A 127,643-nucleotide genomic window follows, 5' to 3' on the forward strand; every position below is an offset into this window, starting at 1 on the left:
GTTTGAAGTTGGTGAGGGAGATAAAAGTCTCCAACTTCAGCGATTTTTGCAATTCGTTCCAGTCACAGGCAGCAGAGTACTGGAACGAAAGGCGGCCAAATGAGGTGTTGGCTTTAGGGATGATCAGTGAGATACACCTGCTGGAGCGCGTGCTACGGATGGGTGTTGCCATCGTGACCAGTGAACTGAGATAAGGCGGAGCTTTACCTAGCATGGACTTGTAGATGACCTGGAGCCAGTGGGTCTGGCGACGAATATGTAGCGAGGGCCAGCCGACTAGAGCATACAAGTCGCAGTGGTGGGTGGTATAAGGTGCTTTAGTGACAAAACGGATGGCACTGTGATATACTGCATCCAGTTTGCTGAGTAGAGTGTTGGAAGCCATTTTGTAGATGACATCGCCGAAGTCGAGGATTGGTAGGATAGTCAGTTTTACTAGGGTAAGCTTGGCGGCGTGAGTGAAGGAGGCTTTGTTGCGGAATAGAAAGCCGACTCTTGATTTGATTTTTGATTGGAGATGTTTGATATGAGTCTGGAAGGAGAGTTTGCAGTCTAGCCAGACACCTAGGTACTTATAGATGTCCACATATTCAAGGTCGGAACCATCCAGGGTGGTGATGCTAGTCGGGCATGCGGGTGCAGGCAGCGATCGGTTGAAAAGCATGCATTTGGTTTTACTAGCGTTTAAGAGCAGTTGGAGGCCACGGAAGGAGTGTTGTATGGCATTGAAGCTTGTTTGGAGGTTAGATAGCACAGTGTCCAATGACGGGCCGAAAGTATATAGAATGGTGTCGTCTGCGTAGAGGTGGATCAGGGAATCACCCGCAGCAAGAGCAACATCATTGATATACACAGAGAAAAGAGTCGGCCCGAGAATTGAACCCTGTGGTACCCCCATAGAGACTGCCAGAGGACCGGACAGCATGCCCTCCGATTTGACACACTGAACTCTGTCTGCAAAGTAATTGGTGAACCAGGCAAGGCAGTCATCCGAAAAACCGAGGCTACTGAGTCTGCCGATGAGAATATGGTGATTGACAGAGTCGAAAGCCTTGGCAAGGTCGATGAAGACGGCTGCACAGTACTGTCTTCTTTATCGATGGCGGTTATGATATCGTTTAGTACCTTGAGTGTGGCTGAGGTGCACCCGTGACCGGCTCGGAAGCCAGATTGCACAGCGGAGAAGGTACGGTGGGATTCGAGATGGTCAGTGACCTGTTTGTTGACTTGGCTTTCGAAGACCTTAGATAGGCAGGGCAGGATGGATATAGGTCTGTAACAGTTTGGGTCCAGGGTGTCTCCCCCTTTGAAGAGGGGGATGACTGCGGCAGCTTTCAATCCTTGGGGATCTCAGACTATATGAAAGAGAGGTTGAACAGGCTGGTAATAGGGGTTGCGACAATGGCGGCGGATAGTTTCAGAAATAGGGGGTCCAGATTGTCAAGCCCAGCTGATTTGTACGGGTCCAGGTTTTGCAGCTCTTTCAGAACATCTGCTATCTGGATTTGGGTAAAGGAGAACTTGGAGAGGCTTGGGCGAGGAGCTGCCGGGGGAGGAGCTGTTGGCCGAGGTTGGAGTAGCCAGGCGGAAGGCATGGCCAGCCGTTGAGAAATGCTTATTGAAGTTTTCGATAATCATGGATTTATCGGTGGTGACCGTGTTACCTAGCCTCAGTGCAGTGGGCAGCTGGGAGGAGGTGCTCTTGTTCTCCATGGACTTCACAGTGTCCCAGAACTTTTTGGAGTTGGAGCTACAGGATGCAAACTTCTGCCTGAAGAAGCTGGCCTTAGCATTCCTGACTGACTGCGTGTATTGGTTCCGGACTTCCCTGAACAGTTGCATATCACGGGGACTATTCGATGCTATTGCAGTCCGCCACAGGATGTTTTTGTGCTGGTCGAGGGCAGTCAGGTCTGGGGTGAACCAAGGACTGTATCTGTTCTTAGTTCTGCATTTTTGAACGGAGCATGCTTATCTAAAATGGTGAGGAAGTTACTTTTAAAGAATGACCAGGCATCCTCAACTGACGGGATGAGGTCGATGTCCTTCCAGGATACCCGGGCCAGGTCGATTAGAAAGGCCTGCTCACAGAAGTGTTTTAGGGAGCGTTTGACCGTGATGAGGGGTGGTCGTTTGACTGCGGCTCCGTAGCGGATACAGGCAATGAGGCAGTGATCGCTGAGATCCTGGTTGAAGACAGCGGAGGTGTATTTGGAGGGCCAGTTGGTCAGGATGACGTCTATGAGGGTGCCCTTGTTTACAGAGTTAGGGTTGTACCTGGTGGGTTCCTTGATGATTTGTGTGAGATTGAGGGCATCTAGCTTAGATTGTAGGACTGGCGGGGTGTTAAGCATATCCCAGTTTAGGTCACCTAACAGAACAAACTCTGAGGCTAGATGGGGGCGATCAATTCACAAATGGTGTCCAGGGCACAGCTGGGAGCTGAGGGGGGTCGGTAGCAGGCGGCAACAGTGAGAGACTTATTTCTGGAGAGAGTGATTTTCAAAATTAGTAGTTCGAACTGTTTGGGTATGGACCTGGAAAGTATGACATTACTTTGCAGGCTATCTCTGCAGTAGACTGCAACTCCTCCCCCTTTGGCAGATCTATCTTGACGGAAGATGTTATAGTTGGGTATGGAAATCTCTGAATTTTTGGTGGCCTTCCTGAGCCAGGATTCAGACACAGCAAGGACATCAGGGTTAGCAGAGTGTGCTAGAGCAGTGAGTAAAACAAACTTAGGGAGGAGGCTTCTGATGTTGACATGCATGAAACCAAGGCTTTTACGATCACAGAAGTCAACAAATGAGGGAGCCTGGGGACATGCAGGGCCTGGGTTTACCTCCACATCACCCGCGGAACAGAGAAGGAGTAGTATGAGGGTGCGGCTAAAGGCTATCAAAACTGGTCGCCTAGAGCGTTGGGGACAGAGAATAAGAGGAGCAGGTTTCTGGGCATGGTAGAATATATTCAGGGCATAATGCGCAGACAGGGGTATGGTGGGGTGCGGGTACAGCGGAGGTAAGCCCAGGCACTGGGTGATGATGAGAGAGGTTGTATCTCTGGACATGCTGGTTGTAATGGGTGAGGTCACCGCATGTGTGGGAGGTGGGACAAAGGAGGTATCAGGGGTATGAAGAGTAGAACTAGGGGCTCCATTGTGAACTAAAACAATGATAACTAACCTGAGCAACAGTATACAAGGCATATTGACATTTGAGAGAGACATACAGCGAGGCATACAGTAATCACAGGTGTTGAATTGGGAAAGCTAGCTAAAACAGTAGGTGAGACAACAGCTAATCAGCTAGCATAACAACAGCAGGTAAAATGGCGTTGACTAGGCAACGGGGCCGACAGATAAAACATAAACAAGCAGAATGGAGTACCGTGATTAATGGACAGTCCAAAGTGCATCAGCTATGTAGCCAAGAGATCAGTGTCCAGGGGGCAGCGGTGGATGGGGCAGGGAAGCTGGACTGGCGAGTGTTATCCAGGTTGAAAAAAAGTTAACAATGACTAAATAGCTTGTAGCTAGTTAGCTGGTTAGCTTCTGGAGGTTCTTGAGTGTGTTCTGAAAATAAAAAATAATAGCGATTCCGTGTCACATTGGGTGAGGCAGGTTTCCGGAAAGGTATAAACAGATTAAAAATCAAAAAGAGATAGAAAGTGAGTATGGGTCCGGTGCGTGTTTGGGACGCGGCGATTCAGACGGTTAGCAGGCCTGTGCTAACAAGCTAACAATTCGTAGGCCTGGGCTAAACAAGCTAGCAGTTAGCAGGCCTGTGCTAACAGGCTAACAGTTCGTAGGCCCGGGCTAAACAAGGTAGCAGTTAGCGGACCGGGGCTAGACAAGCTAGCAGGCCGAGTTTAGCAAGCAGGGAGATAGCGAGGGCTAGAGAGTTGGCCTTTGGGGGACGTCGCGATGGGGTGAGTCTGTTTATTCCTCTTCATGCGGTGACATCGATAGACCGGTCGTGGGCCCGGGTATTGTAGCCCAGGAGTATGCTACGGTGGTAGTACAGGTGCGCTGGCCGGGCTAGCTTCACGCTAAGTGGGTGGAAGCGCTAGCCAGGAGTAATCATCTGGGGTTGCGGTTTAGCTAGATAGCTAGTTGTGAAGATCCAGCTGAAAAATGTTCCGGTTGCGGTGGGAATCCGGGGATGAATCCGGGGATGAAAAATAAATAGGTCCGTTATGCTCTGGTTAGAGTCGCGTTGTTCGAGCTGGCGAGAGCTTTCCGAGCTAAAGGTTAGCTTAGCTGATGACCGGTTAGCTGAAGACCGCTAGCATAGCTGGTGGTTAGCTGGCTAGCTTCAGTTGAGGGGTTCCGGTTCAAGTAAATATAAATACTTTAGGAAAAATAGCTACATTGGGTGAGGCGGGTTGCAGGAGAGTATTTGGAAGCTTAGGTTTAGCAAAATGTTTTTGAAGAGATATGCGAAGAAAAATATGTAAAAAACGAAAAATATACGGTATATACAAGGGACACGAGACAGGACAACTTACTGCTACGCCATCTTGGAGACAAGCACCTGTTGTAAGTAAAGTAAGTAAGTAAAGTCTACACCTGTTGTATTCAGTGCATGTGACAAATACAATTTGATTTGATTAGAGATGCCTCATTAGCTCAGTTCAACAGTCTTACCCCATCAGAACCCAAAATATAAGCTTGTTTTGCTCTAATGTTTGTAAACAATGCAAATAGATATACATATTAGTCTCAAAACATGGTTAAAACTATCATTTTGATATCACGGATGGTCAGTCATCGCCTCCATACCTCTGTCTATGAATTTGAGTGTTTACATTTCTCCAGGCCCATCGTTTAGCTTTTCACCAAACCTGAGGCGGAGTGTCCTCTTTGTTATTGTTTCAATTAAGGATCCAAGCTTTAAGTATGGTTTTCATGCTTACTTACATCTCTCTATTTGTGCAACTACATCTGTTCATAAGCCAGTATAAGAGTGATGGCATTGACAGGAGAGAGGTGAGACATCATTAGAGGAGATTATCTCAGAAAAACTACTTGAGAAACATCCCACCCAGGGTGTCTTCCCCAGACACAGAGTCAGGAGACAGCCAGGGGACGTTGAGAAAACATCCCACCCAGTGTGTCTTCCCCAGACACAGAGTCAGGAGACAGTCAGGAGACGTGGGCACAACACTAAAAAGGCCACAAAGGCTAAGGACTGTAGATGTTATCTGATCGATGAAATATACATACACACACCACTCACACACCAGGTGAAGGCACCTGCCACCTGCATAAACCCTTGTCTATCGTGGGATCGAGTTAATCATCAACATAAGTTGCCATTTATTTGCTCAAGCAGACAGAGCAATTAACATTGACTTTATTTCCAGACTCTATGGGCCACTGATTACTACGCTCACTGAGCAATGTAACACTGCAATAATGAATTAGCTACATTCTTATGGAACGAGGTGTATTCAGAGCTCTAGGACACACTATGGTTTGATTCAAGCATAAATGTGAAGAAACGGGAGAGATAATAATATAAAGATGAGAATGTGTCTCTAATGTGAACACTGTGAAAAGCCCCTGTTTTGGTCCTCTCTGACAGTCGGTTGCTGTGTGGCCGTATAGATTTGTATAATTGGGGCTCCCAAGGTGCTCCTTATCACAAGCCTCCAAACGGGAGAAGGGAGAGATAAGGTTGCAGGCAAATATGAGCTGAGTGGGATCCACAGCCTCCTGTGACACATGTCTTTGTGTGCAATCTCTTGTAGAACATGGTCAACTGAGAGCCCCATCAACGGGCTCTTTATGAAGATAGCAAGCTAATGCTAACACATTAGTCAGACCACTAAATAGCAAATTATTTATTGGGGTTTCAACAGGTAGGGATATGAAAACATAGTTAAAACCATAAATGGTATTGTATATTTTGGGTAGTATGATGAATCTATTTGGGTTTTTTGTTTAACCTCAATAAAAAAGCTTCCCAAAAACATGTTATTTTAAGAACCATGCAGTTAGTCATCATGACATTACATTGCTCCAAGCTAAATGTTTTTTTTTTTTACCACAAATTCACTTTCTGATGTAACAATAATACAATGTACATTGAGACAAGGGCTGAGACATAGTGAAACTGTATAGGTCAGAGTGTACAAATGCCTTCTTTAGAAGCAGGGCATTTATATCTCTACCAATTAACCTCTCCTCCAGGGTGTGTTTTATTGGGGAAGCTGGAGACCCAGTAGCATCTGGCAGATCTAGTAGGACAGCCATGGTTGGCAGAGTGGTGTAGGTGAGTGTTGTCAGAGAGCAGGCTGGCAGGCAGGCTGGCAGAGCAATAAGTCGGCAGATGCTGCTGCCAGTCCCTGGGGAAAACTAGTCATGTTCTCCACACCTGGAACACACAGAACCAGTGTTCTCCACACCTGGAACACACAGAACCAGTGTTCACCACCCATAGAACCCAAAGAACCAGTGTTCACCACCCCTGGAACCCACAGAACCAGTGATCTCGACACCTGGAACCCACAGAACCAGCGTTCACCACCCCTGGAACCCACAGAACCAGTGATTTCGACACCTGGAACCCACAGAACCAGCATTCACCAGCGCATCAACAGCTCATATTTAGCACTCTAGCACTCATATTGTGCTAGAAATCTCATCTTGTAAAAATCTCACAATAATAAAATCACCAATGTCAGAATATTTTGGGTGCAAACACTTATTCTTCCACCAGTTTTATTGAGGCCACGTCGTGCCAAAATGAAAACTATGTCCAGTGATAACCACTTTGGTTGCTGCTTTTCAGAATAACTCAATTTTTTAAAATAAAACATGCACTCTTTAGTTCTCACCCAGAGTGAGTCCGCATTTCATTACTCATTCAAAATCCATTTGAGGAGGTGGACAGGACAAAGCTCATTTTGAGTGCTTTTTGTGCTGACTGATATTATAGCCATAAAATGAATTGAAGAGTAGCAGCAGCTAAGAATGACAAGTAGCACACACTGCACTGACCCATGTGGCAGTGTGCAATGCCAGGTACATAGAGGAGCTATCTCCCCAGCGCCATGACATGACATTGCCATACCGCAACCTCCATCTGAAATAATTTAATTGAGTGTGGCCACTGCAGAAGGCCTAGCTACTCAATTTAATAATAACGGAGCAGCTAGTCATCCTAACCACTATTCACGCTGGTCACCATCTTGCTGGTCTCATGAGCTCTCTCTCAGGTTGCATGGTCCTCGTGCATCACACTTTAGGTTTGAGGTGGTTTCCACTAATAGGATGCCTTCAAGGAAGTCACAGTTTTGTGCAAAGAAATTCATTTTCACTGCCAGTATGAACAGAAAGGGGAATAAGAGCACAGTGATAGGAGCAATGGGAGTAATTGAGTAAAAAGGATAAAAGTCAAACATTGGCTTTTGCAAAGAAAAAAGCATTATGTGGCCTGTATTTTACTCCAGGACATTTAGAAAATGCATGCCAGTTATATTGGGATAGCCTACACACATAAACATCTCTAGTATGACTGTTGGCCAAATCTTTATAAATTGCCAAATGTTAAGGCCTCTAACTTGAACAGGGTTTCCACTAACTAGCACAGTCACAAAGGTAAAACATTGGTTTTAATAGTGACATCAAAACTATGAAATAACACATATAGATTCATGGAGTAACCAAAACAGTGTTAAACAAATCAAAATAAATGTTATATGAGAGATTCCTCAAAGTAGCCACCCTTTGCCTTGATGACAGCTTTGCACACTCTTCGCATTCTCTCAGCCAGCTTCATGAGGTAGTCACCTGGGATGCATTTTAATTAACAGGTGAGCCGTGTATAAAGTTCATTTGAGAAAATCAGTTGTGTTGTCACAATTTAGGGGTGGTATACAGAAGATAGCCCTATTTGGTAAAAGACCAAGTCCATATTATGGAGTAGTATACAGAAGATAGCACTATTTGGTAAAAGACCAAGTCCGTATTATGGCAAGAACAGCTCAAATAAGGAAAGAGAAACGACAGTCAATTACTTTAAGACATGAAGGTCAGTCAATCTGGAAAATTTCAAGAACTTTTCAAGTTTCTTCAGCTGCAGTCGCAAAAACCATCAAGCGCTATGATGAAACTGGCTCTTATGAGGACCGCCACAGGAATGGAAGACCCAGAGTTACCTCTGCTGCAGAGGATGAGTTCATTAGAGTTAACTGCACCTCAGATTGCAGCCTAAATAAATGCTTCACAGAGTTCAAGCAAGAGACACATCTCAACATCAAATGTTCAGAAGAGACTGAGTGAATCAAGCCTCCATGGTCAAATTGCTGCAAAGAAACCACTATTAAAGGACATCAATAATAAGAAGACTTGCTTGGGCCAAGAAACACGAGCAATGGACATTAGACAGGTGGAAATCTGTCCTTTGGTCGATGAGTCCAAATTTAAGTTCCAACCTCCATGTCTTTGTGAGAAGCAGAGTAGGTGAACAGATGATCTCCGCATGTGTGGTTCCCACCCTGAAGCATGGAGGAGGAGGTGTGATGGTGTGGGGGTGCTTTGCTGGTGACACTGTTAGTGATTTATTTAGAATTCAAGGCACACTTAACCAGCATGGCTACCACAGCATTATGCAGCGATACGCCATCCCATCTGGTATGGCTTAGTGGGACTATCATTTGTTTTTCAACAGGACAATGACTCAAAACACACCTCCAGGCTGTGCAAGGGCTATTTTACCAAGAAAGAGAGTGATGGAGTTCTGCATCAGATGACCTGGCCTCCACAATCACCCGACCTCAAACCAATTGAGATGGTTTGGGATGAGTTGAGTGAATGAAAAGCAGCCAACAAGTGCTCAGCATATGTAGGAACTCCTTCAAGACTGTTGGAAAAGCATTCCTCGTGAAGCTGGTTGAGAGAATGCCAAGAGTGTTCAAAGCTGTCATCAAGGCAAAGGGTGGTGTAATGGGTGCGTGTTGGTGGCAGGGAAGTCAGGCGCAGGAGAACAAACTTGGTATATACGGAGTCGCTTAATAAATGCTGACCAAACTCCAAAAATTTAAATATATAAAAAATAACAAAGTGGGTACAAAACCTGTCGCACACCAACACATACTAGCACAATCACATACAATAAAAGAATATCCGACAAGGACATGAGGGGAAACAGAGGGTTAAATACACAACATGCAATTGATGGGATTGGAATCAGGTGTGAAGGAAGACAAGACAAAACCAATTGAAAATGAATCAGTGATGGCTAGAATTTATTTATATATATATATATATATATATATATATATATATATATATATATATATATATGTAGAAACTCAACAAAAAAAGAAACATCCCTTTTTCAGGACTCTGTTTTTCAAAGATAATTCGTCATTCAAAAGGCACTCGCACATCTGAGCAAACGTTTTGCAGGTGCATGGCAACAGAGATAATAATAAATCCTTTGTAAAAATCCAAATAACTTCACAGATCATTGTAAAGGGTTTAAACACTGTTTCCCTTGCTCGTTCAATGAACCATAAACAATTAATGAACATGCACCTGTGAAACGGTCGTTAAGACACTAACAGATTACAGACAGTAGGCAATTAAGGTCACAGTTATGAAAACTTAGGACACTAATGAGGCCTTTCTACTGACTCTGAAAAACACCAAAAGAAAGATGCTCATCCCTGCTCATCTGCATGAATGTGCCTTAGGCATGCTGCAAGGAGGCATGAGGACTGCAGATGTGGCCAGGGCAATAAATTGCAATGGCCGTACTGTAAGACGCCTAGACAGCTCTACAGGGAGACAGGACGGACAGCTGATCATCCTCGCAGTGGCAGACCATGTGCAACAACACCTGCACAGGATCAGTACATCCGAACTTCACACCTGCAGGACAGGTACAGGATGGCAACAACAACTGCCCGAGTTACACCAGGAACGCACAATCCCTCCATCAGTGCTCAGACTGTCTGCAATAGGCTGAGAGAGGCTGGACTGAGGGCTTGTAGGCCTGTTGTAAGGCAGGTCCTCACCAGACATCACCGGCAACAACGTCGCCTATGGGCACAAACCCACCGTCGCTGGACCAGACAGGACTGGCAAAAAGTGCTCTTCACTGACGAGTCGCGGTTTTGTCTCACCAGGGGAGATGGTCTGATTCGCGTTTATCGTTGAAGGAATGAGCATTACACCGAGGCCTGTACTCTGGAGCGGGATTGATTTGGAGGTGGAGGGCCGTCATGGTCTGGGGCGGTGTGTCACAGCATCATCGGACTGAGCTTGTTGTCATTGCAGGCAATCTCAACGATGTGCGTTACAGGGAAGACATTCTCCTCCTTCATGTGGTACCCTTCCTACAGGCTCATCCTGACATGACCCTCCAGCATGACAATGCCACCAGTTCTACTGCTCATTCTGTGTGTGATTTCCTGCAAGACAGGAATGTCAGTGTTCTGCCATGGCCAGCGAAGAGCCCGGATCTCAATCCCATTGAGCACGTCTGGGACCTGTTGGATTGGAGGGTGAGGGGTAGGGCCATTCCCCCCAGAAATGTCCAGGAACTTGCATGTGCCTTGGTGGAAGACTGGGGTAACATCTCACAGCAAGAACTGGCAAATCTCGTGCAGTCCATGATGAGGAGATGCACTGCAGTACTTAATGCAGCTGGTGGCCACACCAGATACTTACTGTTACTTTTGATTTTGACCCCCCTTTGTTCAGAGACACATTATTCCATTTCTGTTAGTCACATGTCTGTGGAACTTTTTCAGTTTATGTCTCAGTTGTTGAATCTTGTTATAGTCATACAAATATTTACACATGTTAAGTTTGCTGAAAATAAACGCAGTTGGCAGTGAAAGGACGTTTCTTTGTTTGCTGAGTTTACATATACACCAATTATACAAAACATTAAGAACACCTGCTCTTTCCATGACAAACTGACCAGGTGAATCCAGTTGAAAGCTATGATGCCTTATTGATGTCACTTGCTAGATCCACTTATATTTAAAATCACATTTTAATAAGAGAAATTGTCGAAATAAGCGGGGTTTATGGCTTGTAGCTGTGGTAACTAGTGACGACTCTTGAACGGCCCGGATGTTTCACGTCTTCATGGTATTGTCATTGGACCGTGACATAATTTCAGTGAAAATATAAAACCATGTTTACCTGTGCAGTTTTTATTTGACTATTCCGCCAACACGACCGGACATCTGTAAAAGTAGGCCTATAATACTTGGAGAGGTGCATGCGTGAAACTGAAACATGAAGGTTGGAACTATTGCATTCTTGTTATGCTCTAGTGCTGTTAATAAATGGCATCAAATATACACAGGAGTTCAATTCTAAAATATGTTCTTAAATATGCCACAATAATATTTCTCGTTTGAGACAGACAAATCATAGTTGTCGGCTTTTGCAGTCTACTTGTATCAATCAACATCGTGTTAAAAATGTGGTGGCAGTGTATTTGGGCTGAAGTTGTCACTCTGTCCACGTTCTCTTGAAGATGTAGCACAACTGCAGGATTTCAATACATCTATTTTTATCTGACATTCTGCCTCAAGTAGCCTATTAGGAATATATATATATATATATATATATTAACCTTTATTTAACTAGGAAAGTCAATGAAGGCCTACCCGGAATAAAGTGATGATACAAATAGCAGACTCTACTGGTGCGCATACCTTTCAAGTCTACAAGCCTTTTTACTGCGTGACTGCCCTCAGTAGTGTACTGTATCATCCATAAGCTACAGGTCCTTCTGTCTGGTAGCAAGTACTTCGTAGAGGCTTACGTTGGAGCAACTAACAATTTCTGCATTCGAAATCATATCTATCTGAGAAATCGTTGTATTCTTTCAGTTTCATGAACAGACTTTTTTTTCTTCTCAAAATTGTCATTGTATAGATGTAGGCCTGCTATTAGGCCTACTATATTGCAAATGAACAATACAACTGCAGATTAGATTTAGAAATTATCATTTGTCTCTAGACCTATCATAAAGACCACATTTTGATGACACTATTCACAGACTCTGCTCACTAAAGTCTTAAATCCAGTATTTACCAACAGTGAGTCTTCTATGCCTGGTGAAAACCGCATCTTCGATCCACATCTGATCAATTAAATATTTACTGGATCTGTTTGTACATCGGTTGAGGGATTTCCAATTTTAAATAACATGCTGATGTAATCACGCGAATCTGTAGACGCACAGACACTGCAGAATGAATTTTCTAGATTCCGCGCCAGATAAATTAATTATGAACTTTTCAGGCCATGTTTTAACTGTGACTGTTGAAACACATTCTGCTCATCGAATATATCTTCACCCCATCACAAAAAGAACAATTTCAGCCAGATACACAATTTGAATTCATTAATATCGACGATATGCGATGCTGTAAATGCAAGACAATAGGCTACTAGTCAGACCCTCTGTGGTCAAGGCTTACTTATTCGATTCGAAATTCTATTTTGTGATTCAGTAATCTAGGGAAAGTGGGCAGAATATTTTTTATAAAAGCACTGGAGAGTGGATGCTATTATAGTTTTATTATAAATATTAATAATTATAAATAATAATAATCATTATTGTTGTTGTTATAGCTTGGTTATAGGCAACAATAGATGTTCCTATATCATCGCATGTCTTGGAAGGAATAGTGGCATAATGTAATCATCATCAATAATAATCATAATTACCATAATCATCATACATACATATGAAATGTTTGCATAAACAAATAGAAAACCACTTTACGTCGCCCTGCTAAGAAAGATAACCCCTCAAATAAGATGAATAGTAACCATCATATCTCCAAATATGATGTATTTACATATTCATATTATACATTCAGGTGTCTTTCGTTAGCGTGCACAAATAGAAATTCATAGGTAGATAAAATAAAACGAAATCAAATCAAATACTTGAGCTTCCTCCTATGCTTCTTTCCCCCTTTATGTCCTCCATCAGGTGATTACTGCCAAGAACGCAATTGAATTGTTTTATGTATATCCAGAGTAAAGCAACGTTAATCTTACCTATCTTTTTTTTTTTTTTTTTTAAATGTGCATTACATATGAACCCGCGATACACATTTTTGCAGGATTCAATCACTGTTACAAACTTAAAATATTATATAAATTAAGTCAAGTGTGAGGGGAAACCATTTTACCATTAGAGAAACACACAATGTGCATTTATTTTACAAATGTACTTCAATTGCGTCCCAACCGGTATTCTTTACACTTAAAATATGTGGCTAATTTAATTTCCCTTTATTTTGTAAATATATATATATATAAAAACGATTCTTCTAGTCCACAGAACCAATGGGGATGCCTGTTAGGCTTGTTCTGATATTTTTTTGGAAGCCCTAATGGTTGAAAATTGGGCCCTACAAACAGGTGGATCTTATTACTTCACTATGAAATGCAATGTATATGTCAAGTTTCAAAAACAAAACTAAACATGAAAATATAGGCTATGCTTTTTGCAATTGACAAAGCTGTAACGATGTCAGACGTCAGAACAACTAAGAGGAAGAGACTCAGCAGTGCTTTCTATACACACAAAAAACGTTTTTTACACATAAATATTCACAGTAATATAATTTCTATTGATTACAACTCACGTTTCTATTTACATGTAAGTATCATCTTCGTAATGTTCAAACTTCTATAAATTGTGTCCATGTTTTGGCCACTGTTCCAGACTACACAATTGCGTCTATTCCTTTGATCCTCCGTCCTCGTGCAAACTTATTCATTTAAAAATGTTGACGAAAAAAGGGACACAACCTGCACCAGTTCCACGATTAAATGTTTCATCAAACGTATTTTTTCCCCGTGTCTGTCTACGAACTGTCGTTTTCTGATGTATTAATAAGGAGTGAGGAGTTTGGTTTGTGTTTTTTCAGTAATTGTGTTATTTTCTCGTCGTCTGAGTTAGGGTCCAACGGCTTGTTATAATCATCATCGTCCTCTTCATTCTCCGAGGCCCCGTTCAGCCTCTCCGTCTCCGAATCCTGCTTCTTCTTTGCCGAAGCCATCTCAGCCGCGTGGCGTTTTCTCCATTTCGTTCTTCGGTTTTGAAACCACACCTAAAAGGTTAATATTCGTTGATTACAAGAAAAAAACAAATAATATGATTACACATGACTCTATTGCAAAGATATTGATTAACAACCAGACATTTACAAATAATGAATGTAGCCTTGGCCTGCCAAAGGAAAAGGGCATACGTCTAAGTCACGTGAAGTCAACAGATAATAATAGGTATGTCATTCTAATAATGCATTCAGAAAAAGGGACTCAATATTTTTCTAAAGATAAAACATAGGTTTAATTTGCCTCCTTCCATGTTGTTTGCAAACATGCACATTTTCTATATACTGCTGTGCAAGACTTTGCTACCATTATTTCCACATTTCCATGACATAAATTAACAAGTTGTCTGGTTAAATTATAGTGTAATGTATTATTAATTTATTAGTTATACATACTAATATTTTAGAAATATTTATAGTTGTGAATATGACAACAATTATTTACGAATTATCTTTAAAGATGTATTATTAAATGCAATACAGTCATTTTAATTTAGATTTGTTTGACAACTGTTATTCGACTTTAAGTGTAGGCGATATCTATCTATTTATGAATATTGAAACGAAAGAAACATTACTGTCTAAAATGCATGAGGCACTTTGATGGAAAGCGTGAGACAAATTCTAATTGAGTAGAAGAGACTATGCAAGAGGCCTTTGTGCTCCTCCTTAGTGACAGGTTAACTAGGTTACTTATTAAACAATATTATACATCTTATTGGACTTTATAAAGACTATTTCAAAATATGTCTTACCTTTACTTGGCTCTCTGTCATTCCCAGCGAGTAGGCCAGTCGTGCTCGCTCCGGTCCAGCCAGATATTTCGTTTGTTCAAAAGTCTTTTCTAGGGCAAATATTTGCTGTCCAGAGAAGGTGGGACGTGTGTGCTTTCTTTTTCCATCTTTGTCAAGCAGTATAGAATTTTGATCTGAAAATGTAAAACATAAAGCTTCTAATTCATTAAAGGAAATGTCGCCTATTGTTATGCATTGATATAAAGTGCCAATATTAGGCTATTAACATGTATTTGATGTTGGGATGGGCCTACTGTTAGGCTATTCTCATTATAATATCACAATCAACTTAATTTGAGCTGTTATAAAATAAGCCTTTGTTAGTCAATTTTAATTCACATTTCAGCTAAACATTCAAGTCAGATCTGCTTCAGTTTTTAGGATGAAATATCATAGGCTACTGGGGGAATAATTAATAACCCCTCCAGCTATAGGCCTACATCATGCATCAAAATACGATAAATTGAAGTTCAGATAGCTCAAAAACGTGGACTAGTAACTTACGCGGTGAACATGCGAATCTGGCGTCTCTCCAATGTGGGCTTTGCATGACTCCTGGCCAGAATATCGGGGTCCTGCCTGGAAGGTCTGTCAAGGGCTTGGGGTAGCGAGCCACTGCCACAGCACTGGGGCTGAAGTAGAGTCCAGGGGGTGGCGGGGGGCTCAAGCTACTGAAGCGGGGCAGTCCGGACAAGATGCCGGCAGAAGAGGACGCAGCAACGGCAGCAGCAGCTCCTGGGGCAAGGACCGAAGGACGACTGAGGATGTCGTTTATTCCATGAGGTGTGCCTAGCGCAATGCATTGATGGAGCGATCCGAGCGATGACATTCCGGAGGATGTTTTGATCCCCGGTGAGGACATCGGAATGCCACCGGGGTTTGGAGAGGTGGCAGTAGGTGAGGTAGAAGAGGCCGGACCGGTGGAAGATAATGTGTAGGCTGGGTAGAGTGGGGTCTTCATCTCCGTCATGCTATGCAGAGCCGCTAAAGGTGCGGTGCTTAGGAGGAAAGCGCTCTGTCGGGACCCGTCCATCTGCCCCACTGCTAACATAACCGAGACTAGGTAAATGTGATGGTTTAGTCAAAAAAATATCCTCAATGCTCACGCTCTCAAGAAGCCTAATAATGCAAAGTTTTGCTCAAATCGACCAACAGACAACACAATACACGTTTCCTTTGGGGTAGGCCTATATTAGCCCAAATCTTCAAAATGTGCACGCCTTAAAAATGGTCTATCTAAAATGGAAATGTCCTGTTTTAAAACTAAAACATGGCAAAATGAAATCCCAGATTAATTTCGCAGATTCAAAAGTTATTATTACAGGGATAACACCGCTTCATCAACCTTGTAAATCTTGGGAATGAAGTTGTTCAAATAGGATGAATTTCCGAAGTTGTCCTCACTGGTTTGGGCAGACTGCTTTAGAGAAATTGATATTGTTGAATGTTTGAAATCTATAGATAAAAAGCTACCCTTTCATTCCGATGCATAAGACGATCTTTAAGATAATAAAACATTATCATCACTTTCGTGTGTCTTTCGCCGCAAAAGTAAAAACTTTGAGAGTAAACAGAAAGTAGATGAGGTGTTTATGTTGCGATTGGGTAATCCGACGGTGACGTACGCAGTGTGTGAAGTGCAAGAGCCAACAGGATTTAGGAGTGTGTCCTCATTGGCTGGCCATCATAGCTTTGATTTGCACGTTCAAACAGTTGCAATCCGAACCGCTATTAAACACAAAAGGAACCGAATCAATCGAGTCCATTCTACAACAATTTTTTTAGATAAAGGGACAGGAATAAAAATAGGAATAAAAATATAGGACAAAATACACATCACGACAAGAGACACCACAACACTACATAAAGAGAGACTTAAGAAAACAACATAGCATGGCAGCAACACACGAGAACACAGCATGGTTGCAATGCAACATGACGTCAACATGGTAGCAACACAACATAGTACAAACATTATTGGGCACAGACAACAGCACAAAGGCAAGAAGTTAGAGATAACAATACATCACGAGAAGAAGACACAACTGTCAGTAAGAGTGTCCATGACTGAGTCTTTGAAGGAAGAGATGGAGATAAAACTGTCCAGTTTTAGTTTGTTGCTCATCATGTGACATAGACTACTAGATCCAAATGTAGTTTATCCATCCATATTCATTCACATGAATTGTAGGCTAAAGCATTTCACTGTAAGGTCTACTACACCTGTTGTATTCAGCGCATGTGACAAATAACATTTTAATGGATAAAGAAGCTGCATAGTTTATTGAGATATGCATTTAGCCATGTATCTAAATATATGGCTCTGCATTAAGCCATAGATAGACCTAAATATGGGTAATACTCCATTATCTATTATAAATTCAACAAGGCCAAATAGTAGGCCAAACGTTGTCATTTATGTGCTCCTGGATTAAAATGTAGCACGTGTCTGTATGCGTGTGTTTGTGCTTTTGTAGCCTAATTAGATCAATATTGAGAACACTCAAGACTTTAACTATTTTAATATAAATACATATGGGGACTTTTTGTCTCTGTATGACATCCTCAACAGAATTGTACATGTCTTTATTGGGATATTGTTTCACCGGCTATACTATTATCAAATGCTTATTGGTAACGGTCTGGTATTGATTTTAATTCAAGCATCGGTATATGCTGTCTGGGCATAGGCTATCAATTGAGAGTGAGAAAATGCAATGCACGAATAACCATTAAATAAAGACTTAAAAGTCTTTAACAACGGATGTCAATATTATTATTCTGCATTGGAGAAAACAAGTATACGTATCACCGCTGTTTCTGTAGGTCTAGGCTACAGTGCACCCTATACTAGATTTAAGGATTGCAAGACACTAGTGACACCCTGTGGTATACTCTAATACTGCAATTAATAAAACGCTGAATTTCCCCAATATTTTCTAGCAATTACTTTACATTTTATCAAATCTGGACCTCAACTGATTATATATTTTTATTTTAAGGAATGGATCGAGATTAACGGAATGTTTACCTGGAGGAAATGGGGGAGGGTCATGCTTTTTCAATTTCAGTCAAGGGGAGGGATTCATATTTTTTCAATCTAGTCCAGTGGAGAGTCATGTAATTTGTACTTGATGACATTTCAATATTTCTCATTTTAGAGTTAGTTTTAGAATTAGTTGCTTATTAGGCTAAATATCCATTTGTGTCCGATGCCGCCCCTCACCTCTGATTCTCCGCCGAGCACGTAATATCAAGTGCACCGATAGGCTATTTAGTGTGAGCTCAATCAAATGATCCATAGCCAATAGGCTACAAAGTACATGCTCGGAGAAGCACGGGGCAAAGGTATATTTGTGGGATAGCTGGTGGGATGGTATAAATAAAACTAGGATGCATTACACACTGTAATGGAAATTCCAACCCTGATTCCCGGTCGTCTCTGCTCTTGCTGATCATAAGCATGTTTGTGTGCTGCCTAACCAATGGCTGTGCTGTGTAGGCCTACCTTGGCAGTACAGGAGACTCAAATGCTTCTTCCCTAAACGGTGCGCGGACGGACTAGCCTATAGCCCCTTCAAACTCAACTCTGGACCTCGAAGTCAGTTCAACTGCGTTTTTTCATTGTTGCCCTTTAATCAGGGACTGATTTAGGTGGGTGCAGTTAATTATCAGGTAGAACAGAAAACCAGCAGGTTACAGACCTAAGAGTTGAATAGCGTTACAAAAGACTATGTTCAGTTTGAGGAGCGCGCGAAGATCGGAAGGACCGGAGGTACAATTTGATAGCTTGCTACTATAATTGATTTGATTAAAAACAGTATGTTTCTTGCCCATAATGTATGTATCAGTTATTGACTTCACAATAAGCCAGATTCGAGTAACTTACATTGTGTGGCTGAAACTTGAAGCAGCAGCCTCAGCGCAATCAACCGGAAAACGGCAGCTCATGGTGCTGAAATTAGGCACATTTGAGTAGGCATAATTCATTTCAATGTCTTCATTTTAATTAAACTTTACTAACAACAAGATGGCTTTGTGTTGGAGCCCATTTCTTCCTTTTTAAGAAAAAAGAGGTAGGCCTACCTGTTTGAAAGATGAAATTAGACTTTAGATTTGTGGTCAATTTCTCCACCCACCATGCACTCCTTAAATAGCCTACCTCCATATCAGTGAAGGGCTGTTAGGTTATATCCAACACTCGAATTTAGGGGGTATGTATGCCATAGGCCTACCTTTTATTAAAGGAAATTATCACGACTCAGGGTAAGACCCAGATGCAGACACAGGAAGTGGATAGTTAGAATCTCAGAAGGTTTATTTTAACACAGGGGGCAGGCAAAGGGCAGGTCAAGGGCAGAAAGAGGTCAGTAATATCTGGAGATGGTCTTGAGAAGAGCGGACCGGGCTCTCTTCCAGCTACGACGACAGCGGCGGACGAACATCTGAGCAAAGGGTATGCTGACTTCTTCCTCTTGCTCAGGGAAGAGTGGGGGCTGATATCCCAAGGAACACCCAAAGGGCAAGAGACCAGTGGCCGAGCAGGGTAGGGTGTGGCGGGTGTATTCCACCCACAAATGTGGCTGGCCCCAGGTGGTGATTGGCTCACTCCAACTGGCCGTTAGACTGGGGATGACAGGCTGGCCAATGACCCATTGAGGGTGCAGAACGCCTTCCAGAACCGGGACGAGAACTGAGGGCTGCGATCGGAGACCATGTCAACCGGAAGTCCATGGATCCGGAAGAAGTGCTGCACCATGAGCTGGGCCAGATCATCAAGAACTTCAATGAGAGCGGTTCAATTGTTGTGAAGAAGGCTTCAGAGCACCCAAGAAAGTCCAGCAAGCACCAGGACCTCTCCTAAAGTTGATTCAGCTGTGGGATCGGGGCACCACCAGTACAGAGCTTGCTCAGGAATGGCAGCAGGCAGGTGTGAGTGCATCTGCACACACAGTGAGGCAAAGACTATTGGAGGATGGCCTGGTGTCAAGAAGGGCAGCAAAGAATGATGATGTAATGTAATTATACTTCAGTATTCCATAGTAACATCTGACAAAAATATCTAGAAACTGAATCAGCAAACTTTGTGGAAATTAATATTTGTGTCATTCTCAAAACTTTTGGCCACGACTGTACATAGAGCCATGACTACATGGAACTCTACTCCACATCAACTGACGCAAGCAGTAGAATTAGATTTAAAATAAATAAAACACCTTATGGAACAGCGGGGACTGTGAAGCAGTATTTGATCCAAGATGGCGTAGCAGTCAGACGTCCTTGTCCTGTCGTGTCCCTTGTATATATCATTTTACATATTTTTCGTCGCATATCCTTTAAAATATTTTGCTAAACCTCATCTAAATACTCTCCTGCAACCCGCCTCACCCAATGTGGCGTGGATCTGCTTTTTTTCCTGAAGTATTTATATTTACTTCGGATCTGGAATCTCTCAACTGAAGCTAGCCAGCTAACTGAAGCTAGCCCGGCCAGGGCTCCTGTGCTACCACGGAAGCATACTCCTGAGCTACAATATCGGCCTGCAAGCTACGTAGAGCTACTTGGAACCCTACTAATTCCACGACTGGTCTATCGACGTCACTGCACAAAGAGGCAAAAACAGACTTACCCCCATCGCGACGCCCCCCAAAGGCTAACTCTCTAGCCCCTGCTATCTGCTTGCTTGCTAACCCGGTCTGCTAACTGCTAGCCCTTGCTAACCAGGTCTGCTAACTGCTAGCTTGCCTGCCCGGTCTGCTAACTGCTAGCCCTTGCTAACTGCTAGCTTGCCCTGGTCTACTAGCTGCTAGCTTGTTTAGCTCCAGCTAAACAAGCTATATCTCACTCTTCATTACTCAATGCCTCGGTTTACCTCCAATGAGGGTAGGCAACAACATCTCCACCCCGCTGATCCTCAACACTGGGGCCCCACAAGGGTGCGTTCTGAGCCCTCTCCTGTACTCCCTGTTCACCCACGACTGCGTGGCCACGCACGCCTCCAACTCAATCATCAAGTTTGCGGACGACACAACAGTGGTAGGCTTGATTACCAACAATGACGAGACGGCCTACAGGGAGGAGGTGAGGGCCCTCGGAGTGTGGTGTCAGGAAAATAACCTCACACTCAACGTCAACAAAACTAAGGAGATGATTGTGGACTTCAGGAAACAGCAGAGGGAACACCCCCTATCCACATCGATGGAACAGTAGTGGAGAGGGTAGCAAGTTTTAAGTTCCTCGGCATACACATCACAGACAAACTGAATTGGTCCACTCACACAGACAGCATCGTGAAGAAGGCGCAGCAGCGCCTCTTCAACCTCAGGAGGCTGAAGAAATTCGGCTTGTCACCAAGAGCACTCACAAACTTCTACAGATGCACAATCGAGAGCATCCTGGCGGGCTGCATCACTGCCTGGTACGGCAACTGCTCCGCCCACAACCGTAAGGCTCTCCAGAGGGTAGTGAGGTCTGCACAACGCATCACCGGGGGGCAAACTACCTGCCCTCCAGGACACCTACACCACCCGATGTTACAGGAAGGCCATAAAGATCATCAAGGGCAACAACCACCCGAGCCACTGCCTGTTCACCCCGCTATCATCCAGAAGGCGAGGTCAGTACAGGTGCATCAAAGCTGGGACCGAGAGACTGAAAAACAGCTTCTATCTCAAGGCCATCAGACTGTTAAACAGCCACCACTAACATTGAGTGGCTGCTGCCAACACACTGACACTGACACTGACTCAACTCCAGCCACTTTAATAATGGGAATTGATGGGAAATGATGTAAAATATATCACTAGCCACTTTAAACAATGCTACCTAATATAATGTTACATACCCTACATTATTCATCTCATATGCATACGTATATACTGTACTCTATATCATCTACTGCATCCTTATGTAATACATGTATCACTAGCCACTTTAACTATGCCACTTTGTTTACATACTCATCTCATATGTATATACTGTACTCGATACCATCTACTGTATCTTGCCTATGCTGCTCTGTACCATCACTCATTCATATATCTTTATGTACATATTCTTTATCCCCTTACACTGTGTATAAGACAGTAGTTTTGAAATTGTTAGTTAGATTACTTGTTGGTTGTTACTGCATTGTCGAAACTAGAAGCACAAGCATTTCGCTACACTCGCATTAACATCTGCTAACCATGTGTATGTGACAAATAAAATTTGATTTGACATCCTACCTTACCTTTGTCTGTACACTATGCCTTGAATCTATGCTATCGTGCCCAGAAACCTGCTCCTTTTACTCTCTGTTCTGAACGTGCTAGACGGCCAGTTCGTATAGTCTTTAGCCGTACCCTTATCCTACTTCTCCTCTGGTGATGTGGAGGTTAATCCAGGTCCTGCAGTGCCTAGCTCCACTCCCACCCGCCAGGTGCTCTCATTTGTTGACTTCTGTAAACGTAAAAGCCTTGGTTTCATGCATGTTAACATTAGAAGCCTACTCCCTAAGTTTGTTTTACTCACTGCTTTAGCACACTCTGCCAACCCAGATATCTTAGCCGTGTCTGAATCTTGGCTTAGGAAAACCACCAAAAACCCTGAAATCTCCATAGCTAACTATAAAGTTTTCCGCCAAGATAGAACTGCCAAAGGGGGCGGTGTTGCAATCTACTGCAAAGATAGAAAGTAATACAGAACTCTGCAGGCTAAGTCTGTACCCAAACAATTTGAGCTTCTACTTCTAAAAATTCACCTTTCCAGAAACAAGTCTCTCACTGTTGCCGCTTGTTATAGACCTCCCTCTGCCCCCAGCTGTGCCCTCGATACCATATGTGAACTGATTGTCCCCCATCTATCTTCTGAGCTCGTGCTACTAGGTGACCTAAACTGGGGCATGCTTAACACCCCGGCCATCCTACAAACTAAGCTTGATGCCCTCAATCTCACACAAATTATCAATGAACCTATCAGGTACAACCCCAAATCAGTAAACACGGGCACCCACATAGATGTCATCCTAACTAATTCACCCTCCAAATACACCTCTGCTGTTTTCAATCAAGATCTCAGAGATCACTGCCTCATTTGCCTGCATTCGTAATGGGTCTGCAACCAAATGACCACCCCTCATCACTGTCAAACGCTCACTGAAACACTTCTGCGAGCAGGCCTTTCTAATCGACCTGGCCGGGGTAACCTGGAATGACATTGACCTCATCCCGTCAGTAGATGATGCCTGGCTATTCTTTAAAAGTGCCTTCCTCACCATCTTAAATAAGCATGACCCTCTCAAAAAATGTAGAACTAGGAATAGATATAGTCTTTGGTTCACGCCAGACCTGTCTGCCCTTGACCAGCACAAAAACATCCTGTGGTGTTCTGCATTAGCATCGAATAGCCCCCGTGATATGCAACTTTTCAGGGAAGTTAGGAACAAATATAAACAGGCAGTTAGAAAATCTAAGGCAAGCTTTTTCAAACAGAAACTCAAAAAAGTTCTGGGACACTGTAAAGTCCATGGAGAATAAGAGCACCTCCTCCCAGCTGCCCACTGCTCTGAGGCTAGGAAACATTGTCACCACCGATAAATCCACTATAATTGAGAATTTTAATAAGCATTTCTCTACGGCTGGCCATGCTTTCCACATGGCTACCCCTACCCCGGTCAACTGCCCGGCACCTTCCACATCAACCCACCAAAGCCCCCACCATTTCTCCTTTACCCAAATCCATATAGCCAATGTTCTGAAAGAGCTGCAAAATCAGCCGGGCTAGACAATCTGGACCCTCTCTTTCTAAAATTATCTGCCGAAATTGTTGCAACCCCTATTACTAGCCTGTTCAACATCTCTTTCGTATCGTCTGAGATTCCCAAAGATTGGAAAGCTGCCGCGGTCATCCCCCTCTTCAAAGGGGGTGACACTCTAGACCCAAACTGCTACAGACCTACAGTGGGGCAAAAAAGTATTTAGTCAGCCACCAATTGTGCAAGTTCTCCCACTTAAAAAGATGAGAGGCCTGTAATTTTCATCATAGGTACACTTCAACTATGACAGACAAAATTAGATTTTTTTTTTTTTTTAAATCACATTGTAGGATTTTTAATGAATTTATTTGCAAATTATGGTGGAAAATAAGTATTTGGTCAATAACAAAAGTTTATCTCAATACTTTGTTATATACCCTTTGTTGGCAATGACAGAGGTCAAATGTTTTCTGTAAGTCTTCACACACTGTTGCTTGTATTTTGGCCCATTCCTCCATGCAGATCTCTTCTAGAGAAGTGATGTTTTGGGGATGTTGCTGGGCAACACAGACTTTCAACTCCCTCCAAAGATTTTCTATGGGGTTGAGATCTGGAGACTGGCTAGGCCACTCCAGGACCTTGAAATGCTTCTTACGAAGCCATTCCGTTGCCCGGGCGGTGTGTTTGGGATCATTGTCATGCTGAAAGACCCAGCCACGTTTCATCTTCAATGCCCTTGCTGATGGTAGGCTTTGTTACTTTGGTCCCAGCTCTCTGCAGGTCATTCACTAGGTCCCCCCGTGTGGTTCTGGGATTTTTGCTCACTGTTCTTGTGAACATTTTGACCCCACAGGGTGAGATCTTGCGTGGAGCCCCAGATTGAGGGAGATTATCAGTGGTCTTGTATGTCTTCCATTTCCTAATAATTGCTCCCACAGTTGATTTCTTCAAACCAAGCTGCTTACCTATTGCAGATTCAGTCTTCCCAGCCTGGTTGCAGGTCTACAATTTTGTTTCTGGTGTCCTTTGACAGCTCTTTGGTCTTGGCCATAGTGGAGTTTGGAGTGTGACTGTTTGAGGTTGTGAACAGGTGTCTTTTATACTGATAAGTTCAAACAGGTGCCATTAATACAGGTAACGAGTGGAGGACAGAGGAGCCTCTTAAAGAAGTTACAGGTCTGTGAGGTGACCAAATACTTATTTTCCATCATAATTTGCAAATAAATTCATAAAAAATCCTACGTCATTTTTTTTCTCATTTTGTCTGTCATAGTTTAAGTGTACCTATGATGAAAATTACAGGCCTCTCATCTTTTTAAGTGGGAGAACTTGCACAATTGGTGGCTGACTAAATACTTTTTTGCCCCACTGTATATCTATCCTACCCTGTCTTTCTAGTCTTCGAAAGCAAAGTTAACAAACAGATTACTGACCAACTCAAATCCCACCATACCTTCTCTGCTAAGCAATCTGGTTTCAGAGCTGGTCATGGGTGCACCTCAGCCACGCTCAAGGTTCTAAACGACATCATAACCGCCATCGATAAGAGACATTACTGTGCAGCCGTATTCGTCGACCTGGCCAAGGCTTTCGGCTCTGTCAATCACAACATTCTTATTGGCAGACTCGACAGCCTTGGTTTCTCAAATGATTGCCTCGCCTGGTTTACCAACTACTTCTCTGATAGAGTTCAGTGTGTCAAATCGGAGGGCCTGTTGTCTTGACCTGTCTCTATGGGTGTGCCACAGGGTTCAATTCTCAGGCCGACTCTCTTTTCTGTATACATCAATGATGTTGCTCTTGCTGCTGGTGATTCTCTGATCCACCTCTACGCAGACACCATTCTTTATACTTCTGGCCCCTCCTTGGACACGGCGTTAACTAACCTCCAGACGTGCTTCAATGCCATTTACAACTCTCCTTCCGTGGCCTCCAACTGCTCTTAAACGCAAGCAAAACTAAATGCATGCTTTTCAATCGATCACTGCCCGCACCTGCTCGCCAGTCCAGAATCACTACTTTGGACGGCTCTGACTTAGAATACGTGGACAACTACAAATACCTGGGTGTCTGGTTAGACTCTAAACTCTCCTTCCAAACTCACATTAAGCATCTCCAATCCAAAATTAAATCTAGAATCGGCTTCCTAAATCGCAACAAAGCATCCTTCACTCATGCTGCCAAACATACCCTCGTAAAACTGACCATCCTACCGATCCTCGACTTGTGATGGCATCTATAAAATAGCCTCCAACACTCTACTCAACAAACTGGATGCAGTCTATCAGTGCCATCAGTTTTGTCACCAAAGCCCCATAAAAAATGTTAACACATCCTGTGTTCCTGAAATATGTGCCATGTTTGTCTTAAGAATAAGACTGCAGTTGTCACTAGTGACAAATACTTGATTTCACCAAGTACATGCTGTGGTTGTTATAGAATTTTACAATGGCTTCATCTCTTATAAGGCTGCAATATTTTCAGTTGTGTGTGTGTGTGTGTGTGTGACAATTCAGCAAGTAACAAACTGCATCGGAACAGCATTGTCCACTTGTCGGTTGGATTGAAACCATTTGCTTTGATATGGAATATTAGATTTTAACATTTTACATGAGCAGTAGGGAATTTCCAAATACACTCATGAAGTAATGAAGCGTGAGACTGTGTTTTGGTAAGAATGGTTCCATTTTATTTACATTTACTCCCGTGCCATGAGTTTCTGCTTCTTCAGCTTCTTCTGAGAAACCTGCAGGACAAAGCATGTCAGACCAACATATACACCATACCAATTCTGATAATACCCACATAAGAACAGAATGAAAAATGTAAATATGTGGTTGCTCAGCCTCGTTCACATTTCTTTTCATGGGTAATCCAAAGGTGTCCTAAGAAAGTCATCATTGCAACCATCTCATACAGGAATGTATAAAAACCATAATGGTAAGGTCTGATAAGACTTCATGATATATGATGCCAGAAGGACAGTAAACCATTTTGTTCCCATCTGCAGAACGGTTCCTTCTAACTACGCTGATTTTACATGAGAAATGTGGAAGAGTAAATATTATGAAAAAGAAACTAAGCAAATTGTGCAAAAGGCTTTGGCGCGTGTGCACCTTTTTCTTAGTGGCGACCTCCTCCTCTGGTTTGGGAACAATCTGCTCCTTCTCTGTGAGGATCATCTCAATGTGGCATGGAGAGCTCATGTAGGGGTTGATGCGACCGTGGGCACGGTATGTGCGTCTGCGCATCTTGGGGGCCTTGTTCACTTGGATGTGCTCGATCACCAGGGAGTCTACATCCAGACCCTGTCAGAATAGAGCAAAGACAAACCGGTCAACAAGTAAATCATCCACTTAGTTGTCAGAAATATACAGTACTTAATGCATACCAAATTAGATTGGTCATACAAGAATCATGACAACTCAATTCCAAGATAATTTTAATTGTTAACAGTCGTTGAAATCATGAAGTGTACATTACACAGCTTGAACACAAATAAAACAAATCCCAAACATGCAGACTTTGCTACAAGTTTGATAGCATCATACTTTCACCCATCTCTCCACTAGGGCTAGGAATTGCCAAGAACTTCACAATACGATATCATCACTATACTTTAGGTGCCGATGCAACATGTATTGCGATTCTATATGTATTAAGATTCAATACTGATTAAATTGAGATTCCATGGTCCAAACACATTGCTCACCATGTCTACAGCAGAAGGACAAGGGAAAGCCATGAAAAAAGTAATACTCTCCACTATAGGCATGGCACAATAAATTTCAGGTCTAGCAAATAACTCAACCTTACCTTAAGCTCAGCGTTGCTCTCAGCGTTCTTCAGCATGTGGAGAAGGAACTCCGCACTCTTCTTGGGCCAGCGTCCCTGTGTCCAGTCAAACTGCTTGGCCTGCAGAAGAAAGGTTTTCAGTTGTGCATACCAGACTGGGCCAGATTAAGTGACCCCATTAGGACAGATTAATGTAGGCATAAATGCAAATGTGTGGTTGCTCAGCCTCATTCATGTTTCTTTTCATGGGTAATCCAAAGGTGTCCTAAGAAAGTCATCACTGCAACCATTTCATTCAGGCACGCATTTAAAAAAAACATGACCAAGTACAAGGTCTGACACATTTTCACAATTTCTGATGCCAGAAATATTGTAAGACATTTTGTACCAGTCTCAAATGCACATTTTAAAAAGCAATTTCGTAACTTAAAATCCCACTACTTTTAAATGGGAAATACAGGAAAGAGTTAACGTTCTCATAAAGATAACAAGCAGTCTCCCCTAAAGCCATTTCAATAGAGGCTAGGTCAACTATAATTGAAGCTCACCTGGGCACACCTGCCAACACCCCCATTGTAGCGGCGGAAGGGAACACACTGATGCTTGACGGTAACATCCTTCAGGTACTTGGTGGCCTTGCGGATGTGCATGCCTTTGATGGCCTGAGCTGTCTCACGGGTGTTCTGATGGAGAAAATGTTTATTTATTTTTATCAATAGTCATTACATATATAAATAACATGTTATAACGTTTGGTCCAAAAGGCATGGATGCAAAATCGCTCAGTTATTTGTTAGATATTGTCACATTTGATTCCAAAGGTCTCCAATGTTATCATCATAGCAAAGCACCACACCTAAATCTGTACCCATTTATGTCTACCAATAAATACCAATTACCACCAAACGTAACTACCACATTGATAGAACTACAGTAGACAACCAGACAGAAATCAACTTCGTGTCACTCAGTTAGAAAAGACAACGCCTTACCTTGAAGTGAACCCGGAGATTAGAGCCCCTCGACTTGCATGCTGTGTGTGGGGGGATCCAGCAATAATTAGTGAGGTCACAAAACAAGTATGGTGAATAAACAATGATAAGTTTATGAACATGCGGTTGCTCAGCCTCATTCATATTTATTTTCATGGGTAATCCAAAGGTGTCCTAAGAAAGTCATCATTACAACCACTGCATATGGGTACGTTTGACTTAATATCATGGGTAATTGCAAGGTCCGTTAAGACTTAACCATGCACGCTGCCAGAGGATAGTAAGTACCTAGCTAGCATTAGCGACCTAGCCAATGAATGAAGCCAGGGAGACAATCACCGCCCGGTAGATACTCACACTTAGTCGGGTTCTCGGGGTCGAGCGAATAGCGGACCATTTTCAGAGATCTGCAAACGATAACATGTTTGTTAGTTTGTAACAGACCGGTGCCCTAATCGGCGAACGTGTCAGTGGGTTGTTTGAGAAAACAAATCCGACATACTGGAGGATGCGCTACGTGTTACTTAGCTAACGTTAGCATAACTAGAACGTTTCTGCTTTAGTTACAACCAAATACGAATAAATCACATAACTACATCAATACGACAATGCATTTTTTATACGGATTCAGTCGTAGGACGCTTTCTTGTTGGTAGCAAAGGTAAAAAATGGCTGTAAACCGGCGTGCTACATGGGGCCAAGAAAATCCCCAATATTATAATATTTTCTTGAAAAGATACAAGCATGAACGCCGACGTTTCTTGGTAGTAGTTGGAATACATGTAAATTAAACATTTAAAGAGTCGGGATGCCGTAGATATTGAAGAGATTAGATGGATTTTCGGACCCATTTGTATGTCTGTTCACTTACTTTCTCAGGCCGCGGAAGGGAAGAGGTAGAAAAGAGCATTCTGGGAGTAGAAGTCGTGAATGTCTTCTCGCGATATTTTATGTCATTTTAACGATTCTTTGGTGTAATTTCTGACAAGCATTTATTCCAATGAAAATAACAATATTAATACTTATTGATGACACACATTTCTCTAACTACCTTAATATGTATCATATAACATCATACATCCTTATGTGCCTGTACTGTTGTTTTGGGGACCACTCATCTCCACCACAAATTATATGGTGTGCTGCAGGTCTTATCACTCAAATGCAGGGGCTAATCATTCAAATGTTTGTCAGCTAAAATAGTCTCTCATTTCCTGGTGCTGCTACCTGGGCAAATATTCAACATGGTACCACCTGTGACATCACTGATCTACAAAAGAGCTCCTTGTTATCAGAGAACTAATGCAGATTGTCAGTTAGATCCATGATCATGTTTTTTTCTGGACTGTCGATCACTTATATGGTATTTATTGGTAGACATGGAGGGCTTCTTTAACGCAAATATCTATCAAGTTTTAACAAATTATACTGTAAATATATAAACAGTACCAGTCAAAAGTTTAGACACCCCTACTCATTCCAGGCTTTTTAAAATTTCTACTATTTTCTACATTGTAGAATAATATATATTTTAAATTTGAGATTCCACAATGGATTTCAATTAATAGGTGTGCCTTATTAAAAGTTCATTTGTGGAATTTCTTTCCTTCTTGATGCATTTGAGCCAATCAATTGGGTTGTGACAAGGTAGGGATGGTATACAAAAGATAGCCCTATTTGGTAAAAGACCAAGTCCATATTATGTCAAAAAACAGCTCAAATAAGCAAAGAGAAACGACAGTCCATCATTACTTTAGAACATGAAAGTCAGTCAATCCGGAACATTCCAATAACTTTGAAAGTTTCTTCAAGTGCAGTCGCAAAAACCATCACGCGCTATGATGAAACTGGCTCTCATGAGGACCGCCACAGCAAAGAAAGACCCAGAGTCATTAGAGTTACCAGAAATTGTAGCCCAAATAAATGCTTCACAGAGTTCAAGTAACATACACATCTCAACATCAACTGTCCAGAGGTGATTGCATGAATCAGGACCTCATGGTCTAATTGCTGCAAAGAAACCACTACCAAAGGACACTGATAAGAAGAAGAGACTTGCTTTTGGCCATTAGACCAGTGGAAATCTGTCCTTTGGTCTGATGAGATTTTTGGTTCCAACCGCTGTGTCTTTGCGAGATGCAGAGTAGGTGAACGGATGATCTCCGGCTGTGTGGTTCCCACTGTGAAGCATGGAGGAGGAGGTGTGGGGGTGCTTTGCTGGTGACACCATTTGTAATTTATTTAGAATTCAAGGCACACTTAACCAGTATGGCTACCAAAACATTCTGCAGTGATACGCCATCCCATCTGGTTTGTGCTTAGTGGGACTATCATTTGTTTTTCAACAGGACAATAACCCAACACACCTCCAGGCTGTGTAAGGGCTATTTGACCAAGAAGGAGAGTGATGGAGTGCTGCATCAGATGACCTGGCCTCCACAATCACCCAACCTCAACCCAACTGAGATGGTTTGGGATGAGTTGGACCGCAGAATGAAGGAAAAGCAGCCAACAAGTGCTCAGGATATGTGGGAACTCCTTCAAGACTATTGGAAAAGCATTCCATGTGAAGCTAGTGTGCAAAGCTGTCATCAAGGAACAGGGTGGCTACTTTGAATAATCTCAAATATAAATATATTTGGATTTGTTTAACACTGTTTTGGTTACTACTGTCACACCCTGATCTGTCTCACCTGTCCTTGTACTTGTCTCCACCCCCCTCTAGGTGTCGCCCATCTTCCCCATTATCCCCTGTGTATTTATACCTGTGTTTTCTGTCTGTCTGTGCCAGTTTGTCTTGTTTGCCAAGTCAACCAGTGTATTTCTCCTAGCGCCTGTTTGTCCCAGTCTCTGTTCTTCTCATCCTCCTGGTTCTGATCCTTGCCTGTCCTGACTCTGTGCCCGCCTGCCTGCCCCTGACCTCGAGTCTGCCTGACCTGGTGGGTCAGAATGCAAAACAGTACAGGACGGCAGGCAGACTCGAGGTCAGGATCAGGTAGAATGGTTTAAAATAAATATCAGAGCTCAAACCATCTGCCTCCCGTGTCTGCATCTGGGTCTCTCCTTGTGTCGTTATAACTACATGATTCCATATGTGTTATTTCATAGTTTGATGTCTTCACTATTGTTCTGCAATGTTTAAAATAGTAAAAATAAAGAAACCCTTGAATGAGTAGGTGTGTACAAACTTTTGACTGGTACTGCATATATATATTTTTGTTACGTGGACAAGTGAAATGCCTTTCATGCAAGCTCCAAACCCAACAATCAATATCAATGAAGCACTAAAACGAATATACGGTAGAACAAAAACAAACAAGAAATTGAAATCAGAAGAACATGAGAATGTAAGAAGCTTTATACAGGGTCAGTTCAAATACCATATTTACAATGTGGAGGGATAGAAGTAGATACTGTATGTACAGTATATTGGTATGGTGACAAGGCATCAGGATATACAATGCCTTCAGAGACTATTCACACCCCTTGACTTTTTCCACATTTGGTTGTGTCTGAATGTATAATTGATTAAATTTAGATTTGATGTCACTGGCCTGCACACAATATGCCAACATAGAAGTGTTTTTAGAAATGTTTACAAATTAATTAAAAATTAAAAGCTGAAATGTGCTGAGTCAATAAGTATTCAACCCCTTTGTTATGGCAAGCCTAAATAAATTCAGGAGTAAAAATTTGCTTAACAAGTCACAATAGGTTGCATGGACACACTCTGTGTGCAATAATAGTGGTTCATATTACTTTTGAATGACTACCTCATCTCTGTAACCCACACATACACTTATCTGTAAGGTTCCTCAGTCAAGCAGTACATTTCAAACACAGATTCAACCACAAAGACCAGGGTGATTTTCCAATGCCTTGCAAAGAAGGGCACCTATTGGTAGATTTTAAAAAACACAACAAAACATACATTGAATATCCCTTTGAGCATGGTGAAGTTATTAATTAGACTTTGGATTCACTACAAAGATACAAGTGTCCATAACTCAGTTGCCGGAGAGGAAGGAAACCACGCATGGATTTCACCATGAGGCCAACGGTGACTTTTAAATTGTTATAGAGTTTAATGGCTGTGATAGGAGAAAACTGAGGATGGATCAAAACATTGTAGTTACTCCACAAAACGAACATAAATGGCAAGAGTGAAAAGAAGGAAGCCTGTACAGAGTAAAAATATTCCAAAACATGCATCCAGTTTTCAACATGGCACTAAAATAAAACTGCAAAAAATGTGGCAAAGAAATTAACTTAATGTCCTGAATACAAAGTGTAATGTTTGGGGCAAATCCAACACAACACCTCACTGAATACCGCTCTTCATATTTTCAAGCATGGTGGTGGCTGCATCATGTTATGGGTATGCTTGTCATCGACACTGACTTTTTTTTAGGATTAAAATAAACAAAATAGAGCTAAGCACATCCAAAATCCTAGAGGAAAACCTGGTTCAGTGTGCTTTCCAACAGACATTGGAAAGTTGAAAAACATTGCCTGGTACGACGAATAACGATTCCTGTTGCAGTCAGGCTGTTCTGGAGGCAAAGGAGGGTCCGACCCGGTGCTAGATGGGTGTACATAATAAACCTACCACTGAGTGTATATCCTGATACCTTGTCACTTTACCCCTGCCTACATATACATATCTACCTCAATTACCACATATCCCTGCACATTGACATGGTATTGGTACTACTTGTATATACTATAGCTTCATTATTGTGTGTTTTGTTTCTCATGCATTTTTATTTGAATTGTATTTAACTCTGCATCGTTGGGAAAGAGTTTGTAAGTAAGCCTTTCACTGTAAGGTCTACACCTGTTTTATTCGGCACATTTGACAAATACAAATTGATTTGATTTAATGTGTAGTTGGCAGAACCAGAGTAAGAACTTCCATTCAAATACAGAGGGTAGAGAAACTAGACTCGACTCTTATCAATATGTAAAATGTGTGACATTTTTTTTTAGAAATGTTATTGGTTGTGATCCTCAATGTCAAGAAATATAAACAGTCATCGAGCAGTATCAAAATATTATTCCCATAAAGGTCATAGAGCCATCATATCTACAGTAGTAGCACAGATAGAACAATGGGACAGATATTTCACCTGATGTATAAATGGGAAGCATCAGCTTGGCGTTACCACGGAGGAAGCCCAGTTGGCTGGCTGTAGGAGAAGATGGAACGAGATGGATTTTGGCCGAAATTCTGGTAATTTTCTCATCGATTAAACATTTAATCTCAATACAGTTTTCTGTTTCCAAAACTAGAATCTCTGACGAAAGTTTCACATTTTTTTGTTGTTTAGGAAGGAAAAAGCTAATTGAATTATTGCACACGCGCAATTCACAGAGTATGCCTTCCCTAACAGACAGGCTGTGGTCAATCTTGGTTTAGTTATAAAAATCTTTGGTAGTAGTGTGTAAAAAAAAGTAGAAATGAAAAAGATGGGTCCTCCCAGGTGGCGCAGTGGTCTAAGGCACTGCATCGCAATGCTAGCTGTGCCACCAGAGATTCTTGGTAGCCGGCAGCGACCGGGAGGTCCATGGCCCAGCGTCGTCCGGGTTAGGGAGGGTTTGGCCGGCAGGGATATCCTTGTCTCGAGTGGCGGGCCAGTCGACCAGGTGTACAGTGTTTCCTCCGACACATTGGTGCGGCTGATGTGCGTTGTGTCAAAAAGCAGTGCAGCTAGGTTGGGTTGTGTTTCGGAGGACACATGGCTCTCGACCTTCGCCTCTCCCGAGTCCGCACGGGAGTTGCAGCAATGAGAAAAGACTGTAACTACTACCAATTGGATACCATGAAATTGGGGACAAAAAAGGTGAAATGAAAAAGACACAACAATATGGTAATATTAAAACCAGTAGTTGGCATACTTGTATGTTGTGCTTTATATGTTGTGTTGGGAGATGGTTTGACCAGCTACATATAAAATTGTATGTACACTCTCACACTGGCCAAGACAGCCATGCACAACGTCGCACTGTAAATAATGTTGAGTGGTGACAACTTGTGTTGATTAACTTGTTTCTTCCATGTTTTAAACATATTGCAGTATCTCCCCATAGCAGTGAAAAAACATCTTGAAATAAATTCCTCTTCCAACATGACCACAAATAGTCTTAGGAAGACTTAAAACTCAACACCTACAGAGGTCTTCTTTTTCTGTTTCCTTTAGAGAACATAATTATATTTTATTTACATACAATGATCATTTTTGAACAAGTCTAATGAGAAACAGAGTACCTTTCTTACTGAAGTTGAAATGGCATATCACATATACATCACACCATGGTTTGGTCAGGATATGTTAAAATGAAATATCTTTTCAAATCCAGCTGAACTGGAATTTCCTTGGCATAAAGGCAGTCCCCTGATCTTACATAATACACTCAACAAAAATATAAAACACATTTTCCATCCACACAAAAAGCTTATTTCTCTCACATTTTGTGCACAAATTTGTTTACATCCCTGTTAGTGAGCATTTCTCCTTTGCCAAAATTAGCCATCCACCTGACAGGAGTGGCATATCAATAAGCTGATTAAACAGCATGATCATTACACAGGTGCATCTTGTGCTGGGGACAATGAAAGGCCACTCTGAAATGTACAATTTTGTCACAAAACACAATGTCACAGATGTCTCAAATTGAGGGAGAATGCAATTTGCATGCTGACTGCAGGAATATCTACCAGATACTGACTGGTTTGAAGATCCATGGCCTTATTTTTTTTTAAAGTTCTGTGATGCATATTTGTATTCCCAGTCATTTGAAATCCATAGATTAGAGCCCAATTCATTTATTTCAATTGACTGATTTCCTTATATGAACTGTAACTAAGTAAAATATTTGAAATTGGTGCATGTTGCATTTATATTTTTGTTCTGTATGTCTGTCATAATATGTAAGACCCAGCATTTACTTCATATGATACAGCTGTCCATTCGCAAAGGCTAAAGCAAATAATAAGGTCTGTACATGGGTAATGTGTGTTCAGGAGTATGTGGTTCATGTATTTGGCTATACAAGACAGTATTTGGTTTACAAACAGCATGATAACGTAGGAGGTTCAGTCAGTTCTCTTTCCTACGTTCATCAATCACAACCTTGACATGTGGACAGGATAAGCAGCATTACTGGAAGTTAGAATGGGTTGCAGTCCAGCCAAGAGGTTTCCAACATTTCATGACACCACTAAGTAGTAAAGAGAGAAACCAGTCCAAATCTTTGCCCACTCATCTCTCTTGTTGTTGAATTGATAGCATGGATAGGTTGATTTCCTGTGTTTGGTCTTGAGTAGGTTGTAGGCAGAGGTTTGGTAGAGTTTTGGAGGGCAGTAGAGAGTAGGACAGTTGGAAAAGACACTGCTTGTTGATGGCTTGTATGGGTCTTAAAAACAACCCAGGTTTGCTCTCAGCCAAAGTTCTTTAATACCTTCTTTGTCATCATGGTGAGGCATGTAGTAACAGCTGGACAACCTATAAAAAATGAAGGAAAAAAAAGGACAATATTAGACACTCTTATAATTAGATACTTTGTCAATTGCATTTAAACAGTAAATAGAAGGCTCTAAGCATCCAACCCTCTAGTTACCAACCTATGACCCTTTTGAGGCCAATCCTGCATTAATATTTCAGGATACTTACAGTTATCTGCTCTGCTCCATCCAGCTGACAGTGCATATCTCTGTGACCTTGCATGGCTATGTGTCCAGGCTGCTGCCTGGGTAGGTTGAGGAGATTCAGAGGGAGAGCTGGGGTGTTGTGTTTAGACTTAGGAGTTGGCTAGAGAGGCAGGCAGTGTGAGGTTACAGTCAGACAGGACAGGACAGTAGAGGCTAGGCAGAAGGGCTCATTTGAGACTGGGGCTGACCACAGTGGGCGTAGGGGGGTAAACCAGTGCCACGTTGACCCGCTCCGAACCATTCTTTGGGCAGATGATCTCAGTCAGCCCCTCGGGGCGCGGCTGACTTAGCAGCTCACCTGAGAGAGCGAGAGCGAGAGAGAGAGGGGTGGTAGAGAAGAGGGTGAGTTAGTTTATACAGTTGAAGTCAGAAGTTTACATACACTTCAGCCAAATATGTTTAAACTCAGTTTTCACAATTCCTGACATTTAATCCTAGTAAAAAATCCCTGTCTTAGGTCAGTTAGTATTGCCACTTTATTTTAAGAATGTGAAATGTCAGAATAATAGAATAAACGATTTCAGCTTTTATTTCTTTCATCACATTCCCAGTGGGTCTGAAGTTTACATGCACTCAATTAGTATTTGGTAGTATTGTCTTTAAATTGTTTAACTTGGGTCAAACGTTTCAGGTAGCCTTCCACAAGCTTCCCACAATAAGTTGGGTGAATTTTGGCCCATTCCTCCTGACAGAGCTGGAGGAAAGGAGTCAGATTTGTAGGCCTCCTTGCTCGCACACGCTTTTTCTGTTCTGCCCACAAATTTTCTATGGGATTGAGGTCAGGGCTTTGTGATGGCCAATCCAATACCTTGACTTTGTTGTCCTTAAAAGTATGCTTGGGGTCATTGTCCATTTGGAAGACCCATTCGCGGCCAAGCTTTAACTTCCTGACTGATGTCTTGAGATGTTGCTCCAATATATCCACATAATGTTCATCCCTCATGATGCAATCTATTTTGTGGAGTGCACCAGTCCCTCCTGCAGCAAGCACCCCCACAACATGATGCTGACACCCCCATGCTTCACAGCTGGCATGGTATTCGTCGGCTTGCAAGCCTCCCCCTTTTCCCTCCAAACATAATGATGGTCATTATGGCCAAACAGTTCTATTTGTTTCATCAGACCAGAGGACATTTCTCCAAAAAGTACGATCTTTGTCCCCATGTGCAGTTGCAAACCGTAGTCTGGCTTTTTTATGGCGGTTTTGGAGCAGTGGCTTCTTCCTTGCTGAGTGGCCTTTCAGATTATGTCCATATAGGACTTGTTTTACTGTAGATATAGATACTTTTGTACCTGTTTCCTCCAGCATCTTCACAAGGTCCTTTGCTGTTGTTCTGGGATTGATTTGCACTTTTCGTACCAAAGTACGTTCATCTCTATGAGAAAGAATGTGTGTCCTTCCTGAGCGGTATGATGGCTGCGTGGTCCCATGGTGTTTATACTTGTGTACTATTGTTTGTAAACATGAACTTGGTACTTTCAGACGTTTGGAAATTGCTCCCAAAGATGAACCAGACTTGTGGAGGTCTACAATTCTTTTTCCTGAGGTCTTGGCTGATTTCTTTTGATTTTCCCATGATGTCAAGCAAAGAGGCACTGAGCTTGAAGTTAGGCCTTGAAATGCATCCACAGGTACACCACCAATTGACTCAAAATATGTCAATTAGCCTATCAGAAGCTTCTAAAGCCATGACATAATTTTCTGGAATTTTCCAAGCTGTTTAAAGGCACAGTCAACTTAGTGTATGTAAACTTCTGACCCACTGGAATTGTGATACAGTGAATTATAAGTGAAATAATCTGTCTGTAAACACTGTTGGAAAAATGACTTGTGTCATGCAGAAAGTAGATGTAGATGACCTAACCGACTTGCCAAGAAATTTGTGGAGTGGTTGAAAAACAAGTTTTAATGACTCCAACCTAAGTGTATGTAAACTTCCGACTTCAACTGTATATAATACTTAATTATCTAATTTACTGAGAGATTATTTATCCAATGATATCAGGATATGGTGGATTTTGTACAGGAGCCCAAGTCAATGTTTTGCCAAGATTGAAAGAGATTTGATCTGTAAAAAAAACCAGTTCTTTATTTGTTCCCTAGATGGCGATTTGACTTCATTACCACTGATTTCCAGAGCCCACTGCAGAGCAAAATGAGCACAGTAACCACATGTTAAATTCCCTAGAGACCACTGGAGTGGAGGACTCCATCATCAGGCTTAATAACTGCAGATCAACTCATATTGAAAGGGTTTGTCATCATCAGCAAAATCACAATGCACTGGCAGGTTGTTGGGAAATGTGTGTGTAAGTGAGAGAAAGAGCCTGTATGTGTGTGTTTGACTGTGAACGTGCATGTGTGTGTTAATTATACAATTTCCTGTACTCAAGACCGTTTCCTGACTACCAGCACAGAACAGGCAGACACCTCAGCAGTAGAGTGACTTCAGAAAGTATTCACACCCCTTTACTTTTTCCAAATTTTGTTGTGTTACAGCCTGAATTTAGTTTTATAAAATCAAGATTGTGTCACTGATCTACACACAATACCCCATAATATTAAAAAGTAATTTTGTTTGTAAAACATTTGACAAATGAATTTTAAAAAATGAAAAAATATGTCTTGAGTCAATTAGTATTCAATCCTTTTGTTATTGCAAGACTAAATAAGTTCAGGAGTAAAAATTTGCTTAACAAATCACATAAGTTGCATGGACTCATTCTGTGTTCAATAATAGAGGTTAACATGATTTTAGAATGACTACCCCATCTCTGTAACCCATACATACAATTATCTCTAATGTCCCTCAATCCCGTAGTCAATTTCAAGCAGGGATTCAAACCACAAAGATTTAGCAGGTGTAAAAAAATGCAATAATAATAATAGTAATAATAATAAGCAGACGCTGATCCCTTTAAGCATGGTAAAGTTATTAATTAGGCCTTGGATGGTGTATCAATACACCCAGTCACTACAAAGATACCACCATCCTTCCTAACTCAGTTTCTGGAGAGGAAGGAAACTGCTCAGGAATTTCACCATGAGGCCAACGGTGATTTTAAAACAGTTAAGAGTTTAATAGTTGTGATATGAGAAAAATGAGAATGGATCAACAACATTGTAGTTACTCCACAATACTAACCTAAATGACAGAATGAAAAAAAGGTCTGTACAGAATTCAAATATTACAAAACATGCATCCTGTTTGAAACAAGTAATACTGCAAAAAGTGTGGCAAAGAAATGTACTGTTTGTCCTGAACACAAAGCTGTTTGGGGCAAATCCAACACATCACTGAGTACGACTCTTCATATTTTCAAGCATAGTTGTGTCACATTATTTTATGGGTATGCTCATCATTGGCATGGACAAGGGAGTTTTTTTCCCCCTAGTCCTAGGAATACAGCTAAACACAGGCAAAATCCTAGAAGAAACCTTGGTTCAGTCTGCTTTCCAACAGACAATGGGAGACACATTCACCTTTCAGCAGGGCAATAACATCAAACACAAGGCCAAATCTACACTGAAGTTGCTTACCAAGATGACATTGAATGTTCCTGAGTGGCGTAGTTACAGTTTTGACTTTAATAGGATTGAACGTCTATGACAAGACTTGAAACATGCTTTCTAGCAATGATCAACAACCACATTGACAGAACTTAAAGAATTGTATAAAGCCTAGTGGGCAAATATTGTGAAATCCAGGTGTGCAAAGCTCTTAGAGACAGAAAGACTCACATCTGTAATCTTTGCCAAAGGTGCTTCTAACATGTATTGTCCCAGGGAGGTGAATCCTTATCTAATCAAGATATATTTGTGCTTTATTTTGCATTTTTTAATAAATGTTAGAACTTGTCTTCCACTTTGACATTAGAGTATTTTGTGTAGATCGTTGACCAAAAGTTACAATTAAATCCATTTTAATCCCACTTTGTAACACAACAAAATGTTGAAAACGTCAAGGGGTGTGAACACTCTCTGAAGGCACTGTAAGTCACATGCTCTGGCCTTCCAATTTTGGGAAAAACTAAAACACTAGTCTGTCTCACTAACAGGCTGTAGCCCTACAACCAGCGTGTTAAGTGAATGTCTAGAAAAACATGCCTGGCCTTCATTCCCTATCAAGGACCACTTCATATCTAACAAGCAACATGTCAAACAGGCTTCAGTTGTTGGTACATATATTTACTCATCTTCTTGATAACTAACAATTATTACCCATACACCTTAAGTAGTTTTGTTTAAATGGAGGGATCTCAGGGATTGACATTCAAGTCTAAAAGGCACACTTGCCCATCGGGCTAATTATGAGTATTTTTTGGTTGCCCGAAGATTATGATCACTTGCCCAAAAATATAAATGTGCTATTTACAGAAGTGCCATTATTGCCTGCTTTTCACCTACACATATGGGAGGAACCAGAAAGATCAGCAATGGAATGCTTTGTATTTTGGCTGTTATCAGTAAAAAAAAAAATAGAGTAGGCTGAACTGGCCAGATTGCCATAAAATGTCCATCTTTCACTTAAACAATGGGGAGGAACCAGAAAGATCAGTTTTAGGCTACTGGAATTCTTTGCAATTTAGTTGTTTTCGCTGTTGGTTTTTTTTCCACTGTGTTTTTTTTGCAACCTTAGAGCAGGCTCAACTTGCGCGACTGCTTAGTTCACTTGGTTCACTAGGCAATATGGCAACCCTGAAAGACCTATTCCCTTCATTTCAGAACAATAGCAGGACCAGAGCAGGTGCAGCATGACTGAACAGAATAAGGAAAACAGCAAAAACCTAAAACAAACATCCCAATTCCTTCATCCTCTGCTGCATCCTTAATGGAAGGAAACTAGTTCTAAAAGTAGTCCTGAGTGGCACAGCCAGGGTTCCTCCAAACGCTGGCAGCCAGTCCACAACTTACAGGGTATGGAATGTTGTGCAGGAGTTTGTTTGTGATGCTGGGTATTGGTCTGATTGAGGCAGGCAGAAACAATAGGCTGTTACATCATTCGTCACTCAATAACATTACGGTCATCCCGCCTGGCTGCCTCCACCTCTGACAGTAATGCAGTGCAGCACATACTAAAGCCACGCACTGTCTGTACAAACAGTCTGACCACACACTGCTACTATAACCGGCTGGATCATGTACTCACATAGTGTTTTGAAGGCCATGAGAAAACAGTAGTTAAATCCTGTCAATAATACTATGTCAATACATTCTATCATTATGCAAGGGTTTTATTACAACATCTCTGTTGCATGCTGGAAAGGTAAACCCAATCAATCTTTTATAGAAAGAGAGAGAGAAAGACAAAGAGAGAAAGAGCCAGGGCACAAAACAGAGCACAAGGAGAGAGAGGGAGGGAACATTGCATGCTACTTTTGCTGTGCAAGCTATACTCCCCTGTACCATGTTCAGAGCTCACATGGTTTTTATGGTTAAGCTATGGGAATGGATTAGGCCTCAATGTTAAACCCTTTTCCTTGGCTAAATACTGCTGCACCCCTCTTGTTATGAGCAAATCACAATTGGCACTAAAAACCTCTGTTAGGCATCTGCCTAGAGAGCTCACTAATATTGTATTGACCCATCACCAGGAGGATCTGGGCTTATCTGCTACAGACACAGATTGACCTGGATTCACTATCTGAAACCTCATATCCTCCAGACCTGCTGGATCAACAAACTGTAGCTCCAGTACGGTCTCATGGGCTGTCTGTGTGACTATGTCTGAGTGTCACCATGCTGTAAAACTAGAACCCTCGTAGCAACCCTATCCGAAAGGTATTGGGGATAGTTAGTTACCAAGGATATGGCTAGTTACCATGGTTGATATTTTCTCTGGTCTTGGTATTTCTAATTAATTTCAAGCGGTGTTCATTTCTTTTTCTGTCTTTTGTCCTGGTTCTGAAACAATGGTGTTCACACATATTTCCTACACTCAACAGCACAATGTACACTGAGTGTACAAAACATCAGGAACACCTTTCTACTATTGCATTGCACCTCCTTTTGCCCTCAGAACAGCCTCAATTTGTCAGGGCATGGACTCTACACAGGGTCTTTCCACAGGAATGCTGGCCCATGTTGACTCCAATGCTTCCCACAGTTGTGTCAAGTTGGCTGGATGTCCTTTGAGTGGTGGACTATTCTTGATACACACAGGAAACTGTTCAGTGTGAAAAACCCAGCAGCGTTGCAGTTCATGACACACTCAAACCTGTGCCGGTCATGATATTTATTGTCCTGTTAAATAGGTGTGATTTGTACAGCATTTTGATTGTAGTGTTGCCGTACACTGTAAAACAGTCAATGTATAACATTAGTTTGCTATACAGGATGTCCTAACATGATGTATTAGTGGTTCCTTCCTGAGAATGTTGCTGGCTCCAGATCTCTCTGTGTGGAAATAGGGGGAGGGAGTCTGTTACAGGAAGCAGCACAGATGCTGAATCACACAGCCAGTTATCTCTGCCTCTTCATCTTGGTCAGAGAGAGTCAGACTGAGAACACTAGTCTCACCTTCATCACTGCTGACTGGGTGTCAGCTAGTAATGCAGTATGCAGACGGATAGAGGAATCGGTTACCCTGACATCAGGGACTAGGAATGTGCAATTCATCTCAACTCCCAATTCCCCCTCCTCACTGAAATATCATCAGCAGGCAGGTAGAATAATGAGCCTGTACATTCCTGTGCTACTGCTCTGCCCTGCTGGGCTTGATCTTCTGCCAGGCCCTCCATTTCTGCTCTTTCTCTCTTTAATTCTCCAGAGAGCTCTACCGCTGCCTCCATAAAAGGAAAACTGATATTTCTCCAGAATTGCTATAAAAAAAGAGCCCTTTCCCTGTCTCTAAGAAAGTCCCAGTAGGATGCTGAACATGTTTAGAAATCCCTAAGAGTGTCACACCCTGACCTTAGAGATCCTTTTTATTCTCTATTTTGGTTAGGTCAGGGTGTGACTAGGGTGGGTAGTCTAGTTTTTTCATTTCTATGTTGGCCTGGTATGGTTCCCAATCAGAGGCAGCTGTCTATCGTTGTCTCTGATTGGGGATCATTTTTAGGCAGCCTTCTCCCTCTGTTTTTTTGTGGGATCTTGTTTTTGTGTAGTGCCTGTGAGCACTCCATTTCTTCCCATTTCGTTTGTTTCTGTATTGTTTTGGTAAGTTTCTATAATTAAACATGTGGAACTCTACGCACGCTGCGCCTTGGTCCATTTATTCTAACAACGAGCGTGACAGAGTTTAGCTGAGAATGTCCACGTCTGATCCTTTCACAATGGACTCCAGAGGCCTCAGTACCTTCCCTTCCACTTCTCCTTCTTTTGTTTCCTGACATTAGCAGCATGGTCAGAGAGGGAGGGGGCAAAGAGGGTTTGGGGGTTGGAGGAGGGTGCTCATTTCAAAGAAGGCTATTGACAATGATCGATGACAATACACACAAAGAGATGGGTGGAGAAGAGGGACATGTTTCTGAGGGTGTCTGGCTCCATTACTTTCACTTTCATATGTCTTTCTCTGTACAGGTTGTTTCTGTAGGAAGATCAGATGTGTCACTTATGGTCAGCCCGTATCTCTGCAAAGGGAATGACCCCCAGCATCCAATCAACAGACTGATTTTACAGGCCTTGTCCCGTCTCCTCCATTCCTTCACAACGTCATAATTTTCCCAAGTTCCAATAAACATCGTCTGATTTTACACATTAATTTCCTCTTACTCATCTCATCCATAGGTTACATCATTATCCAATAAAACAGAGGGGTTTCCTCCCTCTTTCCACACTTCTTTTCACAGCTGCACTTCTCTCCCCAATGGTAGCTGAGAACTCAAAATCACACTAGCGTTTGAAGGAGCTCTTGATAAGCTCTTGATAAGATCGATAGAAAGTTATTCACAGGGAAATTACTTGTCAGCTGTTCATTGGCAGTTACTTTGTCAGTAACTGTCAATGCCATGACAAAGCTGGTAGTGTGCCCAGGTCAGGCCTAAAACAAACAGGGCTGCCAGCTAGCTGCCTTCTGCCCTGTCACTCCACATGAATGAGGGGAGAGAGGATAACTTTTACAGCTAACTCAACAGCCATGGATGAAAAACTACATCAAAACGAAGTTCACACAGAGAACAAACACACTGAGCATGTTACAGCCATATCCATAATCACCATTAAGGCAAAACAGGGCAGAGGGAGGGATTGGACAAAGAACAAAATATTATATTTGGTCTCAATACTGAAATCTGCTTAGATCACAGCAAAGGGATTTCAGGAACCAATTCCACAGTTTAATCCCCCAACCCCATGGATAATGGTCCTCGTGATAACATCTACACATGCCCCAGGCAGCCACACCCCTCTACTGCAGCATTACATGTGCCTGCCATAAGAGTAAACAGAGAAATTATTATTTTCTTAAAGCATGTCCACACAAAGGAGAACATAACATTACACACCCCTACCAACCTCTGTCTGCCTACACAGCCTGCATCCCCCTCTCTCAACTGTCTGTCTGTCTGTCTGTGTGTGTGTGTGTGTGTGTGTGTGTGTGTGTGTGTGTGTTGGGGGGGACATGTTTAACTATACTTGTGAGGACCAGAAGTCCCCAAGAATAGTAAACAAACCATAAATTAGACCAACTGGGGACATTGACGGTCCACACAAGGAAAAAGGCTATTTAACAATTTACATGTTTAAGTATCGACGCATAGCAATTCGAATGATTCGGAGGTTCAAAACTCTAGTCTGCGCTCAACTCTGGAGGAGTTGATGTACTTGGCAAAGCACACAATGGCCACACAATTGGAGAGGCTGTGCGTGTGTGTGTGAAAGAACCCCCACCGCCCAATCATCCATAAGCATGCACACTCACACACCTCTACACACACACCAGAGGAGGATCTCTACAAGCTCCTGTGTGCTAATTGTATATGGGATTCTCCACATCATGTACATCTTTGAAAATATATTAACTACAGATATCTAAGGCTGTGTTTAGAAAGGCTTCCCAATTCTGATGGTTTTTCCACTAATTGGTCTTTTGACCAATCACATCAGATCTTTTCACATCAGATCTTTTTCAGGGCTGATCTGATTGGTCAAAATTAGTAAGGGGAAAAAAATCCTAATTGGGCTGCCTGTCTAAATGCAGCCTAAGAATGTCAGGTTTATGGACTCATGTCAGAAATGACCTCACTTTGTAACTGTCGCGGTCGTCCTCCTCTTCATCTGAAGAGGAGAGGCGAGATGGATCGGAGGACCAAAATGCGGCGTGATATGTGTTCATCATTAATTTTAATAAAGAAAACACTGAACACTGAAACCCTATACAAAAACAGTAAACAAAATAACAACCGTGAAGCTAATGCGAGCTGCGCTGAAACAAGCCATCAACATAGACAATCACCCACAAACAAACAGTGCAACCCAGGCTACCTAAGTATGATTCTCAATCAGAGACAACTAATGACACCTGCCTCTGATTGAGAACCATACTAGGCCGAAACATAGAAATCCCCAAAATCATAGAAAAACAAACATAGACTGCCCACCCCAACTCACGCCCTGACCATACTAAATAATGACAAAACAAAGGAAATAAAGGTCAGAACGTGACAGTAACACCTGGTGTGTTGCTTTAAATACTGCATTTGAACTAAGCCCCAGGAATACTGTTTATTGTGTTGTAATAACATCCTGTAATAAACTATACCAATACAGTCCTAACAATCTATTACATTTTCAGTGGTGCATTCAATAGTGCTGAGTGATTAGGGCTTTTTGAGGACGGCTCGGTTTTGTTTTGAATCGTTAAAAAATTATCATGTTTCCATAATTTTTTGGACATTAAATGCACTATAAATTGTGGGTTGAATTTCATAACAGAATAAAACAATTAATAAAAGTTCTATGATGGTAGTGAATGCCCATTACTGCTTATCACTTATTAACCATAATTTATTCACGTAACTTTAATAAAATATTTTGTGGTATATGACCAATTTACCATGGCTAAGGGCTGTATCCATGTTGCCAGCCCTTAGTCGTGGTATATTGGTCATATACCACAAACACCTGAGGTACCTTATTGCTATTATAAACTGGTTACCAACGTAATTAGAACAGTACAAATAAATGTTCTTTTTAGGGTGATTTATCAGGACAGACAAGACTAGCCTGTATCTCAACAACCTCAAATCGGTACATAAGATCACCTTTCACTTCTTCAGGTGAAGTGTCCTCTGTCCTGCAGTTCAACAGGCCCACACATGTCCCTCATCAGCAGCCTACCATTTGACACATTCACAGAGAAGTGAGGGAAAGACAAGTTCAGGTTGGCTGTACATAGTCAGATCAGTTCAGGTTATTCCTGTAAAGTAGATCAGTGTGAATCATACAGTTAGATCAGGAACTAAGGATGTTTAAATGTCAGAGTGTTGTTGAGACAGTGACCTTTGAGTTTCTAGTAAACAGATCAGACATCTTGGACAGTAGAGAAGACACAGCGCTTGGGTTGCTACCAGTCATGGGAGCACCCATGCAGCAGTGCCTGGTGTGGGCGTAAGTGAGCAGTGAGCGAGAGGGATGCAGAGGGCAGAGGACACAGCCAGCTGCTCTGAGATCACAACCAGGTGACAGCAGCTCGGTCAGAGGATTAGCACCACAGTGGGTTAAACAACAATAAGGCCAAGCACGTCACACCCCCAACAGCAACTCGCCCAAGCCTTCCCCATTTCTCCTTCTCCCAAATCCATTCAGCTGATGTTCTGAAAGAGCTGCAAAATCTGGACCCCTACAAATCAGCCGGGCTAGACAATCTGGACCCTTTCTTTCTAAAATTATCTGCCGAAATTGTTGCCACCCCTATTACTAGCCTGTTCAACCTCTCTTTCGTGTCGTCTGAGATTCCCAAAGATTGGAAAGCAGCTGCGGTCATCCCCCTCTTCAAAGGGGGACACTCTTGACCCAAACTGCTACAGACCTATATCTATCCTACCGTGCCTTTCTAAGGTCTTCGAAAGCCAAGTCAACAAACAGATTACCGACCATTTCGAATCTCACCATACCTTCTCTGCTATGCAATCTGGTTTCAGAGCTGGTCATGGGTGCACCTCAGCCACGCTCAAGGTCCTAAACGATATCTTAACCGCCATCGATAAGAAACATTACTGTGCAGCCGTATTCATTGATCTGGCCAAGGCTTTCGACTCTGTCAATCACCACATCCTCATCGGCAGACTCGACAGCCTTGGTTTCTCAAATGATTGCCTCGCCTGGTTCACCAACTACTTCTCTGATAAGAGTTCAGTGTGTCAAATTGGAGGGTCTGCTGTCCGGACCTCTGGCAGTCTCTATGGGGGTGCCACAGGGTTCAATTCTTGGACCGACTCTCTTCTCTGTATACATCAATGAGGTCGCTCTTGCTGCTGGTGAGTCTCTGATCCACCTCTACGCAGACGACACCATTCTGTATACTTCCGGCCCTTCTTTGGACACTGTGTTAACAACCCTCCAGGCAAGCTTCAATGCCATACAACTCTCCTTCCGTGGCCTCCAATTGCTCTTAAATACAAGTAAAACTAAATGCATGCTCTTCAACCGATCGCTACCTGCACCTACCCGCCTGTCCAACATCACTACTCTGGACGGCTCTGACTTAGAATACGTGGACAACTACAAATACTTAGGTGTCTGGTTAGACTGTAAACTCTCCTTCCAGACCCATATCAAACATCTCCAATCCAAAGTTAAATCTAGAATTGGCTTCCTATTTCGCAACAAAGCATCCTTCACTCATGCTGCCAAACATACCCTTGTAAAACTGACCATCCTACCAATCCTCGACTTTGGCGATGTCATTTACAAAATAGCCTCTAATACCCTACTCAACAAATTGGATGCAGTCTATCACAGTGCAATCCGTTTTGTCACCAAAGCCCCATATACTACCCACCATTGCGACCTGTACGCTCTCGTTGGCTGGCCCTCGCTTCATACTCGTCGCCAAACCCACTGGCTCCATGTCATCTACAAGACCCTGCTAGGTAAAGTCCCCCCTTATCTCAGCTCGCTGGTCACCATAGCATCTCCCACCTGTAGCACACGCTCCAGCAGGTATATCTCTCTAGTCACCCCCAAAACCAATTCTTTCTTTGGCCGCCTCTCCTTCCAGTTCTCTGCTGCCAATGACTGGAACGAACTACAAAAATCTCTGAAACTGGAAACACTTATCTCCCTCACTAGCTTTAAGCACCAACTGTCAGAGCAGCTCACAGATTACTGCACCTGTACATAGCCCACCTATAATTTAGCCCAAACAACTACCTCTTTCCCAACTGTATTTAATTTTAATTAATTTATTTATTTTGCTCCTTTGCACCCCATTATTTTTATTTCTACTTTGCACATTCTTCCATTGCAAAACTACCATTCCAGTGTTTTACTTGCTATATTGTATTTACTTTGCCACCATGGCCTTTTTTGCCTTTACCTCCCTTCTCACCTCATTTGCTCACATTGTATATAGACTTGTTTATACTGTATTATTGACTGTATGTTTGTTTTACTCCATGTGTAACTCTGTGTCATTGTATCTGTCGAACTGCTTTGCTTTATCTTGGCCAGGTCGCAATTGTAAATGAGAACTTGTTCTCAACTTGCCTACCTGGTTAAATAAAGGTAAAATAAAAAAAATAAAAAAACATGAAGCACCCGGGCCACACTAGTCACGATCAACACATTGCCAGACATTGACTGACATATAGCATTGTGCCACACACACACACACACACACACACACACACACACACACACACACACACACACACACACACACACACACACAAACAGAGAGAGAGAGAGAGAGCTTAGCAGCCTTCTAGTGGTCAGATGCAGTTGAGTCAGGGCTGTGCGCTAATGAGATTTCCGCACAGGCAGCTAACTGCTCTGCCCACTCTGTACTGTATTGGTGAGAAGAACACAGACAGAACACCAGTCAAATGTCTTAATGAAAACCACAGCCCCCTAATAGCTCTTTCTACTTTGCATAACACACATTTTTATCACTAGGGTCATTACCTGCATAATGAGGGTTTTAGATCACCAAACGCCCTGTTCTCTTCCTAGCCTGTCTGTGACAACGTCTGGTGTGGAAAGTACATTTTGGTCTGGGTAGCCTCAGCCAAGACCTACTCTGTCTCTGTTAACAATTCTGCAATCTGATTGCCTTTGGATGTTGGGACTCGCTTTCCTTACCCGGCAAACGTACCACCAAAGCTTTCCACTTTTAGTTGCTGCGTCAAATTGGGCCGCCACCTCAATGACTGACTATATTTGTTTATGAACAATGCACAGTGCCAGAAAGTGGGCTGGAGAATTACACAGAGTTTCCTTCTTAGGCCAGTCGATCAGAATTGACTAATTCCATGAGCTGACGTGATGGGGACAGGGTGACGAATTTGGTTGCCACCTGGGTTGGGGTCAATTTAATTTAAATTCCAGTCAATTCAGGAAGTACACTTAAATTCAAAATTAAATTCTGTTCAATGCTTTTCAACTACGAAAATTAGGAATTGGAATGTGGTTTACTTTCTGAATTGACTGGAATTGAAATGGAATTGACCCCAACCCTGGTGGCCACTAAATAAACATTTCCTACATTTGGGCTCAGATCAGCAGATTGCACAAACAGTAGTTTGTGACTTGGACTCATTCTACAGTGAGAGAAAGCCGTCGAGAGGACATTTTAGAGGCTAAAATCTAAAACTGTGGATGACCAGACTCTTCACTGGATCAAACCAGGAGCTGGGAAATGACTAAAGGTTACACAGACATAGACTGGAGACACGACTATCTTAGAGACTGCTTAACAAAGAGAGACAGGAAAATATCGTGAACATTTTCTCAAACACGTTAAATTAGATTAAACTTGTTTGAACAGCGAGCGGCTCCTGCCTCCTGAAATGGATGGGCCCATAGCCTGAGGAATGTGTGTCCTACTTCTCTGTCAGAGGAGATGCCTAAAAATGACCCATTCTGGCCATTCAACAGAGGGTTGCCTTGGAATCTGTGGAGTTGGGCCTGCCCTGCAAACAGAAAGTGGCCCTGCAAAAACTCTAGGGACCTTTAAGATGGAGAGGGGAAGGTGTGTGTGTGTGTGTGTGTGTGTGTGTGTGTGTGTGTGTGTGGAGGGGGGGTGGGGGCTTCCAGCAGCACATTTGTGTTCAAGATGGCTGTGGTTAAAGTGGAGCTTAATCCAGGCAGGCAGAGAGGGGAGTTTAATCACAGGGGCATTATCCTGCATACAACTACACTAAAGAGAGGGGAGGAGGCGGCAGTAACATAGTGCAGACAGGCTCCTATCATAGCCAGGGTAGAAAAATGAGCTGAGATAAATATCAAATTAATACAAAAATTACTACATTACTCTTCTAGTCATCTGATGGCTATGGAAGGAGTACTAGAAGACCATTATATTCTCCCCTGTACATTGCATTTGTATGTACTCAGAGACAGCTGCTGGTCATCTGCTCGGACAGTGGTGCGTGTACGCACGAGCGCACACGCTGCAGGGCCAGATGTTAACATCTGCTGATCTCCCTGCTGCAGCACAGCAGGCAGAGCAGCCCCAATGTGCTCCTCTCACTGAAGCTGTCCAATCACATTAAAATCAGACCACTCACACTGATGGGCCTGGCTGATAAGGATGACATAAGGCCCCAAATTACCATCATGTTGATTTTGAACTGACACAATCATGGATTTATTCTAAAGCAATGCTAATTAAGCAATAAGGCCAATATACCAGTTAAGGGCTGTTCTTATGCAAGACGCAACGCAGAGTGCCTGAATACAGCCCTTAGCCGTGGTATATTGGTCATATACCACAAACACCCGAGGTGCCTTATTGCCATAATAAACTGGTTACCAATGTAACTAGAACAGTAAAAATAAATGTTTTGTCATACCTGTGGTATACCGTCTCATATACCACGACTGTCAGCCAATCAGCATTCAGGGCTCAAACCACCCAGTTTATAATATACAGTAATGCACTTTTGGATATCTGTTTAACGCTGGGTTCTGTATATCGGCTTGTAGCATGGACAGATACGCAACAACGAAATGACTAAACATGGGTTTAACTTTGCCAATTGGTGACTGTATCACACAGGCAAATACACCATGTGACGTGACTATTAAATATGCCTCAGTCTGCCCCAGGAAAATGGGAGAGAAAGTGAGAGAGAAAGCGAGAGAGAGATTCCCTCTCCTAAATTAATGTAATGATTGTCCACTCGAGCAAAAAAGCAAATTTTTCCTGTGTCTTCTTCAGGGTAAAATCAAGAATGCTCACATTCAAATATAGCCTATATCAAAACATTGCAAAGGAACACAGTTCAGTATCCTCTTAAAAATCAGCTAGAGCATTAGATATACATTAATTACATGGTAATATGGCAAAACATGAAAGAAACCATATATACACACACAAAAGTATGTGGACACCCCTTAAAATGTGTGGATTTGGCTATTTCAGCCACAACCGTTGCTGACATGTATATAAAATTGAGCACACAGCAGTGCAATCTCCATAGACAAACATTGGCAGTAGAATGGCCCGTACTGAAGAGCTCAGTGACTTGCAACGTGGTACCGTCATAGGATACCACCTTTCCAACATGTCAGTTCGCCAAATTTCTGCCCCGCTAGAGCTTCCCCGATTTATTGTGAAGTTGAAACGTCTAGTAGCAACAACGGCTCAGGTACGAAGTGGTAGGCCACACAAGCTCACAGAACGATACCACCAAATGCTGAAGCGTGTAAAAATCTGTAACGATGTGCGCTGAGAGTCGTGAACCAAGTTCAGGGAGTGAGTGTTTTAATAAATAAATGCAACATAGTACAAAATAAGAAACACGAAAACTACACAGACATCACACAGGAACAGAAACAATAATTGTATTTCACCTTTATTTAACCAGGTAGGCTAGTTGAGAACAAGTTCTCATTTGCAACAGCGACCTGGCCAAGATAAAGCGTAGCAATTCGACACATACAACAACACAGAGTTACACATGGAATAAACAAAACATACAGTCAATAATACAGTAGAACAAAAGAAAACAAAAAGTCTATATACAGTGAGTGCAAATGAGGTAAGTTAAGGAAATAAATAGGCTATGGTGGCGAAGTAATTACAATATAGCAATTAAACACTGGAATGGTAGATCAGCAGAAGATGAATGTGCACGTAGAGATACTGGCGTGCAAAGGAGCAAAATAAATAAATACATACCAGTATGGGGATGAGGTAGGTAGATAGATGGGCTGTTTACAGATGGGCTATGTACAGGTGCAGTGATATGTAAGCTGCTCTGACAGCTGGTGCTTAAAGCTAGTGAGGGAGATGTGAGTCTCCAGCTTCAGAGATGTTTGCAATTCGTTCTAGTCATGGGCAGCAGAGAACTGGAAGGAAAGACGACCAAAGGAGGAGTTGGCTTTGGGGGTGACCAGTGAGATATACCTGCTGGAGCGAGTGCTACGAGTGGATGCTGCTATGGTGACCAGTGAGCTGAGATAAGGCGGGGCTTTACCTAGCAGAGACTTGTAGATAACCTGTAGCCAGTGGGTTTGGCGACGAGTATGAAGTGAGGGCCAACCAACGAGAGCGTACAGGTCACAATGGTGGGTAGAGTATGGGGCTTTGGTGACAAAATGGATGGCACTGTGATATACTGCATTCAGTTGGTTGAGTAGAGTGTTGGAGGCTATTTTATAGATGACATCACCGAAGTCGAGGATCGGTAGGATGGTCAGTTTTACGAGGGTATGTTTGGCAGCATGAGTGAAGGATGCTTTGTTGCGATATAGGAAGCCGATTCTAGATTTAATTTTGGACTGGAGATGCTTAATGTGAGTCTGGAAGGAGAGTTCACAGTCTAACCAGACACCCAGGTATTTGTAGTTGTCCACGTATTCTAAGTCAAAGCCCGTCCAGAGTAGTGATGCTGGACGGGCGAGCAGGTGCGGGCAGTGATCAATTGAATAGCATGCATTAAGTTTTACTTGCGTTTAAGAGCAGTTGGAGGCCACGGAAGGAGAGTTGTAAATGGCATTGAAGCACGTCTGGAGGTTAGTTAACGCCGTGTCCAAGGAGGGGCCAGAAGTATAAAGAATGGTGTCTGCGTAGAGGTGGATCAGAGAATCACCAGCAGCAAGAGCAACATCATTGATGTATACAGAAAAGAGAGTCGGCCTGAGAATTGAACCCTGTGGCACACCCATAGAGACAGGGCAAGACAACAGGCCCTCCGATTTGACACACTGAACTCTATCAGAGAAGTAGTTGGTAAACCAGGCGAGGCATTCATTTGAGAAACCAAGGCTGTCGAGTCTGCCAATAAGAATGTTGTGATTGACAGAGTCGAAAGCCTTGGCCAGGTCGATGAATACGGCTGCACAGCGTGGCTGAGGTGCACCCATGACCAGCTCTGAAACCAGATTGCATAGCAGAGAAGGTATGGTGGGATTCGAAATGGTCAGTAATCCGTTTGTTAACTTGACTTTCGAAGACCTTAGAAAGACAGGGTAGGATAGATCATCTGTCTGTAGCAGTTTGGGTCTAGAGTGTCACCCCCTTTGAAGAGGGGGATGACTGTGGCAGCTTTCCAATCTTTGGGAATCTCAGACGATACGAAAGAGAGGTTGAACAGGCTAGTAATAGGGGTTGTAACAATTTCGGCAGATAATTTTAGAAAGAGGAGGTCCAGATTGTCTCGCCTGGCTGATTTGTAGGGGTTCAGAATTTGCAGCTCTTTCAGAACATCAGCTATCTGGATTTGGGTAAAGGAGAAATGGTGGGGGCTTTGGTGGGGTGCTGTGGAGGGTGCCGGGCAGTTGAGCGGGTAGGGGTGGAATGCATGGCCAGCCGTAGAGAAATGCTTATTGAAATTCTCAATTATTGTGGATTTATCGGTGGTGACAGTGTTTCCTAGCCTCTGAGCAGTGGGCAGCTGGGAGGAGGTGCTCTTATTTTCCATGGACTTTCCAGTGTCCCAGAACTCTTTTGAGTTAGTACTACAGGATGCAAATTTCTGTTTGAAAAAGCTTGCCTTAGCTTTTCTAACTGCCTGTGTATATTTGATCCTAACTTCCCTGAAAAGTTGCATATCACGGGGGCTATTCAATGCTAATGCAGAACACCACAGGATGTTTTTGTGCTGGTCAAGGGCAGACAGGTCGGGAGTGAACCAAGGACTATATCTATTCCTAGTTCTACATTTTTCGAGAGGGGCATACTTATTTAAGATGGTGACAAAGGCACTTTTAAAGAATAGCCAGGCATCATCTACTGACGGGATGAGGTCAATGTCATTCCAGGATACCCCGGCCAGGTCGATTAGAAAGGCCTGCTCGCAGAAGTGTTTCAGGGAGCATTTGACAGTGATGAGGGGTGGTCGTTTGGTCGCAGACCCATTACAGATGCAGGCAATGAGGCAGTGATTGCTGAGATCTTGATTGAAAACAGCAGAGGTGTATTTGGAGGGCGAGTTAGTTAGAATGACATCTATGAGGGTGCCCGTGTTTACTGATTTGGGGTTGTACCTGGTAGGTTCATTGATAATTTGTGTGAGATTGAGGGCATCAAGCTTAGATTGTAGGATGGCCGGGGTGTTAAGCATGTCCCAGTTTAGGTCACCTAGTAGCACGAACTCAGAAGATAGATGGGAGGCAATCAATTCACATATGGTATCGAGGGCACTGCTGGGGGCAGAGGGAGGTCTATAGCAAGCGGCAACAGTGAGAGACTTGTTTCTGGAAAGGTGCATTTTTAGAAGTAGAAGCTCAAATTGTTTGGGTACAGACCTTGATAGTAAGACAGAACATCTTTGCTGTAGATTGCAACACCGCCCCCTTTGGCAGTTCTATCTTGGCGGAAAACTTTATAGTTAGCTATGGAGATTTCAGGGTTTTTGGTGGTTTTCCTAAGCCAGGATTCAGACACGGCTAAGACATCTGGGTTGGCAGTGTGCTAAAGCAGTGAGTAAAACAAACTTAGGGAGTAGGCTTCTAATGTTAACATGCATGAAACCAAGGCTTTTACGTTTACAGAAGTCAACAAATGAGAGCACCTGGGGGGTGGGAGTGGAGCTAGGCACTGCAGGACCTGGATTAACCTCCACATCACCAGAGGAACAGAGGAGAAGTAGGATAAGGGTACGACTAAAGGCTATACAAACTGGCCGTCTAGCACGTTCGGAACAGAGTAAAAGGAGCAGGTTTCTGGGCACGATAGCATAGATTCAAGGCATAGTGTACAGACAAAGGTAAGGTAGGATGTGAGTACATTGGAGGTAAACCTAGGCATTGAGTAATGATGAGAGAGATATAGCCTCTAGAGATGTTTAAACTAGGTGATGTCATCGCACATGTAGGAGGTGGAACAACATGGTTGGTTAAGGCATATTGAGCAGGGCTAGAGGCTCTACAGTGAAATAAGACAGTAATCACTAACCAGGACAGTAATGGATGAGGCATATTGATAGTAGAGAGAGGCATGCGTAGCCAAGTGAACATATGGGTCCAGTGAGTGGTTGGGTTGGCTGGGGACAAGGCGATTCAGACAGTTAGCAGGCCGATGCTAACAAGCTAACAGTTAGTAGGCCGGTGCTAAACAAGCTAGCAGCTAGTAGACCGGGGCAAGCTAGCAGTTAGCAGGCCGGGCTAGCAAGCAAGCAGTTAGCAGGGGCTAGCAGTTAGCAGACCGGGCCCGCGAGCTAGCAGACCGGGTTAGCAAGCAAGCAGATAGCAGGGACTAGAAAGTTAGCCTTTGGGGGAGGTCGCGATGGCGGTAAGTCTGATTTTGCCTCTTCGTGCGGTGACGCCGATAGATCAGTCGTGGAATTAGTAGGGTTCCAAGTAGCTCTAGGTAGCTAGCAGGCCTAGCTGGTTTGCATAATGGGCCTTCAGCAGGCGTCGCGCCTGAGGGGTCTGTTGGAGTCCTCGGGCATATTATGTCGGTATTCCAGTCGTAGTGGATCTGCGGGGTTCCATGCCCCGTACCGGCTGTAGAAGGGGTCCGGATATTGTAGCCCAGGAGTATGCGTCGGTGGTAGCACAGGAGCCCTGGCCGGGCTAGCTTCAAGCTAATTGGTGCTTGCTCTGGGATGGAAACGCTAGCCAGGATTAGTCATCCGGCATTGCGGTTAGCTAGTTGTGAAGATCCAGATGAAAATGTTAAGTTTGCAGTAGGAATCCTGGGATAAAAATAATAGGTCCGTTATGCTCTGGTTAGAGTCACGTTTTTCGAATTGGCGAGAGCTTTCCGAGCTGAAGGTTAGCTGATGACCGCTGGCAATGGTTTGCTGACTGATAGCTGGTAGTTAGCTGGCTAGCTTCAGTTGAGGGATTCCAGATCCGAAGTAAATATAAATACTTTAGAAAAAAAGCAGATCCACACTACATTGGGTGAGGCGGGTTGCAGGTGAGTATTTAGATGTTGAGGTTTAGCAAAATATTTTAAAAGATATGCAAAGAAAAAGATGTAAACGATATATACAAGGGACAGGACAAAGACGTCTGACTGCTACGCCATCTTGGATTGTATGCCTGGAGAAGGAACCAAAGGGAGTGACATATATAGGGAAGGTAATCAGGGAAGTGATGGAGTCCAGGTGAGTCTGATGATGCGCAGGTGCGTGTAAAGGTGACAGGTGTGCACCATAACGAGCAGCCTGGTGACCAAGAGGCCGGAGAGGGAGCACACGTGACACTCACTACTGAGTTCCAAACTGCCTCTGGAAGTAACGTCAGCACAAAAACTGTTCGTCGGGAGCTTCATGAAATGGGTTTCCATGGCCAAGCAGCCGCACACAAGACTAAGATCACCATGCACAATACCAAGTGTCGGTTGGAGTGGTGTAAAGCTCCCCGCCATTGGACTCTGGAGAAGTGGAAACGCTTTCTCTGGGGAGATAAATCACGCTTCACCATCTGACAGTCCAACTAACTAATCTGGGTTTTACGGATGCCAGGAAAACGCTACATGCCCCAATGCATGTTTGGTGGAAGAGAAATAATGACCAGGGGCTGTTTTTCATGGTTCGGACTAGGCCCCTTAGTTCCAGTGAAGGGAAACGTTAAGGCTACAGCATACAATTACATTTTAGAAGATTCTGTGCTTCCAACATTGTGGAAACAGTTTGGAGAAGGCCTTATCCTGATTCAGGATGACAATGCCCCCGTTAACAAAGCGAGGTCCATACAGAAATGGTTTGTCAAGATCGGTGTGGAAGAACTTGACTGGCCTGCACAGGGCCTTGACCTCAACCCCATCAAACACCTTTAGGAGGAATTTGAACGATGACTACGAGCCAGGCCTAATCGGCCAACATCACTGCCCGAGCTCACTAATGTTCTTGTGGCTGAATGGAAGCAAGTCCCTGCAGCAATGTTCCAACATCTAATGGAAAGCCTTCACATAAGAGTGGAGACTGTTATTGCAGCTAAGGGGGGACCAACACCATATTAATGCCCATGATTTTGGAATGAGATGTTCGACGAGCAAGTGTCCACATACTTTTGGTTGTGTATTGTATATCTGCCAATTGTGAAAATCAACCAACAGTAGAACCAACAACAGTGGAGTTCATAAAACAGAAGGGCTCCTAAAAAAGCTGTCCATGCCTGGGGGGTGGGGGGGTTACCACTCCAGGGGATCATTGTCCGAAGGGGGCTTGAAAAGGCTGTGGATGGAATGCTGCATGAACAGTAGCTAGGTTATTATGGTCATTAAAACAGACAGCCTGCTCATCTCTGCAATGCTTCCCATCCCCCACCACATAAACACACAAATATATACACTGACTGGTTGGGTATAAAGTGGATTCATTTATCGTTTCTCATGCAGAGCTGAGTAATAGACAGGAGGACCGTACTCAGTACAAAAAACCTAGTAGAAGGTTCAATTAAACCGAAACGGTGCTGTTCTGAACAACCAGTTAAAAAATGGGGAGGGGTTAGGTTGTGGGTTAGGGCTGGGCAATATGGCCAAATATTATATCATATCACAGTATTTTAAAAAAATTGGACGGTATGATGGTATTTTCTGTTTTTGAATAATAAAAAAGTTGTACATTTGCTTTATGAGTAGTGACTGATCCTAGGGTGGCAACACATACATTCTAAGTGATTTCATTGAGTCTTTCTCCATTCTGATTGTTTTATACAAATTTCAGCACTTTTATAATTTCTGCATTTCCTTCACTCAATTGCAGTGGTGGAAAAAGTACCCCATTGTCATACTTGAGTAGAAGTAAGGATACGTTAATAGAAAAGTACTCAAGTAAAAAAAAAAACTTAAATAATAAAAAATAACAACTTAAGTAGTACTTGAAAGTATTTTTACTTAAGTACTTTACACCACTGCTCAATTGAGAATTGAGAATTTCCACACTGCCACGTAGGGCTGAACAATATGGGCAAATAATCTAGGACTTGTTTTTAATTAACCAAATGTTGCAATTGAAATTTGACTTGCGAATTTGAGAAAAACTGTTGGAATCATGGAAACAGAATGACTATTCTAATTCTATAGTTAGAATATAAGAGTGGGCACTTTGAATACAGTGCTGTTTGAGATGACAATGAATTAAAATACCAGGGAGGAGTTATTGTGACAGGTTAGGAACTAAAGTGTTGATAAGTGTTTCCTAGGGTACCCTATAAACTTTGGCTACATTGCATGTTTTCACTTAGCTACTTCATGTAGCTAACATATTCTTGCTTTGCATATTCCTCTTTGATTTAGAAGATACTGTTGCACAAACAACATGCTGATATAGGTCTACACCATCACTGGTATAATCAGGCTGCATTAGCTAGCTACGTTTGCTCTTACTCTGTACATTTATTAGCTCGATAGCTAGCTATTAGCGGCTAGCAATTAGCGTCTCACAAGATTTAGGGCAACTTGCTAAGAAAAGACAAACTAGCTGTTTGCTGATGTAAGAAACACAAACTAATAGTGTCATTACAGAACGCTAGTGGATTTATATTAAGAAGCAAAGTGAAAACAGCATTGTTGTCATCCACATTGTTGCATGTGCTGCATTGACCATACAAACTGAACGCAAGTGTCTCGTGGTTGAGGAACATCAAATGCGCTCCTTGAGTGACAGGGGGCGTGGCTAGGTCTGTGTGGAAAGCGGCACGGAGAGAAAGAGTGACTCAAGTAGTGAGGTAAACTATAAAAATTGACATTACACATGGAGTATCACATTTAAACAAACCAAGCATTCAAATACCGGTATAGAAGGTAAAAACCCAAACCGGGTCCCTGCATCAATACCGGTATATCATAAAATACTGTAACGACCCAGGGTTTATAAGCGTCGAAATCGATTCTGCCGCACGAGCATGCTTTTGTGGCACAGTCGATAGCGCGCCGGACCTCGGGCTCGAAGGTCGAAGGTTCGAGACCTGCTCCCTGCTGTTTCATTACAATACGGTATACCGCCCAGTCCTATTGTGGGACTGGGCTCATTGCTTCAAGCCACACCCCGCCACACCCATCACCCCGTGCAAATGTACCTCAAAGTCTGTTCAATAGTGTTGAAGTAGGTTTTGAGGAAACGCACCCCAGGCAAGGCAATCTGCCAGGAACTGATCTGAGTCCTGCTTCCTTTTCCTTCGTCCTCCCCACAGCTCTACATCCTCAACCTTTCCCTTGACACCACATCCTCAAATTCAAGGATCTATCTCAGCGGCTCTGCCCAAGCCAAGATGGAGGAAAACACAATCTGATCTTGAACTCTTTATTCTTCACCGTGCCACTGCTTCACTTGACTTTACTGGCCTGGCAGACCAGGAACAACACAAGTTATACAGCTGAATAATATTCAAAAGCAGCAATTCAGGTCTAGTGCTCATGCTCCATCCAAGACTGTCTGACCAATGGTCCATTTCCACTATTACTATCAGTTCCAGATCTCTGACCATGTCTGACCGGAAGGAAAGCCTGAAGGTGCAGGGCTATAAACAGGAGTGCCCTAATTTAATTTCCAGACACCATTTCTCATTCAAGGTAGACAATGGCCTGACAAATTCAAATAATAACTTCTAGGAAAACTCAAAGTTTTAGCCTTGATGGCTTTGTTCATTTCATATTCATTCAACACATTCAGGATTTTGACTGATGCTAGTGGGCAAAGGGGGAAACCCATGTTGAAAGGGATTTGATATCATTCATAACACAAAACGAAGGCTGGCAACCAGGCTTCCAGAACCCATAGATTATGAATACAGCAACACCACTATCTTCGCACAGGATTGTGGATGAAAATTTTGCACACAATGTATATAGACTCTCCTTTTTTCTACTGTATTATTGACTTGTTAATTGTTTACTCCATGTGTAACTCTGTGTTGTCTGCTCACACTGCTATGCTTTATCTTGGCCAGGTCACAGTTGCAAATGAGAACTTGTTCTCAACTAGCCTACCTGGTTAAATAAAGGTGAAATAAAAAAAATAACTCTGCAAGGAATGCTGGATTCACTCAAAAATCTATTGACTAGAAACTGTGGCAGTGCCTCTGTGGTAACAACGCAAGCGTTCAGTAGCTGCAGTGGTGGGACGAGCATCTAGCAGCAGTGTCGCTGTGGTTGTAAGGCCAGTGTTTATACACGTGGTTTCAAACTCTAGCCAGCCTCTTGGCTGTACACTATAACAGTCCACTCCAGACCATTTTCAGCCCAGCAGCATTTCGCTACACTCACATTAACATCTGCTAACCATGTGTATGTGACAAATCAAATTTGATTTGATTTGAGTACTGTAGATGTGTTCTGGGAGGAATACACAGTAATCACAGCAACATAGCAAGTAAGTTAAGTCAAGTCATTATTTTGTATTCTTATTTGTTAAGAAAATTAAGTCAAGAAGTCAAGAAAAACAAATCTAGACTTTTGTGGCCAAACATTTCAAGAGTCTATGCAAAGATTGTATTACAATATACTGACTCAGCCATAGAAAAACAACAGTATTCAATATAGTAGATAGAAAATAGCCTTTTCTGTCCATCTGGGAGATGTATGTAAGCCAATCTTTTTTAGAAGAATCCTTTATTCACCTCTTTCACCTCAGACATCATGTCTCCACCCACCCCATTGGTGTACTGCTTATGTGATGAGGTCAGGTTCCCAGGTGACCATTGACATCATTGCCTCTGTGGTCCTACAGAATAGAAGCTGTGAACCAATTCCACCCCCACGACCACCGTCTCAGCCACGTCTGAGAGATAATGCAGCAGACAGGCTTACTGCTTTCAACTCCAGGCAGATTTCATACAGCAAAATAAAAAAACAAGTAGAAAATATGAAAAACAACATTTAGAGCAGACTAAACCATCCAAATCCTGCAGCAACTCCCAGAACTAATTTAGCTCACTGGTATCTCATCTACCTAAGCAGTGTCATTCAGTGTCCGTGTGTGGTTGAGAGGACAGGAATAATTCTTCAGGCTCTCAGCCAGATATTTAGCTCCTAGCTATAGCATCAATGAGATATACTTTAAAGGTAGAAAATAAGAACATTTCAGCATGAGCTGTACAGGAAGACAATCTTAGTAGGTACACCTATGCTGCCCTATTTAACTCTATGTAAGGTCATCAGAGGACCATATTTACTGAGAGATGTCCATAAGAACATTACCCATATGATGGCTACAGAGTTAAAAACAAAGCAAAACGGCCTAATCTTCTTTCATGTCAACAGCTCATTCATGTCACACACAGACATACACAAACACACACAGAGAAAGACAACTCAGAAGGTCACAGCAGCACGAGCGGAAATATGAGCTATATCCTTTTCACTTCCAGGCTTGTCCCCGAGCCAGGAAACTCAAAACATCTGAACCTCTCCATCAATACAGAACCTCCCCCTGGTTTTCTGCCACTAATATGATGGCTACAGGTAACTGCCAAAATAATGGAAACACAAGTAAATGTGGGATACAAAGTATATTGAAAGCAGCTGCTTCTATACCTGTGTGGTTCCTGAGGTAATTAAGCAATTAACATCCCATCATGCTTAGGGTCATGTATAAAAATGCTAGGCAGGCCATTATTTTGGCTACGTCCCCATAGAAGGACATTGCCCGCATCCATAGGGCACAAGTGGTCACTGAATGATTTGATGAGCATGAAAACAATGTCAAACATATGCCATGACAGTCTCGGTGATCAGATCCCAACCCATTTGAATGCATGGGAGATTCTGGAGCGGTGCCTGAGACAGCGCTTTCCACCATCATCAACAACAAAAAACGAATGAAGGAATTTATTGTGGAATAATGGTGTCCAATCCCTCCAATAGACTTCCAGACACTTGTAGAATCTATACCAAGGTGCATTGAAGCTGTTCTGGCTTGTGGTGGCCCAACGCCCTATTAAGACACTATTTTGGTGATTCAGAGGGGTTGGTTAAATGCGGAAGACACATTTCAGTTGAATGCATTTGGTTGTACAAGTGACTAGGTATACTTTTCCCTTTCCTTTATTTTGGCAACCTTTATGTCTCTGCCTCAACAGTTGTGATTGACCCAGATTCACTAGATATAACAACTAAACATTAATGTAGGCCCTTCAACAGCATACCAAGTTAGTATTAATCAATACTCTTCACTTCATGTGTATTTGTAGTCTAGTCTGTGAACTCTCAGATCTCCAGTCCCTGGAACTTTCCCAAAAACAGCTTTACTTTGGTTGTGAGATTCTGGCTCATTCTGCCAGAGTTCCTTGTGCTTGGCAGTTACTGTGTGGCAACAACCATCCCCAGCCTGGAGTCTGTCTCCTCCTGACCCTGCAATCAGTCCTTGGCCAGAGTGTCTGAGCTGTGTCATTTCCCAGCACTTCCACCAGCAGAATGTTTTTATTGGTAAAACACTCATAACAGTCATAACCGGCTGGGAAGTCCCAGCTCAAGAGCTTGCAAGAGACTGACAGACAGGATTTCAACTTTTGCCTCATTAATACTCTCTGTATTGCCAATCCATGTAATCAATAAAGCTACTGGTACTGACAGCTACATATTCCTCAAGATTTCTAAATGTGGTTTGCTCAATTTACAAACAATAAAACTTAGCCGATCCTGACATCTCCTCTGTGATTCCTGTGACAGGTATAAATGTTGTGACTTGTCTTACTTTCTCTTGGAGGCCTTTGGTTACATTGGCAACACACACCCATAAAATGAGACACAGTCTTCTATGGCTCCTGGTGTAAAGCACACCAAGTTATCTTAAGTTGGCCTAAGCTTTTTCAGGATATTCCCCAGGGGATGTACGGAACCTGTAAGAAGCCCAATTAAAATGTCTGCCATGTGGTGAGAAAACAATACATGATGACTGTATGACTGAGCTATGCTCCTAGATGGAAGAGGATAGACAAAGACTGTAATAACTAGCAAGCAGGGAGCCCTAGGGGCATGTATGACTCCGCGCTATTCATACTCAGAAAACGGCGAGCTCTTCCACAGTAAAAAGACTCCAGTTTTCATATTCACTTCAACAAAAAAAGGTATCAGGTCAGAATTAAACTAAAATAGTGTCCAAACAAATGTTCCAGTGAACGGAGTTGTCTTCATACCATCGTTACTGGGCAGGCAGCCTCAAGTCTTTCAGCCAATCGCATCTCTTTCATAATACAAAAGAGTGCAGCAATTAAACAGGAAAAACTGTCTAACTATTATACCACTAAAGGTGTGGGAGGAGGAGGCTGTGAGGCTACACTATGTAAATAGCTTTAGGGTAAATGGCTTTTGTGTTTGTTTCTGTGTGTGTACGTGTGATTGTATCTATGTGACTATGAGTGTGTTTTCTGTGATTATCTAACCATCTCACCTTTGCCTTCTTGGCCAGTCACCTGCAGGACACTTCTCACTAGCGGCCTAATCCTATCAGATCTCCTAACTGGATTAGAGGGGCTTCCTCAGCGGTAGTGAGTCAAAGAGAGGAAAGTGCTCAAGGATTCACCTGGATCCCTGCCCCTCAACTGTAGGCTATACTTCAACCTGGTAACCACAAAGTCAAAAGGACAAGGACATAAATATGATTTCAAAAGAGTTGTTTTACCCAAAAGACCAACCTCTTACATACCCTACTTTGAAGTTGCACCTTTTTTTTGAAAAGCAACAGTGATATGTAAGAAAATACACCATGGTTTGCCAATGAAATGCATCTATGTTGGTTAACATCTTGGGATGTAATTGCACCATTTATGCTAAGTAGTTCACAGGTTGTCAAGCTGATAGGCCAGCGGGCCAAATATATTTGTTGTACTGTTACTGTACAGCTATTCTCAGAGTACTAAGCAGTTGGCCAGGCAGTGAGCAGGTTGTGGTATTGTACTGGAAAAGGGCAGACCGTGGGCGTCCAGCCAGAGATCAGGTTCTGGTTTCTCACACGTCTCCCACTCAGGGTCGACTGACGGCAGCTCGGATACCTGCACACACACACACACACACACACACACACACACACACACACACTTTGATCTGCTCGGTTTTTCAGAAACATATACCGTACCTCCAGCAAAGCTCCAGGGCATGTCCTCAGCAGGGTTTCCGTTATTTTATTTTTTGAAAAGCCGATAAATAAAACTTCCACCGACCAATTTTCCCATTGAGAAATAATGTTTTTTTGCCTATTCATTGATGGAAATATGTATATTTAACCAGTCATACGTATCAGTCTATGGGTTCATTTGTATAATTTAGTGGAATTAAATTGCTGCGTGTATATATTCGTTATGCAACTTATCACACATACACAGCATACAGATGGATGGATGCTGTACTCAATTCCACCAAAACTAGGGCTATTTGAACAGTCTATCACATCCTTTCAGTTCACGATAACTGTTATTAACCGTCAGATCAGCAATGAACCAATCTGGATGTGTGTGGAAGTAATTAACAGCACTACTAATTACATTTAATTAAGTAATTTAGCAGAGTGTCTTCAAGTAGTGAGTTCATATATTTTCATACTGGTCCCCTGTGGGAATCAAACCCATAACCCTAGCATTGCAAGAGCCATGATCTACCAACAGAGCTACACAGGACCACTACTCACTCACAACCCCCATTCTGTCATTTAACAAATGCAGTCTCACAGTCACAAGCACAGACTCTCTCTCGCTTACACAACAAACATATGTTAACACACACACACACCATAAGGTTGGAGAAGTTACATCGTGTAGGTGGAAAAGTGATCTGCATAGCTGAGACTTTTTCCAGCCATACAGAGGCAGATCAGGTCATGAATAGAAACAGGAATGTATGCCTTTGATTCAGAGATTTAGCAGGAAACAGATGCAAGTAAAGGTTATTGCAATAGAGGTCTTCTCTATAGATTTCACAGAAGAATGAGTGTATTCAAGAGCCTGCCATGTTCAGTCAAATGGAGAGAGAGGAGCCCTAAAAGTGAATCAACAAGCAGCAGCAGCCAGAAATATGTCTATATAATAACAGATAAAAAGCTGTGCAGCTAAACAGAGGACAAATAGGTTGTGGAAAAGGTAGTCAATTTAAATGTCTTTACGGGGACAAAGCAGGGGCAAAGGGACACACATCACATTCTAAAGGAACTGAAATCATCAGACAGCATGCATGAGAGAAATCTAACAGCAACCATTGAGTTGCTCCAATTAACAGGGCACAGTCCGTGGCGATAGACAGGTGCAGCTGAGAGCCAGACACCTGCAAAAGTAAGTACTTGAGTCACTGTTTGCTTCTGCTTAACCTGGTCTTGACACACACACACCATGGGACCAGTGGTGGGGGTGGGGCATTCCAAGTGCTTCAGGGAGCTGCCAAACAGACGAGCACATCCTGTTGCAACGCAAATCTAGGATAAATCCCTCATTAAACTCTCTAGGATAACACTCAAGGGAGGATGTTACCACCATAGAATTAGGAATTAGAATACTACAATGGACATCTTTATGGTTACCACCTATACCAGGGCTTAGGACCTCAATGAAAACAAACTCCCTCATAAAACCAAGGGAGAATCAGTGAGGGATCTTCATTTAAGATACATTGATGAATCTTATGGCAACATTCTAAATGAATGCCAACATCGTAAGGATTGAACACAATCTATACCCTTTTTCCAATTTACAATCAATTCACGTCATATATTTGAAGCTCTGTCCACCCTTCCAGTTGTTCAAGTTCAGATATTGGCCAGGCTAATTATGAAGCTTACAGTTGGTGAGGGTCGGGAGTAGGCTACAGTGCTAAAGATCCATTCCTTGAATTCCAATCACTAACCTGTAACACATTACACCCCCCACTCCATCAACAAAACATTCACCTCCCTTTGTTCCTTCTCCCACCCCATTCACTGGGTCAAAGTCTCCCAAGTATCCAGATTGACAGTTGACAGAGTTTCTAAGTAAATTATGATGATAAACTAAGAAGGCCTTGGTGTGGATGGAAGTGGGCACAGAGAGAATGTAGAGGAAGTTGCAGTTGTACTGTAGAATAATAAACATTCAACTTTATGAGAGATCAGATGCCATAACATTGCTGCCTCGCAAAAATGTGTTGCCGACAAAGTAGAGGAAATGCTTTGACCCTTCCAAATAATGGCAGGGTTGTTTTTCTCTGGTCCAGACACTAAGGAAACAGTTTTCTTTTCAGCTCAAGCCAAACTATCAGCGTATGATAGCACATCCAGCCTTACTTCATTAGCCAAGCAGAAAGACTAGATTGTGGTGAAGTAACTAACTCCTATCTAGCAGAAATTCCAACGATTCATGCCATGAAATGTGGTACATTTACATGAGCAAAGCCATCACACCATCTATTTACTACACAGTTAAAATTAAAATCAAGTGTTTAGTACACCAAAACAGTTCACAATCATCTTGCTAAACCTCTGTCTACTCTGAGTATATAAAATATTTGGAACACCTTCCTAATATTGAATTGTCCACGCCTTTTGACTCTACAAGGTACCGAAAACGTTCCACAGGGATGCTGGTCCATGTTGACTCCAATGCTTCCCACAGTTGTGTCAAGTTGGCTGGATGCCCTTTGGGTGGTGGAACATTCTTGATACACACAGGACACTGTTGAGTGTGAAAAACCCAGCAGTGTTGCAGTTCTTGACACAAACCAGCACCTATGTTACAGGCCTTGGTTTTTCCATTTTATACTTGCAGGTTGGAAGTTAGCACGTCAGGTGCACTGATTGGTGTCACCTCGTTAGTCAGTCTATAGTTCACCTGTGCTGGTCGGTCATCTCGTTAGAGGGAAGGTGTTTCACCTGTGCTGGTCCAGGTGCAATTTAAGAGTGGCTGGCCCAGTGCTACAGTTGTCTTGAGAGACTGAGGGTTAAAACCTTTAGTTGGCTTTCCCTATTCTTATTGCTAGACAAACAATCATTTATCTTCCTGTCTTTAAGTTTGGTGTGGGGTTTTTATTTTGCTCTTCTTGGGCAAATTTAGTGGGTGCTCATGGTAGGTGTCTTTTAGGTTCCAGATGTTGTTGCTAGTCAACTTTCAGTGGACACCCCCATGAGTATATTTCAGAACCCCTTTTAAAACCCCACCTGTTTGGTTGTTGGTCAGTGACTCTTAGTTAATTACCTCTTCTGTTTGAGTGACATTTTTGGTTTACTTGCTGGGGAATGTAACATCAAAGGCACAATTTTTTTGTCTTGCCCCTTCACCCTCTGAATGGCACACATACATAAACTGTCTCAATTGTCTTAAAAATCCATCTTTAACTTGTCTCCTCTCCTTCATCTACACCGATTGAAGTGGATTTAACAAGTGACATCAAGGGATCATAGCTTTCACCTGGATTCACCTGGTCAGTCTGTCATGGAATGAGCAGGTGCTCTTAATGTTTTGTATACTCAGTATATGTTATGACTTGTGAAATGTGGCAAACTACAAGGGCATACAAGCACAATGTGTTGTATGTATTTTCCTCCCATGTCTCCTCTTCTAGTTAGACTAGATGTCATATATGGTATCTGCCAGAGAACTGCCTAACTTTGATCTACCAGCCAGTTTATGTGCCTAGCTAAGCTCCAGTGTATTAGTATAGTAGGGGCTGGTCTGTGTCCCGGCTCCCAAACCAGTCAGACTGACAGTTGCTCCGGAAGCCCAGGCATGCCAGTGGAAGAGCCCTGAAAAAGCACTGCCTCGTGTCTAATGATTCAAAGCAGCAACGGCGCAGACGTGAACTAATCCACAAAGACCGCCAAAGCGCTCCCTGGACCAGCGAGGTGGATGAGGGGAGCGGAGCCTGAAAACGAGAGTATGTGGGGAGCTGACACAGGGAAAATGAGGAAGAAATAAGACGAAGGCCAGGGAATAGGGTGGATACAGCTACCCATCCAGCTGGCAGAAACCCAGCTGTCATTCTTGTGCCTGCTCAATTCAGGGCCACACCTAAATTACGAGATCTCAACAATCCTGGTTGGCGCATAGCTCCAGCACTAGACTGCTTCAGCACAAGATACAAACAAGATCTGCAGCATGAAAAGGCCTATTTAAAATGGAAAGACATTTTAGAAAGATTATCTCAGAGTCAGGCAGACTTTCTGTCATAACATAGGGGGAGGAAAAGGAGTAGGTACTCTATTCACACTGAGGAGGTAATATGATGATATCAGAGCAAAATTCTCATAATAGTAATGAGACAATGTACACAATGTTCCCACTGACAGCACAAATAGGGAAATCTTTACTGATTTTGCCATATGTGCGTACACACACCTACGAATGGCAGGATGGCATCATTTATATCATAACAAAGAGCAGACTATGGGCTTGCTCATGCTGTATGATCTATTGTACTCTAGTCACATTATAAGAAAATAAAGGCAGTTGCATTGCCATGGCAACTCTCAGTCTACACAGCCATGTCAGAACTTGTCCATCTCCGCAGGAGGCCCAGAACAGACAGCTACGAGGCCAATTTCTGTCTCTGAGGTGGGGCTTGGAACCCACCTCACCTTGTTTAGCCTCCATCCCCACTGACTGATAGAACTTCAACCTAAAGAGTAATCTTCTCACCCACAGCAATAACCCCTATTTCTATTGAATATAGAACAAGGGCAGTGCATGAATGTGCATTATGGTTTTCTCTTTCTCAATCAAAGCTCGAGAGATTGTTTTTAGACATTTATAATAGGAAGAAACGTTATTAGCATTTAATTATTCCCTTTCATCCAATAAAATGTATCAGATGTCCCTTCCATGAGATATTTCCATAATGCCATGATTCTAAACCCCTGGTAACTGAGGGGTGGGGGGGTCAGAAAGAGAAGGGACAGCATATTTACCCGGAAAGGTGTGTGGTTTGGGTGACCCTCTCTTGAGGCACTTGGAACACAGTACATGAACAGTGTAGTAGAGCCCGGGCCACTCCTGCAGAAGGACATTCAGCTCCTCAACCAGTGGGATTATCGCTTGCCAAGCAGTCCAGATATTTGGCAGGGAGGCATGGCTGGCTATGGACAGTGACTCGGCCTGCAGCCTGCCCCGAGCCGGCTGGTAACTGACCACCACAGGCACTTTACCGCGATAGGCAAAGATCTGGTGCCTCCCGTCTGACTGCTGAACCACATGGCTGTTGATCTGCACACTGTAGCGTGCAAACAGTCCAGGAGGGAAGAGAAAGGGGAAGCTGTATTCAATCTGCAGCTGCTCCACAGAGAAGAACTGACTAGCAGCCACTGAGCTGCCGTTCACCCAGGCCTCGGCATGGGGCTCCTCATTGCTGACATAGCTGGGGAACTTGTACCAGACGGTGGCCCCGTTCAGAGGCTTGCTGCGCGGCTTGTTAATGCAGTAGCAGACCCCCATCTTCTCTAGCAGCTCCATGATGAGGTGGAGGTCCTGCTGGGTTTGGATGAGAGGTCTCAGGAGCAGCCGGATGATGTTAGAAGGCAGGAGGCCGTGGCTGAGGAAGCCCTCCACTTGGTGCTGTAGATGGGTAGCCCTGAGGTTCTCTTCCTTCTCCCCATCTATAACTACACTGGTCCTCCTCTTGTCCCCCTTCTCACTGTCCGACAGTAGTCTCTCCAGCAGCGTGGACTCATCCCTCTGGAAGAAGACGTTGAGGATGGCAATGAAGCGTGGCAGGTTGTGAAAGACATACTCCTTTAGTGTCCGGCTGTCCTCGAAGTAGAGTAGCTTCCCACTCTCGTGTAGGTAGGACAGGGCACTCTGCAGGCGGTCCTCCGTGAGCCCAGCCTGGAGGCCCAAACGGGCCGAGTCCCACCATGAGAGCCACAGGTCCTGGGGCTTAAAGTGCAGCTCCTCCAGCATCTGCCAGGACTTGGGCAGCACGCGGTGGAGGTTGGGGAATATGTCGCGATGGTCAGCCACTGACATGAGCTTCTCCCTCAGCCTCTGGATGTTCCTCTGGCTCTCCGTGCAGCTGACACACAGGACAGGGGACAGGATCTGTAGCCTGTGGTTCAGCATGTACTGCAGCTGGGCTTTCTTCCGTCTCAGGTTCTTGTCTGTGACGCCGTAGAAGAGGATGTGAGGGCTGGAGGTGCGGACGTTGTAGCCATGCTCCAGGGCCTGGTCCACCTGGTGGGCAAGGCTCCGCAGGCAATGGGTGTCCCACTTCTCCTGCAGGGAAATCTGTCTGTGGATATCAAGGTTCTTCCCCTCCACCTCCATGTCTCCACACAGGTCTGTGTGCGTGCCCACCATGCAGACCACAGCGTGGGGCACTTTGGCATTGAGGAGATGGAGGAAGTAGCCCACGTGGGGGTAAAAGTTCTTGGGTGAGTATGTTTTTAGATTCACAACGAGGATGTACAGAGCACCAGGTGAGAGAAAAAAAGGTTTGATGAGGTCATAGTTTGGCTTCCCTGACAGGTCATACACTAAAAATGTAAGACTGCGATCGGCGTCCGCTACCCAGTTAGTCACATCAACCCCTTTGTTTCCCTGAGCAGAGTTGGCATCCTGCTGCTCACTCACAACACTCTGCCTGAGCTGTGTTTTCCCAGCGTTTTTCATTCCCATCAGGACCAGTTTTAACCTGGGTTTCACAGCCAGCTGGGAATGTGCGAGTTCCTTTTGATAAGCACCGATGTAGGGGATCCCCTTCATACAGACCTCATAGGGAGGCTGGATGAGGGGGTTATCCTTCACTTTCCAAATGTTTACCTTGGAAAGTTTTCCAAAGTTATCTGGAAGAATGGCTATTTGGTTACCCTGTAAAACAAGCTCCTCCAATCTATTTAGCTCCACAATGGAGTCGGGCAGATAAGTAATGTTATTATTGTCTAACCAGAGGTTTGCCAGCCTACGCAGCTGGCCTATCTCCTCTGGAACAAAAGACAGTTTATTTCTACTCAGGTAAAGCTCTTCTAGTCCTGTGATGTTTAGGATAACCTGGGGAAACTCCTCTAGCTCATTAGAGGATAGATTGACCATTTTAAGTCTCTGCAGGTTTCCAAAGGAATGAGGCAGAGCTGTGAGGTTGTTACTGTCCAGCATCAGGCTCTCTAGGTTGTGCAGGTGACAGAACGTGTCTGGTAACGTGGAGATGTGAATGCTGCTGAGCCACAGGTTCTTGATGGACTGCAGCTTAGTGACGTCCTCTGGTAGACACGCAAACGTATTCCCAGAGCAGTCGAGCTCCTCCATGTCACTGAGGGCAAGAATCTCTGGGGGAAACTGGTTCAGCTTGTTGTGATCAGCATCCAGAGAACGGAGCCTCTTGAGCTGTGAGAAGGACCTGGGGAAATCACATATGTCATTGAAGCTTATGTCCAGCTCCTCTAAACAATGCAGTGCCCCAATCTGTGATGGCAGGTACTGGATGTTGTTGTGACTGATGCAGAGCTTTTTCAGCCCCTTCAGCAGGCCTATGTCCTCAGAGAAGTGGCCCAAGCAGTTGTGGCTCATGTCCAGTTCCACAAGAGGACCCAGTTCAAACACCACAAAAGGAACTGTGACAAATTTGTTCCTGCGGAGGACAAGGCTACGCAGGTTTGTGAGGGTTGCCCCCAATCCTTCTGGTAGCTCGTGCAGCGAGTTATTGCCCAGATTGAGTACCTCTATATCGCTTATATTTTCAGGTAGAATTATCTTCTCCCTGTTTTGGGAGCAGAGTGTGAGCTGTCGCTGGTTGCTTCGCAGCTTCCTAGAACGGAGAGCAGCATCTCTCCACAATTTAGCCGTTTTGAGATTGTTATCCTTGTCCCCCATGGTTTTGCAGACGGACACCTTGTTTTCATTGGGAGGAATCATCAATTATCCTGGCAATATGGTGGTCTAGGTGCCCTTGTGTCATCGATTAGTGTTCTTATCATGAACAATCCAAACAACAGAGAAAACGACAGTAATTCCATTTCGAGCAAGAACAAGAAAACATCATGCTTTTCAATCGAATCAATACTGGACTTGGCCAGCAGTGCTTCACGCATCTTTATCTACGGCCGCGGACCGCACAATGAACAGGGAAACCTACCGCAATTTCAAATCCATTTTAGAACACAGGCGGTTGGGCTGGCCTCGCCAGCACATTCTCTAGTATCGTGGCATCCAATCGCGTCCTATTATCAAAAAAATAGCATGAAATCAAACAGCGGCCAATGTCTCATCCCTGTGCCTCGCTCATCTCTCTGCCTGTGATCTCTCGCAAACTAGTCCTTACTGCTCAAGGGGGAGTGAAACAGCAGCAACGCCTAGATTAACACTGCGTCAGATTTTTTGCCTACTTGGTTTAGTTCTCGATTGACAGCCCATGATGACAATGTTTTGTTATTGCTAGGCAAGAACATTTATAAGATTAAATAAAGGAATATGTCTTTTATCTAGAGCAAGAGGTGTTTTCCTTTTTATTTAGATCACTTTTTTACATCTATTTTCCACACCCATTGAGTTGAGAAAGTTACATGTATTATTCTATATTAAACTAATTTTTCCATAATAATTCTGGTCAGATTGGATATCAAATTATTTTATAAGAAAAAGACAAGAGTATAAAGAACGTAGTTTCTGCAATACTATTTCGATCGAACACCAGATATGTTATTGCGGAAGATAAAAAAATCTCTCTTGCGAAAAGGTTATTTTCAGTAGCAGACATTGAAATTGACATGGTGCAAACATGACTCACTGGGACAAATACAAAACACGTACCACTTTCTCTTGATGGGAAACAGTGCGTGTTCTTTCGGCGCGTTATCTGCTTTGTCTCCATCTAATGGCTATGACGCGACTGCACCGGGTTTAGCAAAACCATTACGTCACCATATTGTATAGAATGTTGAAATGTATTTTATTTAACTAGAAATCCTAGATTTACCGCTTATGGTAGAAATTTGATTAGTCCTTTTTGTTATGTACAAAACCAATTCTCTTGAACCTGATGCAATGAAGCACAGACATGTTAGAAATGTTAGGGGTTGTACCAATTGTACATTGAAAGATTTAATGCAAATGTTATGCTAGTGTGTATAACAATTGTCGTTATCCATCGATCAATTGGCACTGTATATCGAGTCCAAGTTCAAATCGATTATAAAAAGCAGCACAACACATGTCAAGGACTGTCAAAGGCCTTTAAACTATACTGTGCCCCCAGAAAGTGAAGAAAGCAGGCTAAAAATGATCACCCACTACTAACCAGAACAGGCAATAGTTAAGCAGTATAATAATATACATGTATATAATTACCAGTATCAGGAAATTAATAGAAAAATAGAAGTACATTTTAGTTGCTTAAAAAAATAATAATTGTACTTGGAAGAAATAACAAGGCAGTATAATTACTGGAGTTAATAACAATTTCTTTTATTACTAATAAATATGTAAGACAATAGCTAAATAGTTCAGACATTGTTCGCATGTGAGCTTGTGCAAAAATGTATAATGTAAATCAAAAAGTATATGCATTGCTTACACCAAACTTAAAGCCGACATCCTCAATTGTCTTGAACCAATTTTAAAAGCCTTGTGTGCTCTGTAAAAATAAACTCATGGAAGGCCTCTAACAGACAGTCAAGTAAATTTGGCAGCTTTACACTAGCAGCCCATATGTGTTCTTTTGCCCACTGATCTTTTACCCAATTATGGGCAAGAGATCTGATTGGTCAAACGGTTAATTAGTGGCAAAAGACCAAAAGTGGGTTGCCTGTTTAAACACAGCCTTCGAGAGTTCGCAGACAATATGAAAGACACATTTAAAAATCAGTCTTTAAAGAAAATCCCTAGCATATGTCTTAGTCCTACTGTAGAAATCTACAGAGGATGTCAAAAGGCAGCAGCAAAATTCACATTGTGGTAAGTGGCACTACTAGTCCAATTAAACGACTATCCACACAGTCCCACAATTTGGAGAAAAAAAAAAAAAAGACCCTTCGATTGAGTGGGAAAAGTGCTATGATTTTTTTTAAAGCCATGGGGGTAAAACAGATATGGGATGCCTGCTTGGAGGCCTCAATGCAGGACTCAGAGCCAGGGGATGCAGAGCCGAGGTCTAGTCTCTGCTGCGGGGGGTATGTGGGGGTGGGGCTCCTTCCACAGGGGCAGAGCTGGGCACAGCCCGCAGCTGTCCTTCGTGCATGCGCTCGTTGATGCGCAGTTGGCAGCCGTCTTGCAGCATGCGCATTGCAATGTGGGCGATATTGCGTGAGTCATCCAGGCCAGAGTGAGGGCGGCCCTCGTATTTTAGTCCCAGCTTCTCAAGCATGCAACTCAGCTTGGTCTGGGTGAGAGGGACCTGTGGAAAAGGGAAGATTCTACTCAACATAGTGTATCTAAGGAATGTCTTACATTCTTCTACATTTAGAGATTTCAGCTAATTTCATATCATACAAAAAAAATAAACCTTATAGAAGTTCCCGTATAATTTTTTGATGTTGATCCACTTCTTTGCAAACTGTGGAAATCTGAGACGATTTAAACGGCACTGGGTGTTCATGAACTTGCTCATGTCCCAAGATCTGTGGAAATAACAAAAGCACAGTTATATACTAATGAGAACACTTAATATCTTGCTAGCGTTATCATTAATACACCAAAGCAGTGTTAGTACCCTCTGCCCACACTGACGTACCCGTCTGTAAGAAGAGTGTATTTGTATTTTGTGCCAAGCTCTTTCTCCTGAAGCCAAAGCACAACCCGCTCAAGGACATCAGGGAACGTGTCAGCTTCATCCACCATTTTCTGGCCAAAAAAAAAGCAATTACAAACTCTTATATGAACATTACATTGTGTGAAGTATTTTGAATCATACAATTCAAGTCCTTCAAAATAGTTCAGTCAATGTCTATGCCTGGTGTCTCACCTGTGTTATTCCTGTCAACTTTACACAGAACTCTGACAGCTGTGTGTTGACTTCTGGTCTGACATATTCCTGAAAGGTGTCTTCCTACAAGTAAAACCAGTGTCAATCATGATACCAAAACATTTGTGTATTATTTGCATCAACAACTAAAGTTAAATCAAAAGTCTATACATCTATGACCTGTATGATTGTACACACAAGCCTAACAATGCATTGCTTCTAACAATGTCCCCTCCATTCCCACTCACAATCTCTAAAGTGTGCGTGTTGAGCAGAACCACTGGGAACTCAATGATTTCATGAGTGAAGTCAGCGGGGTTGTCCTGTTCACACGTTGCTTCAAAGTCCACCACGCAGATGTAGTCGTAGTAGGTATCCGTGGCTTCACCCGCTGTTACAGACTGCGTCAGCGACAGCTTCTGTTTCTTGTAGTAGTTCTTCAACCGCTTCTTCAGCACATCCTTCACACCACTACACACACAAATTGGGTTAATTTGACATTCAGTGGAATGGAACTTCAGTGGCATGTCTAGCAGCTCTGGGATTTCCTAACACAGAGATCCTGGGGCATATTCATGAAGCTGGTTCTGTTGCAAAACGTTTCTTAAAAACAGGAGCAAACAGAATGGGGAGGGACCAACCTGAATTTGTCAAATATAAAAAATCTCGATTTAGTTTGGACTAATGATTACGCCCCTGGTCTCCAATGGATTATGATTGTAGCCATCTCCTGCTGAAACACTACACTAATTGCAGTATTGTAAAGTGGTATTTGATTACATACAGCACAATTCCTTAGCAACTGAAACAAGTGTTCCTACATACCTTGTGTCAAGCTTCAATTCTGCCAGTTTGGCACGAAGCTCATCCTTGTTCATGCGGTTGATATGTCCATTTGCAAGAGCAATGTCTTTGTAAACAGGATCACTGAAGTCCTCGTGAGTAGGAGATGCTTGAGGGACGGGTTCACCGATGTTACTACAAACTCTGACTCTGCTGCAAGACTTTGACATATAGGAAGGAATGTACCGTCAATGTTAGTCACATAAGTAGGTACTGTAGCTTCCTAGCTAGTTTAACATATCCCTGGATTCTATTTCTACTCCAATCTTGCAAGCTAGCTAGCAGTATCTACTAACCTTGTCATCTTCCTCCGGTTTAGAGGACAATTTCACATTGCCACCCCTGTCTTGAATATTCTCTTTGTATTCCTCCATTTTTGACATAGGATTGTCTCAATCAATTTGGGAGGGGGGTTAGCTTGCTAGTTGCTAACTAACTGGTAGGGTGTATCTTAACTGTGTTGTTGGCAGCCAATCATCCTGTCCTCTTGACTGTTTCCGCGCTTTCTTCACTCGTCAGTGCTCCACTACGCGCATGACATTCTTTTTATATCCGAAGTGTAGCGCTGATCAACGTTATATGATAATTTTTTATTTATTTTATTTATTTTACCTTTATTTAACCAGGTAGGCAAGTTGAGAACAAGTTCTCATTTACAATTGCGACCTGGCCAAGATAAAGCAAAGCAGTTCGACAGATACAACGACACAGAGTTACACATGGAGTAAAACAAACATACAGTCAATAATACAGTATAAACAAGTCTATATACAATGTGAGCAAATGAGGTGAGAAGGGAGGTAAAGGCAAAAAAGGCCATGGTGGCAAAGTAAATACAATATAGCAAGTAAAACACTGGAATGGTAGTTCCAGTGATAGAATAATAATAGAAAACCACTGTTTTATTCATGGTTTTCCAATCTTGTTCTGACAAGACACGTTGTCGGAATAATTTGGTTAAGTAATAGTGTGTGAAAAATAAACAAACATTCCGGTGTGGTGATAATCATGATTTGTCGACGGCACAGATGGTTTGTGTACATAACAGGTTAGGAAAATTAGGTTAAGGTTAGAAAAAGGGATGGGCTAATATTACAGTTGTCAACAACTTGTCCCCGACGCGACCAGTAGATGGCGCAGTAGATGACCCCTCCTCAATAGGAAACCTACGGACAGGAACACCTTCCTCAGAGGTGAGCTTTCCTCCACGTCTAATTATTAAAAGTCTCCCTGTAAATCAATTCAGCCGCACCAGAAGAGTATGCAACTCTGATGCTTCTTACCAGAAACAGACCATGTACCCCACACAAAGGTTTAAGGAAAGGGGGTACAAAGACAATTGGGCAAAAGATACCAATGATCGTTTTGAAGGGCTAACACAGTTGGAACGCCTTCTTCCAAAAGTTAAAGAAAACGCAGAACATGTCCCCCACTCTTCACCCAATACTCACCATTGGGGAAGGCATTTAAAGACATTATCAGGAAGCACTGGTACATTCTTGATAGTGGCCCACAATTGAAACCCATCTTTAAATATCACTCAAGTATGGTCTTTAAAAGACCCCCAAACGTGAAAGACATTGTGGTCAAATTTGATTATCCACCAGAGAAAAGGGAAACTTCTTGGACAAGGTTCCGGAGGGTAATTACAAATGTGGCCAATGTGCTCAGTGCAGTTTCAAGTACAAATGTGACTAATTTACCCACCCCTGCACAGGATGAAGATGTAAGATCAAAAGACTGATTACCTGCATGTCAACCAATGTTTACATATTGAAATGTTCTTGCGGTCTGTCTTACATAGGGAAAACCTGTAGAAGCCTAAAGACCCGGATCAGTGAGCACCGCAGCAATATACCGACTTGTGAGACAAAAAATTCTGTTTGCTGTTCATTTTGTACAAGCTGGACATCCTATTAGTTCTTTGAGATACATTGGAATAGAATTGGTCAAGATGTCACGCAGGGGAGGGGACATTGAGAGGAAACTTCTTCAATGGGAATCTTTCTGGATCCACAGGCTCAACACACTGTCGCAACTTGGCCTTAACGAGTTTGACTTAAAACTGTTTTTAGATTCAAAATGTCCAAATTATTTCGTTTTTTTATCCAAATTAAATATTGTATGTATATACAGTACCAGTCAAAAGTTGACACACCTACTCATTCAAGGGTTTTTCTTTATTTGGACTATTTTCTACATTGTATAATAATAGTGAAGACATCAAAACTATGAAATAACGCATATGGAATCATGTAGTACCCAAAAAAGTGTTAAACAAATCAAAAATATATTTTATATTTGAGATTCTTCAAAGTAGCCACCCTTTGCTTTGATGATAGCTTTGCACACTCTTGGCATCAGGAAGTGCCCCAATACTATTCATGATTAACCACTCGTGGTGTGATTGTGATAACATACAGAAACTCGACCTAGAATACCTCACAAACAAATGTCGACCGTATTACCTCCCAAAATAATTATCTTTGGTTGTAGTCACAGCCGTGTATATTCCCCCTCAAGCCGTGTATATTCCCCCTCAAGAACTTCACTGGACTTTATGCAAACTGGAAACCACATATCCTGAGGCCGAATTTCTTGTAGCTAGGGATTTTAACAAAGCAAATTTGAGGAAAACCGAAGTTCTATCTACACATTGACTGTCGTACTCACGCTGCTAAAACACTTGACCACTACTACTCCAACTTCCGGGATGTCTATGAGGCCCTCCCCCGCCCTCTCTTTTGCAAATCTGATCACAACTCCATTTTGCTCCTCCCTTCCTATAGGCAGAAACTCAAACAGGAAGTACCCGTGCTAAGGACTATTCAACGGTGGTCTGACCAATCGGAATCCACACTTCAAAATTGTTTTGATCACACAGACTGGGATATGTTCTGGGTTGCCTCTGAGAATAACATCAACGAATACATGGATATGGTGACTGAGTTCATCAGGAAGGGTATAGGAAATGTTGTACCCACTGTGACTATTAAAACCTACCCTAACCAGAAACTGTGGATAGTTAGCAGCATTTGCGCAAAACTGAATCCGCGAGGCACCGCATTTAACCATGGAAAGGTGACTGGGAATATGGCTGAATACAAACAGTGTATTTATTCCCTCCGCAATGCAATCAAACAGGCACAACGTCAGTATAGAGACAAAGTGGAGTCGCAAGTCAACGGCTCAGACACGAGACATATGTGGCAGGGTCTACAGACAATCACGGACTACAAAGGGAAAACCAGCCACGGACACCGACTTCTTGCTTCTGGACAAGCTAAACACCTTCTTCGCCCACTTTGAGGATAACACAGGGCCAACAACACGGCCCGCTATCAAGGACCGTGGGCTCTCCTTCTCCGTGGCTGATTTGAGTAAGACATTTAAGCGTGTTAAACCTCACAAAGCTGCCAGCTCAGACGGCATACCTCGCCGCATCCTCAGAGCATGCACAGACCAGCTGGCTGGAGTGTTCACGGACATATTCAATCTCTCCCTATCCTAGTCTGCTGTTCCCACTTGCTTCAAGATGCCCACCATTGTTCCTGTACCCAAGAAAGCAAAGGTGACTGAAGTAAATGACTATCGCCCCGTAGCACTCACTTCTGTCATCAGGAAGTGCTTTGAGAGGCTAGTTAAGGATTATATCACCTCTACCTTACCTGACACACTAGACCCACTTCAATTTGCTTGCCGCCTCAATAGATCCACAGAAGATGCAATCACCATCACACTGCACACTGCCCTATCCCATCTGGACAAGAGGAATACCTATGTAAGAATGCTGTTCACTGACTATAGCTCAGCATTCAACACCATAGTACCCTCCAAGCTCATCATTAAGCTCTGAGCCCTGGGTCTGAACCCCGCCCTGTGCAACTGGGTCCAGGACTTCCTGACGGGCCGCCCCCCAGGTGGTGAAGGTAGGAAACACCTCCACTTCGCTGATCCTCCACACAGGGGCCCCACAAGGGTGCAGGCTCAGCCCCCTCCTGAACTCCCTGTTCACCCATGACTGTGTGGCCATGCACACCTCCAACTCAATCAATGAGTTGAATAACTTCACTTAATTGTAAGGGAGGGTTTGACATACATACATTAGTCTAAATATTATATTTCTGGATTTCATAAATGAGAATTAGGCTAAAGGTACGGCGTCCTTATGTCCTACATATGTCCAAGCAGCTGGCCGTAAGGTGTTCAGGCTGAGTTTGTGATGTCTATGCAATGTATATGTATGAGTTATGTCAGGTCATGCTGCCAAGGGAAATGCACACTCTCAATGTGGAATGTTGTCTTTTCTTAAAGATTAAAATGACCTAAATCACATGTTTTGCTCAGCTGTGATATGAGAGTGATATGCCTTCGAGAAACACACAAAAGTAGGTTGTCATTACTGCCCAGAATCCCAAAAGTCTAGTCTCACAGTAGTTGAGCAACATAACTGAAGATGATGTTTGTGATGTTGACTCAACTTCATGTCAGGTCATGCGAAGGGAAATTCACACAAATTGTAGAGCCCTTTTCATTAGTAAAGTTTGTCATCACTTAAAGGTGCTGAATGGTCAATCTGACATCTGCATTTGCCGTTCAGCATTTACGGTGAAATGGCCTCTGCAGAAATCAGGGCATTCATACTTATTGCGCTTTGCGAAGCAGAGCAGAGCTGTTGTCAAGATGGTAGGTCTACATGGGATCAGACACCGCAGCCTTCCAGTGGCAATAACGCTTTTGTTATGTAAATTCGGTTAAAAGTCATTCAGATGTCATGGAAAATGTGTATAAACCCTTAAGAGTGAATAATCAGGTGTCTATAGCATTATGTAATTTGTGAATTTCGGTGAACATAGTCTAATGGACCAACATGGAAATAGATAGCTCCTGCACTTCTTTCATCCCAAGTCAAGCACTGCTTAAAAATACCATTTATAAAAGGCAGCATATTGCTCTTAGTGATCAAGGCAGATCAGACTATTCTCCTCCTCACTTAGTTCACCTTTAGTGAAATTGTTTTAGGTGTATTTGATATAGCCTAGCAGTGAACTCTTCAGCAAACAGTCATCTGTTAATGGGGCAATCTCAAATCAAATTGTATTTGTCACATGCCGAATACAACAGGTGTAGCGTGAAATGCTTACTTACAACAGGTGTACTGTGAAATGCTTACTTACAAGCCCTTAACCAACAATGCAGTTAAGAACATTTAGTTGAGAAAATATTTACTAAATGAAGTTAAAACAAAAAGTAAACACAAAATAACAATGAGGCTATATACAGGGGGTACCGCAAAAACAAACTGGGGTGGGGATGTCAATGCAAATAGCCCGGGTGATTAATTAATGAATTGTTCAGCAGTCTCATGGCTTGGGGGGGTAGAAGATGTTAAAGAACCTTTTGGACCTAGACTTGGAGATCCGGTACCGCTTGCCGTGCGGTAGCAGAGAGAACAGTCTATGACTTGGGTGACTTGAGTCTGCCAATTGTTTGAGCCTTCCTCTGACATTGCCTAGTATATAGGTCCTGAATGGCAGGAAGCTTGGCTCCAGTGATGTACTGGGCTGTAGGCACTACTCTCTGTAGCGCCTTACGGTCGGATGCCAAGCAGCTGCTCTGATAGTGCAGATAGTATTTGTATGTATTATGGATCCTCATTAGGTGTGGTCCAGCAAAATTAAGGCAGTTATACAATTTTCATAATACATTCATTCATTCACAATACATTCATAACAGATTTCACAACACACTAAGTGTGTGCCCTCAGGCCCCTACCACATATCTACAACACAAAATCCATGTGTATGTTGTCGTGTGTGTATGCATGTGTCTATGCCTAAGTTGATGTTGCTTCACAGTCCCCACTGTTCCATAAGGTATATTTTTATGTTTAAAAAAAATCTGATTCTACTGCTTGCATCAGTTACCTGATGTGGAATAGAGTTCCATGTAGTAATGGCTCTATGAAGTACTGTGCGCCTCCCATAGTCTGTTCTGGACTTGGGGACTGTGAAGAGAACTGGCATGTCTTGTGGGGTATGCATGGGTGTCTCAGTTGTGTGCTTGTCATTTAAAACAGACAGCTCGGTGCATTCAACATGTCAATACCTTTCATAAATACAAGTAGTGATGAAGTCAATCTCTCCTCCACTTTGAGCAAGGAGATATTGACATGCATATTATTGTTTGCTCTCAGGGTGTACATCCAAGGGCCAGCAGTGCTGCCCTGTTCTGAGCTAATTGGAATATTTCTAAGTCCCTCTTTGTGGCACCTGATGACATGACTGAACAGTAGTCCAGGTGCAATAAAACTAGAGCCTGTAGGACCTGCCTTGTTGATGGTGCTATTAAGAAGGTAGAGTAGCGCTTTATTATGGACAGACTTCTCCCCATCTTAGCTACTGTTGTATCAAGTTCAACTCCGGATAACCGGTCATACGAAAGTGGCTTACTTTTTATACAGATCCATTTCTATGCTAACGAATCCTAACTTGTTCCAGGGCAGGCTAACATGGCTAATTCCACTTACCATGAATGAAATGACTCTGCCACAGTTCTTGACTTGGGATGAAAGAAGTGCAGGAGCTATCTTTTTCCAAGTCTGTCCATTAGACTATGTTCACAGAAATACACAAATTACATTATGCTAAAGACACCTGATTATTCCCTGTTAAGGGTTTATACACATTTTCCATGTCTTTTAACCAAATGTGCATGACTATTATTACAGCCTACATGAAAACGCAAGCATTGACAACGGAAGGCTGCTGTGTCTGATCCCAATCGATTTTGCCTCATTGTGTGTATCTGGGCCGCAATAGGCTACTTAGTTTCATAGAAGAGGTGGTACGCAATTCCTCCAAAATATTAAGTGCCGATACGGCACTATGGACAGCACTTGACCAAGTCAAGCACCACTGCTCTGTCACAAGTTGAAGACCAATTAAATCAGATTCCCTCCCTCTTGAATTTTCACTAAAGTAGTGCACTGAGACTTTACAACAGCTGTATTAACGGACCAATACAGCCTTCTGCAGCGGGTAGAAAATGTTTTACACACACATTTTAGAGCAGTTGTTTCTAAAAATGTGTATGTGTGAATAAAGTTTGACAGGGGAAAAGTCATGACCTGGGAATCACCAGGAACCTCACAAAACGATATGACGATACTTAGGTGTGGATACGATATGTATTGCGATTCTCACAATTCTGTGTATTGCGATTAGATACACCCACACCATCACACCTCCATGCTTCACAGTGGGAACTACACATGCGGAGATCATCCGTTCACATACTCTGCGTCTCAAAGGCACGGCGGTTGGAACCAAAAAAAGTACAGATTTACACCGGTATATTGTCCATTGCTCGTGTTTCTTGGCCCTGTTGGTCAATTTCTTCAACAAATAATCAGGTCTATATAATTATCAAACATACATTAGTAATGGAAACAGACTCTTGAAGTATTAAAATACTCATTTTAGTAATACAATTGTAGGCAGAAGTTGATACAGAGTACTGTATAACAGTACATGATAGCTCTCCCCAAGTTCTGAAAAATGTCTTAAGACATCCTGTAACTCATATTGCCTCCCCAATCCCCCTGACATAACTTTCCCTAGCAACAACATTTTAATAAATCTAACCTACCACTGACAGCAGGAACCATTTTACCAGCAAGTAAAAACTCAGAAGTGGGTTTTACCAAAACTTGGACCTTTCATCACAAGTATAGAGCCATAACAATGTGAATGAGTGTAAGCATCTTCTGACAGGTGGCTGGTTTCATCAGGTCTGTGGCAGCCTTGTGTTCTCAGAAAACCAGATAACCACGGTGGGATCCAGACAGAAGGAATCTGAATGTAGACGCCTTCTGATAGTGTCTGAAGGTCACAACACTCAAAACAGGTTAACACACACGCACACGCACACACAGGTCTCCTGAAGACGAGACCTTACAGTTTATCATAACATAATTTATTAACCCTTTAAAAGGTATAAATGCTTTGGTTTAACCTTCTTCAGCCCAAGCAAGTCTCTTCTTATTGGTGTCCTTTAGTAGTGGTTTCTTTGCAGCAATTTGACCATGAAGGCCTGATTCACACAGTCTCCTCTGAACAGTTGATGTTGAGATGTCTTTTACTTGAATTCTGTGAAGCATTTATTTTGGCTTCAATTTCTGAGGCTGATAACTCAGAGATGCTTGTTCTAGGTCCCAAGAAACAAAGAGATCTTCTGTTGAATCTGACAATTAATCTTGAAGTTGTACAGTCGTCTCAAATAAAACTGAAGTACCTGGGCGTTACTCTGGTCCCTGAACTCTCTTTTGACAAACATATCAAGATTGTTTCAAGGACAGCTTTTTTCCATCTGCGTAACATTGCAAAGATCAGACATTTTCTGTCCAAAATTGATGCAGAAAAATGTATCCATGCTTTTGTTACTTCTAGGTTAGACTACTGCAATCCTCTACTTTCATTACATGGGCTTGCTCCTACCTACCTTTCCGATTTGGTCCTGCCATACATACCTACACGTACGCTACGGTCACAAGACGCAGGCCTCCTAATTGTCCCTAGAATTTCTAAGCAAACAGCTGGAGGCAGGGCTTTCTCCTATAGAGCTCCATTTTTATGAAATGGTTTGACTACCCATGTGAGAGATGCAGACTCGGTCTCAACCTTTAAGTCTTTATTGAAGACTCATCTCTTCGGTAGGTCCTATGATTAAGTGTAGTCTGGCCCAGGAGTGTGAAGGTGAACGGAAAGGCACTGGAGCAATGAACCGCCCTGGCTGTCTCTGACAAGCCGGTTGCCCTCTCTCCACTGGGATTCTCTGCCTCTAACCCTATTACAGCGGCAGAGTCACTGGCTTACTGGTGCTCTTCCATGCCGTCCCTAGGAGGGGTGCATCACTTGAGTGGGTTGAGTCACTGATGTGGTCTTCCTGTCTGGGTTGGTGCCCCCCCTTGGGTTGTGCCGTGGCGTATATCTTTGTGGGCTATACTCCGCCTTGTCTCAGGATGGTAAGTTGGTGGTTGAAGGTATCCCTCTAGTGGTGTGGGGGCTGTGCTTTGGCAAAGTGGGTGGGGTTACATCCTGCCTGTTTGGCCCTGTCCGGGAGTATCATCGGATGGGGCCACAGTGTCTCCTGACCCCTCCTGTCTAAGCCTCCAGTATTTATGCTGCAGTAGTTTATGTGTCAGGGGCCTAGGGTCAGTCTGTTATAAGTGGAGTATTTCTCCAGTGTCCTGTGTGAATTTAAGTATGCTCTCTCTAATTCTCTCTTTTGGGGGACCTGAGCCCTAGGACCATGCCTCAGGACTACCTGGCATGACTCCTTACTGTCCCCAGTCCACCTGGCCGTGCTGCTGCTCCAGTTCCATGCCTGAGGCTATGGAACCCTGACCTGTTCACCGGACGTGCTACCTGTCCCAGACCTGCTGTTTTCAACTCTCTAGAGACACTAGGAGCGGTAGAGATACTCTCAATGATCGGCTATGAAAAACCAACTGACATTTACTCCTGAGGTGCTGACCTGTTGCACCCTCGACAACTACTGTGATTATTATTTGACCATGCTAGTCATTTATGAACATTTTAACATCTTGGCCATGTCCTGTTATAATCTCCACCCGGCACAGCCAGAAGAAGACTGGCCACCCCTCATAGCCTGGTTCCTCTCTAGGTTTCTTCCTAGGTTTTGGCCTTTCTAGGGAGTTTTTCCTAGCCACTGTGCTTCTACACCTGCATTGCTTGCTGTTTGGGGTTTTAGGCTGGGTTTCTGTACAGCACTTTGAGATATCAGCTGATGTAAGGGCTATATAAATTTATTTTATTTTATTTATTGAACTTATCCTCTGCAGCAGAGGTAACTCTGGGTCTTCCTTTCGTGTGGCAGTCCTCATGAGAGCCAGTTTCATCATAGCGCTTGATGGTTTTTGCAACTGCACTTGAAGAAACTTTCAAAGTTCTTGAAATGTTTCACATTGACTGACCATGTCTTAAAGTAATGGACTGTTGTTTCTCTTTGCTTATTTGACCTGTTCTTGTCATATGGACTTGGCCTTTTACCAAATAGGGCTACCTTCTGTATACCACCCCTACCTTGTCACAACACAACTGATTGGCCCAAACACATTAAGGAAATACATTCCACTAATGTCCTTTTAACAAGGCACACCTGTTAATTTAAACACTTTCCAGGTGACTATCTCATGAATCTGGTTGAAAGAATGCCAAGAGTGTGCAAAGCTGCCATCAAAGCAAAGGGTGGCTACTTTGGAGAATCTCAAATATATTTGGATTTTAACCCTTTTTGGTTACTACATGATTCCATATGCATTATTTCATAGTATTGATGTCGTCACTATTATTCTCCAATGTAGAAAATAGTAAAAATATAGAAAAACCCTTGAATGAGTAGGTCTGTCCAAGCTGTTGACTGGTACCATACAATTCAAAAGTTTGGGATCACATAGAAATGTTCTTGTTTCTGGAAGAAAAGCACTTTTTGTCCATTAAAATAACATCAAATTGATCAGAAATACAGTGTAGACCTTGTTAATGACTATTGGGGCTGGAAACGGCTGATTTTTTAAATGGAATATCTTATTGGCGCACAGAGGCCCATTATCAGCAACCATCACTCCTGTGTTCCAATGGCATATCGTGTTAGCCTTTTAAAATAAGCTTGGAATAGCTAATTGATCATTAGAAAACCCTTTTGCAATTAAATTAACACAGCTGAAAACTGTCGGTCTGATTAAAGAAGCAATAAAATTGGCCTTCTTTAGACTAGTTGATTATCTGGAGCGTCAGCATTTGTGGGTTCGATTACAGGCGCAAAATGGCCAGAAACAAAGACCTTTCTTCTGAAACTCAGTCTATTCTTGATCTGATATAAAAATTAATTATAAACCGGTAGACTAATAACAGACATCAACATTACTATTAAGACTAAGTGAGGTGTTTGTGTGTTTTGTTAACAAATGGCACAGTATGATTCTCTATCAAGAATAGTGTCTTTTAGATCTCCCAGTCTTGTTTCAGTTGGGAACTGACCAATAAAAACGTGTTTAGAAACTAAAAACACCCTCAATAAAAAAACGCCTAATTACAGAGCACTGGTATAATGCCCATCGCTGTTGATACACCCACTTTCAGAAACTCCACATATGCATTTACCCATACTTGTAGCCATGTGCTACATGCATGCGCAGTTACAAGCCTGCTTGAGTTAGCGGCAGGCGGACGAGCAATATCCACTGTCGTATTACGGATGAAGCCTGAGCTGGAATGTGAAGCTAACTGAAGCTGGTTAGTTTTAGAAAACCCTGAGTAGATAGGTTGCTTCAAAGGATACCCGTTATCATTTAGCGATTTGTAATCATAAAGCTTTTCATATTACCCACAGTAATAATACCACCTCTGTACTTCAGAGTTTAAACTAACAAAATATTCTTGCTCTGAACATTTATTTAAGATTTTCAAAATCAATATAATACAGCGTCTTAAAAAGATAAAATATCTGACCTACAAAATCCATCCTAATACTTGTTTTTAAAAACATATCCAATGACATTTACATCAAGCAGCATAGTGAACACAGTAAAACATTTCAATTGGAGTAAATGAAAACATGAGCAGACAGAAATGTGCATTTCTTAAGTTGAGTCCCAAATTAATTCCTACCATTCCCTCCTTTAAAAATGGAAGGAATTAATAAAACACAACCACACCAGAATTAACTTTGTACAAACATATGGTGTAAATCCTGAAGTGACTTGAAGGCCCCATCTATTACTTAACAGACATCAAATTAAAAAACTCAAGAAATGTGACCTGAGAGGACATGGACATTTGGTTTCCAAATAGATTATTTAAAATCACTGAGTTTGACATCCATAATTAGAAACACTGTTCTTCCAATTATTCAGACATTTATACATGTTATGTGCATCACACAGATCATCATAAGTGAAAAGCTATACAAGTAGTTGTTTTTTGAACTAGATCAGCCATAGCTCTTTTCTCTTTCATGACAGTTATGCAAAATCTCTTGTTTTGTTTCTTTTTTTGTGATAAAAAATACATTTCATATTCAATAGGCTACATTGATATGATATTAATTAGTGTTACCAGTTAGTGTAATTTTCCTTTTGAGTCAACAATGGCTCATCTCAACACATAGATCAGTTACAAAAGATAGATGGTCCAGTAAAGACCTACACTGAGAAATGTCTGTTTATTAAACTGGTCATGCAATCAGTAAAATGTCCCATCTAAGCATTGAAAATATGATCATCCACAGAGTACATAGCCCCCATCCAAAAACCTTAATATCCTTATAACACCCCCTTTCTTTTTCTTATTGCTTTTGTTCCACCGAGCATGGCAAGACTGGCCTCCTGTTGAGTGAATTTTAAAAGAAATTAAACATTTTCACAACTGATCTGGAACAGCCCTTTGAACAAAACATACTTTAAAAGGATACTTTGGGATTTTGGCAATGAGGCCCATTATCTACTTCCCCAGAGCCATTTTTATGTCTGTGTCCAGTATGAAGGAAGTTAGAGGTAGTTTTGCGAGCCAATGCTAACTAGCTTTAGCACAGTGACAAAGTCTATGGGTATCTGCTAGCAGATACGCATAAGACTTCCAGTCATTGGGCTAACACTAGTTAGCAATTGCGCTAGCTAGCAACTTCCTTCAAACTGCACGCAGAGACAAATGGTATCTACGAGTTAATACGACTCTTCTTGCCAAAATCCTGAAGTATTCCTTTAAGAATCACTTTTTTTTTCAGTAGTAAGGTTGAATCTCCTCATATCCTGAATATCTTGGCCACTCTGGGCAGATCCCATGGGAGCACCTGGGACTACCGTAGTGATCGAAGTGAATTCCCAAATCAAAAGAGTGCATCTGCTGGGTACTGCTGAAGCTACCCTGGCCATCACTCTTCAGAGCAGACCGGATAATCCTGTAGTTCTGGCCCTGGTTGCTGTCCCAGTATGTCTGGCCATTGACTTCATAGCAGATGGCAAACTCTACCTTCTCGTGTGGTATCAGTGCAGCTGGAAGGGAAACCTCGAAGGAGAAGGTATCACGGTCCGAGCCCGTGTATGTGTCCTTGACATAATGGCACTCCAAGTCGGTGTAGCTTTTCCAGGTGTCAAAGGTCAAACGCACCTTTAGAGACTTCTCGAAGGACAGGTTTTTTACCTTCACAGTTCCAGCCAGTGCCCTCTTTTTCAACATGCAGTTTTCCAAGCAGACAAGCTCGGTCTCCAAACGCTGGCGGAAGAGCAGGTAGTCAGAAGAGGGCTGGGTGAAATCCAGCACCAGTCTGTCCTCATCTGTTAATTTGAGCGCAGAGCTGAACAGATCTGTGATGTTGAGTGGAATGTCAATGTTATTGTCGAACAGGGAATAAACCTTCACCTTGGTGAGGGCCAGGCCATTGTGGTCAGCAAAGGACACTCGCCTTTTGGGTTTCCCATTCTCCTCATGAATAGCGCCCTCTGATTTAATCTGCTTAGGAGGAGCAGACGATTTGAACCTCAGGCAAGGGTTCAGACAGGGTCGTAGTGGTTTCAGTGATTTTGGGGTCCTGTAGCAGAAGTCATCGTTCGCCAGGTAGAGCGGCATGGCAAATTCAATCAGCCTGGTGGACTTGAGGAAAAAGGCCAAATAAACTAAGGGAAGAAAAAGAAAAAAAGATACCAGAAAGTTGTGGTGAAACAATTGTCATTCGACAAGTTACTTTAAACAATGTTTGCCAGAGAACAAATTCTCTAGTGAAATGCATACAGTATTCTTGCTGAATTTGCACACAAAACATTATGCAACAGTATGCTACATGTGTAGTCACAGAGAAACATAGCGTCTTTGACTTTCATTAAAGGAAATAGCTTATTTCAGCTGACAGAGGTCCCGATTTATGTACAGCCATCACATGCCTCTGGTTGTATGTTGTATAAGATCAATGTTTAAGTTCCCAAAAGGTATTCTCTAACCTTCCTTTTCAAGGTGAATAATCATGCCTTTACCATTTGTAGTCATTTGAAAAAAGGGAAGGTGATCATTTATAGCCTTCTGAAATGCTGTTTGTATTTTTCTCAAACAAACAATCAATTAATTTGTTGTCTCCATACCTACATTTCATGTACTTGACACATTTGATTGGCTAGTCTTGTCTTGGTGGTGAAGCAGCAGCACTGTCATCAGTCCTCTGATATCTGACTAGGCAGCATATATTGCATTCGGGAAAGTATTCAGACCCCCTTCACCTTTTCCACATTTTGTTACGTTACAACCTTATTCTAAAATGGATTAAATTGTTTTCCCCCTCAATCTACAGACAATACCCCATAATAACAAAGCGAAAATTGGTTAGGAAATGTTATCACATTTATTTAAATAAATAACTGAAATATCATTTTTTTTACAAAAGTAATCAAACCCTTTGCTACGAGACTCGAAATTGAGCTCAGGTGCATCCTGTTTCCATTGATCATCCTTGAAATGTTTCTACAAATTGTTTGGAGTCCACCTGTATTAAATTAAAATGATTGGACATGATTTGTAAAGGCACACCTCTCCATTTAAGGTCCCATAGTTGACAGTGCAGGTCAGAGCAAAAACCAAGCAATGAGGTCGAAGGAATTGTCTGTGGAGCTATAAGACATGAGTGTGTCGCGGCACAGATCTGGGGAAGGGTAACAAAACATCTCTGCAGCATTGAAGGTCCCCAAGAACAGTGGCCTCCATCATTCTTAAATTGAAGAAGTTTGGAACCATCACGACTCTTCCTAGAGCTGGCCACCCAGCCAAACTGATCAATCAGTGGAGAAGGGCCTTGGTCAGGAATGTGACCAAGAACCTGATGGCCACTGACAGAGCTCAAGTTCTCTGGTCTGTGGGGACCAAGATTGAACTTTTTGGCCTGAATGCCAAGCGTCACGTCTGGAGGAAATCAGACATCACCTGGCCAATACCATCCCTACAGTGAAGTATGGTGGTGGCAGCATCATGTTGTGGGGATGTTTTTCAATTAATCAATTTTAGATTAAGGCTGTAACGTAACAAAATGTGGAAAAAGTGAAGGGGTCTGAATACTTTCCTAATGCACTGTAGTTCTTGTAAACGTTGCATTAGCCATATGGTTGTTTTTGTCATACTACTTGGCGTTGTTTAGTATGTCTACATTTGTCTACCTTTGAACATGTCTACCTTTGAACAATGTGTGTGAAGGAACAAAGATGCGCTCTGAGTGATAGGCTTCACCAGCATTTACAGCGCACTTCCGGGTTTTCCGATCACAAGTAAAACCGATTACAAGTATCAACTGTGATAAAACGGATACGATAACGAGGAGATGGGCACAACCCTAGTGTTCACTTAAGACCATGGCAGCAGAACATTTTAGCAAATTCAGAGTGCAGGCTGACGTGGACTCAATCCTAGGTCTCTTTGCATGTCAGTGACAGAGCCAACAGTTTCTTCACTTGGTTGTGCTCATAGCGCACCATGGCCGTTAGAAGATTATACCTATAGTCTGACGTTGCAGGGAGAAACGGTGTGTGTGTGAACAGTGACAAACCTCACCCACAAAAGGTCCCAGTCCTTGACTCACAGCACTCTCCTTTACCCGTTGTCCTGTCTGCTCTGGGGCACCTGTGAGAGATTTCACCTCAAATGCCCACATTCATTTACTACTGTGGATGAACTGGGTCTCTGTCCTGCACTGTAATATTAGATTCCACTTGAACCATTTTAGAAATCACTCAGTTTTCCTAAGTGCACCAATATTTCAACATACAAGGTAAATTAGAACATTTGGGAAAACGTGATTAAAATCAATTTTACATGGTATTACATTTTTAAAAAGTAAACATTTTAAATAGTCAAATACTTTTACGAGTGCGTCTTAACATTTTGATATTTAAACATACTCATATTATTCAATTTGAACGATCATATTCTATATATGGATTGATAAGAGTAACACGCCCCCTTGGACTATACATTGTGGTTCAAAGCGATGTTCTACGTGCCGTCACCAACATGAAAATGGCTGCTGTGGCTTCTGCTACATAGTATGAGGACAAAAATATGTTTTATTAAAAACTAGTAGCTAGTATTTTAATAATCTTCGATTTGATAGAGTCAGTGCGTTCCGACCTGTGGGGTTCTCCAGCTGTACTTACTGCTGAATACACAGGTCGAACCTATTCTGGCTAGCGCCTTGTATAGGGCTGGCTGTATGCCCCCATGGGTTCTCGAAAGCTTATATCTGACAGATTTATTTGGCTACACTACTAAACTTTAACCACTTACATGGATTTCAGAACAGTTAATGCTACCGATATGGCCATTATTTACTCAGTGTTACGCACATGTTGTCCTGTATTTAGTATTATACCAGATGAGATTGGTGCCCTGCATTTAGTATTACGCCAGATTTAGATAAGTTTTCAGCTCTATTATTTCAGGGGTATATTCATTCCGCCGATTCGGTTGCAAAACGTTTCTTAAACGGAACCTAAGGAACGAAGCGGGGACGGAGCTAAATGATTTTGTCCAATAGAAGTTCCGAGTTTTGCTCAGTTTGGTTCTTAAACGGTTTCCGTAATGAGTATACCGCTGGTTTCAGCTTCTTTGAATATGGAACAAAAACGGAACTCAATGTTATAGGCTAGGTTACTAACCACTGCAAACTGGAGTCGTTAGTAACTAACACAAGTTGTATTTTTATTCAGTCAAGAAACAAACTTACCTTGTGCAGTTTGTTAGAAATATTTGCAATTAATTAAGCGATTAGGGTACGTCTACCAGTCAGAAATCACCATTGCACGGTCATCAGCGGTAAAAGCTCCTCTGCCGTGTCGTTTATATGTGGGCTACAATGTAGGTATAGAGATCACTTTTGCAGCAATGTTACACTATAATTGCTACAAATCAATGACCTGTCGCAACTTCACGAACTGTACCCAGTTTCAGTCATGCCACCGGCTCGTTGCTTTAAACGCCATACTGGGTTCACAGGGTATATAAATAAAATAAAGCATGCTGGTTTCACGTGAACGTGTACCTGTAGCCAATCACAGTAGGCCGTGAAGGAATGCTCGGTGAATGATGGGGCACGTTCGAGACAGTGGATATATGGTTTTGTAGTACGACTGTGAGACCGTCAGTTCCGGTGACTTTTTCAAAGGACATTCTACTTCAAAACGAATGAAAATAAAAACATAATCTCAATATAATAGCATTAAACCAAATAACATATTGGTCCATATCAGATTATGCTGTTTTGCAATAAGCATTATCACCTGTAGCCCAACTGATCGTCAGTAGTGAAGGGGGAAATCAATAGTTACATATTTATTTTAGTTTTTATTTTACCTTCATTTAACTAGGCAAGTCAGTTAAGAACAAATGTTTATTTTCAATGACGGCCTAGGAACACTGGGTTAACTGTCTTGGGCAGAACGACATTTTTACCTTGTCAGCTCGGGGATTCAATCTTGCAACCTTTTGGTTACAAGTCCAACGCTCTAGGCTACCTGCCGCTCCATATCGCGGTATTATTTTGGATGATATTATAACGCTACTTGGACTCCGCTAGTATCGATTTGTAAAAATAGGTAGTGTTAACTAGCGCTAGTCGGCTGTATCTGAACCAGCACTCTGATATTTTTGATGTTTTTAAATAGTCAGCCAACGTGTTTTCAGCTCTTTTAGTTCCATTACTGATCAAAACGATTTTTCACGTCTCGCTGCAGCAGACATTGCGTGAGCAATATGTTTGGAACATCAAATCGCAGTATCGAATCACAATACATATACAATCTATCACATACACGAAGGGAGTCAGGAAGCAGGTGCAGAAGAGGAGTTTAATAACAATGATGACAGGAAAATGAACATAACAGGAGATGCATACTGAACATGAAAGCAAACCAATACCACCTGATGACTGAGGCTAAATAAAGGGAAGGTAGTCAAGGTGATGATGAAGTCCAGGTGTGCGTAATAATGGGGAGCAGAACCGGTGGTTAGTAGACAGCGCTGGAGAGGGTGAGCGGATAGGAGAGCAGGTGGGGGTGTGACAGAATCTGGAGAATTGCAATACATATTGTATCGGCACCTGAGATAACATCGTATCGTGAGGTCCCTGGCCATTTCCAGCCCTAATAATCGGTGGCTATAAATAAAAAGGCTGAAGGAGAGGGTTGCCCATCTGCATTTACACCATTGGGTTAGTCATTACCTAGTCCTAGATCACAAACACTACAATTTATTTTGTTGTTAGTTAGCAATATATGACTTGATTGTCCCCCAAAAACATGTATTGAATGCTTTTAAACCTGTTAAACCCGATCTGTGTTACATTGGGTGTGTTTGAGCAGTAAGGCTAGACGAAAAGTAGAGGAGGGGTCAAGGAGTGAAGTTGGGGGAGGTGCATCTGCAGACAGCTGAGAGTTGGACACTATTGTGGTTTACCAACAGCAAGGCTCTGTGCAACATGGCAGTGTTGCCATTGTTTCTAAAAAAAAAAAAAACTTATTTGTAATGTCCAAATAAACACGTCTCCAACCCCCATATCACATACTTACAAACTGTAAATATACACTGAGTGTACAAAACATTAAGAATACCTTCCTAATATTGAGTTGAACCCCCCTCGTTTGTCCTCAGAACAGCCTCAATTCGTCGGGGCATGAACTCTACAAGGTGTCAAAAGCATTCCACAGGGATACTGGCCCATGTTGACTGCTTACCACAGTTGTGTCAAATTGGCTGGATGTCCTTTGGGTGGTGGACCATTCTTGATACACACAGGAAACTATTGAGCGTGAAACACCCAGCAGCGTTGCAGTTCTTGACACAAACCTGTGCGCCTAGAAACTACTACCATACCCCTTTCAACCAATCATTAGGCTGTGTTTATTTGATCTATGCGAACGTGACCAAAGAAGTGACTGAAACAGGAACCAACTTTGGCATTCATGTATACATACAAATTATGTACAAATTAATGTGATATTTGAGGCTCTCTCTCATTAGTGGCAATTGTGCGTAACGATGCCAGAATTCAGATATGTCATTGCACTATCGGCGCACACTATGCTTCATTGTGCCAATAAATCTACTTTTTAGTTTTTTTCAAATTGCTGGTGTCTTGAAGCTAAAATTGGGATCATGTGTGCTTTGCTAATAACCATACCAAAAAAAGAGCATTGTACGATACTGCGAAATTAGCAAAACAAGGAATTTGTGGTAAGTGCATTAAGGCCACCATCTTTATGCACCTCGGCTACTGATAGTCAAATGTACACACATTTATTTACAGTTTGTTAGTGTGTGATATAGGGGTTAGAGACATGTTTATTTTGACAACACAAAGAAAAACGTGTATAAACAATCGCAACACTGACATGTTGCACTGATCCTTGCTGTTGGAAAACCACATCAGTGTCCCACTTTCTGCTGTAATGGATGCACCTCCCTGACTTCCATCCCGCAGTCGGTTGCTTCAGCCTTACCACTCAAACAAGCCCGTTGTCACTATGCCCTTGCAGAGAAACTACATGATCAAAATCATATCACTTCATTGGTCTGACATCACATAGGGGAGAGGAGCAAGCTTCAAACTGGAAGCTCATCAAAGCACATGGTAAGAAAAAAAGCACATGGTAAGATCAGTGACATAGCTTTTTTTTAATGTTTTAATGTTAAGGTTATAAAACTGTCATAACTAATGCACTGTGCCAAATTGTGACGTAAACATGCATACTATGTACTTGTAAAACAAAATAAATAAAAAAGTTGACAATATTATGTTTACATTTTCTAATTGAGTAATCTTTGTTGTCCCGCTTTACAAACTAAGGTAGGACAGTATTATAATTGGATCTCTTTTCCAATGGAGGAAAAATATCCAGTTTACATCAGGATTCCCTGTACTTAGGTTAGGCAGGGCTCTGGTACCTGTAGTACCGTTATCCTGTTTAATTTACATATATGCCAATACAATGGCATCAAACAGAACAATAGTGAATTCAGAAAAGTGGGACACTTTTTACATTTCTGTCTTCTGTATGCTCTTTCGATATGTATCCAACACATGATAATATAACAAAGCGTGAATTGTAATATTGGTACAATTAGGACTATAACAATGTTGTCCGAGTTTATCTAACCTTCTGTCCAGTTTACCAAAAGCAAACTGAGAATATGGTTTGGCTCAGTGTACACAAATGGGTGTGCCATGCTTCCTGTGAATATGATATCAACATTTGTCCTTTTGTGTGATTAGGAAACATCTTGAGGATTTCAGAAATGTATCATGTGTTGGACTAATATGTTGGATATATGTCAAAAGAGGTTACAGAAGACAGAAATGCACTTTTTTTCAGAATTCAGCCTGAAGATCCCACTGTATACATACAGTTGAAGTTGGAAGTTTATGTAAACTAGTTTTAATGGCTCCAACCTAAGTGTTTCAACCACTCCACGCATTTCTTGTTAACAAACTATACTTTTGGCAAGTCGGTTAGGACATCTACTTTGTGCATGACATAAGTAAATGGACAATGACCCTAAGCATACTTCCAACGTTGTGGCAAAATGACTTAAGGTCAACAAAGTCAAGGTATTGGAGTGGCCATCACAAAGCCCTGACCTCAATCCTATAGAATATTTGTGGGCAGAACTGAAAAAGCGTGTGCGAGCAAGGAGGCCTACAAACCTGACTCAGTTACACCAGCTCTGTCAGAAGGAAAGGGCCAAAATTCACCCAACTTATTGTGGGAAGCTTGTGGAAGGCTACCCAAAATGTTTGACCCAAGTTAATTAAACAATTTAAAGGCAATGCTACCAAATACTAATTGAGTGTATGTAAACTTCTGACCCACTTCCACATCTTTTCATGAAAGTGAAACCGAAACAACCAAAAAAACAAACATGTAAACAGCAAAGAATGTGACACAACCGCTGTGCACACAAACACACACAGAAATATAAATACCCACAAAACACAGGTGGGAAAAGGCTACCTAAGTATGGTTCTCAATCAGAGACAACGACAGACAGCTGTCCCTGATTGAGAACCATACCTGGCCAAAAACAAAGAAATACAAACATAGAAAAAATAAATAGAATGCCCACCCTAGTCACACCCTGGCCTAACCAAAATAGAGAATAAAAGCCTCTATGGCCAGGGCGTGACAAACTGAGTTTAAATGTTTTTGGCTAAGGTGTATCTACACTTCTGACTTCAACTTTATGAATCAGGCCAAAGTTTGTTCCTTTTTCACTCCAGCTTTGGTCATGTTCGCATGGGTCCAACAAAAACATCTTAGTGGTTGAGTGGTTGACATATAGTGCCTCCCACAAGTCAGGCGATGGCTGCATAGTGCTTCCGGTGAGAAGCAACTGCAGCAACTTCATAAAAAGAAGCATGACCTTTGATCACATGTAGGTTTATGCAGACCATTTAGCCCCGGTCTCCCCTATGCACTCAAAGTAAATGCTGAGCAATATTGCCAAGCAATGTTGCTGGCAATGAGGTGGGGTGTGATACACTGGACCAATGATGAAGCATATATTAACTTAAAACAAAATTTCCCCATTTAATTACTCATCTCATATAGCTTGTTGTTGCCTGTTGACTGCCACATATGTAGTGGAATGTTAACTCATGCAAAAAAAGAAATGTCCTCTCACTGTCAACTGCGTTTATTTTCAGCAAACTTAACATGTGTAAATATTTGTATGAACATAACAAGATTCCACAGACATGTGATGAACAGAAGTTGAATAATAAGTCCCTGAACAAAAATGAAAGTTACATTCAGTGTCTGGTGTGGCTACCAGCTGCATTAAGTACTGCAGTGCATCTCCTCCTCATGAACTGCACCAGATTTGCCAGTTCTTGCTGTGAGATGTTACCCCACTCTTCCACCAAGGCACCTAGAAGTTCCCAGACATTTCTGGGGGGAATGGCTCTAGCCCTCACACTCCGATCCAACAGGTCCCAGATGTGCTCAAAGGGATTGAGATCTAGGCTCTTTGCTGGCCATGGCAGAACACTGACATTCCTGTCTTGCAGGAAATCACGCACAGAACGAGCAGTATGGCTGGTGGCATTGTCATGCTGGAGGGTCATGTCAGGATGTGCCTTCAGGAAGGGTACCACATGATGGAGGAGGATGTCTTCCCTGTAACGCACAGTGTTGAGATTGCCTGCAATGACAACAAGCTTAGTCCGATGATGCTGTGACACACTGCCCCAGACCATGATGGACCCTCCACCTCCAAATCGATCCCGCTCCAGAGTACATGCCTCGGTGTAACGCTCATTCCTTCGACTATAAACGCGAATCCGACCATCACCCCTGGTGAGACAAAACTGCGACTCGTCAGTGAAGAGCACTTTTTGCCAGTCCTGTCCGATCCAACGACGGTGGGTTTGTGCCCATAGGCGACGTTGTTGCCGGTGATGTCTGGTGAGGACCTGCCTTACAACAGGCCTACAAGCCCTCAGTCCAGCCTCTCTCAGCCTATTGCGGACAGTCTGATCATTGATGGAGGGATTGTGCGTTCCTGGTGTAACTTGGGCAGTTGTTGCCATCCTATACCTGTCCCGCATGTGTGCTGTTCTGATGTACCGATCCTGTGCAGGTGTTGTTACACATGGTTTGCCACTGCGAGGATGATCAGCTGTTTGACCTGTCTCCTTGTAGCGCTGTCTTAGGCGTCTCACAGTATGGACATTGCAATTTATTGCCCTGGCCACATCTGCAGTACTCATGCCTCTTGCAGCTTGCCTAAGGCACGTTTACGCAGATGAGCAGGGTTCCTGGGCATTTTTCTTTGGGGTTTTTTCAGAGTCAGTAGAAAGGCCTCTTTAGTGTCCTAAATTTTCATAACTGTGACCTTAATTGCCTACCGTCTGTAAACTGTTAGTGTCTTAACGGCCTTTCCACAGGTGCATGTTCATTCATTGTTCATGGTTCATTGAACAAGCATGGGAAACAGTGTTTAAACCCTTCTCAAAGAAGGTTTTTACAAATTACCTTTGAAAGACAGGGTTCTGGAAAAGGGATGTTTCTTTTTTGCTGAGCTTATTAACTAACATACAGTACAAGCAAAGAATTGGTTTTACCCATGCTTTGGGCAACCACTCAACCTACTGCCAGTCAAGTCCATGGCAATGCAGACATAAGGATAACTAGATTTAGACACATTTTTACTCTAAATTCTAAGCTATGAAGTGTAAATGGTATTCATAAAGCTAGCCGGCTAGTTAAACATCCAAAAAACAATCTAAAACGAAAACAACATGTAAAATCTTCATGGCTAGCTAGCTAGCGAATTAGCCTGTTTGTCCCATTGACTTAGCATGGGTTGCGGTAAGCTAATCAATTAGCATGCGCGCCACCTTGGACACAGTATGTATGTATTAACGTATTATGATATATTACACAAAGGGTGGGTCTAATCCTGAGTGTTGATTGGTTTACAACCGTATTATAGCCAGTGTCTATTCTACAAGTTACCACAGGCTAAATCTATGCCATTATATGCCTATTTACTCTGTTCCATCTAACTGCGCAATCTACTATCTCATCAGCCCAGCCAGGGAATATATAAACTTGATCTCCGCTATAAAAAGCATCTATTCATTATCTCACATTTCATTCAGAGTAACATTTAATTTTCAACATCAGAGATTTGTATAAACCTTGCTGCCTGTCTCTCCGAAATATTTGCAACATTATTTCAATATTCAAATTCGATCTCTAGCTGTCCTATAGTAATGTGGAATGTGTAGGGAGTCGGGATGAGACAGGCAGGCAGCTTTTCTCAGCCAGTCAAAATCATGAATCAGCATATTTTTTATGGATATATACAAAGGACTATCAATAGAAAACAGGTCAAACGAAACGAAGTGCAGCTAGTAGGCTCTTTCCAGATTCAGTTTGAAGTTATTGTGTTAGCTCTGTTGTTGGCTAGCCCCTCTGTACAACAATGTCCTGACGAGATAGCACATTTCCTACGGCAGGTGAAATCGCACATCATTAGCTCATTGTTATGGATGTATCCAAATAGATGTCATTAGAAAACAGTTTAGACAAACGCAAATGCTACTTTGTTGTTATTCTGGCTGCACTGTTTGACATGACTGTAAGTTAGCCATAGTTATCTAGCTAGCAACTAAGGGATAAGAACGTTGCCAGCCAGTATGGCAATGGAACATTTAGAACGAACGACCCGCAGGCTTGGGTAGCAACCCTAGATTTGTGTTGGGACTATATCTTGTGGAATAATGAAATAGTATTAATACATGAATCAATAACGTTTTTAATGAAAATGTGTATTTTAATATGTTGGTAAAATATGTATTTTGGTATGTTGGTAACAAACACTGTCTTTGAGGGCATTATCACTTCAATATTGTAGTGGAGCAACATATGAGAAGTGAATGGCCAACATTTCACTCCAACATGGGTGTCGATTTTCTCTCGCTACTGCTCAAAAAACGGTCACCATATTTTCCTAAATATTTTGAAACAACAGACTGATCACATGACCAATAGCTGAGCTCTGATTGGAGGATTCCTACAAAGGAGGAGTTGCCGATCAAGGGCGCGTTTGTAAATTCACTCATGCTATCTACGATTTCAGAGCACTCTCTTATGAGAGTGCCAGAGCGCAGGCAACACCCGTTGAATATGACTGGTGTCATTAAAGTTGGCAAAAAAAAACATCATTACATTGTTGCCAAGAGCACAGTTACATCCTGACTAGACTGGGCACGTCGCGTGTGCGAGCGTCGCAAAATAAATGTTGAAATCCGTGTTATTCAATTATTGCATCTACACTGCTCGTGCGTGCCAACGAGCGTCTGCGTTGCCAATGGCTAAAATAGAAGTCATTCCTATTTCTGACGCAGATCGCGCTGCAAGTCCTGCCTCTCCCATCTCCACATTGGTTTATAGAAGCAGGTACCCACGTGCCATCTTCTCATTGGTTATACCCACGTGGGTGATTGAAAGACAAACTGTTTTGCCGGTTGTCATGGTAGTACTATGAAAGTGTAGATGCCAATCACCACATAAGTTCAAAGGTGAAAAAGCCTGGAAGGAGGAGAGATGACTAGAAACGATTCGGTTGACCGTTTTATGTGTGGATTAATTGTCGAAGTTAATGTAATTGGTTCAGACTTTGTTTTGATATTTTAACCTGCGTGTCTTGATCGCGTTTGGTGTGGGGGGACAAAATAAATGTATGCACGATGGCGCACACACGCAGCCGGTTTGGGTTCCGTGAAAACAGTCACCAACACTCTAGATAACATGAAAACAGACTAACCAGCTCTGCTAGGGTGAGTAAAATGGTCTGGAAGTAGCTAGCTAGCCAACTTGACCAGTTAGCTTGGTTGCTTGACTGCTGTTGTGAGGTCAGAACGCTTGGATCAACCCTACTCCTCAGCCAGACCTTCCAGTGTGTGCTCTGAAAGCTCAGAAAGGGAAACGCTTTGAATTTATGGACAATCTGACAATGCTTTGAATTACAAATGCCCAGACTTTAAGGGCACTCCGGCATTACAGAGTGAATTTACGAACACATCCCAAGATTCCCCAGATATTAAAAGTAGCTCATTTTCAATGTAAAATAGAAGCAACAACCATTGCTAGGCAATATTGCCTCTCAAAATTGCCAGTGTATCCAAGGCCTTCACACACCTAAACCATGTTGCTTCTTACAACTCTGGTGTTAAAATGGCGCTGCTCGCTCAATTTTTAGGAGTTGAAAAATAATGTAGGTGTCATAGAAAGCTGTGATCCTCCTCTTTTAACAGTGTAACTGCTTTCAAACGTTTTTTCCCCGCAACTGCATTAAGAAATATTGTGCGACTGGGCATGCATATTTCCCTTGCCGGGCTTGCAATTTCAAATCCCTGGAGAGAAGAATATTATTTTCTTCATAGAGTGCAACAAGCTGACCAATTGAATAGGTAAACTATTCTACTAGGGGTATTCTTATTTTGCTGATGGTTGCTTGTGTGGTTGGCTGAGGAAAATTTAATGTGGACAACTATTTTTTTGTGGCAAATTGTTGTAGGTAAAATTTGCATAGCCATTGGTACTGGGGCTCTTGCCTGACCCAAATTAAATTATTCCGCTGCTCTATAGATGGGTTATTTGACAGTGACGAAAACTATGCGCACGCTTCAATGGGGTAGAAGTCCATGAGTTGTTGTGATTCTGGATAGCCGGATAGCTACCAACAAAGACAAGAAACTGCTATGTGGGGAATCGTAAGTAACTCGTTTCAGCTAGTGTCATCTTGTTTTGAGGTGTTTTGACTGATTTCATGTCAATATGGCTCAAATCCACTAGTTGGCTAACCAACAGCTATAACAATGTATTTAAGAGACAACGAGTGCTACTTGTGCAAATGTATTTAAGGTTTCAATAAAAATTGGAGATTAAATATAGTTTACATGTTGTCAACAATCTAAACCAACCCTGTCTGTTTTGCCCCATAGTTGTGCACGCATCGTTTGTGTTGCTAAATAACCAGTCTATGTTCGCTACATACTTCAGTCTGAGACTTGTCATGTTCAAAACAACTGGGGAATCGGAAGTGTTCGACTTCCGACATCAGTGCGTACAAGACAAATGGGAACTGTTTAACTGTCATCCAACTCGGAAATCCAAGCCCCTTCCATCACTCAGACACGGGCAGTACAGGAGCATCATGGCTAAAACTAACAGACTGGCCTATAGCTTCTACCCACAGACAATCAGGCGGCTGAATAGCCACCTACTCCCCCTGTCTCCTTCCTGCCCCCCCCTCCCCCTCAACAGACAATTACACGGCTCACACACCAATGGACATTTATATTGATCATTGTTACAGTTGTAAACATGCATACAGTATATATTTAAAAAAATTAATTCACACCGGCACTGTTGGAGCTTGGAGCTTAAGTATGTCACTGTACACTGCAGCTACATCTGTGACCTGTGCAGGTGATCAAATACAAATCTAATCTAATCTTTGTTGTGATGTCAAAATGAGGGTTGTTGTAGCCTACAAAACAAACTAATCAGCGATTGGATTATCACTAACCAATCAGAGGATCAAAGCCAATTACGAATTTTCCAAACGCTGCTTTACCCATGTGTGTTCTGGTTCTGGCCCAACCCATCGGTTTCTGGGACCAATCAGGGGCCGGTTTCCGATAGCGATGGAATTTAGTGTTTTAATAATGCATCTTTCCTATGGCCGAAGATGTAACATGCATTTCCCAAAACATCATGCAGAGAGAATGGTCTCTAAGTGCGTTGTTGGAGCATGTGTCCATACTGATAGAATCAAAAGAAAGGGAGCTCTGCTCTCGGATCAGCTTTCAACATTAAAATCTTACTTTAACATTATAATTATTTCACAATACTGATGACGGATCAGATGCTAGGTTGATATTAGCACCTATGGCAGCAAATAAGGATTTACTAAATCAATGATTTGGCACATCATTGCGCACATGTTAGGCTACACATTATGAAATATATTGAGACCAATTACAGACAGAAGCCTACAAGTATAAAAATAAAATACAATAAATGTATTTCAATATGATTGAAATAGGTCTATAGTCTACTGTTTGTATTTTATGCAGTCATCTCGGTCATTTGAATCATATTTTTAGACGTTGCTTGTTTGTATCAATTGCAAAGACATTGTCAACTTTGTATTTGGCAGTCACAGAGACCGATAGTCGCAGAGAAGGATAAACCATGTGATTCTATATTTAACGAAGATCTTCTGTGTATAAAGTGACAAGGGATGGCAAAAAGCATTGAGCGATGCATTTAGCTGTTCTACGAGTAGTCTGAGGCAGGCTTTAGATTACAAGGTTCTTCAAGTGCAACGTTAATAACGATGGTTTTGTGAAACAACTTGTAGATTTAACGATGCGCCTACAAAGGTTCTAATGATAAACTTAACCTTAAAATGCTTTTTGGAAACCGGGCCCAGAACAGTTAGTATGTGTTTGCGTTCTAGAAATTGCCAGGAAGGTACTCCAGACTCCCCTGCGGGTTCACGCTGAGTTCATTGTCGATAAAAGTGTCCCAGTTGTCCACAAACCCATCTGGAGTTACCTGGCTCATTTGACTGGTAAGGCTCAATAAATAGACTGTAGCCGAAAGCGGAGGAGTGTAGTCAGAGGAGGTGCGGTGCATCTGCGACAGGCGGATATCGAGCGGCAGGACTCAGATCAACATGGCAGTGTTGTCATTGTTTATAAAGGTTTATCTTTATACTGTTGAAATACACATGAACATTTTAGTCGTCACTCTTGTCCAGAGCGATTTACAGGAGCAAGTATTGGTAAGTGCCTTGCGCAACATCAGATTTTTCACCTAGTCGGCTCGGGGATTCGAGCCAGCGAACGTTTGGTTACTGGCCCAGCACTCTAAAATGCTAGGCTACATGCCTCCAACCCCCATATCACCAGTGGTGGAAAAAGTACTCGATTTTCATACCTGAGTAAAAGTAAAGATACCTGAATAGAAAATGACTCAATTAAAATGCTACTTGAGTAAAAGTCTAAAATGATTTTGTTTTAAATATACTTATCAAAAGTAAATGTAGTTGCTAAAATATACTTAAGTATCAAAAGTAAAAGTATGAATAGTTACAATTCCTTATATTAAGCAAACAAGACGGCACAATTAGTTATTTTTATATTTATTTACGGATAGCCAGGGTCATGCTCCAACACTCAGAGATAATTTAAAAACAAAGCATTTGTGTTTAGTGAGTCTGTCAGACCAGAGGCAGTTGGGATGTTCTCGTGATAAGTGTGCGAATTGGACCATTTTCTGTCCTGCTAAGCATTCAAAATATAACAAATACTTTTGGGTGTCAGGGAAAATGTCTGGAGTAAAAATGACATAACTTTCTTTAGGGTTGTAGTGAAGTAAAAGTTTTCAAAAATATAAATAATAATGTAAAGTACAGATACCCCCAAAAACGACTTAAGTAGTACTTTTAAGTATTTTTACTTAACTACTTTACACCACTGCATATCACACACACTCACAAACTGAAGTCAAATGTGTGTACATTGCACAATCAATTAGTGAGAGAGAGTGTAAAATATCACATTCATTTGTATCTATCCACTGTATACATGAATGGTGGAAAGTTTGTTCCTGTTTCAGTCATGTCTTTGGTCAGGTTTGTGTAGGTCAAACAACAACACCCTAATTATTGGTCGACAATAGAACCACCCACAAGCTGGGTGAAGAGCATGAAGTACATTGAAGATAGACTCCAATAATCAACTAATCATGATCTTCAGCTGTGTTTGCTAGGGATGGGGGGAAAAGTGTGGCACCACTCCAGCCCCAGAGGACTGGAGTTGCCCATCCCTGTCCTATGCAGAGGCAATTAAGAGTTGTGAGAACAAGTGACGCTGTAGAAGATATGGTGGTGGAAGCCACAGCCCATTGAGAATGTTTGTTTCCAGTCAAAAAATTGAACTAGCAAGATGGCAGCAACCATGAATCGGAGTATGCAACCAAAAGTATATTATAGGTGCCTCCTCACCATCTTAAATAAGCATGCCCCATTAAAAAAACGTAGAACCAGGAACAGATATAGTCCTTGGTTCTCTCCAGACCTGACTGCCCTTGACCAGCACAAAAACCTCCTGTGGCGTTCTGAATTAGCATCGAACAGCCCCTGTGATATGCAACTTTTCAGGGAAGTTAGGAACAAATATACACAGGCAGTTAGGAAAGCTAAGGCTAGCTTTTTTGAACAGAAATTTACACCCTGTAGCACAAACTCAAAAAAGTTCTGGGACACTGTAAATTCCATGGAGAATAAGAGCACCTGATCCCATTGTCCACTGCACTGAGGCTAGGAAACACTGTTACCACCGATAAATCCACAATAATTGAGAATTTCAAAAAGCATTTTTCTACGGCTGGGCATGCTTTCCACCTGGCTACCCCAACCCTGGTAAACAGCCCTGCACTCCCCACAGCAACTCGCCCAAACCTCCCCCACTTCTCCTTCACCCAAATCCAGATAGCTGATGTTCTGAAAGAGCTGCAAAATCTAGAACCCTACAAATCAGCGGACTAGACAATCTGGACACTCTCTTTCTAAAATGATCTGCCTAAATTGTTGCAACCCCTATTACTAGCCTGTTCAACCTCTCTTTCGTATCGTCTGAGATTCCCAAATATTGGAAAGCTGCTGTGGTCATCCCCCTCTTCAAAGGGGGTGACACTCTAGACCCAAACTGCTATAGACTTATAGATCTATCCTACCCTGTCTTTCTAAGGTCTTCGAAAGCCAAGTTAACGAACAGATTACAGACCATTTTGAATCGAATCGCACCGTACCTTCTCCGCTATGCAATCTGGTTTCAGAGCTGGTCATGGGTGCACCTCAGCCACGCTCAAGGCCCTAAACATTATCATAACCGCCATCGATAAGAGACATTACTGTGCAGCCTTATTCATCAACCTGGCAAGGCTTTCGTCTCTGTCAATCACCATATTCTTATCCGGAGACTCGACAGCCTTGGTTTCTCAAATGATTGCCTCGTCTGGTTTATCAACTACTTCTCTGACAGTGTGTCAAATCGGAGGGCCTGTTGTCCGGACCTCTGGCAGTCTCTATGGGGGTGCCACAGGGTTCAATTCTCAGGCCGACTCTCTTCTCTGTACACATCAATGATGTCGCTCTTGCTGCTGGTGATTCTTTGATCCACCTCTACGCAGACAACACCATTCGGTATACTTCTGGCCCCTCTTAGGACACTGCGTTAACTAACCTCCAGACGAGCGTCAATGCCATACAACTCTCCTTCCTTGGCCTCCAACTGCTCTTAAATGCAAGTTAAACTAAATGCATGCTATTCAATCGATCACTGCCTGCACCTGCTCGCCTGTCCAGCATCACTACTCTGGAAGGCTCTGACTTAGAATACGTAGACAACTACAAATACCTAGGTGTCTGGTTAGACTATAAACTCTCTTTCCAGACTCACATTAAGCATCTCCAGTCCAAAATTAAATCTAGAATCGGCTTCCTATATCGCAACAAAGCATCCTTCACTCATGCTGCCAAACATACCCTCGTAAAACTGACCATCCTACCGATCCTCGACTTCGGCGATGTCATCTATAAAATAGCCTCCAACACTCTACTCAACAAATTGGATGCAGTCTATCACAGTGCCACCATTTTATCACCAAAGCCCCATATACTACCCACCACTGCGACCTGTATGCTCTCGTTGGTCGGCCCTCGTATCATACTCGTCGCCAAACCCACTGGCTACAGGTTATCTACAAGTCTCTGCTAGGTAAAGCCCCACCTTATCTCAGCTCACTGGTCACCATAGCAGCACCCACTCATAGCACTCGCTCCAGCAGGTATATCTCACTAGTCACCCCCAAAGCCAACTCCTCCTTTGGTCGCCTTTCCTTCCAGTTCTCTGCTGCCAATGACTGGAACGAACTGCAATAATCACTGAAGCTGGAGACTCATATCTCCCTCACTAGCTTTAAGCACCAGCTGTTAGAGCAGCTCACAGATCACTGCACCTGTACATAGCCCATCTGTAAACAGCCCATCTATCTACCTCATCCCCATACTGTATTTATTTATTTATCTTGCTCCTTTGCACCCAGTATCTCTACTTGCACATTCATCTTCTGCACATCTACCATTCCAGTGTTTAATTGCCATATTGTAATTACTTCGCCACCATGGCCTATTTATTGCCTTAACTCCCTTATCTTACCTCATTTGCACTCACTGTATATATATTTTTTGTTTTCTTTTTTTTCTACTGTATTATTGACTGTATGTTTTGTTTATTCCATGTGTAACTCTGTGTTGTTGTATGTGTTGAATTGCTATGCTGTATCTTGGCCAGGTCGCAGTTGCAAATGAGAACTTGTTCTCAACTAGCCTACCTGGTTATATAAAGGTGAAATAAAATTTAAAAAATAAATTGTATTCTATACTATTCTACGTATCTTAGTTACTTAATAATGTTTACATATCTTGCATTACTCATCTCATATGTATATACTGTATTCTATACTATTCTACTGTTGTAACGGTTTTCTAGTGGTGATGAAAGAGAGTCGGACCAAACTGCAGCGTGTCGATTGCGATCCATGTTTAATATAACAAAGAAACACGAACTTACAAAAAAACAATAAACGAAACCGAAACAGCCTATCTGGTGCAAACTAACAACGAGTACACATAGGACACTAAGGACAATCACCCACGACAAACTCAAAGAATATGGCTGCCTAAATATGGTTCCCAATCAGAGACAACGATAAGCACCTGCCTCTGATTGAGAACCACTCCAGACAGCCATAGACCTTGCTAGACAACCCACTAAGCTACAATCCCAATACCACCACCAAAACCCCAAGACAAACACACCACAATTACAAAAACCCCATGCCACACCCTGGCCTGACCAAATACATAAAGATAAACACAAAATACTTTGACCAGGGCGTGACAGAACCCCCCTAAGGTGCGGACTCCCGAACGCACCTCAAAACAATAGGGAGGGTCCGGGTGGGCGTCTGTCCATGGTGGCGGCTCCGGCGCGGGGCGTGGACCCCACTCCTTTAATGTCTTAGTCCCCTCTCCCTTCGTCCCTGGATAGTCCACCCTCGCCGCCGACCATGGCCTAGTAGTCCTCACCCAGAACCCCACTGGACTGAGGAACAGATCGGGACTGAAGGACAGCTCGGGACCGAGGCAGCTCGGGACTGAGGGGAAGCTCGGGAGTGAGAGAAAGCTCAGGAGTGAGAGAAAGCTCAGGAGTGAGAGAAAGCTCAGGAGTGAGAGAAAGCTCAGGAGTGAGAGAAAGCTCAGGAGTGAGAGAAAGCTCAGGAGTGAGAGGAAGCTCAGGAGTGAGAGGAAGCTCAGGAGTGAGAGGAAGCTCAGGAGTGAGAGGAAGCTCAGGAGTGAGGAAGCTCAGGCAGGTAGATAGATCTACCAGCTCCTGGCTGGCTGGTGGTTTCAGCAGATCCTGGCTGACTGGCAGATCCTGGCTGACTGGCAGATCTGGAAGAGTCTGGTTGACTGGCAGATCTGGAAGAGTCTGGTTGACTGGCAGATCTGGAAGAGTCTGGTTGACTGGCAGATCTGGAAGAGTCTGGTTGACTGGCAGATCTGGAAGAGTCTGGTTGACTGGCAGATCTGGAAGAGTCTGGTTGACTGGCAGATCTGGAAGAGTCTGGCTGACTGGCAGATCTGGAAGAGTCTGGCAGACTGGCGATGCTGGGCAGACCGGCGGCGCCGGGCAGACTGGCGGCGCCGGGCAGACTGGCGGCGCCGGGCAGACTGGCGACGCTGGGCAGACTGGCGACGCTGGGCAGACTGGCGGTGCTGGGCAGACTGACGACGCTGGGCAGACTGACGACGCTGGGCAGACTGGCGGTGCTGGGCAGACTGGCGGTGCTGGGCAGACTGGCGATGCTGGGCAGACTGGCGATGCTGGGCAGACTGGCGATGCTGGGCAGACTGATGGCGCTGGGCAGACTGGCGATGCTGGGCAGACGGGGGCACTGGCGGCGCTGGGCAGACTGGCGGCACTAGCTGCTCCATATAGGCTGACAGCTCTGGCGGCTTCTTACAGACTGACCGCTCTGGCGGCTCCGTGCTGACTGGCAGCTCCTTGCAGACTGGCAGCTCCTTGCAGACTGGCAGCTCCTTACAGACTGACAGCTCCGTGCAGACTGACAGCTCCGTGCAGACTGACAGCTCCGTGCAGACTGGCTGCTCCATGCAGACTGGCTGCTCCATGCAGACTGACAGCTCTGGCTGCTTCATGCAGACTGACAGCTCTGGCTGCTCCATGTAGACTGGCTGCTTCATGCAGACTGGCAGCTCGGGCTGCTTCATGTAGACTGACAGCTCTGGCTGCTCCATGCGGACTGACAGCTCTGGCTGCTCCATGTAGACTGACTGCTTCATGCAGACTGGCAGCTCGGGCTGCTTCATGTAGACTGACAGCTCTGGCTCCTCCATGCAGACTGACAGCTCTGACTGCTCCATGCAGACTGACAGCTCTGGCTGCTTCATGCAGACTGGCAGCTCTGGCTGCTCTATGTAGACTGGCTGCTTCATGCAGACTGGCAGCTCGGGCTGCTTCATGTAGACTGACAGCTCTGGCTGCTCCATGCGGACTGACAGCTCTGGCTGCTCCATGCAGACTGACAGCTCTGGCTGCTCCATGCGGACTGACAGCTCTGGCTGCTCCATGCGGACTGACAGCTCTGGCTGCTCCATGTAGACTGGCTGCTTCATGCAGACTGGCAGCTCGGGCTGCTTCATGTAGACTGACAGCTCTGGCTGCTCCATGTAGACTGGCTGCTTCATGCAGACTGGCAGCTCGGGCTGCTTCATGTAGACTGACAGCTCTGGCTGCTCCATGCAGACTGACAGCTCTGACTGCTCCATGCAGACTGACAGCTCTGACTGCTCCATGCAGACTGACAGCTCTGGCTGCTTCATGCAGACTGGCAGCTCTGGCTGCGCTGAACAGGCGGGAGACTCCTGCAGCGCTGTGTCGGAGGAAGGCTCTGGCTGCGCTAAACAGGCGGAAGACTCCGGCAGCGCTGGAGAGGAGAAAGGCTCTGGCTGCGCTAAACAGGCGGAAGACTCCGGCAGCGCTGGAGATGAGGAAAGCTCTAACAGCGCTAGATAGGCGTGAGACTCCGGCAGCGCAGGAGAGGAGAAAGGCTCTGGCTGCGCTAAACAGGCGGGAGGCTCCGGCAGCGCTGTAGAGGAGGAAGGCTCTGGCTGCGCTGAACAGGCGGGAGGCTCCGGCAGCGCTGTAGAGGAGAAAGGCTCTGGCTGCGCTGAACAGGCGGGAGGCTCCGGCAGCGCTGTAGAGGAGGAAGGCTCTGGCTGCGTTAAACAGGCGGGAGACTCCAGCAGCGCAGGAGAGGAGAAAAGCGCTGGCTGCGCTGAACAGGCGAGGCACACTGAAGGCCTGGTGCGTGGTGCTGGAACTGGTGGTACTGGATCGAGGACACGCACAGGAAGCCTGGTGCGGGGAGCTGCTACCGGAGGGCTGGGGTGTGGAGGTGGTACTGGATAGACCGGACCGTGCAGGCGCACTGGAGCTCTTGAGCACCGAGCCTGCCCAACCTTACCTGGCTCGATGCCCACTCTAGCCCGGCCGATACGAGGAGCTGGAATATACCGAACCGGGCTGTGCACCCGCACTGGAGACACCGTGCGCTCCACAGCATAACACGGTGCCTGCCCGGTCTCTCCAGCCCCCGGGTAAGCACAGGGAGTTTGCGCAGGTCTCCTACCTGGCATAGCCATACTCCCTGTAAGCCCCCCAAGAAATTTTGGGGCTGACTCTCGGGCTTCCATCCGCTCTGCCGTGCTAGCTCCTCATAATGCCGCCTCTCTGCTTTTGCTGCCTCCAGCTCGGCTTTGGGGCGACAATAATCTCCAGGCTCATTCCAGGGTCCTTTACCGTCCAATTCCTCCTCCCATGTCCATAACTCCAGGTGGTGCAACCTCTCCCACTGTAGCTGCTGCTGCTCCTGCTGCTGCTGCCTCTGTTGCCTCTTCTCCTGTTGCTCCTTTGGGCGGCTACACTCCCCTGGTTTAGCCCAGGGTCCTCTCCCGTCGAAGATCTCCTCCCATGACCAGAAATCCTTGGTGAGCATCTCCTTTTCGGCTGCTCCTGCCTGTTGACACGCCGCTTGGTCCGTTGGTGGTGGGTGATTCTGTAACGGTTTTCTAGTGGTGATGAAAGAGAGTCGGACCAAACTGCAGCGTGTCGATTGCGATCCATGTTTAATATAACAAAGAAACACGAACTTACAAAAAACCAATAAACGAAACCGAAACAGCCTATCTGGTGCAAACTAACAACGAGTACACATAGGACACTAAGGACAATCACCCACGACAAACTCAAAGAATATGGCTGCCTAAATATGGTTCCCAATCAGAGACAACGATAAGCACCTGCCTCTGATTGAGAACCACTCCAGACAGCCATAGACCTTGCTAGACAACCCACTAAGCTACAATCCCAATACCACCACCAAAACCCCAAGACAAACACACCACAATTACAAAAACCCCATGCCACACCCTGGCCTGACCAAATACATAAAGATAAACACAAAATACTTTGACCAGGGCGTGACAACTGTATCTTAGTCCGTTCCGCTCTGACATCGCTCGTCCATATATGTATATAGTCTTAATTCATTCCTACTTAGATTTGTGTGTATTGGGTATATGTTGTGTAATTTGTTAGATATTACTTGTTAGACATTACTGCACTCATATTACTGCATTATTACTGCACACATAACCCAACGTTTGTAGAAAAACTCAAGTTGCTTTAATAACATCAATAACTCTAAATAGAGCATATAGGAATACCTATTTCGTTGTGAACCGCTCGACACAGAATAGCCACATGTGCGCACTCCCTCAAATCGTTTGGAGAAAATATCCTTTCTATTTTATTCAACTTTGTTCAATTGTATTCTTCGTACTATAAAATAATGCCAAGGAATTCTAAGAAAATCTTGTCTGCTAAATGAACTTGTGTAGCCCACAGCCATTTGGCATAGCCAGATCAGAACCTAACATAAGGACAACTCAGTCTGCTATTCTGTTCTTCTGAAATAGACTACATTTTCTTCCAATCATGTTTCTTTAGACCTGTCTAAAATAAATAATAAATTTATTGTGAAGGTGTAGCCTATATTACATGGATTTCTTAGACTTTTGGGTGTCAAAATAATTTTTCAATTCGCTTGATCAAACTTTCCTGTTTTATATTTGGGATGGCACGATACCACGGATTGGTAGAAAACATTTATTTGGGCGGCACACAGCAATGCGGTACAGAGCTCAATTTGGCTTCTGCATGCCTCTGGAGGCTTCTCAATGCGTCACACTATCCATATGGTGCCCCCGACCACATCTTCGGATCAAGTATAAATGGGCTTTTAGAAGAACAAGGTGCTTTGTGACAGAGAGAGAGAAGAGAAGCCAGAGGGATCACTGGGCCCAAAATCTGTCATCTCCAGCAGGTAGTGTTTTTTCAGGATGTTTTTTGCTCACCAATCAAGTTTTTGTATGAAGGTCAATAGTGTTAAATTGTATTCAATTGTATTTGGTAAATGTGGCTTATTTTATCAAATAAAAGTTTCATAATGATTAAGTTGTTATGAGTGTACTGGTATAAGTAGGACAAGTGACATCCTGGCAACTTTAAGAAAAAACACTTATTTTTTATTGACCTTTATTTAACTAGGCAAGTCAGTTAAGAACCAATTCTTATTTTCAATGATGGCCTAGGAACAGTGGGTTAACTGCCTGTTCAGGGGCAGAACAACATATTTGTATCTTGACAGCTCGTGGATTTGAACTTTCCGGTTACTAGTCCAATGCTCTAACCACTAGGCTAACCGCCTGCCACCCCAAAATGTTTGATGAGCCTTGCTGTTGGAAAACCACTAGTGTCTGACTTTCACAGATGCACCTACCAAGAGTTCATTCTGCTTCTATAGCGTACCATATGCTTCTCAGTCGAAACAGTTCACACACATATTGGGACAACATTTGAGCTTTTGTTCGTTTCGGTCTTCAGCATTTAATTTCTTTGGCTATTCGTGCATACATATTTTTTATTTTTGTCATTTAGCAGATGCTCTTATCCAGAGCAACTTACAGGAGCAATTAGGGTTAAGTGCCTTGCTCAAGGGCACATTGACAGGTTTTCACCTAGTCTGCTCAGGGATTCCAATCAGTGATCTTTCAGTAACTGGCCCAACGCCCTTAACCGCTAGGCTACATGAGACAAGTCAAAGTTTGGACGCCAAAGTTTTCGTCAGTGATTGGTCAAGGGTACTACTCCTAGTTTGTTGTCATTCAACGAGAGGAGTAGTTTTTATGTTAAAAAAATTCACCTGAGAAACACTGCACCAAACCTCTTAGCTAGATGTAAAATTGCATCACTAAGACCTCCTTTGCAAAAATTCAAAATTAATGACAGATTTTTTGATTTATCTTATATTAATTCTTACTATTCTGAGGAAGTGTTCCTGGTTATGTTTTTGCTATAGTGGCTCAAGAGGGACACACAACGGTAATATTGCAATTTTGTTTCTTGTTTTTCAAACAACAGTGTTTTGGGAGTATGAGAGCACAGACAGTGTAATGGTTTTCTTCCGTTGAAGGAGAGGAGGACCAAAATGCAGCATCGTTAGAGTTCAACATGTTTAATCAAGACCATACACGAGAACACTACAAAATACAAAACAACAAATGTGAAAACCGAAACAGTCCTATCTGGTGCAATGACACAAAGACAGAAGACAACCACCCACAAAGTACCCACAGAATATGGCTGCCTAAATATGGTTCCCAATCAGAGACAACGATAGACAGCTGCCTCTGATTGAGAACCAATCTAGGCAACCATAGACCTACAAACTACCTAGAAAGGTAACAGGCCCATAAACATACAAAACCCCTAGACCAGACAAAACACATAAATCCACCCTGACCTAACCAAAATAATAAAGAAAACAAAGATAACTAAGGCCAGGGCGTGACAGACGGTTGCTTCAACAAGCCCGAGTTCGGCTAAGACCCAATCGAACCTATGTATGAGGACGCTTTTAGGTTTACTGCTCAAATACACAGATTGTTTGCTACAAAACTATTTGGGAAATGGTCCTTGCCATCACGAATCCTTGGGACGTCCCTACCACATTGAAGTTGACGTTTAAAATGCTTAAGGTTAGGTTAAGGTTTAGGATTGGGACTGCTAGCCTGATGACTCCCTCTAAATTCTTCCGCTGTTCTTCTTAAGTATTATGAAAAAAGGTTTATAGGTGCATGGCACCACTGTGTTGGCTGTATACCACACTACTATTCTGTAGTATGAATTCATTACACTTTCTGAAACAATTGCCTTACCAACTAACCCTACACCCATTAAAACGTCATCACTATTCCACTACTTTGGCTCTATCTGATCCTACACCAGGCCAGCAGCCTGGGAGGATGGGATACTATCGTTCAAAACAACTTTTAACTCTTCTGCAGTAAACTCTCGTACACCTAAGTCCTTCCCTGCAGTTGCCATCACAACATCTATCCTCTATGATTTTTGATCAATTCCTGCAGTACAGTTGACAACCATGGCCATGAAGCCAAAAAAACAACCTTAGTGAAGGACATGCTATTCCTATCACTCTCTATTGACCTCAGCCTACTCACAGGGATCTTCTTAGGATCCCTCACCCTGGACCCATCTACTACACTCTTCAAATCAAAGTCTATTACCATGAAATGCTTAGTTACAAGCTATTAACCAACAATGCAGTTCAAGAAATAGAGTTAAGAAAATATTTACTAAATAAACTAAAGTTAAAAAAATAACAAAATAAAGTAACACAATAAAGTGACTATATACAGGGGATACTGGTACCGAGTCAATGTGCGGGGGTAGAGGTAATTTGTACATGTAGGTTGGGGTAAAGTGACTATGCATAGATAATAAACAGTGAGTAGCAAAAGTGTAAAAACAAAGGGGGGGATACATTTTTCAGCAATCTTATGGCTTGGGGGTAGAAGGTATTAAGGAGCCTTTTGGTCCTAGACTTGTCGCTCCGGTACCGCTTGTCGTGTGGTAGCAGAGCGAACAGTCTATGACTTGGGTGACTGGAGTCTGACAATTTTTTGGCCCTTCCTCTGACACTACCTAGTATTTAGGTCCTGGATGGCAGGAAGCTTGGCCCCAGTGATGTACTGGGCCGTACGCACTACCCTCTCTAGCCCTTACGGTCAAATGCCGAGCAGTTGCCATACCAGGTGGTGACGCAACCAGTCAGGATGCTCTCGATGGTGCAGCTGTAGAACTATTTGAGGAACTGTGGAACCATGACAAATCTTTTCAGTCTCCTGAGGGGGAAAAAATGTTGTTGTGCCCTCTTCACGACATTGTTGGTGTGTTTGGACCATGATAGTTTGTTGGTGATGTGGACACCAAGGAACTTGAAACTCTCAACCCGCTCCAATACAGCCCCGTCGATGTTAATGGGGGCCGGTATGGCCCGCCTTTTCCTATAGTCCACGATCAGCTCCTTTGTCTTGCTCACACTGAGTGAGAGGTTGCTGTCCTGGCACCACACTCCCAAATCTCTGACCTCCTCCCTTTAGGGTGTCTCATTGTTGTCGCTGATTAGGCCTACCACTGTTGTATTATCAGCAAACTTAAAGATGGTGTTTGAGTCATGTTTGGACACACAGTCGTGGGTGATAAGGAAATACAGGAGGGGACTAAGCACAGACCCCTGAGGGGCCCCAGTGTTGAGGATCAGCATGGCAGATGTGTTGTTGCCTACCCTTTGTTGGTGTTTGATACTGGAGAGGGAATGCAAAACAACGACGCTGGACAGAGTGGAATCAGGTGTATCAAAAGGCAATTTATTGAGTCAAAGATATTTTGTCCTGCCGTTTATCGTGCACGGACCTAAGGAATGTGACTCTGTGAGGAGTCAGAATAATTAGGCCCCTCAGCCAGAGTTTACAGCAGAATGTATACACAGAATAATGTAGGTGGAGTCTCTCGTGTTGATCTTCTGACTGGTCCTGAAGAGTTGGAGGCCCCATTGGTGCACAGCAAAGTCCTTTGCTCTTGGCACCCGACCAGTAGGGGGGGTAGAGTGTGAGTGTACAGTGCTTTATGAGATGTTTGTGTGTCTAGGAACGAAAGATAGGGGAAACTAGCAGTGTCTGCTTTAGGCGCAGGTGTTTCCTGTTTATGCAGGAGTGCATGAAAGGGTCAATGTCAGTGAGATAGCTTGGCACTTCTAAGCTCGTTATTGTTGCAGGCTGCTCTTTGTAGTTTTACAGGGAGTATATTTGCGTGATGGCAGCTGTGTGTCCTTCGGATACTCATGTTATTGCACACAGGCTCTAGACTTGACTGAGGACACTGGGCCCAGAGTTATCTGAGGGCATCCGGTTTAACCAGAGTGTTGGTCTGCTAGTGATGCTTGATATTATTACTTATATAACACCTTCCTACCTGGGGGCGTCCCTTCAGGAAGTCTAGGATACAGTTGCAGAGGGAATCAAATCAAACCCAATTTTATTAGTCACATACACATAGTTAGCAGATGTTAATGCGAGGATAGCGAAATGCTTGTGCTTCTAGTTCCGGCCATGCAGTAATATCAAACAAGTAATCTAACCTAACAATTTCAAAACATCTACCTTATGCACATTATTAAAGTGGCTTAAGAGTCAGTATGTTGGCAGTATGTTGGCAGCAGCCCCTCAATGTTAGTGATGGCTGTTTAATAGTCTGATGGCCTTGAGATAGAAGCTGTTTTTCAGTCTCTCGGTCCTCGCTTTGATGCACCTGTACTGACGTCGCCTTCTGCATGTTAACGGGGTGACCAGGCAGTGGTTCAGGTGGTTGTTGTCCTTGATGACCTTTTTGGCCTTCCTGTGACATCGGGAGGTGTAGGTGTCCTGGAGGGTAGGTAGTTTGCCCCCGGTGATGCGTTGTGCAGACCTCACTACCCTCTGGAGAGCCGTGCGGTTGTGGGCGGAGCAGTTTCCGTACCAGGCGGTGATACAGCCCGACAGGATGCTCTCGATCGTAAATCTGTAAAGGTTTGTGTGTTTTTGGTGACAAGCTGAATTTCTCCAGCCTCCTGAGGTTGATGAGGCGCTGCTGCGCCTTCTTCACCACGCTGTCTGTGTGGGTGGACCATTTCAGTTTGTCCGTGATGCGTACGCCGGGAAACTTAAAACTTCCCACCTTCTCCACTACTGTGCTGTCGATGTGGATAGGGGGCTGCTCCCTCTGCTGTTTCCTGAAGTCCACAATCATCTCCTTTGTTTTGTTGACATCAAGTATGTGGTTACTTTCCTGACAGCACACTCTGAGGGCCCTCACCTCCTCCCTGTAGGCCGTCTCGTCGTTGTTGGTAATCAGGCCTACCACTGTAGTGTCGTCTGCAAACTTGATGATTGAGTTGGAGGCGTGCATGGCCACGCAGTCATGGGTGAACAGGGAGTACAGGAGAGGGCTGAGAATGCACCCCTGTGGGGCCCCAGTATTGAGGATCAGCGGGGTGGAGATGTTGTTACCTACCCTCACCACCTGGGGGCGGCCCGTCAGGAAGTCCAGGACCCAGTTGCACAGGGCGGGGTTCAGACCCAGGGTCTCGAGCTTATTGACGAGTTTGGAGGGTACTATGGTGTTAAATGCTGAGCTGTAGTCGATGAACAGGATTCTTACATAGGTATTCCTCTTGTCCAGATGGGTTAGGGCAAGTGTGATGGCGATTGCGTCGTCTGTGGACCTATTGGGACGGTAAGCAAATTGGAGTGGGTCTAGGGTGTCAGGTAGGGTGGAGGTGATATGGTCCTTGACTAGTCTCTCAAAGCACTTCATGATGACGGAAGTGAGTGCTACGGGGCGATAGTCATTTAGCCCAGTTACCTTCGCTTTCTTGGGAACAGGAACAATGGAGGCCCTCTTGAAGTATGTGGGAACAGCAGATGGGGATAAGTTTGATTGAATATGTCCGTAACCACACCAGCCAACTGGTTTGCGCATGCTCTGAGGATGCGGCTGGGGATGCCGTCTGGGCCTGCAGCCTTGTGAGGGTTAACACGTTTAAATGTTTTACTCACGTTGGCTGCAGTGAAGGAGAGCCCGCAGGTTTTGGTACTGGGCCGAGTCAGTGGCACTGTATTGTCCTCAAAGCGAGCAAAGAAGTTGTTTAATTTGTCTGGGAGCAACATCGTGGTCTGCGACGGGGCAGGTTTTTCTTTTGTAGTCCATGATTGACTGTAGACCCTGCCACATACCTCTTGTGTCTGAGCCGTTGAATTGCGACTCTGTCTCTATACTGACGCTTAGCTTGTTTGATTGCCTTGCGGAGGGAATAGCTACACTGTTTGTATTCGGTCATGTTTCCGGTCACCTTGCCCTGATTAAAAGCAGTGGTTCGCGCTTTCAGTTTTGCACGAATGCTACCAACAATCCACGGTTTCTGGTTGGGAAATGTTTTAATAGACGCTGTGGGTACAACATCACCGATGCACTTGCTAATAAACTCGCTCACCGAATCAGCGAATTCATCAATGTTGTTGTTTGACGCTATGCGGAACATATCCCTGTCCACATGATCAAAGTAATCTTGAAGCATGGAATCCGATTTGTCGGACCAGCCTTAAACAGACCTGCGCACGGGTGCTTCCTGTTTTAGTTTCTATCTATAGGCTGGGAGCAACAAAATGGAGTCGTGGTCAGCTTTTCCGAAAGGGGGCGTGGGAGGGCTTTATATGCGTCACGGAAGTTAGAATAACAATGATCCAGGGTTTTGCCAGCCCAGGTCGCACAATCGATATGCTGATCAAATTTAGGGAGCCTTGTTTTCAGATTAGTCTTGTTAAAATCCACAGCTACAATAAATGCAGCCTCAGGATATGTGGTTTCCAGTTTACATAGAGTCAAATGAAGTTCTTTCAAGGATGTGTCTGCTTGGGGGGGAATTTACACAACTGTGATTATGATCGAAGAGAATTATCTTGGTAGATAATGCGGTCGGCATTTGATTGTAAGGAATTCTAGGTCAGGTGAACAAGGACTTGAGTTCCTGTATGTTATGATCACACCACGTCTCGTTAATCACAAGGCATACACCCCCGCCCTTCTTCTTACCGGAGAGATGCTTGTTTCTGTCGGCGCAATGCGTGAAGAAACCAAGGTGGCTGTACCGACTCCGATAGCGTGTCTTGAGTGAGCCATGTTTCCGTGAGACAAAGAACGTTACAGTCTCTGATGTCTCTCTGGAAGGCAACCCTTGCTCGGATTTCGGCTACCTTGTTGTCAAGAGACTGGACATTGGCGAGTAGTATGCTCTGGAGCGCACCCATCTACGGAGCCTGACCAGAAGACCGCTATGTCTGACCCCTCTTCGGTGCCGTTGTTTTGGATTGCCGGCTGGGATCCGATCCTTTGTCCTGGGTGGTGGACCAAACAGAGGATCTGCTTCGGGAAAGTCGTATTCCTGGTCGTAATGTTGGTGAGTTGACGTTGCTCTTATATCTAATAGTTCCTCCTGACTGTATGTAATAAAACCTAAGATTTCCTGGGGTAACAATGTAAGAAATAACACGTAAAAAAAACAAAATAGTCCCAGGGTCTATCTTAGCTTAGTGATGAGCTTTGTGAGCTTTGTGGGCACTATGGTGTTGAACGCTGAGCTGAGCACTATGGAGCACTATGGTGTTGAATGCTGAGCTGAGCTGTAGTAAATGAACAGCATTCTCACATAGGTGTTCCTTTTGTCCATGTGGGAAAGGGCAGTGTGGAGTGTGATTGAGATTGCGTCATCTGTGGATCTGTTGGGATGGTATGTGAATTGGAGTGGGTCTAGGATTTCTGGGATGATGGTTTTGATGTGAGCCATTACCAGCCTTTCAAAGCACTTCATGGCTACCGACGTGAGTGCTATGAGACGGTAATCATTTAGGCAGCTTACCTTGGGGGCACAGAGACAATGGTGGTCTGCTTGAAACATGTAGGTATTACAGACTCGGTCAGGGAGAGGTTGAAAATGTCAGTGAAGACACTTGCTAGTTGGTCCAGCATGCTTTGAGTACACGTCCTGGAAATCCGTCTGGACCCGTTGCTTTGTGAACGTTGACCTGTTTAAAGGTCTTTCTCACATTGGCTACGGAGAGAGTGATCACACAGTCGTCCGGAACAGCTGATGTTCTCATGCATGCTTCAGTATTGCTTGCCACAAAGCGAGCATAAAAGATTTTTAGCTTGTCTGGTAGGCTCACATCCCTGGGCATCTCGCGGCTACTGTAGGTTTTCCTTTGTAGTCTATAATAGTATGCAAGCCCTGCCACACCCAACATGCATCAGAGTCGGTGTAGTAGGATTCAATCTTAGTCCTGCAATGACGCTTTTCCTGTTTGATGGTTCGTCTGAGGACGTAGCTGGATTTCTTATAAGCGTCCAGATTAATGTCCCGCTCCTTGAAAGTGGCAGCTCTAGCCTTTAGCTTGGTGTGGATGTTGCCTGTAATACAGTACATGGCTTCTGGTTGGGATATGTACGCACTGCCACTGTGGGGATGGCATTGTCAATTCACTTATTGATGAAGCCGGTGACTGAGGTGGTATACTACTCATTGCCATTGGATGAATCCCAGAACATCTTCCAGTCTGTGCTAGCAAAACAGTTCTGTAGCATAGCATCTGCGTCATCTGACCACTTCCATACTAAGCAAGTCACTGGTACTTTCTGCTTTAGTTTTTGCTTGTTAGCAGGAATCAGGAGGATAGAATTATGGTCAGATTTGCCAAATGGATGGAGAGGGAGAGCTTTGTATGTGTCTCTGTGTGTGGAATAAAGGTGGACAAGAGTTGTTTCCCCCTCTGGTTGAAAGGTAAAACAAATTTAAGTTTGCCTGCATTAAAGTCCCCAGCCACTAGGAGCGTCCCTTCTGGATTTCCTTGTGTCATGATCGAAAGACCATTCGGACCAAGGCGCAGCGTGATATGGGTTCCACAACTTTTTATTTGTGAAACGCACAAAACAATAAAAAGCAAAAGATACGTGAAGCTATGGAGTGCTCACAGGCAACTACACATAAACAAGATCCCACAAAACACAGTGAGGAAATGGCTGCCTAAATATGATCCCCAATCAGAGACAACGATAAACAGCTGCCTCTGATTGGGAACCATACCAGGCCAACATAGAAACAAAACAACCTAGATTACCCACCCTTGTCACACCCCGACCTAACCAAAATAGAGAATAAAAAGGCTCTCCATGGTCAGGGCGTGACACCTTGTTTGCTTATGGCCTTATTGTCAGAGTCTAGGTGATGTGGGTAAGGCGGAGTCAGGTACAGCACACAGAGATGAGTAATAATAGTAACTTTACTCAAAAATAATCTTCCAACAAGGAGAACGAAAATTCAGAATCACATAAACTAGACAACTGATAACAATAAACATGCACAAAACCATGATGGCTCCAGAGGGTTAAATAGGGAAATAATTTAAACGTAATGGGAACCAGGTGTGTACAATCAAGACAAAACATACAGAAAAATAAATGTAAATCAGTGGAGTCTAGAAAGCCGGTGACATCGACCACCGAACGCCGCTCGAACAAGGAGAGGTACCAACTTCGGCGGAAGTCGTAACAGTACCCCCCCCCCCCTTGACGCGCGGCTCCAGCAGCGAGTCGACACCGGCCTCAGGGACGACCCGGAGGACGAGGCGCAGGACGATCCGGGTGGAGATGGTGAAATTCCTGCAGTAAGGAAGGATCCAGGATGTCCTCCACCGGCACCCAGCATCTCTCCTCCGGACCGTACCCCTCCCACTCCACGAGGTACTGAAAGCCCCTCGCCCAATGCCTTGAGTCCATGATGGCTCGCACAGTATACGCCGGGGCCCCCTCGATGTACAGAGGGGGTGGAGGAACCTCCCGCACGTCAGACTGCTGAAGTGGACCAGCCACCACCGGCCTGAGGAGAGACACATGGAACGAGGGGTTAATATGGTAATCAGGAGGGAGCTGTAACTTATAACAAACCTTGTTCAGTCTCCTCAGGACTTTAAATGGCCCCACAAACCGCGGACCCAGCTTCCGGCAGGGTAGGCGAAAGGGTAGGTTTCTGATCGAGAGCCAGACCCGGTCCCCCGGTGCATACACCTGGGCCTCATTGCGGTGGCCGAAACCATTTGTCCACCGCAGGTGCTTCAATCTGGCTCTGATGCCACAGTGCCAGGACCAGCTGATAACCTAGTACACATTGAAAAGGAGATAGGTTAGTGGAGGAGTGGCAGAGGGAGTTTTGGGCCATCTCTGCCCAGGGGATGAAAGCCGCCCACTCCCCCGGCCGGTCCTGGCAATAGGACCGCAGAAACCTACCCACATCCTGGTTAATTCTCTCCACCTGCCCGTTACTCTCGGGGTGAAAACCTGAGGTGAGGCTGACCGAGACCCCCAAGCGTTCCATAAACTGTATCCTCAGGCACCCCATAGTGCCGGAAGACGTGGGTGAACAGGGCCTCCGCAGTCTGTAGAGCCGTAGGGAGATCGGGCAAAGGAAGGAGATGGCAGGGCTTAGAAAACCGATCCACAACAACCAGGATTGTGGTGTTTCCCTGTGACGGAGGAAGATCCGTCACGAAATCCACCGATAGGTGTGACCACGGTGTTCTGGGAACCTGGTCTGTAGGAAAGGGTGAAAACAAAACGGGTGAAAAACATGGCCCACCTTGCCTGATGAGGTTTCAGTCTTCCCGCCACCCGGATGTACTCCAGATTGCGGTGGTCAGTCCAAATGAGGAAAGGGTGTTTAGTCCCCTCAAGCCAACGCCCCCACGCCTTCAGAGCCTTGACCACAGCCAACAGCTCCCGATCACCCACATCTTAGTTTCGCTCCGCCGGGCTGAGCTTCTTCAGGAAAAAAAGCACAGGGGCGGAGCTTTGGTGGCGTACCCGAGCGCTGAGACAGCACAGCTCCTATCCTAGCCTCAGACGTGTCCACCTCTACTATCAATGCCAAAGACGGATCAGGATGAGCCAGCACGGGAGCAGAGGTAAACAGAGCCTTCAGGTGACCAAAAGCCCTGTCCGCCCCAGCTGACCACTGCAGTCGCACAGGTCCACCCTTTAACAAAGAGGTAATGGGAGTCGCCACCTGACCAAAGCCCCGGATAAACCTCTGGTAGTAGTTGGCAAACCATAAGAACCGCTGCACCTCCTTTACCGTGGTTGGAGTCGATAATTACGCACGGCTGAAATGCAGTCCTTCTCCTGTCGCTGACAGGTGGTACCCTAGGAAGGAGACGGACTGTTGGAGGCAGAGTCAGGTGCAGGACACAGAGATGAGTAATAATAGTAACTTTACTCAAAAATAATCTTCCAACAAGGAGAACGAAAATGCAAAATCACATAAACAAGACAACTGACAACAATAAACACGCACAAAACCATGATGGCTCCAGAGGGTTAAATAGGGAAATAATTCAAACGTAATGAGAACCAGGTGTGTACAATCAAGACAAAACAAATGGAAAAAGAAATGTAGATCGGTGGAGGCTAGAAAGCCGGTGACGTCGAACGCTGAACGCCGCCCGAACAAGGAGAGGTACCAACTTTGGCAGAAGTCGTGACACTTATACAGCTCGTTGAGTGTGGTCTTAGTGCCAGCATCGGTTTGTGGGTAAATAGACGGCTACGAATAATATAGATGACAACTCTCTTGGTAGATAGTGTGGTGTACAGCTTGTCGTGTGGTACTATACCTAAGGCGAGCAATACCTTGAGACTTCTTTAATATTAGACGGCTCGCACCAGCTGTTATTGGCAAATAGACACACATCCCCGCCCTATGTCTTACCAGATGAAGCTGCTCTGTCCTGCCAATGTACGGAAAACCCATCCAGCTCAATATTATCTGTGTCGTCATTCATCCACGACTCGTGAAACATAATATATTACAGTTCTTAATGTCCTGTTGGTAGGATAGTCTTAATCATAGATCGTCCAGTTTATTTTCCAATAATTGCACGTTGGCCAGTATTACGGATCGTAGTGGAGGTTTACTCACTCGCCTACGAATTCTCACAAGGCACCCCGACCTCCGCCCCTTTTTTCTCTGTCTTTTCTTCACGCAAATGACAGGGATTTGGGCCTGGTCTCGAGAAAGCAGTATATCCTTCGCGTCGGACTTGTTAAATAAAAAATCTTTGACCAGTTCAAGGTGAGTAATCACTGTTCTGATGTCCAGAAACTTTTTTCGGTCATAAGGTACAGTAGCAGCAACATTATGTACAAATTCAGTTACAAACAATGCAAAAAAACCTAACAAAATAGGACAGTTGTTTGCAACCTCAGCATATGACACCTTCTGCACTACTCTGATAATGGCAATCTCAACCTGTCTTTCTCTCACCGGACACCTCTGATCTCCAGCACCATGGGTAACCATACAGTTTACACACACACAACTTTTTCCACCAATACTAGACATTCCTTTGTCCAGCACACTTCTCACATCTAGGAATTTCCCTTCTACACACTGCTTCCACGTGACCATAAGCTTGACACTGTCGTGTCTTTGGCTATGCCGGATTAAGTGATATGACATGCTATTCTATAAAATAATTTCTCCATAATTAATATTACCTGATTGAGCTAATCATGTAAATGTAATTAATTAAAGAGTCGGGGCACCACGAAAGAATATTTATGGAGCTGTTATCTTCTGAATAAACTCTTAAAGACCTAGTAATATTTTACATCAATAACAGTCAATATTAATCGTCACCTTAATTCAGTCTCATCTGAAAGTTGTAAATTCTTGGTTATCTTCATGAAGCCTGGCTAACAAGTTGAATCAGCAATACAAAATTGGGTTTAATTATTTATTTACTAAATACCTAACTAATCACACAGAATTACACATAATCATAACTTGATTACAAATTGTCATAAAGGAAAACGTCCCTAGCGGGCGGAACAGACATGACAGCTTGTTACACAAAAGAAAAGGGCTGGGTTTGAGTGAAAGAGCGGGAAGACTGAGGTCCAAAGGAAGAAGCTGTGCTATCGTAAATACAGTATCTTATGCATTCTAAATTACCGCCCATTTGGAAAAGGAAAATGCAATAAATATTTACTCCGAGCTGCGCTTCAGTAGGTTGGTGGTAGCTGGAAGGCCGTGTTGCCCAACTGAGTCCTTTGTCCTTTGAAGACTGTCTCTTCTGGTAAATTGGATACGTTGTGGTAACGTCGTTGTGTGGGATACTCTGTCTGTTCCTTCCTAACCTCCTTTTGCAGCTGCTGTTGCTAACTCAACGGCTAGGAGGTATCACTTCTGTACTGAATAAGAGTTCAAAGTTCATACCATTCGCAACCAAAGCTCACGCTGATGTTGGCTTCGTTCTGTAGTTATTATCTGAACCATTCTGACATCGGACCGTCGTCCTCATCCTCGGAACAGGAGGTTATATTGTCGTCAAGGCTTTATATAGGAAGGGAGAGGAGGGCGTGTTTGAAAAGTTTTATAGCCCATGTCCCTTCACAGGGGCGGGCCACTGATTGAGCAGAGCCCTACCTTATGAAAACCCAAATCTCACATTTTAGAAGCTAAAATCACATTTCATCCCATCAGGAATAATTTCATGTTCAAAAATTTAAATTGAACAACAATTCCATGTGAATCCGATAACTCTGATGTGTAGACTTTACACTGTAGAGTTTATGTCATCTTATCATTGATGAGAATGTCTGAGATGACAACCGAACTGACATCATATTCATTAAGTACCACTGCATATGTTCAATTGGTCAGATTACCAGAATATAGTTCATTTCCCCCCACGTTCTGATGTTCCCAGAATCTCTATGTTAACCAAAGGGTTTGAAAATGTAACATCAGTAGAGTAGAGAGAGGCCAACGTCATGACAACACCTAAAAAAACTGTAATTCGGGACAAAAACTGACACATCATAACTTGACTTCATCTTGTATAAACTCTGCACCAAAACTCACTAGTACAGAAAGTGGCTTCTCTGTTTCACCAGTGGGTTCCACTGACTCCAAGTCCAACATCCATTCGGGTGTACCTGCCATCTTGTGACTCATCAGTTTCCCCTAAATACAGAGCCGCACATGGTGATCCTGCAAGGGAGGGATTGTCCTTCCACTGCTCTGTTGTTCGCTTAATACACTGAACAAAAATATAAATGCAACATGTAAAGTGTTGGTCCCATGTTTTATGAGTTGAAATAAAAGATCCCAGAAACATCCTTGTCACACAACACAATGCCACAGATGTCTTAAGTTTTGAGGGAGCGTGCAATTGGCATGCTGACTGCAGGAATGTTCACCAGAGCAGTTGCCAGAGAATGTAATGTTAATTTCTCTACCTTAAGGCACCTCCAATGCTGTTATAGAGAATTTGGCAGTACGTCCAACCGGCTTTACAACCGCAGACCATGTGTAACCACGCCAGCCCAGGACCTCCACATCCGGCTTCTTCACCTGCGGGATCGTCAGAGGGGGGTGCAGAGGAGTATTTGTGTCTGTTGTAAATCCCTTTTGTGGAGAAAAACTCATTCTGATTGGCTGGGCCTGGCTCACAAGTGGGTGGACCTATGCCCTCCC

The 127,643-nt window shown here is 43.3% G+C and overlaps 5 protein-coding genes and 3 non-coding genes across 9 annotated transcripts; all 8 read right to left on the minus strand.

Annotated features, from left to right (window-relative positions):
- Positions 1-13,010: 13,010 nt before the first annotated feature.
- Positions 13,011-16,633, minus strand: LOC112257520 (homeobox protein Nkx-6.1-like). Its single transcript, XM_024431151.2, has 3 exons — positions 15,414-16,633; positions 14,871-15,043; positions 13,011-14,109 (listed from the first exon to the last, which is right to left on the minus strand). Exons 1-3 carry the CDS (start codon positions 15,958-15,960, stop codon positions 13,864-13,866), a joined length of 966 nt encoding a protein of 321 aa, XP_024286919.1. The 5' UTR covers positions 15,961-16,633; the 3' UTR covers positions 13,011-13,863.
- A 9,676-nt stretch (positions 16,634-26,309) lies between these two features.
- LOC112257521 (60S ribosomal protein L17) lies at positions 26,310-29,347 on the minus strand. The gene is made up of 7 exons (XM_024431152.2): positions 29,301-29,347; positions 28,787-28,836; positions 28,430-28,470; positions 27,987-28,121; positions 27,460-27,558; positions 26,760-26,951; positions 26,310-26,389 (listed from the first exon to the last, which is right to left on the minus strand). The coding sequence occupies exons 2-7, from the start codon at positions 28,824-28,826 to the stop codon at positions 26,342-26,344; spliced, it is 555 nt and encodes a 184-aa protein (XP_024286920.1). The 5' UTR covers positions 28,827-28,836; positions 29,301-29,347; the 3' UTR covers positions 26,310-26,341.
- Positions 26,480-26,549, minus strand: LOC112259538. The gene has a single exon (XR_002954887.1). It is a non-coding gene; the product is annotated as a small nucleolar RNA SNORD58 (small nucleolar RNA).
- On the minus strand, positions 27,655-27,724 carry LOC112259537. Its single transcript, XR_002954886.1, has one exon. It is a non-coding gene; the product is annotated as a small nucleolar RNA SNORD58 (small nucleolar RNA).
- On the minus strand, positions 28,555-28,624 carry LOC112259539. Its single transcript, XR_002954888.1, has one exon. It is a non-coding gene; the product is annotated as a small nucleolar RNA SNORD58 (small nucleolar RNA).
- Positions 29,348-35,260: 5,913 nt separating the features above from the next.
- Positions 35,261-72,873, minus strand: LOC112257522 (malignant fibrous histiocytoma-amplified sequence 1 homolog). Its single transcript, XM_024431153.2, has 3 exons — positions 69,501-72,873; positions 36,103-36,438; positions 35,261-35,934 (listed from the first exon to the last, which is right to left on the minus strand). Exons 1-2 carry the CDS (start codon positions 72,433-72,435, stop codon positions 36,308-36,310), a joined length of 3,066 nt encoding a protein of 1,021 aa, XP_024286921.1. The 5' UTR covers positions 72,436-72,873; the 3' UTR covers positions 35,261-35,934; positions 36,103-36,307.
- A 1,089-nt stretch (positions 72,874-73,962) lies between these two features.
- Positions 73,963-76,851, minus strand: LOC112257523 (3'-5' exoribonuclease 1). The gene is made up of 7 exons (XM_024431156.2): positions 76,618-76,851; positions 76,304-76,482; positions 75,727-75,949; positions 75,479-75,562; positions 75,248-75,357; positions 75,020-75,134; positions 73,963-74,911 (listed from the first exon to the last, which is right to left on the minus strand). Exons 1-7 carry the CDS (start codon positions 76,702-76,704, stop codon positions 74,669-74,671), a joined length of 1,041 nt encoding a protein of 346 aa, XP_024286924.1. The 5' UTR covers positions 76,705-76,851; the 3' UTR covers positions 73,963-74,668.
- A 12,083-nt stretch (positions 76,852-88,934) lies between these two features.
- On the minus strand, positions 88,935-93,427 carry LOC112257524 (protein phosphatase 1 regulatory subunit 3B). Of its 2 annotated transcripts, none has more exons than XM_042326658.1 (2): positions 91,930-93,091; positions 88,935-90,017 (listed from the first exon to the last, which is right to left on the minus strand). In XM_042326658.1, the coding sequence occupies exons 1-2, from the start codon at positions 92,027-92,029 to the stop codon at positions 89,125-89,127; spliced, it is 993 nt and encodes a 330-aa protein (XP_042182592.1). In that variant the 5' UTR covers positions 92,030-93,091; the 3' UTR covers positions 88,935-89,124. The 2 variants fall into 2 exon arrangements, with proteins under 2 accessions (XP_042182592.1, XP_024286925.1); XM_024431157.2 differs by lacking the exon at positions 91,930-93,091 and adding an exon at positions 93,101-93,427 and having other exon boundaries at positions 88,940-90,017.
- Positions 93,428-127,643: the final 34,216 nt, after the last annotated feature.

This window comes from Oncorhynchus tshawytscha, linkage group LG09 (assembly GCF_018296145.1).
Source record: "Oncorhynchus tshawytscha isolate Ot180627B linkage group LG09, Otsh_v2.0, whole genome shotgun sequence".
In the NCBI taxonomy this organism is placed as follows: domain Eukaryota; kingdom Metazoa; phylum Chordata; class Actinopteri; order Salmoniformes; family Salmonidae; genus Oncorhynchus; species Oncorhynchus tshawytscha.

What these genes read in the sequence shown, in the direction of transcription:
- LOC112257520 (XM_024431151.2), bottom strand. Translation starts at nt 15,960, where the DNA reads ATGTTAGCAGTGGGGCAGATGGACGGGTCCCGACAGAGCGCTTTCCTC. An exon ending in CAGATTCGCATGTTCACCGC is followed by an intron (nt 15,044 to 15,413) that starts GTAAGTTACTAG and finishes TTACATTTTCAG; the next exon opens with ATCAAAATTCTATACTGCTT. An exon ending in TGACAGAGAGCCAAGTAAAG is followed by an intron (nt 14,110 to 14,870) that starts GTAAGACATATT and finishes TTAACCTTTTAG; the next exon opens with GTGTGGTTTCAAAACCGAAG.
- LOC112257521 (XM_024431152.2), bottom strand. Translation starts at nt 28,826, where the DNA reads ATGGTCCGCTATTCGCTCGACCCCGAGAACCCGACTAAGT. An exon ending in ATCTCCGGGTTCACTTCAAG is followed by an intron (nt 28,122 to 28,429) that starts GTAAGGCGTTGT and finishes TTTCTCCATCAG; the next exon opens with AACACCCGTGAGACAGCTCA. An exon ending in AGGTCGCCACTAAGAAAAAG is followed by an intron (nt 26,390 to 26,759) that starts GTGCACACGCGC and finishes TTTGTCCTGCAG; the next exon opens with GTTTCTCAGAAGAAGCTGAA.
- LOC112257522 (XM_024431153.2), bottom strand. Translation starts at nt 72,435, where the DNA reads ATGATTCCTCCCAATGAAAACAAGGTGTCCGTCTGCAAAACCATGGGG. An exon ending in CAAACCACACACCTTTCCGG is followed by an intron (nt 36,439 to 69,500) that starts GTAAATATGCTG and finishes TCGCTCTCTCAG; the next exon opens with GTGAGCTGCTAAGTCAGCCG.
- LOC112257523 (XM_024431156.2), bottom strand. Translation starts at nt 76,704, where the DNA reads ATGTCAAAAATGGAGGAATACAAAGAGAATATTCAAGACAGGGGTGGC. An exon ending in ACACGCACACTTTAGAGATT is followed by an intron (nt 75,563 to 75,726) that starts GTGAGTGGGAAT and finishes TTTTACTTGTAG; the next exon opens with GAAGACACCTTTCAGGAATA. An exon ending in AGTTGACAGGAATAACACAG is followed by an intron (nt 75,358 to 75,478) that starts GTGAGACACCAG and finishes TTTTTTGGCCAG; the next exon opens with AAAATGGTGGATGAAGCTGA.
- LOC112257524 (XM_042326658.1), bottom strand. Translation starts at nt 92,029, where the DNA reads ATGTGGGCATTTGAGGTGAAATCTCTCACAGGTGCCCCAGAGCAGACA. An exon ending in AGGACTGGGACCTTTTGTGG is followed by an intron (nt 90,018 to 91,929) that starts GTGAGGTTTGTC and finishes TTCTTCCCTTAG; the next exon opens with TTTATTTGGCCTTTTTCCTC.